This window comes from Megascapheus bottae, chromosome 31, assembly GCF_031878675.1.
Source record: "Megascapheus bottae isolate mThoBot1 chromosome 31, mThoBot2.hap1, whole genome shotgun sequence".
Taxonomy (NCBI): Eukaryota; Metazoa; Chordata; class Mammalia; order Rodentia; family Geomyidae; genus Megascapheus; species Megascapheus bottae.
In genome coordinates, this window is record NC_143539.1 from 3232713 (window position 1) to 3376328 (window position 143616).

The 143616-nt window shown below is 44.3% G+C and overlaps 9 protein-coding genes, 1 long non-coding RNA gene and 2 pseudogenes across 10 annotated transcripts; 7 read left to right on the forward strand and 5 right to left on the reverse strand.

Annotated features, from left to right (window-relative positions):
* Positions 1-7796: 7796 nt before the first annotated feature.
* Positions 7797-8756, reverse strand: LOC150043603 (vomeronasal type-1 receptor 4-like). Its single transcript, XM_090322432.1, has one exon. It carries the CDS (start codon positions 8754-8756, stop codon positions 7797-7799), a length of 960 nt encoding a protein of 319 aa, XP_090178558.1.
* A 4315-nt stretch (positions 8757-13071) lies between these two features.
* LOC150043604 (uncharacterized) lies at positions 13072-36283 on the forward strand. The gene is made up of 2 exons (XR_016533410.1): positions 13072-13753; positions 35878-36283. It is a non-coding gene; the product is annotated as an uncharacterized LOC150043604 (long non-coding RNA).
* On the reverse strand, positions 33115-34062 carry LOC150043605 (vomeronasal type-1 receptor 40-like). Its single transcript, XM_090322434.1, has one exon. It carries the CDS (start codon positions 34060-34062, stop codon positions 33115-33117), a length of 948 nt encoding a protein of 315 aa, XP_090178560.1.
* A 6964-nt stretch (positions 36284-43247) lies between the features above and the next one.
* LOC150043606 (vomeronasal type-1 receptor 92-like) lies at positions 43248-43911 on the reverse strand. Its single transcript, XM_090321981.1, has one exon. It carries the CDS (start codon positions 43909-43911, stop codon positions 43312-43314), a length of 600 nt encoding a protein of 199 aa, XP_090178107.1. The 3' UTR covers positions 43248-43311.
* A 338-nt stretch (positions 43912-44249) lies between these two features.
* On the reverse strand, positions 44250-46741 carry LOC150043607 (vomeronasal type-1 receptor 90-like). Its single transcript, XM_090321983.1, has 3 exons — positions 45907-46741; positions 44539-44692; positions 44250-44406 (listed from the first exon to the last, which is right to left on the reverse strand). Exons 1-3 carry the CDS (start codon positions 46739-46741, stop codon positions 44250-44252), a joined length of 1146 nt encoding a protein of 381 aa, XP_090178109.1.
* A 9405-nt stretch (positions 46742-56146) lies between these two features.
* Positions 56147-57093, reverse strand: LOC150043608 (vomeronasal type-1 receptor 4-like; annotated as a pseudogene).
* A 12333-nt stretch (positions 57094-69426) lies between these two features.
* LOC150043609 (vomeronasal type-1 receptor 90-like) lies at positions 69427-70347 on the forward strand. The gene has a single exon (XM_090321984.1). It carries the CDS (start codon positions 69427-69429, stop codon positions 70345-70347), a length of 921 nt encoding a protein of 306 aa, XP_090178110.1.
* Positions 70348-77914: 7567 nt separating this feature from the next.
* On the forward strand, positions 77915-82776 carry LOC150043610 (vomeronasal type-1 receptor 4-like). Its single transcript, XM_090323000.1, has 2 exons — positions 77915-78211; positions 80278-82776. The coding sequence occupies exon 2, from the start codon at positions 80323-80325 to the stop codon at positions 81268-81270; it is 948 nt and encodes a 315-aa protein (XP_090179126.1). The 5' UTR covers positions 77915-78211; positions 80278-80322; the 3' UTR covers positions 81271-82776.
* A 7693-nt stretch (positions 82777-90469) lies between these two features.
* On the forward strand, positions 90470-91545 carry LOC150043611 (vomeronasal type-1 receptor 90-like). The gene has a single exon (XM_090321985.1). It carries the CDS (start codon positions 90579-90581, stop codon positions 91518-91520), a length of 942 nt encoding a protein of 313 aa, XP_090178111.1. The 5' UTR covers positions 90470-90578; the 3' UTR covers positions 91521-91545.
* Positions 91546-97711: 6166 nt separating this feature from the next.
* Positions 97712-99520, forward strand: LOC150043612 (vomeronasal type-1 receptor 4-like; annotated as a pseudogene).
* Positions 99521-108549: 9029 nt separating this feature from the next.
* On the forward strand, positions 108550-109497 carry LOC150043613 (vomeronasal type-1 receptor 4-like). The gene has a single exon (XM_090322284.1). It carries the CDS (start codon positions 108550-108552, stop codon positions 109495-109497), a length of 948 nt encoding a protein of 315 aa, XP_090178410.1.
* A 23634-nt stretch (positions 109498-133131) lies between these two features.
* On the forward strand, positions 133132-134660 carry LOC150043614 (vomeronasal type-1 receptor 40-like). The gene has a single exon (XM_090321986.1). It carries the CDS (start codon positions 133701-133703, stop codon positions 134658-134660), a length of 960 nt encoding a protein of 319 aa, XP_090178112.1. The 5' UTR covers positions 133132-133700.
* The last annotated feature ends 8956 nt before the right edge of the window (positions 134661-143616 follow it).

A 143616-nucleotide genomic window follows, 5' to 3' on the forward strand; every position in this document is an offset into this window, starting at 1 on the left:
GTATGGTAAGGACACTGTCAGTATCAAGCAACCTAGAGAATGGTAAATCAATGCAGTGGATATAGCTCACACACAAAGGTCTTGAGAAATAGATCTGAGAACGTATGAGAATGACCACACAGGATGATCAGTTCAACTTCACTCCAGGGAGGCAAACAGGTTCCACACCACCAAGAGTTAATAGGAAAAGCCTAAATATTATGAGGATTTAAAGTCAATAACGAGACACCCAATGAGGTACAGAGACTGATACACAGGAAAGATTACAGTGGATTTACACTTCAAACCAGGTCCAATGTCCACTGGTGGGACTCAAGGATTGCATTGCATCAGCCAATGAGAGAAAGCATCGGATACCAAGTTGAAGTCCTGATCTCTGACATGTAACAGAAAAAAGGGAAAAGAAGCAGTGAAGTGAGTCCTCACATTACACAGAAGGTGTTGGATGAGGATGAAGAGATCAGACAGCCCGTCAGCTCCTTGTGTGGAGTCACCTCACACTGACTGTCTAATAAGATGGGAAAGTATTCAACACTGGAGAAGTTGATGGAGTGCCACACACACACACACACACACACACATATGTGGGTGTAAATATATATACATATATATGTATATATATATATTTTTTTTGTTGGTTGTGGGGCTTGAACTCTGGGCCTGGACCCTGTCTCTGAGCTCTTCAGCTCAAGGCTACCATTCCATCCCTTGAACCACAGAGCCAATTCCAGTTTTCTGGTGGTTAATTGGAGATAAGAGTCTCACAGACTTTCATGCCTGGCTTTGAACCATGATCCTCAGCCTCCTGAGGAGCTAGGATTGCAGGCATGAGCCACCATGCCTGGCGATGGAGTGCTATATTAAGGTGAAAATTTTAGAGCTAGCAGAGATAGAGAAAATGCAAGCACTGGTGACAAGATGGTTTGGGGGCTCATAGCTACAACCCATGCTATTCAGGTGGCCAAGATCTGAGGATCCCAATTCAAAGCCTGAGATGTTATCTGCAAGAAATCATCAAAAAGCTGGAAGCAGAGCTATAGTTCAAGTGGTACAGCACTAGCTTTGAGCAAAAACATTCAGTGACAGTGCCCCAGCTCTGAGTGAAAGTACCAGGACTGGCACACACTCACGTACATACATATATAGACACGCACACACACCCACAGTAAAGGTGCTTTTCTGATTCCTCTTGTAAAACATTTGAAAGTAATCCTCATGGCTCAATATCTCCAAACAGTCAATATGAAAGTTCAAAAATATAATCAAGAATTAAAAATTATGAACAGGGGGAGCCAGTGGAACATGGGGACTTATAAACAGGAAAATCACAGGGGAAACAGACTTCAAAGTCGGTCCAATGTCCAGTGGTAGGATGAAAGGCTTGCAGAGCGTCAGCCAGTGAGCAAAAGGTACAGTACCAAGTCTGAGTTGTCGCCTAAGGCCAAAATAAAAGAGCTAGGCACTGGTGACTGTACCTAGCTGCCAAGAGGGTGAGATCTGAGGATCAAGGTTCAAAGCCAGCCAGGCCAGGAAAGTCCAAGACTCTTATTTCCAATTAACCACCAGAAAATTAGAAGTAGACTGTGGTTCAAGGGGTAGGGCGGTAGCCTTGATCTAAGAGCACGGGGACAGCACCCCGGCCCAGAGTTCAAGTCCCATGACAGCCAAAAAGAAAAAAATATTTTATATACAATCAAACAAATATGTATATATGTATGTCCACACACACACACACACACACACACACACACACACACACGAAAGAAAATAAAATAACCAATGTGCAGTGGTCTCCAGACTACACAGAGCCCCTGTTCCTAAGGATACTTCTCCAGAAAGTCCAGTGGAGACAGCTGGACATGCAGGGGCTTCCTCTCTCCAAAGCACAACCCTGGAAATTCCATTAGTTCTCTGTATCAGGAACACAGGGCCACAGTGCTGGTCACAGAGCAGCGTCATGGAAGGGGGGGGGAACCCTAGAATATAGGTCATTTCAGACATCCTGCTTTGTCATTGGCTATCACCCACTTTGCCATTGGCTGACTCCTTTTCCACAGACTACATCATGCTTTGTCATTGGCCACATCCTTTTTCTTTCCTTTTTTTTTTTTCTTTTTTGCCAGTCCTGGGCTTGAGCTCAGGGCCTGAGCACTGTCCTTGGGCTTTCTCAAGGCTAGAGCTCTACCACTTGAGCCTCAGCACCACTTCTGGCTTTTTTGTATGTATGTGGTACCAAGGAATCGAACCCGGGTCTTCGTGCATGCTAGGCAAGCACTCTACCACTAGGCCAAACTCCCGGCCCATGGCTACATCCTTTTTCATTCACTGTTTCCTGCGTTTCATTGGCTGCATCCTTCTTCATCCACTGTATCCTTTGATTTTTTTTTAAAATTTCAATTTGTGCAGGTCCCAGGGATTGAACTCAGGGCCTGGGTGATGCCCTGAGCGCCTTCTGCTCAAGACTCACGCTCTGCACTGGACCCACAGAGCCACTCCCAGCATTTTCTGTGATTAATTGGAGATAAGACAGTCTGGAACTTTCCTGCTCAGGCTGGTTTCCTACTGCCATGCTCAGATCTCACCCTTCCCAGTAGCTAGGATTACAGATATAAGCCACCAGTACCTGGCTCTTGCCTTATCCTGTGTCACTGGGCTCCTCCTGCTTTGTCACTGGTGGGATCCTGCTTCCTCACTGGCCGGATCCTGGTTTGTCACTGGGTGACCATCATTCCCTCGACGACCTAATAAAATTCCTTATAACAGACAGCACTGTGAGTAGAAATAGAATGCGTGAAGAAAGGGATTATCTAGCAGCTGTGTGTGTGTTGATCAGGGGGCTTGAACTCTGGGCCTGGGCGCTGTTTCTGAGCTCTTCAGCTCAAGGCTGACTGTGATGGAGCTGAGCAAAGGTCCAGTGTACTTTTACCACGGTGGAGGTTGTGAGGATGCTGCAGGCAGGAGTGAGGACGGTATGTCTTCCGGGTTGAAGAGATGGACAGGATCTGGGCTGTTTCTTGCATGGACTCTGGCACCTCCTGCTGGGTTTCCTGAAATGGCTAAACAGACTGGTTATAGGCATTTGAAATCTCCCAGTATTTTCCCGTTTGCTTTCTCTGATACAAAGAAGAATTTAAGACATACGCATGACAATTTGGCACTTTTTTTAGTAAGTCCTCTGTTGCAAAATCGTATTGGAATTTAATATTGCATTTTAGGCCATTGTACATATACTAACCTACACTGAGACCAAATTAAATTACACAGAAAGACTAACTTCAAGAAGCATTTGCATCTAAAGTTTAGCAAGTAATTTTGAATTCATGTTGACAGTTTTTACATATTTTACACAGGCAGACATGGGACACTTGGGCACAAGCTTTAGATCACACTTAGATTTTCAAAACAAGGAAAACGGCCAGAGGCATAATGATATTATTTTGCCCACTCAGGATGGGATCATGTGGCCAGTTAGAAAAACAAACATCTAAAAGCAAACACTTTTGCCCTGAAACAAACAATGTCTCACAAATAACCAAGCACAGAATATTTTTAGACAGACAACTTTGCTAGCAGGACACTTTCCTTAATTTGAATCCTTTTCAAAATATACTTAGTACTGTTAAGAGCCCCTATTGGGGCAGGGAATGTGGCCTCGTGATAGAGTGCTTGTGTAGCGTCGCTGAAGTCCTGGGTTCAATTCCTCATAGCACATAAACAGAAGTAACACTGTAACTAAGTAGTGGAAGGCTAGTCCTGAGAAAAAGAAGCTCAGAGATAGTATAGAGGCCCTGAGGTCAAGTCATAAGACTGGCAATAAAGAAAATAATAGAATACAGGGAGTCTTGTTCAATGTCATTGCTGTCATGTTTCTTCTTATCTGGAATAACATATATATGTAGAGTTCATCCCCTTTGTAGATCGATCTGGAGTAACACATATGTAGAGTCCATCCCCTTTGTAGATTGAGGAACATTGGTGTTTGTTTCTTTTCAAATCCCTGACCCTGCTCAGTAATTAATGTGTGTGGTATGGGTTATTATTTGGAGGCAGGCAATTTTTTTTGCTCGTCCTCTGGCTTGAACCTTCAGGGCCTAGGCTCTGCCCCTGAGCGTCTTCTTTTTTTAATTAACATTGATTTTTATATCATATTTCCAATATCATGTTTAACAAATAAGTATTCAAGCAGGGAGTCGCTATATACAATCACTCGTGTTTAGATTTTCGAACATAATTAAAATTAAGCTGAGGGTTTGTATGTCATAGATACATATTAGTATATGTAATAAAACATCATGTCTATAGAGTATATAGCCCATCATAGATTTTTATGTCCATGTAGTTATGTTTATATCTCCAAGACCCTGTCCATAATCTTGGGGACTCACATTTGAGTCCTCGCTCTGGTTCTGTTTGGACCTAACATCCATATATTAAGGATAGCATGCACCTTTTGTTCCTTTGGTCTTGCCTTATCCCTGAGCTTCTTTTTACTCAAGTCTAACAGTCTACCACTTGAGTCACAGCACCATTTCCAGCTTTTCCTGTTTGTGGCTCTGAAGAATCAAACCCAGGCTTCATGCATGCAAGGCAACCACTCTACTGATAAGCCACACTACTAGTGATCAGGCAATTTTTTATTTTATGTTTAAGAAAATATGTTTGAAGCTGACCACCAGGGGCTCATGCCTGTAACCTTAGCTATGCTGGAAGGCTGATATTGAGGATCATGGTTCAAAGCTACCCTGGACAGGAAAGTCTGTGAGGCTCTTATCTCTAATTAACCACCAGAAAACTGGTTTAGCTGAAGAGTTCAGGGACAGTGTCCAGTCCTGGAGTTCAATCCCCAAACCAATAAAAAAAGAAAGAAAGGGAAATGGATTTGAATTTTTTTATTATAAAGGTGATTTCACAGGAGTTAGTGTTTTGTGTAACAAGTTATGAGTAGAGTTTTGTTTAATTACTTTTTTTAACGAATCCTGGGACTTGAACTCAGGGCCTGGGCACTGTTCTTGGACACATTTTGCTCAAGGCTAGTTTTCTGCCACTTGAGCCACAGCACCACATCTGGCTTTATCTGTGTATGTGGTACTGAGGAAATGAACCCAGGGCTTCATGCATGCTAAGCAAGCACTCTACCACTAGGCTATGCTCCCAGCTCCTTCCTCGGGGTTACTCAAGGCTAGCACTCTACCACTTGAGCCACAGCACCTCTTCTGGCTTTTTCTATGTATGTAGTACTGAAGAATCAAACCCAGGCCTTCTTGCATGCTAGGCAAGCATTCTATCACCAGGCCATGCTCCTGGCCCATGAGTACAGTTCTTTTGGACAATGTCACCCCTTTTCACACTCTTTCCCAGGCTATCTCTCCCATCTCCACCCACAAGTTGTATGCAGTGTTTTCCACAGAGTCTATTGAGCCCCACTGCTGCCTTTGCTCACCCTTGCTCTCCATTTTGGGGAGAATGTTACTACTTCAGTCCCCTTGCATACGATAGCCCCTAACAAATAGCTCCTATCATCTTTGTTCATATATGGACCATTGGATTATGTGTCCAATGAATATTGAAGCTGGGTAGCAGTGGTTCATTCTGTGATCCTAGCTACTCAAAAACGTGTGCTATGAGGATCACGGTTCAAAGCCATCCTGGGTTGAAAACTCTGTGAGACTTACCACCATTCAATCAGCAGATTACCCAGAAGTGGACCTGTAGCTCAAGTGGGCAAGTACCAACCTTAGTCTAAAATTGATCAAGGAGAGCCCCTGGGTCCTGACCTCAGACTGAGGACAAGCACAAAAACAGAGAAAGAAGACAACAAAGCAAACCTTAACAAAAGAAAAAAAAACCCAAGCCCTACATGTGAAGGCGCCTCCAATAATTTAACAGAGGAGAGGAAACTCTTGATAGCTCCAGGACCAGCCCTGAAATAAAGAAAACAACAATAGAAAATGACCCCAAACACAAAGCTTTAATGTAAAATCTCCTCCTACCATAATCATCAAAGAGGGAAACTAATGAGAGTTCAACCTATGAAAGCAGAATTTCCTAACTACCAAAAAATGATGATGATACTGTCAGTGTCAAGCAAAATACAGAAGGATAAAGAAATGTGTTGCAGAGAACATACATCCAAGTCTCAGAGATACATATGATAATACATTAGAAAGATCTTCAATGGTAATGGAGTTGGTTTCACTCCAAAGATGCAAATTGGCTCAACACAGACAAATAGTAAACATTAAGGCCATAAATAGAATGGAGGATTAAAACAAACACTCCGGGAGCCAACGGTATAAAGGCTAAAACACAGGAAAGACATCAAAGAAAATAGACTTCTTACCATATGCTGAAGCTAGCTTGGAGGCTTGTAGAGAGTAAGGCAAGGAACAAAAGCATCAGGTACTGAGATTGAGTACTTGTCTGTCTCTGATCAAAAAAGTTAACCAGGATGAAATAAGCAATGGCCATTGACCTCAGGGCTGGGCTGGAACATTGTGTTCGAGACATTGTACAGAAATTCCAGTGGAGACAGCTGGACCCCAGCAGGCCTGCACTATGCTGGAAGGGGCAGTTTGCTGTCTGAATCAGGAACACTGATCTGCATTACGTCTTTGCTATACTACCTGTTATAGAGTAGAAGATCTCAGCCAGGAATTTGGCCTAGGGTGAGAGTGCTTGTCTAGAATAGATCTCCAAACAAGGTGATTGGAGATGTAAGAATATGTACCATTGCTCTGCCTTGCTCTGTTATTGACTGCATTCTGTGGTGTCCTTGGTTATATATTCCTGTGTCAATGGCAGAATCCTTTGCCACTGGCTGCATATTCCTTGCTTAATCAAATGGTTGTCAATGGCAGTATCACTACTTTTTTTTTTTAATTGAACTCTGGGTCTGAGTGCTGCTGCCCCTGAGGTCTTCATCTCAAGGCTAGCACTCTTAAAAAGTGAGCCACAGTACCAATTCTGGTTTTCTGGTGGTTCATAGGAGATAAGAGTCTCAGGGACTTTCATGCTCAGGATGCCTTTGAATCTCAATCCTCAATTCTCAGACTTCTGAATAGCTAGGATTACACCATGAGTCATTGATGCCTGGCTTGTATCCTTACCTTTTATGGGTTGCTCATTTGGGATTTTGTTTTTAATTGGTCATTTCTGGGTCATGCAGTGTGGACCTGGTGGCTGTTCCTTAACTCCTTTTCCTCAAGGCTAGTGTTCTACCACTTGAGCCACAGCACTACTTGTGGCTTTTTGTGTGATGAACATAAGAGTCTCACTGACCCTTACAGCCAGGGGGCCTGAGAACTGTAAACTCCCATTTTAGATTCCTGGGTAGCTAGGATTATAGGCACGGGCCACCCCTGCCAGACTGTGGCTGTATGATTGCTTATAGACCAGAGCCTGGTTTGTCATTGGCTACATCCTCCATCGCAGGGTGGATTCTGCTCTGTCAGTGGATGGCCAGCATTCACAGGATGATCTCATCAAATTCTGTAGCGCAAACAGCAGTGATGGTAGGACAAGAAGGCAAGGAAGAAGTGCACTCTGTAGCAGCTGTTTTGATACAAGCAGGAAAATGCTTTAAATTTTAATTGGGTACAGAAAGTAGATTTTTTATCCCACCAGTAATATTTTAAAGGATTAAACAATATAAAAATACAAAAATTTGTCCAACACAAACAATGGAACAGACACAGATAAAGGTACCTCTATATTGAGAAACTACAGCATATCTGAATTTGAACATCAATTCAAGTGCTCAATACACGCACAGTCTGTCCTTGTATATTACTGGAATATTATATGCTTTGACAGCCACTGAATGCCTTCTGACAATTGGTAATCCTCATGAATGGAAGGGAGAATGGACATTTGGAAAGAATTTTATTATTCTTCAGGAGCAAGAAAGGAAACATAGTTGGGTAGCATGATGATAAAATACAAATGATCACTTCCATGGTTTGGATCTTCACTGGTGTGTAAAAGTAATAAAAGTTCACGATGTTGTTGGAACAATAGAAGAAGACAAAGCAGCTGACCAGCAGCAGGATGGTGTGTGTGGCCTTGTTCTCAGGCGCTGGCTGGGAGGCCAGGCTGGGACTGTGGAGGTGCTGAGTTCTCTGGTGGTGTTGGTAGAGGAGTTTCACCATGTGGAGGCTGGTGGAGATCATGAGGATTACAAACATGAGATCTCGAGCCAATAAGACACAGATGTAATGCCATGATGTAGTCGGTTTAATCACCTGAGTGTTACAATATGCATTGGAAAACCCAGAGCCAACAAGAGTGAAATTGCGTTTGGCTTTCATATCAGTAATGACTGGGACATACATAGCCATATTGAGAATCCAGAAGAAGAGGAAAGAAGGGAAAATCCACAGTGAGGACTTGGATTTCAGCCACACACACTGGGCCTGGACAGAGCTGATGGTGATGGCCTGAAACACACTGAGGAGTGAGGTGGTGCAGATGGAAAGCCCCCGGGTGACTCTGAAGAGGAACATGACAGCCTTGCAGCCCACATCATCCAGAAAACGCTGAACTCCAAAGGATGCCATGATATTTGGCAGAAGTGTGAGGGGGAGGTTCAGGATGTTGACCAGAGTCAGGTGCATGAAGATGGCATCGATGGGCTTCTTCAGATGAGGCTGGACTAAAAACGTGTAGAGATAGAGCAGGGAGAGCAGGGAGTTGCCCATGACGCCAACACACAGCTGGGCTATGAGGAAAATCCCCCATACAGATGCACCCTCAAACATCGTGAATGGCGTTTCTGATGTTTGATGGCTGGAGCAGCCAGAAACCCAGTACAGGCAAGAGGAAGGAGTGCAATGGATTATTGACCCATTGTACTGAGAGCTTCAGGAAGAATAGGAGGAAGATGACATTCAGTGTCATGCCCAGGGGTGGCACTTCTGGAATGGGTTCACAATGTTCATGAGAATCTTAGAGGACAGCAGTAGCTGAGATTATATGAGGGAATCCCTGGATCATACCAGGGTATCTATCCCCTCAGTATACCTGTGTGACATACAAATTTTCATATTATCAGAAGGTTTATATTATCTTCACATTGTAGCATTTGTATTTGTGTGTGTGTGTGTCTGTGTCTGTGTCTGTGTATTTGTGTCATCTTGTTCCTTGATCTCAGGTCCTGAACGCTATCCCTGAATATTTGTGGGGTAACTGTTATGAAAATGTCATAGCTATACATCTATCTTTATGCTGGTTAATTAGCAAGAAGTCCCATCAACTTTCCTTCCTGGGCTAGCTTTTAATTCTGATCCTCAGATCTTAACTTCTCAGGTTACAGGCATGAGCCAATAGTTCCCAGCTACAACCTCTCCTTTCAAAATAGAGCTTCTAGTAATACATCAGAAAATTACAGGCCAGGCCTTAGTTCAAACTCTAGTACTAGGAACGATTTCCTTAACACCACAGGAAAATTTCAAGGTGCAATGACTCCTGGGTAGAAAGTCCAAGGTGAGGGAAATTATTGGGTAAAGACTCAAAACAAGCTTGATGGGAGGAATGGAGAAATAGTGGTGATGTGTAAAATATCTTCACACACTTCCTACAAACTTGATGAAGTAGTGTATTTATCCTGCTATTATATTAGCATGGCCTGGTTGTGCAATGCAATCAGTATAGGGTGACCAAAATCAGGGACTGTAATTGTATGTTCATGGTAAATATCAAGAACAAAAATCTAGGCAAAGGAATTGCACAAATGAGTCTTGTACTATGGTAAAGCACTGGGGAAATGAACAGGAGTTTAAGATTCAGTGCAGGCTTAACATCATCCATTTCTCCTATACTTTAGTCACAGGAGTCAAAGTGATAAAAATACAGGAATGCTTCCAGCAACTGAGCAAAGCTACCATGCAGTAGATTCAGTATCTGTAAGTGATGAACACTTTTTATCATGCAGAAATATAAGGTTATGATTTCCGTGTTCATGATGCACAGAGCATCATATTTGTGAGCATTGAAACTTCTCTCCACTGAGGTGGGATGAGTGAAGGCATCTGATGTGTGGACGGATTGATAGTTATAACTACTATAGGGTAAAAAATGGGACAGGGACATTCAGTTGACACCATATGGAAAGGAAATATACTACTCATGGTTGTCAGCAGACTGGGAAAAATTAGGAAGACTGGTGTTGTTGGGGGCTGAGTGTGGGGTCAGAGTGACCTTGATCTGCAGAACTGAGTACACAAGGAAATAAGCTGTTATCATGATGACTTTGGGCTATGTCAATCACTTCTTGTTTAACTGATCTGAGACTTGATTGCTGTTTTGTACGAATGGAACCCCTGGTAGTTTCCTGGTTTTAAGAAAATATTTAAGATTGGAAGTAAAAAATAAATGGGGCTACAGTCTTATGCTCACAGCCTTATGCTATAGTCTTAATCTTGCCTTAGTCTGCAGTCTTGCGCTGCTGACTTGAGCTGTAGACCTCCTGACTCCATCTGTTTGTTTCTTGTCTTCTTTTCCAAGTCCTCACCCCGTAAATCAAGAATCCCCATTTGCTGCCAGATGGCTCCGGCAAGGTGTGACATTGTACAAAGAGAAATGTACTCAAGGAAGTGGTGCTGTGGCTCACGCTAGGAGAGTGCTAGACCCTGAGTTCAAGCTCACAACTAGCAAAGAAAATCTATGGCAACTTGTGACATGGTAACTCTTCTGTACATCACCGTTCTCATAACCACAAAAATAATAATCACAACTGAAATGAGAGAACTGGGAAGGGTGCGCCATGAACATTTGTCTTTCAAATGATTGGTATGGTTTATGGATTCATCTGGAGATTGGCATCAGTGACTCTCTCCAGCCAATATTGTAGCTACTCAGAAGATTGAGAGCATATGATAGTGGTTCAAACCCAACCTGAGTAGGAAAGTCTGTGAAACTCCTATGTCTCATAAAGTACCTAAAAAGGTGAAAGTGGAGATGTGCCTCAAGAGATATAGAGTCCCAGACTTGAGCACACCTGCTAAGGAACAATTCCAAGGCCCTGGTTCAAGACACAGGACAGACACAAATACATAAATAAATAAAAACCATTCGTATAGCACACTTTAAATTAACAATAAAAAACTTATGTGTTTCCAGCGTTACTGCAGATACAGTTATTTGAGCACACATTTTCATTTCTAGGCTCCCTGATGAAAACATTGCTGCAAGTCCATTTCCTACCACAGCAGGGAGGAAAGTAAAGCCAGGTAAAGAGGATCATGAAGTCTTCTGACCTCTTCCTACCTCATGGGCTTCTCACCGCTGAGATCTCCACAATCCTGCACACGAGAGCAGCTTCCCTGCAGCCTCCTGGCGTCCTGCTTAGTCTGCTCTGCCCAGCCCCTAATGTGTCCCAGGCCCGGGGTGTTGAGTCCTTTCCCAGTGGACATCAGTCACTGTCTCCTGCTGTCTGGATGGCCTTGTTTCCTGGGCTTCAGTCTGATGGCCCCAGAGAGACACAAACCACTTTCACAGGTCCATAGGAACCTCTTAGACAACATGCTAAGTTGATTAATTAAAAGTTTACAGCATTACCACTGCAAGATGTGTTTTCTCCAAGTCAAACTCATGAGAAAGTAAACTTCAGGACACAGCTAGTTGTGAAAAGTTTTAATTGAAGCCCTGGATCTGTTGAGAGCTGTGGGCAGGTCCCAGAGCGCTCTCGCCCTTCCCTACTACAGCCTGGCAATGAGGTGATTATGTGCCCAGGGCCTGCACAGCAAGGAATGTTGTGTGCAGAGGTTAGAGGACGCTAGGACCTCACCGCCCAAGGGTCATCCTAACATACAGCTGTGCTTAGAGTTCAAACCCCGTAACATAAAAAAAAAAAAAAAAAAAAAAAGGAGAGTAAGAAAAGACATAAAGAGAGGAAATAATCCATAAAGAGAAAATACAGAAACACATGAAACGAATGCTCGTTCCGTTATACAACATGATTGACTCCAACACAATCATAGTCACAGATTTTACCATCCAATCTCACCAAACAAGAGGTCAGCAGAGGAAAAGGTTAGCAAAGAAGCTTCTGAGTTAAATGACCCCACTGCGAAAACGGACTTAAGAGACGTCTGCGGAGGATTCCACCCAGCACGCCTGCAGCTCCCATCTGATCAGGACGGCATTGAACGACGCAGGGTGACCGAAGAACACGCGGGGCACTGGGGAAACGCCGGCGCCGCCCAGGCCGGGCGCGTCCTCCGCGGGGCCATCTTCCCTCCCCATCCCGCCGCCGGGAGCGGGCGCCGCCCCCACAGAGCAGCTTCCCCGCGCCTCCGGCCCCGCCCCGCGCCCCCGGCCCCGCCCCGCGCCCCCGGCCCCGCCCCGCGGCCCAGGATGCCGTCGGGAGCTGACAGAGGGGACGGAGGGGGGACGGCGCCGCCCCGCGCCAACCACACCCTTCAGGAACCGGAGCGGCCTCCCCTCAGCCTGGGCGCCGCCCTCCTCACGAGCCGAGCCAGGACGGGGACCGCGCACGGGAGCGCCGCGGGCGGCCCCGGGGTCCCGGGAGGCCGTAGGCCGGGCCGGAAGTCGCCGGGCCCGGGTCGGAGCCCCGCCGGCTCCGGAGGGGAAGCGGAGCGGCGCACGCGGCGGGGCCTGCGCAGGTCGGCGCCATCTTGTCCGCACGCGGCGGCCCTGGTCTCCCTTCACCCCCGAGCCCGAGCCCCGGCTCCCGGCTCGCCTCGGCCCTGCAGCCCCGCGCGGCCCGGGCCCCGCCAGCCCACCCTGCGCTGAGCGCCTCCGCTCCGGCCCAGGAGGAGGCGCCGCCGGGACCCCAGCACAGGCCCCGGGCGGAGCCCAGCCAGGCCCGCGGGGCGGACAGCTGCAGGCCCCACCTCCAGCACGGTCCACGCAGGGAGGCGGGAACCCAGCGGGGAACCTCGGGGGTGAGCGGAGGGAGAGCGCATTGGTTCACAGCACCGCACACGCGGAGGACGCCGTGTATTTCAGGTGAAAACGAGGACGCTCAGAAGTCCAGCAGGAATGTGCCTGCCCTCCCCCCCTCCATGCCTGCCCTCCCCTTCCTTGTCTCCTTCCTTCCTTTTTTGCTCTGTCTGTCTGTCTGTCTGTCTGTGCAGTCCTGGGGCTTGACCTCAGGGCCTAGACATTGTCCCTTCTGCTTTTTCACATCAGACATAGCTCAATCTCCAGCTTTTGCATTGTACAGTGGAGATAAGATTGGCAGGGGCTTTCCAGCCAGAGATCACTATGAACTGTGATCCTTACATCTCAGCTCCCAGAGTTCTAGTGTTACAGGCATATGTCCCTGCCTCTGTGGCTTTTCTACCATCCTACACACACCAAGGAAGACAGAACGGAGTGGATTCCCACTATGGTCATCACACTCGTTTGCCTTGTGTAATTCTTAGTGAAAGAAAAGTGATCCCTCGTGCAACCATTCTATTATTTTTCAAGAGCAAGATCGGGCAGAGGGTGGGGTAACCAGAAGACAGCATCACAGTCACAGCCTTGGATTTGCTCAGTTTCTCGAGTGTGTACAAGGAATACACGGTCACGATGTTGTTGGTGCAATAGAAGAACACAAAGCAGCTGACCAGCAGCAGGATGGTGTGTGTGGCTCTGCTCTTAGGCGCCAGCTGGGAGGCGAGGCTGGGACTGTGGAGGTGCCTGGCTCTCCTGCGGTGGCGGTAGAGCAGAGTCACCATGTAGAGGCTGGTGGAGAGCATGAGCACCAAGAACAGACCATCTCGAGTCACAATGGAAGGAACAAATGACTGTGAGTATTGTTTTCCAAAGTTTGTTTGACAGTAAGGATGAGAAAATCCCTGGCTTGGGACAGTGGAATTGCAATTGGATTCCACAGTGTTGATGATGTGGAAATAGATGATGGAATTCAAGGTCCAGAAGCAGAGCAGTGAGACGAGGATGCAGGCTGTGGACCGACTTTGCAGCCAGGCCCACCGGGAGTGGGCAGGGCTGATGGTGAGGGCCTGGAAGGCACTCAGGAAGGTGGTGGTGCAGATGGACAGTCCCCGTGTGACCCTGAACAGGTACAACACCGCCTTACACGTGGTGTCGTCCCAGAAACATGGGACTCCATACGAGGAGATCATGTAGGGCATGGACTGAAACATGAGGGTCAAGGCGTTGACCAGAGTCAGGTGCATGAAGACTATGTGGATGGGCTTCTGGAGCTGGGGCCTGCACAGGGAGCTGTATGTGTACAGGAGGAAGAGGACAGAGTTCCCCAGGACCCCCAGACACACCTTAGACACAAGGAAGAACCTGAACACAGAGTCCCCAGGGGTGGCTGTCATTGTGTGTGTGTTCTGTGTCTAAGTCTAAGAGTGTAGAATTATGTGTAGATGTGAGTGCATGCTACATGTGATTGTGCATGAGTCTGTAAGTGTGCATGGTTGTTGGTGGGTGTGAGTTGCTGGGAGTCAGAGCAGTGATGCCGTCATCCTAGGAAGATGAGAAGGTACTAAACAACCCGAGGAGCCCTGCAGGTAGGCAGTGCTACCATGCTGCATTTCTTCATAAGATAAGCCAGGCTTGCAAGCAAAGCCGGGAGACATGATATTAGAACAATACTATTAGTCGCATATGCCTGTCCTGGGACTTGGACTCAGTGCCTGTGCCCTGTCATTGAGCTTTTTCACTTAAAGCTGGAATTCTTATCAGTTGAACCACAGCTTCTCTTCTGGCTTTTTGCTTGTTCACTGCAGATCTGAGTCTCAAGGACTTCCCTGCCTTTTAGGGCTGGCTTTGAACTCTGATCTTCATATCTCCCTCCCTGAGTAGTTGGGATTACAGTCGTGAGGCACTGGCTCCTGGCCTACACAATTCTTCCGCAGATCAGTCAGCTTGGAAATGGTGAAATGTCTCAATCCTCAGTCTTTTGGACACGAGTTTGTTATGACCTTTGCAGCTATGTTCTGGGACCTGGAGAGGACCTGGGGAGACATGTGTTAGCAGTGGGAGAGGATTCCTGGACAACACTGAGCTGGCGTGTTAGGAAGGATGGTCACTGCCTGCCACTTGCTGTGGTCCTCGGGCCCTGCTCAGGGTAGGCAGTGGGAGACACGTCAAGGCTGATCGGCCCTTTCACCCACGTGGTTGCTCTCTGTGAAATCTACAGTTTGTACACCGCTTACACTAAAGTAGCATATCCATGTACAACCCCTACAAATGCTCTAGGGCATTTGTAAAGGCAAACTGGGACACTAGAAAGGGGAATAGCTCAGGAATATTTGTAGTGATTTTGAGGGATTTTCTCCCCTGTATATTCCCTTCTATACTTATTACTGTTCATGGGTTTCTCTCTTGTCACATAGAATGCTTTCTTCCTAAGTAAACTCACACTGAATTAAAGAAAGGTCCTTGTTTTTCCTGAGGAATTCTGAAGGAACATTCTCAACCCTTTCACCTGAATAATCTCCTTTTCAGGAAGTGTTGTTTTGTCCCTCATTGTGTCTACAGAGTCGAGTTCTTCATGTTTCCTGGTCAAGAGAAACAGCCCAGTAGTTCTGAGCACTCAGGGCTGCATTCACTGTTGTCCTCAACATCTGTTAAGCCTCACAGAGATGATTTAATTAGATAAATCTTAATTCTTGGAATTTCTGATATTGGTTACTGCTGACAAATATTCAAAATATTCTCATATTTGATGTAGTCCTGGGCTTCAGCTCAGGGCCTGAGCACTGTCCTTGGGCTTTCTCAAGGCTAGAACTCTATCACTTGAGCGTCAGCACCACTTCCGACTTTTTTTCTATGTATGTGGTACCAAGGAGTCAAACCAGGTCTTTGTGCATGCTAGGCAAGCACTCTACCACTAGACCAAACTCCCAGTCCCCATCCTCTAGATTTTTTTTGCCAGTCCTAGGCTTAAGCTCAGGGATTGAGCCACTGTCCTTGGACTTTCTCAAGACTAGAGCTCTACCACTTGAGCCTCAGTGCCACTTCCAGCTTTTTTCTATGTATGTGGTGCCAAGGAATTGAACCCGGGTCCTCGTGCATGCTAGGCAAGCACTCTACCACTAGGCCAAACTCCCGGCCCCCATCTTCTAGATTTTAGGGGTGTGTGTGTGTGTGTGTGTGTGTGTGTGTGGTTTTGAGGCTTGAACTCAGGGTCTGGGAACTGTACCTGAGAATTTTTGCTCAAGGGTGGCACTCTGTGGCTTGAGCCACAACTCCTCTGACTTTTTGGTGCTTAGAGCAAAGTGTCTGATGGACTTTCTTTCTCAGGGTAGCTTTGAACTATGATCCTCTGATCTCAGACTTCTGAGAAGATAAGTTGGTAGGCATGTGCCCTCTTTGAATGAGTGCTTGCATTTGCTTCATTGGTGTCTGTTAACTTTCCATTTTAATTAGCATTACTTATAGCCTCTTTTTTTTTTTTTGCCAGTCCTGGGCTTGAGCTCAAGGCCTGAGCATTGTCTTTGGACTTTCTCAAGGCTAGAGCTCTACCACTTGAGCCTCAGCACCACTTCTGGCTTTTTTCTATATGTGGTACCGAGGAATCGAACCCGGGTCTTCATGCATGCTAGGCAAGCACTTTAACCACTAGGCCAAACTCCTGGCCCCACCTATAGCCTCTTTTAGTAAAACTTGCCATTTTGCATTTTCCCTTCTTATTGCACAGAAGAGAAGTGTGAGGGGGAATGCCAAGTCTGGCTTGCTCACCAGGAGCTAACATGGGCTGTGTGTTTTCCTTAGGGCTGCGCTCTGGTTCTCCTCGTTTCATGACCCACTTAGTAATTTTAGTATTCACTTTCCTAGAATCAACCATTGCAGTGCACTACTTGAAACAAAGACTTTAGTAATTATCAGAAAAGAAGCACAGAAAAGTGAATGGAAATCATATAAATAAATCTGATCAAGGCAGTTCACAGTCTTCACCAATGTGCTATAAAACTTCACATGAGGCTTTCCAAATCCCATCTTTCACCAAGTTAGCATCCAGTTCGATTATTCCCCTCCCGGTCAATGGAAAAGGAAATCCCACTTGTGTCCATATTATTATCCCTGTTGCCAGAGCCACAGAGGTGCGGAGCTGGGCTGGTAGAACCATGTTTCTCAGCACCATGGCTGTGACTTAGAAATAGAAAAATTACTACCTCAGAGAAATGATATCTCAACAAATTCAAAAGATCTACATCTGCTAGGAAAATTCCTGCTATGAAGAGGCACTGTGAATACCTGCCACAGAAAGGAAAATAAACAATACATTCAGACATGAACTTTGAGAGAACAGTGTCAGAAAGGAACAAAAATCTGGATTCTGATCTTACAGAGTGAGTCCAGGGACAGTGAGTGCTGACAGCCTTGATGGGACACAATACAGTCAGGTCAGTTCCTTGGGATCAAACTCAAGTTTAGCATAACCACTATACACTGACTTGTGTCCAATAAGAGGGGAAAGTGTTTAATAGTATTCAGAATTAAAGTAGAAGGGAGCATGCTAACCTAAGATGAAAATTTTAGAGGTAGCAACAGAGGAAATGCAAGCACTTTTCACAGTATGATTTTGTGTCTCACACCTGGAATCCCTGCTACTGAGGAGGCTGAGTTCTGAGGAAACTGGTTGAAAGGCAGCTCAGGCAGGAATGTTTGTGAGACTCCAATCTCCAATGAGATAAAAGGCAATGAGAGATGTAGTTCACGTGGGAGAACACCAGCCTCGAGCAAAAATGTTCATTCAGTGATAGTGTACAGGCTGTGAGTTCAGTCTTTTGGAATTGGCACACACAGAGTCACCTCCTCCCCCTTTTCCCCCGACCGACAGAGATACTGAAAGAGGGTGAGAAAGAGAGAGCGAGAAGATGACTTTGCCACTCCCCTTTTAAAAACATTTGTAAATATTCCGAGTACTCATAGAAGACTGAACTTACCCTAGATGTGTGTGCAGGTGTGGAAAGTGACAGGGGTGCCGGATCCTCTGGAGGCGGCTGAGCTTTGTGCTGCCACAGAGGCAGAGCTGGGCATGTGTAAAGAATGAAAAGCAGTAAATATCCTAATTCAAAGGATAACATTGGACCCAGAGTGTGGCTTAGTGCTAGAGTACTTGCCTAGCATGCATGGAGCCCTGGGTATAATTCTTCAGTATCACATACACAGAAAAGGCTGGAAATGGTGCTGTGGCTCAAGTGATAAGTGATAACATTGAGAAAGGTCAAGGACAGTTCCTAGACCCTGAGTTCAAGCCCCAGGAATAGCAAAATAGGTAACATTGAGAAAAACAAGGAAGAATTATATTCAACCTTTGAAACAAATGCGAGAAAGGAAGTCCGGGGTCTGAGGGTCACACTTGTATCCTAGTAATTTAGGAACCTGCGATTCCTGGAGTTAGGATTCCTGGAGTTAGCTGGAGCAGGAAATCTATGAGACTCTTTTCTTAAAAATAATCCTTAAATAAATGAAAAATCCTAGAATTAGAGTTGTGGCTCAAGTGCTGTAGCACCTATTTTGAGCAAAATAGCACCAGAAAAAAAAAGCTGAGTATAAGTACTTCCCTTAAGCATCCTGACATCCTGGTTTGGCTGCCTCTCCCCAGCCCAGAATATATCCCGGGCCTGGGTGATGAGGCCTCTCCCAGTGGACATCAGTCACTGTCACCTGCTGTTTGGATGACCTTGTTTCTTGGGCTTCAGTCTGATGGTCCCCGAGAGATACAAACTACTTCCTCAGGTCCGTAGGTCTTCCCAGAGAACATAAGTTTATGAATTAAAAGTTAACATCATTACCACTGCAAGAGGTGTTTTCTCCAAGTCAAACTCATCAGAAAGTAAACTTCTGGACACAGCTGGTTATGAATAGTTTTACTCAGAGCCCTGGATACATCCTGATCTGTGATGGCACCAGCATGCTCTCTGCCTTCCCCACTGGGGCCTGCAATGCGGTGACCATGAGCTCTGGGCCTGTAGCCTTTAGGATGTGGAGGGCTGGTGGTTGAGGATGCCAGAATGTCATGGCCAAGGATCATCCTTCTAACACACAGGTATGCTAACATGCTGTCATCTTTCAAAACCTCTGGATACACATTGGTAACATATTTAAATAGATAAAAGCAGACAACTTCCCCTGTATCAACATTGAGAGCTTCATCCATCTGACAGAGACATATAGAATTCATAACACACAGGATCTCAGAAGAAATATCTCTAGATAATTTGAAGTGAAAACTTGGGACTTCACAATCAAGGAATTATTTGTGAATGTATCAAAACCCAAGAAAGAATTCAATGACAACAGAAAGGAGTTGAGAATCACTGTAGATTTCTCTACACAAACTCTGAATGGGAGGAGATCCTGAAGTGTTACACTTGTAGCTCTTAAGTTCAATGCAGTGTAGTGTATCATGCACAACTAATGATCACTGAATGATGAAACCACGTCCTTGCACAAGAAATGACAACTAAAGAGTCTATGAACATTAAACCAGTGCTGCACTGCACAAGGAAGGAAAGCTTGTCGTCTGTAAGGACTATTGAAGTTTTGGAAAATCGACATTGAATCAAAATAAATGTAAGACAAGTAAATACAAGCAGCAGAAACATGCAGTCTTTAGGAAAGCATTAGAATGTCAGGAAACATGATCTGTTTTTCATTATTAATGTTAAACACCATTGGGTTCATGTCCACAACCAAAATTTTAGAGCAGTAGATTGATTCAATAAACAAACCCAGAAACTCACCTGGGCTATGTTATCTCCCATACTCATCTCATAGTCAAAGAAAAACTCAAATTCTGAGTGAATGGGTTAAAAAAGAACTTCATATTAAATTCATGTTGCAAGAAGGCCAGGGTAGCCATATCGTCTGTTGATAAAGGTGACTTGTCATTAAGATCATAAGATACAATGAAGGTAGTTATATATATATATACAGTATATAAATATTTTTTAAGAAAGAAAATTGAGCCATAGCTCAAATGGTACAGTGCAAGCCTTGAGCTGCAGAACTCAGGGAAATCGCCCAGGCCCAGAGTTCAAGCTTGATGACTGATTAAGAAAAAAAAAACACTAAGAAAATAATCCATAAAGAGGAAATCACATAGAAAACACAAATTCATTAAACACTCTTACCAGTATAGAATATGAGAACATGATTGACCCCAACCCAACAGTAGTGACAGATTTCAACAACCACCGATACCAAAGAAGAGGTCAACAAAGGAAAAGAACAGTAAAGAGTCCTCTGAGTCAAATGACCCCATGACCCAAATGGACTTAAATGACATCTATAGAGGATTCCACCAAACATCCAGGCAACTCACATTCTTGTCAGCAGCACTTGGAATATTCAACAAAAGTGACCACATCCTAGGATACTCACCCAGCTGGAGAAGATGCAGAAGGATCATGATGACTCTTCATATCGTATCTGATCATGATGGAATTGAACAACAAAGCATGTTGCAACACACATGTGGAGACTGACGAACACAGTAGTGAAGAATAGATGGGTCACTGGGGGACTAAGGGAGGAAATGAGGAAGTTCTTACAGTGCAAAGAAAATGAGGAAGATGTAGAGAATGAAGCTAAAGGAAAAGAACATATATCTAATAGCATCATAGCAGAGAACTTCCCAAACATCAAAAACGCTAGGCCCATTCGATACCAGAAGCCTTTAGGATCCAAACAGATCAGGTCAGAATGGGACATCCTAACACCACATTCTGTTCTGCACAGGATCGACAGAGGCCCAGGAAAGGATCTTTAAAACTGTCAGTGAAAAAAGTAACTCATCTATGAAGAAAAACAAGAGATTTCTCAGCAGAGACTATGAAAGCTAGAAGGACCTTGAATGAAGTATGCCAGCCTCTAAAGACCAACAGCTATCAGCAAAGAACAGAGAACAGCTAAACTGTCTTTTACAACCAAGAGACAAATACAAACCTTTAAGAGCAAACAGAAATTGAAATAATATATCACCACCAAAGGAACATTACAAAAGATACCTGAAGATGTCATATATTGAAAGCCCTCAAGAAGGCCTTGTGTTTGGTCTAGTGATAGAGTGCTTGCCTAGCATGCACGTTGACCCTGATTCTATTCCTCCGTATACACATACATTAAAAAAGGTGAGAAGTGGTGCTGTGGCTCATGTGGTGGAGCTCTAGCCTTGAGAAAGCCTAGGGACAGTGCTGAGGCCCTGAGTTCAAGTGCCAGGACTGGCAGAAAACCAAAACAACAAAAGTAAAAACAAAAACAAAAAAAAACAAAAAAAATCTGCCGGGGCCTCCCGGCAGCAAATTGGGGTTCCTGAAATAAGGGGCAGGGACTGGAAAAATTAGAAGAGAGACAAACACATCGGGTCCAGGAGGTCTGCAGCCCAAGCAAAAACTGCCGCCTCGTTTATTCTTAACTCAAAGTTTTTATCCCTCCTTGAGACCAGGGCACTCCCAGGTGTTACATCCAGATGGTTAATCAGGGAACTGTTGGGGGTTACATTCATATGGTAAATCTCAGATCAATTGAACAGGAGAAGGCCAAAAAGCAATAAGACAATCAAGCAATTATCTGATGCAAATCAAAGTACAGTTTGATTCCACTCTTGCTCCCGACATATCCCGCATCTTTATTTTAAAAGAAGCACAAGTGCAATTTCTATTCTTTTCACTATCTCTAATTATCTCATTATCCTGTCTCGCTTTCCAAAAATGACTGGTCCCTTCATCTAAAGGGGATAGATGGGCGGAGATTCGGCTTCTGTGACTTCTTCAAGCTGACTCAGGGGCGTTGTCTCTGTGCTTGACCAGGGACCTTAAGAAGCCTAGCCTGTTTTATTAGGGATTGCAAGGATTAGATATCAGGAATAATAATTTGCTCCAAACTGGAGATCATATTTAACATTTAACAACTGCACGAACCATCTTTGGCTACAATAGTGTAGTTACATAGCACCCATTTGCAAAGGCCTTTTCTTGATTGTCTGGGGAACTAAATTTCTGCAACCTTAACAATGCTTCAGTTGTCAGATCTAAACAGATTAATAGAGACACAAGTCTCAGATCCACAAACTTTTCCTGAATTTGTGGCTGGTGTCAAAAATAAATAAATAAATAAATAAATAAATAAAAATTTCGCTCAATTAGGGCTTTAAACTACCCACTATCACAGAAGATTGACAAGTTCCTGCCCAGTTATGAAAGGCACGGGCATTAGTAAGGCATGCTTACAAACTATTCTATGACCTCCCGGCTCTGATTAATTTGATCGGCCAAGCACAAGTGACTAAGATCTGACACCATCTCTGCCGTCCAAGCAGAGGCTTTCTGCATCGTGTCCCAGTAGAGTTTCTCCACACAGGGATAAATGTCCCATTGGCAATTCACTTGCTTAGTTGCTGGACTTGAACTCAGGGCCTGGGCACTGTCCCTCAGCTCTCCAGCTCAAGGCTAGCACCCTGCCACTGTGAGTCCTGAGGTTGGTGCTTGAGTGCTGTCCCCCAGCTGTTCAGCTCAGAGCTAGCACTCTGCGGCTTCGAGCTCCCAAGCAACTCTGCCTTAATAGCACTCTGCTGCCAGATTAGACACCACAATCACACAGGGACTTTGCTTTGCCCGGGGTTGGCTCAAAACTGCAGTTTTCAGATCAGTGAGTCCTACAAAAGGCCACGTTTCTCCAATTAGAGCAACAAGGTGGTCGACACAGAAATAGTCTCTAAGCATGAGCTTACCTAGAACCTGGAAAAGGCCAAAGTTACATCTGAATAAGGATTGCTGTTCTTCTCCAATGGGCTAGCTGGAAGTTACAAGAGCAAGCTGAAATAGCAATTAAGCAATTACTTTGGTAGTCCTGATTTTCCTTTTCTCTCTTTCTTTAAACATTTAAGACAACTTCACTTTCAAATATTGTTTAGAAACCCATTTCCAATGTTCTTAATAACTTTTACTGATACTGGCTTAAACAATTAACACCTTAGCCTTTATTTGCAATTGAAAAACCTTTAAGGGCACAAAGAACTCCTGCCCTCAGGCCCCCTAGGGCCCAAGGCACTCCTCTTGCCTTTTAGAAAAAAGGGGCTCTTATGCAGTTTAGATTACTGTCTAAAACTCCAACAACAGTTTAAACTCAAATAACAGTTTTTCCCTAATGCAAGAACTATAGACATCAGTGCACCAAAAGTCTAAGTCTGGACTTAGTTTCCTTCCCCTTTTTTTTTTTTAAACATTCCTTTAAAATACTAATCACATTATCCACATTTTACCATCAGATTTCTAGTGTCAGTTTGCAAGAAAGGACAGGCAAAGTTTCTGACGTTAATGAACAATTTTACATTTAAATCTCTAATACATGTTTCCAAACTTTAACTTAAAGTAATAAATCCCAAATTCCCTAACACCTCTGTGCTGAACAGGATACAATGTTTACAATGTAAACAGTTGTATGCCCTGCAATAAAATGCAGATTTCAGGATCTAGAAAAATATTTACCAGTTTTTCTTTAAGACAACACAATAATTCTTTGAGACATTGTAAAACATCCAAACCTAATATTTTTCTTGAAGTTTAGACTCAGATTTACCCAATTGCTTTTGTGTTTCAAATGAGCTCAACCATTGTTTTATACAGCATGCTGACAATTTAACCTTGAACATGTTCACTCACACCCATTCGCACACACATTCATACTCAAAGATCTTAAAGCGCGCAAAATTAATATCGGCCATTCATATTCCAGAAATTTTAGTATCATGAGGGTTTTTTGCTAATTTTATTCTTGTGGGTGACAACCAAGTTTTAAAACAAAGCTTTTTAACAAAGCGACTAGCTAAAATTTAAGACTGAAGTTTGTGTCCTGCCACCAACTGTCTCCAGACTGTCACTTCGGCAGGTAGTAGGAAAAAGGAAACTAGAAGGAAGACTGCAGCTGCTTTGTCTGGCCTCTGCTCACCTCAGCTGCAGCCGATTGGGAGGGGCCATACTAGGCCGCAGTGGAGTCAAAACTTTTTACTTCCCAGAAATATTCAAATAGATAACAAGGATGTGCTTGAGTACGCACAGAAAAACCATAAGGATCCATATTTAGAACTGGTACCAATTTTAAAGACAAAACTGGACAAAACAACAACAACAGAAAATACCCAAGGAAAACTATAACACAAACAAGACAGAGAAGCGGAGACTTTTAAACAGAATCAGACATTGACATATAACAAGAAAATTGGACTCAATCAGATACACTTAACACAAAAACATGAGCTCAGCTGTTTTTAGATTTAGACATGTCTTGCTGGTGGGACTCTCAGGTATGCCTTGATATTGACAAGAAACTCAGAAGGGGAAGGGGGGTCAAGGCGTCCCTTGACCACCCAGGCCTCTATTTTAGGCCCACAGTGCACCCCCCTTTTTTTTTAATAAATAAAATAAAATAAAATAAAAAAATAAAACAAAACACAGACATACAGGGGGTCGGCCGACTTCTACTTACCTCTGGAGGCCTTTGCTTTTCACCTGGGCATCTTTTACAAAAAAGGTTATTAAGAAGAGGGATGGTAAAGACAAAATAATGTCACATATTAAATTGTGTAGAGTCAATGAATATGTTAAAAGGTCCCTACATAATAGTAAAAGGAGGAGAAACACAGCTCATATGAATGTGTGGAACAAGTGGATCAGTAGCAGTCCCAATTGACATGCACAAATAACTCAGGTCCTTTCCACGTCGCAGGATGCACCACTGGAGGGTTGGGGGTGTAGGTCCAGTGAGTCGCTGCTTGGATGGCCACTGTCACTCTCCACGATCCGAACGCAGCGTTCAGGCAGCCAGCGGGCGTCATTTTCTCCTTGTGAAAAAACACATACATGCCCTCGACCCCAGGTTAGAACAGGATCGGGTCCATGCCAAGCACCAGTTAGGGGATCCTTCCACTTTACTAAGGCAAAAGCACGCTGCTCTCTTTTTTCCCAGAATCGCTGAGCAGCAGATAAATTATTTGAATCCAGATTCAAAAAATTTAAAACAAATAAAGCATGATTAAGTATATTCACAGGGGTAGCGGGATACGACTCTCCTTTCTGTATTTTAGCAATTTGATGTTTTAATAATCCATTAGCTCTCTCCACGATGCCTTGACCTTGAGGATTGTAAGGAATGCCTGTAATATGAGTGATATTATAGGAACGGCAGAAGGATTGAAATGCTCGGCTTGCATAGCCAGGGCCATTATCTGTTTTTATTTGCGAAGGAATCCCCATCACAGCAAAGCATCGAATGCAGTGAGAAATACAATGTTTAGTGGCTTCCCCAGCAAGGGGGGTGGCCAAGATAAAATTAGAATAAGTATCTACAGTAACATGAACATATTTTAATCGGCCAAATGATGGAACATGCGTGACATCCATCTGCCAAATGTGATTAGAAAGCAGTCCTCGTGGATTTATACCTAAATGGGGGGCTGGTGAAAAAGGGACACAATTGGAGCAAGTTTTAACTATTTGACGTGCCGCTTCTCTAGATAATTTGAACTGTTGGCGCAAGGCTCGACTGTTTTGATGGTGGATGGCATGTGACTGCTTAGCAAGTTCAACCTGAGTTAAGTAAACTCTGGTGGCAGAGTCAGTGACCGCATTGCCCTCACTTAAAGGGCCAGGAAGATTAGTGTGAGCTCGAACAAAGCCAAAAAAACAGGGGTGGTTGCGAGAACAAAGCAAAGTTTGTATTTGGCGAAATTGGGTCTGAATATTGGAGTTAGTAGTTCCAATAAAGGGAACAGTTTCTATGACTTGAAGAGCACGAATTACATACTGACTGTCTGAGTATAAGTTAAAGGGCTCGTCTTGTAACAGGACGAGTGCTTGTAAAACAGCCTCTAATTCCACCTCTTGGGCGGAGGAAAAACCTGTAACCCAGGATTGAGTTTTCCCATTAATGGTCAAAGCAGCCGTTCCATTTGAGGATCCATCTGTAAATACCAAAGCGGCAGAAGATAAAGGCGAGGCCTGTACTATGGAAGGAAATAGAAACGTATGACACGCAGCAAATTGGAGAAGTTTGTTAGACGGGTAGTGATGCAAAATTTTTCCCGTATAATTGGCCCAAGCAATGGCCCAAGGATCGCAATGGGCGAATAGCCAATCTTGTTGTTGTAAATTATATGGGACACAGATAAAATGAGGTTCCTGACCTAAATATTTACGGGAATCCACTCGGCACATGTGTATCAGATTAGCTACCAATTCGTAGTAGGGGGTCAGCACTTTGCCGGGTGTTGATGGTAGATAAAGCCATAAAAGTGGGCCATCCTGCCACAATACAGCAGTCGGGGAGTGAGAAGTAGCTAAAATGTAAACTCCCCAGGGTTTAGAATAGTCACAATAGGTCATTTGTTGCTGGGAAATTGCCTTTTCTACAATTTGGATGGCCCTCCTGGCGTCAGGATTTAATTCGCGCAAGGATGTAGGGTTGGTATCTCCTTTTAAGAGATCAAAGAGGGGTTTTAACTCTCCTGTGGAGAGCTTTAGATAAGGCTGAAGCCAATTTATATCTCCTAAGAATTGCTGAAAATCATGAAGAGTTCTTAAGTGTGAAGTTTTTAATTGTATTTTTTGGCTTTTAAAATAGTGTGGGCCTAATATATGGCCTAGATATGTAAAAGGGGGGTGTTCCTGAACCTTTTCAGCTGCTATTATAAGGCCAAAGAGGCTCAGATCTTGCTTTAGTTGTCCAAAGGCTTGTCGTACGATGATAGGGTCAGAACAAGCCAACAAGATGTCATCCATATAATGAACAATATAAACAGAAGAAAATTTTTCACGAGTGGAAGAAATGGCTCTAGCTACAAAACTTTGACATAAAGTTGGGCTATTTGCCATGCCCTGTGGAAGCACAAGCCAGTGATATCGCTTCATGGGTTCTTTAAAATTAACAGAGGGGACGCTGAAGGCAAAGCGCTTACAGTCTTGAGGCGCCAGGGGTATAGTATAGAAACAATCTTTCAAATCTATAATAATCTTATAAGTATCCTTTGGGATTGCCATGGGTGAAGGCATGCCAGGCTGTAGGGCCCCCATCAGTTCCATTGTGGCATTTATTTTTCTCAAATCCTGTAACAGCCTCCATTTACCTGACTTTTTCTTTATAACAAAAATTGGAGAATTCCATGGAGAGTTAGAAGGGGCCACATGCCCCAAGTCCAGCTGTTCCTGTACCAGCTGCTGTACTGCAGTGATCTTTTCTAGTGAAAGAGGCCACTGTTCGACCCATACCGGTTCTTCAGAGAGCCAATTTATGGGATCAGCATGAGGGGCAGGACAAACGACAGCTCCCATTAAGGAATACCCTAATCCTTGTCTCGTAGGGCGAGACTGGGGTTGGAGCGGCTCTAGCTCCCCCTGTACTGCTCGGCCTAGTCCCCTAAAGGGGAGGAGGCCTTGATCAAGTAACTGCTTAGTGACCGCAGCACTAGGACTAAACATATACACTCCCATTTTTTCCATGATGTCACGACCCCATAAATTAATTGGCAGATGATCCAGGACAAATGGCTGAAAATGACCAGAGTGCCCTTCCTCATCTCTCCAAACAAGGATCGCACTGCTCTGCTGTGGGTCAGTTGCTTGCCCAACCCCCTGTAGGGAAGTCATAGAGGTTGTCAGGGGCCATTGGGCTGGCCAATGTTTCTTAGATATCACAGACACATCTGCTCCAGTGTCTAATATTCCCTTAAAGGGCTTTTCTTGTATAAATATAGTCATCTCAGGCCTCTCTTGTTTTATGCCTTGTACCCAATAGATATCAGAAGATCTAGATCCTCTCTGTCCACATGGGGAATTAGTAGTCTCCCTGGGAGGTAAAGGGACGAGTATTAGTTGTGCCAATTTTTGACCGGCTGGGATCGATACCACGTGTTTCGGGGCAGAGGCCATAACTTTGATTTCTCCAGTAAAATCCTGGTCAATTTTGCCAGGTGTAATCTGTATCCCTTTAAGGGCTGAGCTACTTCGCCCTAACAGCAATCCAGCCACTCCCGGGGGAAGGGGGCCGAAGACCCCCGTGGGGAGAGCTTGTGTCCCCATCTCTGGGGTCAATACTGAGCAGGTGGAGGAACAGAGGTCCAGTCCTGCACTGCCTGGGGTGGCACGGAGGAGGCTGGAGACTGATCTTGGGGGGTTGTTAGAAGATGCACTTGTGGCCGAGAAGAGGGAGGGACTGCCCCATGGTTTTGCGGGGCCAGGGGCTGGCCCCTTCTCCAGTTTCCCGAAAACGGGCGGCCATTGCGATCTGTTCTTGACCTGCAATCTTTAGCCCAGTGCTTCCCTTTACCACAGCGTGGACATATGCCAGGTGATTTTTCTCTCTTTTGCCTGGCCTGGCGTGGGCATTGCGTCATCCAATGTCCTATTTGTCCACAAGAAAAGCAACGCCCTGGGGGTCTAGCATCCCGAGAATGCCGCTGATCTCTATATTTTAGAAACTCAGTAACAGTCTTTCCTTGAGGAGCAGCGGCTAAAGTAAGGCCTTGTACATGGGAGGGTCCAATATCAGCACACAGTGAAATAAAGTCCGTGATTCCTCCCTTATTCCTATGGGGTCTGATAGCCGCCTGACAGGCGGCGTTGGCATTTTCATAGGCTATGTGTCTAACTATACTCTTCCTTGCATTCTCATCTTGTACTAGGCAGTCTGCAGTCTCCATTAATCGAGACAAAAATTCTAGATAAGGTTCATTCGGTCCCTGTTTAACTTCTACTAGATTTTTTGTACGATTGGAATTGCGTAACTTTTTCCAAGCCTCTCTCGCCGCAGCATTTATTTGTAAATAGGCCTCCTTTGCATAACCCAATTGATCTTCGGTGTTTTTATAGGTTCCCTCTCCTAACAACTGATCAACAGTGTAAGGCAGGTTCTTAGACCTATTTGTTTCAATTTTAGCCCGACACTGTGCAGTGAACTCTGTCTCCCATAATAAGTACTCTCCTGCACTAAGGCATGCTCTGGCAAGCCGCTTCCAGTCATTCGGGCATGCAATACCAGCACACGCAGCCTCCAATATTACTTGAGTAAAAGGGGCAGTTGGCCCATATTGGGAGCAGGCATTTTTTAAGTCCTGTAATAGTTTAACAGGAACAGGTTGATGGTATACTTGTTCATCATGATCAACTAAACTAGGGAAGCATCGAGGCCCTGAAATATCTTCCCTCTCTCTAGCAGCCTGAGTCAGGTTTAATTGCGATGCACTGTGCCTGGTTGTAGTGCCTGTTAAAAGGGACTTGTTGCTAGGGCCTTTAGGCTTGCCTAAAGGTTGAGAAAGGGATTGAGGCCGTAAGGCTGCAGCTGGAGGCGGTGGGTGTGAGGGGTAAGGTTTAGAATCAGACACCATAGTGGCCTGAGGGTCATATTTCTTTCCTACTTCTGGGGGGGCTCTCTGCTCTGTCCCCATTTTCGATAGAAGATGTAGCATTTCTTCTAACTTCTTCTCTATCGTAGCCACCCGGCCCTCCAATGACTCATCATAACTTTCCTCCTTGGTATTCAAACCTGAATTCTGATACTCAATATCTACTGGTTGTTGTTCCCTTTTCAAGATCTCACTTTGACTCTCTTGGGCTGCGGCATATGGCTCAGCCTCAGGTTCTTCAGAAGGGTCCTTTAACTCATAAAGTTCCCTTAATTCAAGATTAAGTTCAGCATTTTCATGTAGAGGATCTATGTATTCACTTACTAAATTCCATACAGTAGCAGCCTCTACTGGGGTCTTTTCGGGGCCATATACATCATAATAATCTAGAATTCTTTTTCCTATCCGCTGCCAGGCTTTTTGGAATTCCTCCTCTATAGACCTCGGGCATGCCTCCTCGACAAACTGTAGGAAGCTCTGAAGCACCCCTTTTTCCACCCACGTTCCGTGGGCTTCAAATAGGCCTGTTAAGATCGGTAGAAACAACCCATGGCTATTAGCTTGACCCATAATTTTTACTCCTGACTATACTCTCTTAATAGTCCTACGATGTGTTACTCACCACAGGGAGGGGTCCTTCACCTTCGTCCCAGATTTTCAGGTCCCTGTTCGGGCGCCAGATGCCGGGGCCTCCCGGCAGCAAATTGGGGTTCCTGAAATAAGGGGCAGGGACTGGAAAAATTAGAAGAGAGACAAACACATCGGGTCCAGGAGGTCTGCAGCCCAAGCAAAAACTGCCGCCTCGTTTATTCTTAACTCAAAGTTTTTATCCCTCCTTGAGACCAGGGCACTCCCAGGTGTTACATCCAGATGGTTAATCAGGGAACTGTTGGGGGTTACATTCATATGGTAAATCTCAGATCAATTGAACAGGAGAAGGCCAAAAAGCAATAAGACAATCAAGCAATTATCTGATGCAAATCAAAGTACAGTTTGATTCCACTCTTGCTCCCGACAAAAATCCATAAGACCACAATATATGCAGAGAAAGAGCCCCTATACAGAGAATCAGATAATCATAGTAAGAATAGATGAGCCACAGCCTCTGTGGTGTCTCATGGCAGGAACTACTGAACACCTCTCCATCTTAACTCAATATTAATGGCTTTAATTTCCCAATTAAACCACATGCTAAGTAGATCAAAAAGAAAATCATAGCTGTTATCGTCAAGTGACACACATTGCCCAGAAATCAAACATTCTGAAAATGAAGGATGGATCAACCCAGCAAAAATTCAACAGAGAAACCACACACTAAACAATTGCAAGAACAAACTAGATGACACAGACATCTATAGATCATTCCATCCAGCAACATCAGAAGATACATTCTTCTCAGCAGCACAGGCAACCTTCTCCACAACAATCACATTTGATGGGACATAGCATATGTGAGCAAACTCAGAGATATTGATGTTATTCTTTGCAAAGTCCCAGATCACAGAGGAAAAAAATTAGAGCTCAACACTGAAAGCCACCTTGAAAATGCTCAAACTCTCTGAAGAACACATTGTTCAGTCACCAGTGGGTCATGTAAGGCTCAGAAAGGAAAACTAACCTGTGTGCATGATCATTAACATGAACATAGGAAATACCAGCAACCTTGGGACACAGCCAAGGCAGTAGTCAGAATACAATGGATAGCTCTGACTGCAGACATCAAAAAACAGGAGCGATCTCAAGCTCACAATTTAACGATGTACCTTAAGCTCCTTGGAAATGAGAAACAAGTCAGACCCCAAGCCAGTGGGACAGAGAGAAATAATTATAAACTAAATCAGACATAAATAAGAGTCCAAAAAAATAGCAAGGATCCACAAAAGGAATAGTTGAGTTGTTAGGACAAATTAACGAAACAACAGCCACTTTACAAATCTGATAAAACCAAAAGAGAGTGCAGCCAGATAAATAAATCCTGGGATGATTCTGTAGATATTGCCTAGAAGACATAGATCGGAATTTTGGGCATACAGGGCTTGGGCCAGTGGGTGTATTAGTGGCTGAATCCTTTGGAACTGGCTGCATGCTCCATGCTTATCAAATGTTATTTTGGTATGTCATGGGGCTTGAACTCTGGGCCTCCATCCTGTTCCTGAACTCTTCAGCTCATGGCTACAACCCTACTGTAGTGGGGTCTAGAGGTGGACCAACCATGAGAGCACTCAGAACATGATCAGGGTGTTAGAAATTTATTGAGCAGGGAAGGGATCTCAGAGTTCAGCCTGATGTGTAAAAGCAGGTGGTTCTTAAAGAAGGCCACAAACATGTTGGGGGTTTTACACTATAAATCTCATACTTCTTTATCTATAATCAGGATATATCTGGTTGTGGGCACCAGAATGTCTCAAGATACAGCCCTAAAGCAGGTGGTTCTTAAGGGCAGCAAACAGGCTGGGGGTTTTCACCATAAATCTCATACTTCTTCATGTCTAATCAGGGTATCTCTGGTTGTGGGTACCAGAGTGTCTCAAGATTCAGCCTTAGTCTGGGGAAAGAATGGCAGGGAAAAGGGTGTTAAGTCTGGGTAAACAGTGGCAGAGGGAAGCAGGGGAAGGGAAGGGCTGGGAGCCATCGTCCTTTAATTCCACAATTCCATTACAGCAATACATTTTCCACATTACAAAAATAATACATTTTCCATTTTTCCACAGTAAACTATCACTTGAGCAACAGCTCCACTTCTGGTTTTCTGATGGATCATTAGAGATAAGAGTCTCATGCAATTTTTTGCTCCAGGTGGTTTAGAACCCTAGTACTCTGATCTCAGCCTCCCAAGTAGGTAGGATTACAGGCATGAGCCTCTGGTGCCTGAATTTTATTTCTACTTTTCCTTTATTGCTTTTATGTGTCTTATCTTCTAATTTTCCAGTCCTGGTTCTTGAAGTCTGGGCCTGGTTGCCGTTCCTGAACTCCTTTTCCTCCAGGCTAACCCTCTGCCACTTAAGTCACAGCACTACTTTTCCTATTTGTGTGATTAATTAACGTAAGAGTCTCATGGATTCTTATGGCCAGGGGCCTGAGAACTGCAACCTCCCATCTCAGGTCCGGGGTACTTAGCACTACAGACAGGAGCCATTGCCACCAGGCTGTGGCTGTCTGATTTTTCCTAGACAACAGTAGTTTATCATTGGCTGCATCCTCTCTTCTGGGTGCATTCTGCTTTGTCATTCGATGGCCAGCATTCACAGGATGATCTAATAAAATTCTCTGTATTAAACAGCAGTGGAAGAAATGGATTCTTTGGAAGCTGTTTTTTTTTTTGACAGTCAGAGGTCTTCAGCTCAGGGCCTGAGCACTGTCCTTGGACTTTTCTCAAGGCTAGAGCTCTACCACTTGAGCCACAGCAATGCTTCCAGCTTTTTGCTATGTATGTGGTACCGAGGAATTGAACCCTGGTCTTTGTGCATGCTAGGCAAGCACTCTACAACTAGGCCAAACTCATAGCCCTTTAGAAGCTGTTTTCACATGAGAAGAAAAATGTTTCAAATTTTAATTTTGTACAGAAAATGAATTCTTTCTATCCCAGCAATATTTTCAATGATTAAGTAATATAAAAATTTATTCAACATGCACAGGAAAAGATACACACACACACACAGGTACCTCAATGTTTAGAAATTACAGCATATCTGAATTTGAACAACAATTCAAGTGCTGAATACACACAGTTTTTCCATGTACCTTACTGGAGTCTTGTCTGCTTTGAACAGAAAGTTTTTTTTACTGTCTTATCAGCCATTGAAGGCTTTCTGACAACTGGTAATCCTCATCAAAGAAAGGGAAAATGTACATTTGGAAAGAATTTTATTATTCTTCAGGAGCAAGAAAGGGCACACAGTTGGATAACCTGCTGATAAAATACAAACGATCACTTCCAGGGTTTGGATTTTCACTGCTGTGTAAAAGTAATAAAAGTTCAAGATGTTGTTGGAACAATAGAAGAAGACAAAGCAGCTGACCAGCAGCAGGATGGTGTGTGTGGCCTTGTTCTCAGGTGCTGGCTGGGAGGTCAGGCTGGGACTGTGGAGGTGCTGAGTTCTCTGGTGGTGTTGGTAGAGGAGTTTCACCATGTGGAGGCTGGTGGAGATCATGAGGATTACAAACACGAGATCTCGAGCTAATAAGACACAGATGTAATGCCATGATGTACTGGCTTCAATGTGCTGAGTTTGACAGTATGCATTGGAAAACCCAGAGCCAACAAGAGTGAAGTTGCTTGTGGCTTTCAAATCTGTAATGACTCGGACATATATGGCCATATTGATGACCCAGAAGAAGAAGAAAGAAGGGAAAATCCACAGTGAGGACTTGGATTTCAGCCACACACACTGGGCCTGGACAGAGCTGATGGTGATGGCCTGAAACACACTGAGGAGTGAGGTGGTGCAGATGGAAAGACCCCGGGTGACTCTGGAGAGAAACACGATGGCCTTGCAGCACACATCATCCAGAAAACACTGAACTCCAAAGGATGCCATGATATTTGGCAGAAGTGTGAGGGGGAGGTTCAGGATGTTGACCAGAGTCAGGTGCATGAAGATGGCGTCGATGGGCTTCTTCAGATGAGGTGGGACTAAAAACGTGTAGAAATAGAGCAGGGAGAGCAGGGAGTTGCCCATGATGCCGACACACAGCTGGGCTATGAGGAAAATCCCCCATACAGATGCACCCGGAAACATCGTGAATGGCGTTTGTGATGTTTGACGGTTAGAGCAGCCAGCCATTCCATACAGGAAAGAAAAAGGGTTTCATAGGTTATTGACCCATTCTATCAGGACCTTCAGGAAGAATAGGAGGAAGATGAAATTCCATGTCAGGCCAGGGGTGGCAATTCTGACAAGGGATTTCAAACAATTGTGAACTTCTTAGACGATTGAGGTGGCTGAGCTTATAGGAGTGAATCTGTGGCTCACACCATGGATCCAGTGCCTTCGGTAGGAGAACGCTGGGTCTGTGTGACACATAAATTTGCATGCTATAAGAGTCTTCTATGATCTTTAGATTGTAGTGTGTGTGTTTTGTGTGTGTGTGTGTGTGTCGGTGTAATGAGTATGTGAAGTCTTTAGTGTTGCTCTCAAGTCCTGGCTACCTCTGAGGTGTTTTTTTTTTTTTTTTTTTTTTGGATTGTGGGCCTAGGAGTTATCCTTGAGCTCTTCAGCTAAAGGCTACCACCTTACCCCTGAGCCACAGCCCCACTTCCTCATTTTCTAGTGATTAATTAGAGAAGAGTCAGCCCAGGCTGGCTTTGAACAGTGATCCTCAGACCTAAGCCTTTTGAGTAGCTAGGCTTACAGTGGTGAGACTCTGTGCCCAGCTTCTCTGAGGGTTTTTTTTTGTTGTTGTTGTTCAAGGCTATGAGCTATACCTCTTAATTAATTAATTAATTAATTTGATGGTCATGGGTGTTGAACTCTGGGCCTGGGTGCTGTTCCTAAGCCCTGCAGATCAAGATTTGCACTTCCAGTTTTCTGGTGATTAATTGCAGAAAAGAGCCTTATGCACTTTTGTTCCTAGGCTGGCTTTGAACTGCAATCTTCAGCTCTCAGCCTCTTGAGAAGCCAGGATTACAGGCATGGGCCATCACTGCCTGGCTTCCCTATGTCTTTAGAGTGGTTAATCTGAGACAAATCTCACAGACTCTCCCTCCTGGGCTGGCTTTTCATCATGATCCTTAGATCTCTGTGTCTTGAGTCACTAGGATTACAGCCATGAGCCAACAGTTTTGAGCTATAGCCTCTCATTTCAAAATACATCAATGATTTGTGAGAACATAAGGGACCAACCTTGAGTTCAAACTGTAGAACTAGAAAATGTATCCTTAGCACAGAGGAAATTTTCCACATGCAATGCTTCTGGGGAAGGAATTCCAAGGTGGGGAAATTCTGGGTAAAACAATCAAACTAAGCTTCAAAGGAGGAGTGTGCCAAATATGTCTAATGTGAAAATATTTTCATGTACTTCCTACAACTCAATGAAGCTTTGTATTTAACCTGCTATTATAATAGCATGGTGTTAATAAGAAATGCAGTCAAATAGTGTTATCACCCTGATCAGAACCATAAAAATCATGTCAATAAAATGCTAGCACTGGAAGATTGCAACATTACAGTCTGTCATGTTGTAGAATTGATAAGACATAGGAAAGACATGTGTAGTTGGTGACAGTGGCTCTCACACACAATCCTAGTTACTCAGCAGATTACATCCAACCGTGATTGGGGTTTGAATCCAATCTGAATAGGAAAATCTGAGAGACTCTTGTCCCTCAGAGACTACCAAAGATGTTGCAAGTGAGCTTGGCTCATGAGATAGCAGCCTAGCTTGAGCACAAGTGCTAAAGGATGATTCCCAGGCCCTGACTCAAGCCTCAGGACACACCAAAATAAATCAGTAAAAGCCAATGAGAATTCACTCTTTAAATTATCAATAAAAATGTAAAGTGATTCCAGTGTTATTGCAGAGAAAGTTATTTGAACAAGCATTTTTATTTCTAGGCTCCCTGATGAAAGCATTGCTGCAAATCCATTCCCTATCACAGAAAGTACAGCAGAGAGGAGAGGAAAGCCAGGGTAAAGAGGAACATGAAGTCTTCTGACCTCTTCCTACCTCATGGGCTTCTCAATGCTGAGATCTTCGCAATCCTGCACACGGGAGCAGCTTCCCTGCAGCCTCCTGGCGTCCTCCTTAGTCTGCTCTGCCCAGCCCCTTATGTATGGCAGACCTAGGATGTCCATCCAGTCCTCTCCCAGTGGACATCACTCACTGTCACCTGATGTTTGGATGGCCTTGTTTCCTGGGCTTCAGTCTGATGGCCCCAGAGAGACACAAACCACTTTCACAGGTCCATAGGAACCTCTTAGACAACATGTCAAGTTTGTTAATTAAAAGTTAATACTGTTACCACTTCAAGATGTGTTTTCTCCAAGTCAAACTCATGAGAAAGTAAACTTTAGGACACAGCTGGGTATGAAAAGTTTCATTTGAAGTCCTGCATACATCCTGAGCTGTGGTGGGACCCATAGTGCTCTGTGCCTTCCCCACTGGGACCTGAACATGTGGTGACCATGAGCTCTGGGTCCATCCCCAGGAGCAGTGCAGGCCTCATGGACTGGCACTTTTGACTCTCCTCCTGTTGTTTTCATTGGACTAAGACCTCAGTCTGGACAGTACATCCACCACATTTGGGTTGGGTAAGTCCCGCCCTCTCTCAGAGGCTAGCTCCTCCTTTCTCGAGACTGGGCTCCTCTTCCCAGGATGCAGGATCCTCTCGGATATTGCATGCTTGCATCCGAGTCTTTCCCCATCTCTGGCCTCTGGTTATGGGACATCTTAAGACATCTGATCTGATCCTCTCACCTCGTTCTCTGTAATTCCTGGGTCAACTTGGGACACCCTCTTGGCCTGAGTTTTATCTTGAGCTGCCTGGACACCACGGGAAATCAAACTTCCAAACCTGACCCACATACTCCTCTGGGTTGTTTGTTAGCTAACCTCAAACCTCTGGCCCTGGCTCCGGACCTTAAGCCTCAGTGGCTGATCTTCCTCTAACTTCACCTGGCCAGTGTACTAGCGTGGGAACCTGTCTCGCTGGCCTGAGAATGGGACTTTCAATTTTGACCTTCTCACTTACCTCTGCAATTTCTGTGAGCGGATAGGAAAGTGGACTGAAATTCCTTGTGCTCGAGACTTTTTCTATCCATGCTCCCACCATTCCCTCTGCCTTTCCTGCTCTCCATCTGAGATTCTGCTTGTGGGACAGCATTCCTCCACAGTCTCCTTGCTTCCTGCCCTCCTCCTGACCCTCTTGAGACTTGTCACTCGTCACACTTCCAGCACCCTGTGCATCGCCTGAGTCCACTGCAGGACCTGCTTCTACTCTTACTATTTTAAACAATAAGTCCTCAACACCCATGTCCTTAGTTCCTTCCACTCTAGAGAATCCCCTGATGCTCCTGTTCATCCTGTCAAGCCCTTCTCTGCTGTAAGGTAATTTTCCCTCTCTTTCTTCTTTTTGGCTAGTCCTTGGTCTTGAACTTGGCCTGAGCACTGTCCCTGAGCTCTTAAGCTCAAGCCTACTGCCCTCCCCCTTTAGCCAAAGCACCACTTCCAGTTTTTTAGTGGATAATTAGATATGAGAGTCTCATAGACTTTAGCGCCTGGGTTGTCTTTGAGCCTGGATCATCAGATCTCTGCCTTCTGTGTAGTTTTCCCGAGCCACCATGCCCAGTGTAATTTTCCTTATTTTGCAGCAGCTCAATCTGTCTCCCTGTCACCACACACACTCTCCTTCCTGTCCGGCTCTCCAAGTCCTGCTTCATCATAAGCCTCCCAGCCATCTCTTCTCAAAAGTGAACTTTTTTAGATTTTTGCATGCTCCAACTCCCCTTCCCCATTCTTTTTCTCTGTCTCTCTCTCTGATGACCTCCAGACCAGAGATCATTTATCAATTGACTGCCTCCATTCCCACTGACAGCTCTTCTACTTGTGTCCTTGAGAGTCAGATGCAGGAAGGTCCAAGAGAGCCCTAAAGTTCCCTGTAAAAACTAGCCATCCTGGCTCAGCTTCCTTGTTGTTTCATTCCCTGCTTGGCTGCCTGGAAAACCAAATTTCTGCCTAAGTTCACCAAGTTACTTTAACCAAAGTTCACCAGAGGCTTTCTTGGCCTGCACCTGTGATGGAGTCAAGTTGCATGAGGTCCTCAGCTGCATGTGATGGAGCTGAGCAGGAGTCCAGTGTTTTTTTACCAGAGTGGAGGCAGTGAGGATGCTCTAGGCAGGAAGCAGTGAGGACGTCTTCCGGGCTGTTAGATATGGCCAGGATCTGGGCCAGGCTGTGTCTCTTGGATCGACTTTGGCATATCCTGCGGGGTTGCTTGAAATTCCTGCCCAGACTGATTGAAAATGTTTGGAATCTTGCAGTATTTTCTTGGTTGCTTTTACTGATACAAACGAGATTAACACATGCACATAACATTTTTTCTTTTAATGCCTCTAATTGCAAAATGACATTGGAATTTAATATTGCATTTTAGGCCATTGTGCAAATGCTAACTTCCACTGAGACCAGCTGAAATTACACAGAAAGATTAACTAGTAGACACATTTGCTTGCACCCAAATTTGGTGATTTTTGGCAGATTGAATAGAAAACTTTTCCCCTATTTTTTTCTGACTGGGAACAGGTGGTAGTTAACACAAGGTATAGCAAGTAATTTTGAATCCATGATGACAGTGTTTTGTGAAGTATTTTGGATTTTATTTATTTGTTTTTAAGGCTTTTTAAAATTAACACTGAGTTTTTATATCATATGTCAAGTGTCATATTCTACAAACAATATTCATGAGAAAGCATCTGTATATGCAATCACTGACACATAAATTTAAAAACATAATTAAAGCTGAACCTTTGAATGTCATAGATACACATCAATGTATGTAGTATATCAATGTACATGTTTAGAATATATATCCTCTTATTGGCTATATAGTGTATATGGATATATTTATACCTCCAAATTCATGTCGATAACCTGGAGTACCTGAGTATCCCATCATCGCTCTTGTTGATTCTCCCTATCCATGAGCATGGGATGTCTCTCCATTTCCTAGTATCCTCTTTGATTTCTTTCTTTAGGCTTTCATAGTTTTCATTAAATAATTCCTTTACATCCTTGGTTAGATTAATTCCTAAATATTTTATTGAGTGTAGGGATATTGCAAATTGGATCATTTTGTTGGTTTCTCTTATTTGTGCATTGTTGGCATACAGAAAGGCTACCGACTTTTGAAGTTTGATTTTGTATCCTGCCACTTTACAATAGTGGTTTATTACATCTAAGAGTTTGGGAGTGGAATTGATTGGGTCATTCAGGTGAAAGATCATATCACATGGTGACAATCTTTACATACTTTACACAGAGAGACACAGACACTTGTGTACAAGCTTTAGAGCATGCTCCCATTTTTTAAAAAAGGAAAATGGCCAAGTACGTTCTCTGGAATTCCAGTGGCAAAATTACCTTATTTTGCCTCTTCAGGATGGAACCACTTGGTCAGTTAAAAAACAAACCCCTAAAAGCAAACCCTTTTACCATGAAATAAACAGAATGAACCACTACTGCCCAACTTCAAAATACTTTGAACACATAATCCAATTTCCCATATATGAATACAGAGGATATGAGCCATCTGTGAGGAGTGGTTGTTGTTGTTGTGCAGTAGTAGTAACAGTCTCCCCTAAATAGAGAACAAGGATGAGAAAAGGTAGCAGTGGGGCTCAATAGACACTTAGTGGTAGAGTGCTTGCCTAGCATGCAAAAAGACTGGGGTTCAGTTCCTCGGTACCATATACACAGAAAGAGCTGGAAGTGATGCTGTAGCTCAAGTGACAGAGCACTAGCCTTGAGCAAAATGTGTCCAAGAACAGTGCTCCGGTCCTGATTCAAGCCTCATAACTGGAGAGAGAGAGTGAGAGAGAGAGAGGCGGGGGGAAGAGGGAGAAATCCCAAGAACAGTGTGCAAAGGAGAAACATTGTCCAAAAAGAAGTACTCCTGGGCTTTGAGTCTGGTATAGTGGTAGAGTTCTTGCCTAGCATGCACAAAGGCCAAGGTTCATTCCTTAGTAGCACATGTACAGAAAAGGCCAGAAGTGGGGCTGTAGCTCAAGTGGCATAGCTACAGCCTTGTGAAAACCCAAGGACAATGTTCAGGCCCTGAGTTCAAGCCCCACGAGTGCCATAAAAAAAGAACGGTACTCAATATCTGACATATGAAACAGTAACTCCTGTGATATAAACTAAATAATAAAAATTCAAATATATGTTCATTTCTTATCAGTTTTCTGTTTTTTAATTGTTGGTAGTGGGGATTGAACCTAACGGGTGGTTGCTGTCCCTGAGCTCTTCAGCTCAAGGCCACAGCACAACTTCTGGAGTTTTGGTGATTAATTGGAGCTAAGAGTCTCTTGGATTTTCCTGACAGGGCTTGCTTTGACCTGTAGTCCTCAGATCTCAGCCTCCTCAGTAGCTTTGTTTATAGACATGAGCCTCTGTTGCCCAGCTTTATTTAATGATAGCATAAAATAAAAAATTGTCTGAGCTCTAGGACTGTGGTATAGCAATAGAGTACTTGTCTTGCATGTTTGTAGCCCTGGGTTTGATTCCTCAGAGCCACAGAAACAGAAAAAGCTGGAAGTGGTGCTATGAATCAAGTGGTAGAGCATTAACCTTGAGTCAAAAGAAGCTCAGGGAGAGTTCAGGCCCTCAGTTCAAGCCCAAGGATTGGCAAAAAAAATTATCTTCCACCAAATAATAATCCAGATCAGACACATTAACTATTGAGCATGGTCAAGGCTTTGAAAAGAAACAAGCACCAGTATTCCTCAATCTACAAAGGGGATGAACTCTACAAATATGTTATTCCAGATGAGGAAGAAACATGACAGCAGTGATATTGATCACTGGCTACCCAAAAGGGTGTCATCTAGGATCACAGTTCTCAAAGCCAGCCTAAGCTGAAAACTCTTGAGGTTCTTATCTACAATCAATCAGCAAATGACCCAGAAGTGCAGCTGTGGCTCAAGTGGTCAAGTATTAACCTTGATCTAAAACAGCTCAAGGACAGCCCAGTGGTCCTCAATTCTGACTGAGGACCAGCACAAAAACAGAGAAACCAAAAACTCTTCATGTAAAGACTCCTCCATCGATTGAACAAATGAGAAGAAACTGTTGAGAGCACTAGGATTCCCCCCCCACCCCAAAGAACACAGCAACAAAACATAGACAAAGAAACAAACAAACCTTTAATGGAAATTCTCCTCAACAATATTCATCAAATAGAAGAAACTAACGAGAGCTCAACTCATAAAAACCGAATTTCCTTGCTTCCAAACAAGTGATGATGACACTATCAAATGTCAAGCAAAATACAGAAGGATAAAGAAATGTGTTGGAGAGAACATATATCCCAAAGTCTCAGACGTGCATATAAAAGTACATTAGAAAGATCACAATGCTAATCGAGTTTGTTTCACTCCAAAGATGCAAATTGGCTCAACACAGACTAATATTAAACTTTAATTCCATAAATAGAATAGAGGATAAAAACAAATTCACAGAGGAGCCAACAGGGTGTAAAGGCTAAAACACAGGAAAGACAACAGAGAAAATAGACTTCTTACCATATCCAGAAGCTGGCTTGGGGGCTTGTAGAGAATAAGGCAAGGAACAAAAGCATCAGGCACTGGGATCGAGTAGTTGTTTCTGATCAAAAAAGTTAACCAGGATGAAATAAGCAATGCCCATTGACCTCAGGGCTAGGCAGGAGCATTGTGTTCACGACATTGTACAGAAAGTCCAGTGGAGACAGCTGGACCCCAGCAGGCCTGCACCATGCTGGAAGGGGCAGTTTGCTGTCTGAATCAGGAACACTGATCTGCATTACGTCTTTGCTATACTTCTTGTTATAGAGTAGATCTCCAAAAATTGTAAGAACATGGACCATTACTTCCACCTTTCTCTGTCACTGACTCCATCCTGTGTTGGGATGGTTATATATTTCTGTGTCAGTGACTGAATCCTTTGCCACTGCTTGCAAGCTCCTTGCTTATCCTATGTATCCTAGTTTGTCCATGGCCATACACCTAAGTTTTTGACCACCTTGAAGAAATGACTTCTTCCCTTGGCTCTATCCTCCTGAACCCTGGAAATCCCTGCCCAGCACCTGTTGTTCTGCCAACTCACATGCCTATGGGCTGTGGGAGATCCCCCAGTCTGAGGTATTTCCCCATCCTCTGAGATTACATCCACTTCTGCTGTTGCTATGCCCAGAAGCTCTCTTGCTCGCCGGACTCCATCTTGGGCGGCAGGAGGTGTGCTCTTTCCTCACACAATAAACACTCTTCTCCAGAACCCTGTGGAGCATCCTTTTGGGAAACCTTACATTAACTATCATTGGTGGGTTGTGGGTCTTGATCTCTGGGCCTAGGTGCTGTTGTTCCTGAGCTCTTTAGCTCAAGGTTAGTGCTCTCCCTCTTGAGCCACAGTGCCACTTCTGGTTTTCTGGTGGTTCACTGGAGGAAATAAGAGTCTCAGGGACTTTCCTGTCTGAAGTGGCTCTGAATGTCCATCCTCCTATCACAGCCTCCTTGGTAGCTAGGATTGCACTATGAACCACTGGTGCCTGGCTTGTATCTTGACATTTTATTGGTTTCTTTCTTGTGTTTTGTCTTTTAATTGTACAGTCCTGGATCCTGAAGTCTGGACCTGGTGGTTGTTCCTTATCTCCCTTTCTTCAAGGCTAGTGCTCTGCCACTTGATCCACAGCACTACTTCAGGCTTTTTGTGTGATTAATTAAAATAAGTCTCACTGACTCTCAACGTAACTGACCCTGAGAACTGCAAACTCCCATTTCAGATTCTGGGTAGCCAGGATTACAGACAGGAGCAAGGCTGTGGCTGTATGATTTCTTGTAGACTACAGCCTGATTTATCATTGGCTACATCCTCCCTCACTGGGTGGATTCTGCATAGTCATTGGATGGCTAGTATTCACAGGATGATCTAATCAATTTGGGGTAGCAAACAGCACTGTTACTAGAATTACAGTGCAAGGAAGAAATGGACTGTATAGCAGCTCTTTTTACAGAAGCAGAAATACATTTTAAATTTTAATTGTGTACAGAAAATGGAGTCATTGTATCCAAACAATCATATTTTATACAATTGAATATTATATAAATTTGATAAACACACATAGGCACACACAAAAATAAAGGTATCTCTATGGTTAAAATTAGAGCATATCTGAATTGGAACATCAATTCAAGTACTAAACACACACACACACACACACACACACACACACACACACAGTCTTTCCTTGTATAGTACTAGAATGTTTTCTGTTTTGAACAGAAGTTTTGCTTGTCCAGTCAGCCATTGAATGAATTCTGAACACTGGTAATCCTCATCAATGAAAGGGAGAATGGACGTTTGGAAAAAATTTTATTATTCTTTAGAAGCAAGAAAGGGATAATGATTGGGTAGCATGCTGATAAAATAGAAACCATCATTTGCACTGTGGGGATCTTCACTGCTGTGTAAAAGTAATAAAAGTTCACGATGTTGTTGGAACAATAGAAGAAGACAAAGCAGCTGACCAGCAGCAGGATGGTGTGTGTGGCCTTGTTCTCAGGCGCTGGCTGGGAGGCCAGGCTGGGACTGTGGAGGTGCTGAGTTCTCTGGTGGTGTTGGTAGAGGAGTTTCACCATGTGGAGGCTGGTGGAGATCATGAGGATTACAAACACGAGATCTCGAGCCAATAAGACATAGATGTAATGCCATGATGTACTGCCTTCAGTCGGCAGACAGTGACAATATGCATCGGAAAACCCAGAACCAACAAGAGTGAAATTATTTTTAGCTTTCAAATCTGTAATTATTGGGATGTAGATGGCCATATTGAGGATCCAGAAGAAGAGGAAAGAAGGGAAAATCCACAGTGAGGAAACAACTCCAAGTACACCAGACATAAATGAGTAAGAGTTCAAAACCCCAGAAGGCCACCGGGGGATCGGCGACAGGAAGAGCTGGGGTGGGAGACAGAGCGCGACGAACTCTCAGCCCTTCAGCAAACCCGACCCCAAGGTGAGCGCCGCGGGGAGCTGACTGCAGGGCGCCTGGGGACGGCCCGGGGAGGGGCGCCCAGGACGGGCCTTCCACCGGCCCTGGGACGGCGGCCCCCGCCCCCCGCCGCCGGGGGCCCGGCAGGCCAGGCCCCTCTGCAGCTCGGTCCTGAGCCTGCGCCCCAGCCAGGGCCGAGCTCCCTGCGGTGCCCGTCCAGCCGGGCTGAGCCCACCCCGCCTCCCGCTCAGCCCCCCAGCCCGGCCCGGTCGCTCCCCGGCTCCTCGTCCCGGCCTGCGCTCCACCGGGGCGGCGGCTCCCTGTGTACGGGCCGGAAGTCGCCGGGCCCGGGTCGGAGCCCCGCCGGCTCCGGAGGGGAAGCGGAGCGGCGCACGCGGCGGGGCCTGAGCAGGCCGGCGCCATCTTGTCCGCACGCGGCCGCCCTGGGCTCCCTTCACCCCTGAGCCCCGGCTCCCGGCTCGCCTCGGCGCCCCTGCCTCCCGGCCCCCCTCGGCCCTGCAGCCCCGCGCGCCCACCCTGCGCTGAGCGCCTCCGCTCCGGCCCCGGAGGAGGCGCCGCCCGGACCCCAGCACAGGCCCCGGCGGAGCCCAGCCAGGCCCGCGGGGCGGACAGCTGCAGGCCCCACCTCCAGCACGGTCCATGCAGGAGGTGGGGAACCCAGCGGGGAACCTCGGGGGTGAGCAGAGGGAGAGCGCATTGGTTCACAGCACCGCCGTGTATTTTAGGTGAAAACGAGGACGCTCAGAAGTCCAGCAGGAATGTGCCTGCCCTCCCCCCTCCATGCCTGCCCTCCCCTTCTTTGTCTCCTTCCTTCCTTTTTTGCTCTGTCTGTCTGTCTGTCTGTCTGTGCAGTCCTGGGGCTTGACCTCAGGGCCTAGACATTGTCCCTTCTGCTTTTTCACTTCAGACTGAAAGACCCGCGGAGACCCGCACCCAAGGACGCACACACGGACCACTGGATGCAACAGGCAAGAGGATTTTATTCGGGCATATGCTCGGGCTCCCAAGTCCAGTTGACCACGAGATCCGCAAGGTTCGGGTCAGTGTCTGGGCTCGGGCTTCTCAGGTACACGTGACCTCGAGATCCGTGAGGTTCGGGTCAGTGGCTGAGAGCCCCGATCTGTCTCGGGAGTGACTTTTTATATAGTCCTACAGTCCGTTATAGCAGAGCCCGCACTTTTACAGCCAATATGTTTAAAGCATTACAGCAAGGTCTGCACTCAGGCAGCCAATCCTTGTGAAACAAATTATACATTTTGACCAATAATTGCTCAGACAGGGCCCAGCGGGAAGTATGTGCTGAGTTGTATCCCTCTGGCCCTTGGATGGGGAAGCGACCCTTATCTGAGTTAGCACATGTAGTTTGTGAGGTAGGATGGCTAGCTGCGGAGACCGGTCAGCAGGATGTGAGCTTATTGATTAGCTTGTGAGGCTACTACCTATTTACCAAGGGGAGAGAGTGGGGTAAGTGATCTAATAATATAATTTTCTTAGCAAAGCATATATACAGAAGCTAAGAACAGCTTGGTTAGACTGAGGGGAAGGGGACTTAATTAATTTTTTTTCTTATAAGACATAGCTCAATTTCCAGCTTTTGCATTGTAGAGTGGAGATAAGATTGGCAGGGGCTTTCCAGCCAGAGATCACTTTGAACTGTGATCCGTACATCTCAGCTCCCAGAGTTCTAGTGTTACAGGCATATGTCCCTGCCTCTGTGGCTTTTCTACCATCCTACGCATACCAAGGAAGAGAGAACGGAGTGGATTCCCACTATGATCATCACACTCGTTTGCCTTGTGTAATTCTTAGTGAAAGAAAAGTGATCCCTCGTGCAACCATTCTATTATTTTTCAAGAGCAAGAACGGGCAGAGGGTAGGGTAACCAGAAGACAGCATCACAGTCACAGCCTTGGATTTGCTCAGTTTCTCGGGTGTGTACAAGGAATACACGGTAACGATGTTGTTGGTGCAATAGAAGAACACAAAGCAGCTGACCAGCAGCAGGATGGTGTGTGTGGCTCTGCTCTCAGGCGCCAGCTGGGAGGCGAGGCTGGGACTGTGGAGGTGCCTGGCTCTCCTGCGGTGGCGGTAGAGCAGAGTCACCATATAGAGGCTGGTGGAGAGCATGAGCACCAAGAACAGACCATCTCGAGTCACAATGGAAGGAACAAATGACTGTGAGTATTGTTTTCCAAAGTTTGTTTGACAGTAAGGATGAGAAAATCCCTGGCTTGGGACAGTGGAATTGCAATTGGATTCCACAGTGTTGATGATGTGGAAATAGATGATGGAATTCAAGGTCCAGAAGCAGAGCAGTGAGAGGAGGATACAGGCTGTGGATCGACTTTTCAGCCAGGCCCACCGGGAGAGGGCAGGGCTGATGGTGAGGGCCTGGAAGGCACTCAGGAAGGTGGTGGTGCAGATGGACAGTCCCCGTGTGACCCTGAACAGGTACAACACTGCCTTACACGTGGTGTCGTCCCAGAAACACGGGACTCCATACGAGGAAATCATGTAGGGCATGGACTGAAACATGAGGGTCAAGGCGTTGACCAGGGTCAGGTGCATGAAGATTATGTCGATGGGCTTCCGGAGCTGGGGCCTGCACAGGGAGCTGTATGTGTACAGGAGGAAGAGGACAGAGTTCCCCAGGACCCCCAGACACACCTTAGACACAAGGAAGAACCTGAACACAGAGTCCCCAGGGGTGGCTGTCATTGTGTGTGTGTGTGTGTGTGTGTGTGAGTGTGAGTGTAGAAGTATGTGTAGATGTGAGTGTATTTTACATGTGATTGTGGATGAGTGTGTAAGTGTGCTTGGGTGTTTTTGGTTGTGAGTTGCTAGGAATCACAGCAGTGGTGCCGTCATCCTACAAGGATGGGAAAACACTAAACCACCACATGAGCCCTGCAGGTAGGCAGCACCACCATGGTGCATTTCTTCATAAGATAAGCCAGGCTTCCAGGAAGGCTGAGAGAAATGATATTAGAAAAATACTTTTAGTTGTAGATTTCTGTCCTTGGTCATGGACTCAGTGCCTGTACCCTATCCTTGAGGTTTTTTAACTCAAAGCTGGTGTTCTATCAGTTTAGCCACTGCTTCCCTTCTGGCTTTTGGCTGGATCACTGTAGATCAGAGTCTCAAGTTCTTTGCTGGCTTTGAACTTTGATATTCACATCTCCCCTCCTTGAGTAGCTGAGATACAGTTGTTATACACTGGCTCCTGGTCTACACAGTTCTTCTACAGAGAGTCTAGGTAGAATATTCCACTTGAAAGTTCAGTCATTTGGAAACGGTGAAATGTCCCAATCCTCAGTCTTTTGGACACGAGTTTGTTTTGACCTTTGCAGCTGTGTTCTGGGAACTGGAGAGGACCTGGGGAGACACATGTTAGCAATGGGGGAGGATTCCTATACAACACTGGGCTGGCGTGTTAGGAAGGAGGGTCACTGCCTGCCACTTGCTGTGTTCCTGGGGCCCTTCTCAGGGCAGCCAGTGGGAGACACATCAATCCCAGTGGGCCCTTTCACCCATGTGACTGCTCTCTGTGAAATCTACAGTTTGTACACTGTTTACACTAAAATAGCACATCCGTGTACAACCCCTACATAGGGCATTTGTAAAGGCAAACCGAGACTCTAGAAAGGGAAATAGCTCCGGAATATTAGTAGTGATTTTGAGGGATTTTCCCCCCTCTATCATTCCCTTCTCTCCTCATTACTGTTCATGGGTTTCTCTCCTGTCACATATAATGCTTAGTTCCTAAGTAAACTCACACTGAATTAAAGAAACGTCCTAGGTTTTCCTGAGAATTCTAAAAGAGCATTCTCAACCCTTGGCAGAAAGTGTTGTTTGGCCCTCATTGTGTCTGCAAAGTCTGATTCTCCTTGTTTCCTGGGATAGAGAAACAGCCCAATACTTCTGATCACTCAGAGCTGTATACATTGCTCTCCTCAGGATCTGTTAAGCCTCACTAATGATTTAATTGTATGAATCTGAATTCCTGGAATTCTAATATTGGTTAATGTTGACAAATATTCATAATATTTTCTTATTATGTTCATAGTATTCTCATGTAATCATCATCACCTTCTAGATTTATTTGGGTGTGTTTTTATATATATATATATATTTTTTTTTTTTTTTTTGGCCCCTTTCTCTTTCTGGCCCCGCTCGCTCTGGCCCTGCTCGCTCCGGCCCTGCTCGCTCCGGCCCGGCTAGGCCCTCTTTCTAGCTCTGGCCCCGCTTGCTTCCGCCCGGCTCGCTCCAGCTTGCTCTTGGCCCCGCTCGCTCCGGCCCGGCCCTGCTGCTGGCCCCGCTCGCTCTGGCCCCGCTCGCTCCGGCCTGGCCAGCTGTCGCTTGCTCCTGGCTCTGCTCGCTGCGGCCTCGCTGGCTCCGGCCTCGCTGGCTCTGGCTCGGCTCGCTCCCGCACGCTCTGGTCCTGCTCGCTCCGGCCACCACTCGGTTGGGCTTTTTGTTCACTTCAGCTCAGCTCGCTTCTTTTGCTCTCTGTCGCCGTCGCAGTCTTGTCTCTGCCACTTTTCCGGTTTGGTTGTGTCTCGTTTCTGCCACTTGCGGCTTGGTTGTGTATGTGGGATACCGAGGAATCGAACCCGGGTCTTTGTGCATGCTAGTCAAGCACTTTAACCGCTAGGCCAAACTCCCGGGCCCTTATTTGGGTGTGTTTATGTCTGTATTTGTTTGTGGGGTTTGAGCTGGCGGCCTAGGATCTGTACCTGAGCATTTCTGCTGAAAGCTGGTTGTCTATAGCTTGAAGCACAACTCCACTTCTGACTTATTGGTGCTTAGAGAAAAGTTTCTGATGGACTTTCTTTCCCAGGCTGGCTTTGAACTATGATCCTGTGATGTCAGACTCCTAAGAAGATAAGTTTATAAGCATGTGCCCTCTTTGACCTAGTGCTCACATTTTCTCCATTGTTGTCTGCTAACTTTTCATTTTAATTAGCATCTCCTCTAGTCCATATTAGTGAAGTTTCCTATTTTATATTTTCCCTTCTTATTGGACAGAAGAGTGGTATGAGGGGGGAATGCCAAGTGTAGCTTGCTCACCAGGAATTGACTTGCGCTGTGTGTTTCCCTTAGGGCTGTCTGCTCTGGTTCTCCTCATTTCATGACCCACTCAGTAATTTTAGTACTCAGTTTCCTAGAATCAACCTTTGCAGTGCACTGCTTGAAACAAAGACTTTAGTAATTATGAGAAAAAAAGCACAGAAATGTGGATGGAAATCATATGAATAAATCTGATCAAGGCAGTTCACAGTCTTCACCAAAGTGCCATAAAACTTCACATGAGGCTTTCTAAATCCTATCTTTCACCCACTCAACATAAAGTTCCATTATTCCTCTCGCAGATACTTGAGAAAGAAATCCCAGTTGTGTCCGTATTATCAACCCTGCTGCCAGAAACCGCAGAGGTGTGGAGCTGGGCTGGCAGAACAATGTTTTTCAGCACCATGGCTGTGATTTAGAAATAGAATAATTGCTGCCTCAGAAAAATGATATCTCTATACATATAAAAGATTGACATCTGCTGGGAAGATTCCTACTGTGAAGAGGCACTGTGAAATACCTGCCACAGAAAGGAAAATAAATAATACATTCAGACATGAACTTTGAGGGAACAGTGTCAGAAAGGAACAAAAATCTGGATTCTGATCTTACAGAGTGAGTCCAGGGACAGTGAGTGCTGACAGCCTTGATGGGACAAAACACAGCCAGGTCAGTCACTTGGGATCAAGCTCAAGTTTAACACAGCCACCACACACTGACTTGTGTCTAATAAGAGGGGAAAGTGTTCAGTAGTATTCAGAATTAAAGTAGAAGAGAGCATGCTAACCTAAGATGAAAATTTTAGAGGTAGCAACAGAGGAAATGCAATCACTTTTCACAGTATGACTTTGTGTCTCACACCTGGAATCCATGCTACCCAGGAGGCTGAGTTCTGAGGAACCTGGTTGAAAGGCAGCTCAGGCAGGAAACGTTTGTGAGACTCCAATCTCCAATGAATCACCACAAAGCTGAAAGTAGAGCTGTCGTTCACGTGGGAGAACACCAGCCTCGAGCACAGATGTTCATCCAGTGACAATGCCCAGGCCTTGAGTTTAGTTTCCAGAATGGCACCCACAGAAAATCACATACAGACACACATACACACACCCAGCCCCCCACCCACAGACACACAGATACACACAGACAAACACAAAGAGAGAAAAACAGAGAGAAGATGACTTTGCCACTGCCCTTTTAACTACATTTGAAATATTCCAAGTATTCCTAGCAGACTGAACTTACCCCAGATATGTGTGGAGCTCTGGAAAGTGACAGGGGTGCAGGATCCTCTGGAGGGAGCCGAGCACTGTGCTGCCAGAGCCGGAGCTGTGCAGTGTGAAAGAATAAAAGCAGTAAATATCAGAAGGAAAAGCGCAGCATCAAGATAAAGAGGAAAGAATATATTGAACCATAAAACAAGTGTGAGAAATGATGTCTGTAATGGATGACTCCCAGTTCTAGTCCTAGCAATTCAGGGGATCTGAGGACTGTGGTTCAGGACTAGCCAGAGTAGCAAAATCCTGGAGACTCTTACCTCAAAAAATGAAAAGAAAAACACCAAGATTAGAGCTGTAGCTCCTGTGGTAGAAAGCTAGTCTAGTCTTGAGTAAGTAGAGTTCAGACCTAGCACAGAGACTCTGACTCCAGTCCGTAGGCCTACCACTAAAAGAGAGAGAGAGAGAGAGAGAGAGAGAGAGAGAGAGAGAGAGAGAGAGAGAGAGAGAGAGAGAGAGAGAGTCGCACAGAGAAACAGACACACAGAGAGACAGAGACAGAGAGATAGACAGATATATATATATAGAGAGAGAGAGAGACAGAGACAGAGACAGAGATAAATTTTCAAACTGTAGCCTAAAACTGCCCAGCCTGGAACGGGCAGTTCTGGGGTCTCCTCCTGTCACCCACTCTCCACCAGGGCTCAGAGTTGTAAAATCCTTCCATCTATACCCTTGACCCAGACACACACAGCATCTTTGGGGCCTGCCTTGATCATGTGTGACCATATCAACCAGGGAGGATGGGGTGGGGATCCCAGCGGTCACCCCTCTGCTGTCACCAACCTTGTTTACTTCCTGTCACAATGATGGCCCAGAGCAGCCAGGTGTGTCCTCCCTTGTGCACAGCGCGTGTCCTGGAGAAGGTCTTTGTTCCCAGGCCCAGCGCTGTCAAAAAGTAAAGAGGAGACACTGAGAGCTCATTAGAAGTTCCTTCTGCTGCTGCTGCTGGTGGGAAATGACTTATGCAATGTTAGGCCCAGGGCAGAGAGCACTGTGGTCTCCACCTGGGAGTACTGAGCTCCCAGCACTCATGGCCTGTCACTGAGCTACACAGTGTCCCCATCATGGTCAGTGACCGGTCATCCCAAGTTGGGACACATTGATTGCCATGTGTCCTTCATAATATAACATTGCCACCACCATAGAAAGATAGAAAAAAAAATCATTATTGTGCTGTGTTAACTCATCATCTGAAGGTGCCTACTTTAAAGAGACATGAGATTGACATAACCTGTGTGTATGTGTGCGCGCGCGCATGTGTGTACCCATCCTGGGGTTTCAATTCAGAATTTGAGCTCAGTCTCTCAGTTTTGTGGTGAAGGCTGTCACACTCTACCACTTGAGCAACACCTTTTAAAAAATTCTTTAATTAATTGTTCATTTTTAAATTCTGTTTAATGGTTTGTTGTATGTAAATCTGCCCAGGCTGGCTTCTCTCCTCAGTCCTCAGATCTTAGCCTCACAACAGGTGTGAGCCATTGGCACCTGGCTGAATATTATGCTTTCTAGATTTCCCATGGTAGCCTGGTAAGCAGTTTCAGTGGGATTGGTGCAGTCATTGCCACTCAGAATTCGTTCTTTGTGCACAGAACAGATCTAGCCGTGTCTGAGTTTATCACATTTTCTTTGCTTTGCCATCAGTGATGATGTAAGACATATGGGTTGTTCAACTGGAGGTTTTAATCTTTTCTATACAGGTTCATAGAATTTACAAATGGGAATTTTTCTTCTTCAGGCCTATTCTGATTCCTTTGCTTTCTTTGTCATGGTCTGGTTAGAATCCAAGCACTAATAGCATCAGATTGTGGACAGTGACATTTCCTTGGACTTGTCCTTCCTTATGCCCATTGCTTTCTCTTTTCCCCATTTAGAACAGAGTGAATTGAACATGTATCACACAGAGTCCTCATGATGATGGGATCTGCTTGTATTACAAAGTGATGTTTATTTCTTTTTGTGGGGGGAGGTTGGTCATGGAGCTTGAACTCTGGGCTTGTGTGCTATTCCTGGGCTCTTCAGCTTAAAAGGCTAGTTAGTGCTTTACCATTTGAGCCACAGTACTCCTTCTGGTTTTCTGGTGGTTCATTGGAAATAAAGAGTCTGATGGATTTTTGTGCATGTGTTGGCTTTGAACCATGATTTTCAGATTTTAGCTTCCTGAATAGCTGGGATGACAGGCGTGAGCCACTGGCACCCAGCTGATGTTGAATTTTTTTTTTTGACCACTACCACTAGGCTATGCTCCTAGCCCAAACATTTTTTTTTGCCAGCCCTGGGGCTTTACCTCAGGGCCTGAGCACTGTCCTTAGGCTTTCTCAAGGCTACAGCTTGAGCCACAGCACAGTTTCTGGCTTTTTCTTGGTATGTGGTACTAAGGAATCGAACCTGGGTCTTCGTAAATGCTAGGCAAGCACTCTACCATTAGGCCAAACCCCTGACCCTGATGTTGATTTTTGTCAAAGGCTTTTTGCATATTTTTTATACTATCATGTTACTTCTGTAATCGTTGAAAAATGTTTTTTAGGGTGCACTTAAAGTTAGGGTTTGATCTCAAACCTTGTCATTTTAGATACTCTACTATTGATTTGTGCCCATTTGTTTTAGTTCATCTTAATTTCATTTTGTTCCCTTCAGTAGTTGTACGAAGTTGTCATTCAGCAAAGCAGTATATGAACACAGGGAGTTCTGATCAATGCCACCACTGCTGACCCTCGTCCCATCTGGTATCAAATATTTGTGTTTCTCCTATTTTGATTTAATGAAGTAGTTTGAGTGGCATTGTTCCTTGTTTCTTTTTAATATCCTAACAATCGTCAGCACGGATTGTGACTGGTCTGGAGTTTCACTTTGGGGGAAACTTCTAGTATTTATGAAAATAGCTCTACCATATTGAGCCACAGTGCCTCACCTGGGTGCTGGTGGTTAACTGGAGATAAGAATTTCGGATCTTCATTCCCTGGGGGAGGCTTTGAACCATGATCCTCAGATCTCAACCTCCTGAGTAGCTAGGATTAAGCCATGAGTTACCAGTGCCCAGCTATGAGTGCATTCCTTTTTGGATAATATCATGCTTTTCCTTGCTCTCTCTGTTTTTACCTCCCATTCTTATACTAGTTGTACAGTTTCTTTTCCCAGCAGAGCCTGTGGCATCAGTTCCAGTGGTCATGTTGCTTTTGGGATTTGGGGGTCTACATAATCACCACCTCTAGTAGGTCCAGAAACCAAAACAGCTCTAGCAGCAACCTGGGCTCAACAGTCTACGTAGATTCCAACAGAGGCCAAGGAGGCACCCAGCATGGCACTTAGTCAAAAGTGTGTGACTCTGGTGAGGGTGGGACCTCAAGTGCTAGACTGTCTTGCAGTGTTTTGCCCTACCAGCAAAGACTCATGGGACAATATGGAGGGCACCCAGATATTTGGAAGTCTTCTTTGATTCTTGCCTGTATCCTAGAACTGGCTCATGCCTGTGCTCTCCCACCCCAGGCTGCAGGATCTCTCTATCTTCACAGTCATCCCATCTCTGGATAGGCTTAGGCCCAAGTCCCACCACTGCGTCTGTCTCCCAGTTTTTAGGTCCCTCTCTTCAGCTGTGCCCCAGTCTCTTGTGGTGGCTGGTGTCCTGTGTCTCTGCCTCTTCACTCCTCAATCCCCAAGGTCCCCAACACTGACAAGATGTAACTGTGGGAAATAAAGGTCAGAGCCCTGACTCCAACCCAGCCAGATTTCTGTGTGAGTGATCTTGAGACAGGATGCTTCCTTGACCTTCAGCTCCAGGAACAGATGTGAGTGTTCTGTATGCACCCAACCATTCATACACTCACTCATCCATTCTTCCAACAATCAGCCCATCCATCCATCCATCCATCCATCCATTCATCCATCCATCCATCCATCCATCTTTTGCATGGAAGGTTCCGTTTGTTGTTTAAATCAGGAACACTGATGTTTCTTGTGTCTTTGCCATACTGCTTGTCACCCCAGGGCCTCATGGAGATAAGAAAATGTAAGAATGAGTATCATTGCTTGTATCCTTCTCTAGCCTTGACTGCACCCCGATTCATCCTGCTTTGTCACTGGCTATAATTTTCTTTGACATTGACTGAATCCATTGATATTGTTCCCATGCTCCATGTTTTTTTTTAATTCTATAAGTATTTTATTTATCATTTGAAGGAAAAAAACACAACAACAAGTTCTGTGCTGGCTTTAGTAAAACCAAATAGTTAATCTTTAACATCATTGCTGCACTCCCAAATTGAAGGCACCACAGTCATTACTACAGATTACTTGTTGAATCTATCCTGAAGAGAAAGAACATAGGAAACAGAATTTAAATAGTTCCTCCAAACCACACATTTATAAATATTGTCATATTTTAAATGCTTAAAAGGCATGACTTCTCCATTAATAGAAAAGCAGTTTGCTATTGGCAACAGGGAAAAAATCCTCAGCGACATTTAGCAAATGTTATAGAACTGAAAAGTCACACTACACATTGGATTCCCACAAAGCAGCAGTCTGTCATGTCATGACAATGACAACTGCATATTACCTCATACTCACCTCCTCAGTCAAAGCTACAGAAACCCCACTGTAAGCCATGCATGTTACTGCCTTTCTCTGATCCTAAAACAGTACCTCAAATGTCCCAACCACTAAACCATGTGACAACTTCCAGATCTACTGGCTTAAAGGGTTTCCAAACACATCTTAACAGAGCCTTACCTTATATCCCAAATTAGTACCAGATATTTAAAAATAAAAAAAAAGATCAGTTATATACCAAAATAATAGGTATTACTCAATACCTGAAGGTTTCATTTTTAAAATTTTTTAGCTTTTTTATTTTTTGTAAACAAATGGTTGACGAGATAATGCAACACCTTAAATTCCAGAAAATGGCATGGATGGACCACAGTACGACATTAAGTCTTAAAATGATGGATTCAAAGTTGTGTTTTACATAGGCTTAATCACATTCAAGGATTATTATACTTGTAATTCAACCAGTCTAAATTGGATTCCATAATGTTGTCTCACCATAACACAAAAATGCATGAACTTGTATTAACTCTATATAGCAGATTGATCATGCACAGAATCCACAGAGGGTCAGGAAACCATGCCATTTTTTTTGTGTGCTGGTACTGGGGCTTGAACTCAGAACCTGGGCACTGTCTCTGAGCTTCTTTTCTCATGGCTAGCATGCTACCACTAGAGCTACAGCACTCTTTCTGGTTTTTCCTGTGACTGACTGAAGTAAGGGTCTCACTGGCTTTTCTTCCCAGGGTGCCTGAGAATCAAAATGCCTCACTAGTAGCTAGGATTACAGGCATGAGCCACTAGTGCCCAGCTCTGGCCAAATCCCTTGTCACTAGTGGCTTCCTGCTTCCTCATTGGCTGGCTGCTGCTTTGACATGGGATGACCAGCATTCACAGAGTGACCTAATACAATGCCATATTACAAACAGCAATGTTAGTAAGAAGAGAACACCAGGAAGAACAAGAGTGTCTAGCTGCTGTATTTATAAAAACAGAGATATTTTAAATTTTAATAGTGTACAGAAAACATTTCTTTTATCCCACATGAAATCTTTTAACCAGCTAAGCAATATAAATCTTTTGTGCAAACACACATACAAAGGCAGCTCAATGCTTAACAATTACAGCATATCTGAATTTAAACAACACTTTAAGTACTGAATACATATAGTTTTCCTTCCATGTACATTACTAGAATCGTCTCTACTTTTGAATAAATGTTTTTCCTGTCCAATCAGCTACTGAATGCTTTCTGACCACTTGTAATCCTTATCAGTGAAAGGGAGAAAATACATTGGAAAGCATTTTATTATTCTTCATGAGGGAAAAAGGGAACACAGTTGGGTAACATGTTGATAGAACACAAATGATCACCTCCAGTGTGGGGATTTTCATTGCTGTGTAAAAGTAATAAAAGTTCACGATGTTGTTGGAACAATAGAAGAAGACAAAGCAGCTGACCAGCAGCAGGATGGTGTGTGTGGCCTTGTTCTCAGGCGCTGGCTGGGAGGCCAGGCTGGGACTGTGGAGGTGCTGAGTTCTCTGGTGGTGTTGGTAGAGGAGTTTCACCATGTGGAGGCTGGTGGAGATCATGAGGATTACAAACACGAGATCTCGAGCTAATAAGACACAGATGTAATGCCATGATGTACTGGCTTCAATGTGCTGAGTTTGACAGTATGCATTGGAAAACCCGGAGCCAACAAGAGTGAAATTATGTTTGGCTTTCAAATTTTTAATGACTGGGACATAGATGGCCATATTGAGGATCCAGAAGAAGAGGAAAGAAGGGAAAATCCACAGTGAGGACTTGGATTTCAGCCACACACACTGGGCCTGGACAGAGCTGATGGTGATGGCCTGAAATACACTGAGGAGTGAGGTGGTGCAGATGGAAAGCCCCCGGGTGACTCTGGAGAAGAACACGATGGCCTTGCAGCCCACATCATCCAGAAAATGCTGAACTCCGAAGGATGCCATGATATTTGGCAGAAGTGTGAGGGGGAGGTTCAGGATGTTGACCAGAGTCAGGTGCATGAAGATGGCGTCGATGGGCTTCTTCAGATGAGGCTGGACTAAAAACGTGTAGAGATAGAGCAGGGAGAGCAGGGAGTTGCCCATGACGCCGGCACACAGCTGAGCTATGAGGAAAATCCCCCTTACAGATGCACCAGGAAACATCGTGAATGGCGTTTGTGATGTTTGACAGATCAGCCAGCCAGTCCATACAGGAAAGAAAAGTCAATTTCATAGATTATCAACCCATTCTACCAGGAGCTTCAGGAAAAATAGGAGGAAGATGAAATTCAGTGTCAGGTCTAGGGGTGCGTGTGTGTGTGTGTGTGTGTGTGTGTGTGTGTGTGTGTGTGTGTGTGTGTGTATGAATGTGAATGTGAAGTGTTGGAGCTTCATCTCAGGGCCTGAATGCTATCATTGTGTTCTTTTATTTTTGTTCAGAGATAAGGACTTCACTCCTATCTTTATGCTGGTTAATTGGAGATAGGTCTCATAGACACCCCTGCCTGGATTGGCTTTGTATCATGAGCCTCACATCTCAACCCCTTGAGTAGCTAGGATTTCAGGCATGAGAAACAGTGCCCAGCTATAGCCACTTATTTCAAAACACATCAATAATACGTGAGAAAGGTAAAGGCCAGGCCCTTAGTTCAAACTCCAGTACTCCCTTACATACACACCCCAAAATTCCTTACAACCACAAGAAGGTTTCAAGGCAGGATACTTCCTGACAAGAAATTCCAACTTGAGAAACATTTCTGGGTAAAGAATCAAGCTAAGCTTCAAAAGAAGAGTGAACCAAACATAACAGAATAAAAACTCAATTAAGCATTGTATTGACCATGGTTTTATTTTAACATGCCTTGGTATGAAACACAATCCTTATAGTGTGACCAAAATGATGGAATACAAGTATATTTCTTTTTTTTTTTGCCAGTCCTGGGCTTGAGCTCAGGGCCTGAGCACTGTCCTTGGACTTTCTCAAGGCTAGAGCTCTACCACTTGAGTCTCAGCACCACTTCCGGCTTTTTTTCTATGTATGTGGTACCGAGGAATCGAACCCAGGTCTTCGTGCATGCTAGGCCAGCACTTTAACCATTAGGCCAGACTCCCGGCCGGAATACAAGTATATTTCTGCAAATAGATGACACAAAAAGATCTACACAGGGTCGGGAGTGTGGCCTAGTGGTAGAATGCTTTCCTAGCATGTATGAAGCCCTGCCTTCCATTCCTCGGTACCATATACCCAGAAGAAGCTAGAAGTGGTGCTGTGGCTCAAGTGGTAGAGGTGTAACCTTGAGAAAGCCCAAAGACAGTGCTCAGGCCCTGAGTTCAAGTCTCAAGACTGGCAAAAAATCTTATGTTGATAGTGTCATATCTGTTATTTTTCATTTAGGTTGAGGAATAAAATCGCTTGTTAAAGGGTGAACAAATGCAGCAGTGGCACTCAGTAGGCACTATGTGGAAAAGGAGCTACACAACTGTGGCTGAGGACAGGACTGTCAATAGCAAAGACAGAGATAGACAGAGGTAATGCATTTCTTTATTCAAAAAGAAATGTACTGGGCCGGGAGTTTGGCCTAGTGGTAGAGTGCTTGCCTAGCATGCACGAAGACCTGGGTTCGATTCCTTTGTACCACATACTTAGAAAAAGCCAGAAGTGATGTTGAGGCTCAAGTGGTAGAGTTCTAGCCTTGAGAAAAATCCAAAGATAGTGCTCAGGCTCTGAGCTTAAGCCCCCCAAAAAACTGGCAAAAAAAAAGAAATGTACTGTAGGAAGTGGCACTGTGGCTCAAAGTAACAGAGTGCTAGATGGAGCCAAAAATCTCAGGGACTACACTTAGCCTGAGTTCAAGCCTCATGACTGACAAAGTCTATTTGTACTTATTACCTTACTTAGGAAATGATAACCTCTGTATATATCAGCTTTATCATAAAAAATACACAATAATAATGACAGTTAAAATATTTTTTAAAACACTGGGAAGAGTATAATTCTAACATCTGTCGTTTCACAGAATCAGTAAGATATAAGAAAAACATCTGGATAATCCGATAATCCTAGCTACTCAAGAGGCTGATGCCTGAGGATCATGGTTCAAAGCCATCCTGGAGAGGAAAGTCTATGAGACTCTTACCTCTCATAAATTACCAAAAGAGCTGGAAGTAGAGCTGTGACTCATATAATAGAGTGCTCGCTTTGAGCACAAACACTCAGGGACAGTGCCTAGGTCCTGATTCAAGCCACAAAACAGGAAATAAATAGGTAAACACATAAATACATGCATATCTTAAAGATCAATAAATTATGAGTAAAGTATTTTAGGGCTTTCCAAGATTACTGCGGGTAAAGTCAATCTAGAAAACATTTAGGTTTCTGTGTTCTCTTAGGGAAACATTTCAATTCCATTTCAAATCACAACATGAATAGCAAGGAATATTGTGGGATGGACTGGGAATGTGGCTTAGTGGTATAGTAATTGCCTAACATGCATGAGTCTCTGGGTTCAATTCCTCAGTAACAAACAGAAAAAGCCTGAAGTGGTACTGCTGCATGCTTAGCCTTCAGCAAAAGAAGCTCAGGGACAGTGCCTAGGCCTTGAGTTCCAGCCCCAGGACTGGTGAAAATAAAATATTGTGTGGAAAAAAAATGAAAAATATTGCAAAGAAGATAATGAAGTCTTCTGACCTCTTCTTACCTCATGTGCTTCTCATGGCTGAGAGGTGGGCAATGCTGGCTCACCAGGAACAGCTTCCTGAACAGGAGGCTGGCTGCTTGTGCCCAGCCCCAACTTTATACCATCCGCAGGTCACAAAGCTTCTCCCAATGACGTCAAGCAATGTCTCCTGCTGCCTAGATGGACTTGTTTATTGGGCATCACTCCGATGCCCCCACAGGATGTGCAAAACACTCTCCCAGGTGCCACAGGAATCTCTTTAGAGAATATATTGAGTTTATTAGCTACAAAGACAGAATGATCACATTAAGGTGTGTGTGTGTGTGTGTGTGTGTGTGTGTGTGTGTGTGTGTGTGTGTTTTCCAAGTTGAAAGTAAACTTCAGGATGTAGCTGGTCATTAAAAGTTGGTTGTCTGTCTCTGGATACTTCCTGAGCTGTGAACAGGATCCAAAGTGTTGTCTGCCTTCCCTGCTGGGGCCTGACAAGATGAGTCTGCAGAGCACGGCATGTGGTGGGCTGGGATTGAGGGAATCGAGGACCCCAAAGCACCAGGGAAATAATTCTAATGTGCAGGTTGTGCTAGAATGTTTTCTCCTCTCAAAAGTCTCTGGATCCACATGGTTACATACCAAAATAAGAACAGAGCATTCCCCCATCTCAATAGACAGATAAAGGTATATGGAAGTCACAGCAGACAGGAGTACAGAAGAAATGCCTCTAGTCACACGGGAGTGAGAACTTGGGACTTCAAAACCAAGGAATTCTTTTAAATGCATCAAACTGAAGAAAGAACTTTATTACAGTGGAGAGTAGATGAGAATTATTGCGAATTTCTCCTCACCAGCTCTGAATGTGAGGAGATCGTAGAGTGGTATAATTCAAGCTCACAGTGAGAACAACTGGCAACCCAAGGTGCTGTAACTAGCCTTGATCATAATCAGAATGGATGGTGAAACCAAGATGTTCAAGGACAAACAATGAAAAAAAAATCTGTGAACACCAAACCAGCACTATAAAGCATAGAAGAAAGTCTACAATCTGAAAAAAAAATCAAAGTCAAGGAAACACAGCATTGAATAAAAATCACTAGTAGGTAAGTAAATACTAGAAGATGACAAAAACACACTAGAGGAAAATAACAAAATGTCAGGAAACAGGACCTATTTATCTTTAATAATGTTAAACACCAGTGGGCCCAACTCTCCCAAAAGATATAAAGCAGTAAGATTGGATTAAAAAACAGAAACATACAGGAGGAAAGAACAGAAATTCATCTGGGTTTTTGTCTCCACACAGTCCAAGAAAAACAAATTCTAAGTGAAACGTTTGACAAAGATCTTCATGCAAATGCATCTTTCAAGAAGCCCATATAGATATTTAATAAAGTATACTTCAGGGCTGGGAGTGTAGCATGGTGGTAGGGTGCTTGCCTAGCATGTACCAATCCCTGAGTTCGATTCCCCAGTCCTACAAACACAGAAAAAATAGTAGTACTGTGGTTTAAGTGGTAGAGTGCTAGCCTTGAGAAATCAAAAGGAGAATGCCCAGGCTTTGAGTTCAAGCCCCAGGACTGGCGAAAAAAAAAGGACACTTTACATTAAAATTAGTAGGAAGAAGTGAGAAAGGCTGTTACATATTAATAAAGGACTTGATTCACAAAGAGGAACTCATGGTAGATAATATTCATGTACCAAACCATGGACAACATAAATATGTTAAATGAATATTCTTAGCCTCACAGAACATAATAGATCCCAACATAATAATAGTGGGAGATCATAATACCCCACTCTCACCAAAGGAGAGATCAACCAAACAAAAGGTGAGCAAAAAAGTGGTGAATTAAGTAACTCCATTACCAAAACGGACATAATGGATATCTAAGGAGTATTTCACTCAACAACAATACAGCTCACACTTTTCTCAACAGTGCAGGGAAATCTCCAAAAATGACCATATTCTGGACACAAAGCCTTTGCTTTTTGCCTGAGCAAAAACAAATGCATGGAGATAACTCTTGGTATCCTGTCTGATCACAACAGAATTAACCTGCTTCTCAAGAACAAATTATAGTGCAGAAAACACACACACACACACACACACACACACACACACACACACACACACAGACACACGCTGATTGAACAACACACTATTGAACCACAGGTGGACCACTGAAGAAGTAAAGGAGGGAATCAGAAAGTTCTTACAATTCAACAGAAACCGGAACCTCGGGGTTACAGCAAAAGCAGCGTGGAGAGGAAAGTTCTTAGCACAAATCATACACGTAGACACAAGAGAAACTGTGGGAGCAAATCACCACATGGTGCAACTACAGCTGCTAGAAAAACAGGAGCAATCCAAATAAACCATCAGACTGAGACAGGAAAGAATGCAGGAGAAATAAATGAACAACAAAACAAAACAAAAACTGACCTAAAAGTCAACAAAACAAAAAAAGCTGCTTTTGTGGGGAAAAATCAATAAAACTATAAAACGAGTAGACCACTAGGTAAATTGATGAAGAAGAGACTCAAATCAATAGAAGTAGAGAAAACAATGAAAACCTTACAAAATACACTCAAGGAATCCCAAAAGATTATGAGGAAGTACTTTCAAAACCTATGTTCAGGGAGTTTGACCTAGTGGTAGAGTGCTTGCCTAGCATGCACGAAGACCCAGATTTGATTCTTCAGTACCACAGACATAGAAAAAGCCAGAAGTGGTGCTGTGGCTTAAGTGGTAGAGCTCTAGCCTTGAGAAAGCCCAAGGACAGCACTCAGGCCTGACTTGAAAAAAAACAACATCTGTACTTAAATAAGATGAAAAAATCAAGTAGCAATGTATATGAACTGCCCAAGCTGAACCACGAAGGTATAAACCATTTAAAAAGGCCAATAATAGGGGCCGGGAGTTTGGCCTAGTGGTTAAAGTGCTTGCCTAGCATGCACGAAGACCCGGGCTCAATTCCTTGGTACCACATACATAGAAAAAAGCCGGAAGTGGTGCTGAGGGTCAAGTGGTAGAGCTCTAGCCTTGAGAAAGTCTAAGGACAGTGCTCAGGCCCTGAGCTCAAGCCCAGGACTGGCAAAAAAAAAAAAAGGCTGATAAGATGCAGTGAGATTGAGGAAGGAATCAGCAGTTTTCTAACAAGGAAAAGCCTGGAACCAAGGAATTCATGGCTAAATTCTTTTAAGACTTTCAAACTGGGAAGTAGAAGCAGAAGCAGATCGATTCCAAACTCACAGCATCAGAGAGTGGAGATGGTCCATTTCCCTCACCTTCCTTCCTTAGGCAAACTTGCTTCCAATTTTCCCCAGTTAGGGTATGATGAATTATAGATCTATCATACACAGGCTTTGTGATATTGAGCATGCCCCATTCTCTTCCTAAACTCTTCAGGGAAGTTTTGTTGAATTTGTCAAAGGCCTTGTGTGTATATATTGATATGATCATGTTACTTTTGTCCTCTTTGAAAATGTGTTAGAGGAATACAGTTAATGACTATTATTTTGTTTTATTTACTTATATTTGCCAGTTCTGGGGCCTGGACATAGCTCCTTGGCTTTTTTTTGCTCAAGGCTAGCACTCTACCACTTGAACCACACAGTACCACTTCTGGCTTTTTCTGTGTATGTGGTACTGAGGAATTGAACCCATGCATACTAGGCAAGCACTTTACCGCTGAGCCACATACCCTGCCCTTATTTTTTAAAAGACTACATTTAAAAATGATTATTATATAGACCATGTGCAAAGGGGCTAGTGTTTCATGTGTCTGGAAGTAGGTACAATTCTTTTTAGACAAGGTTACCCCTTCCCACTCTCTCCTACTTTTTCTCTTCTTCTTCCCACCCACAAGCTGTAAAGTTCATTTTCCACACAGTGTTTAATGACTACTGTTCACCCTTTGGCCTCCATTTGGAGAGATTATTGCTACTTCAATCTCCTCGCCCATTACAACTCTGTGTAGGTGATTTGTATCATCCTTGTTTAGATTTGGTAGATTCTGTTCCAAAATTTATTGAAGCTGGGTGCCAGGAACTCACCCTGTTATAATCTCTGATCTGAAGATCACAGTTGAAAAGCAGCTGGGACAGAAACTCTGTGAGACTCTTATCTCCAATTAATCAGCCAAATACCTGGAAGTAGAACTGTGGCCAAAGTGATAGAGTGCCAGCCTTGATTTAAAAACCAAAAAACAAAAAACTCTTAGGCACAGCACTTGGGTCTTCAGATCAAGTTACAAGACAAGCACAAAAAGAAAGAAAGAAAGAATGAAAGAAGGAAAGAAAGAAAACAAGAAAACCCAAACACACCCCCAAACCCTTAATAAAAATACTCCTCTAACAAATTCATAAAAGAGATGACTCTCTTGAAAATTCAGCCAGTGAAAACAAAATTTCAGGCCAGGAGGATGGCCAGGTGGTAGAGGGCTTGCCTAGCATGCATGAAGCCTTGGGTTTGATTCCTTGGTACCACATACACAGAAAAAACAAAAGTGACGCTGTGGCTCAAATGGCAGAGAACTTGCCTTGAGAAAGCCCAAGAATAGTACCCAGGCCCCGAGTTTAAGCCCCAGCACTGGCAAAAAAAAGCAGAATTTCCCTGCTACCAAAACATGGTAAGGATACTACCAATACCAAGCAACATAAAAAATGACAAATGAATCCATTTGAGATAACACATATATTAATCTACAGAAATGCATATGGTTACATATTCTAATGGTCACACATGATAATAAAAGTAAATTTTTAATTAGTAAATTACTAAAAATTAGTAAATTGCTTTTGTCAAAAAATCTCAGAGACAGAGCCCAGACTCTGAGTTCAAATCCCATGACTGACACACAAAACATCTGGAGGGTGATTGTGATTACAGAGGAAATATAACATGTATTGACAAATATGGACATATTATGAACATTGTTCAACCATTACAATGAACACAATTCCCAGAATTCAAATGAGAAGTAACATGATGATATCAATATCACTTCATAATAAAGCCCCAAAGAACCTAGGGAAACAAGAGAATGTGTCTTCACATAACAGTCTCTGTGACTAATCTATAGTTCACCCGGTACCAAATGGTGAAAAGAGAAAGCAGGTGTGCATAAGAAAGGAGGAGGCCAGGAAACCTCTGTCCACTCTGGTGCTATTTAGTTAGTGCCTGAATTTCAACCAGAGCCATGACAAAGAAACTAAAGGGACCCTAATAGAGAGCAAAGAGAAATTATTTCTGTTTTCAGATGTTATGATGATGGACACATAACAGGTAAAACTGATGATTATGTGGCAAAGCAGCAGCAGACAAGTTCAGAATACACACATGGGAAACTTTTCCATGTACAAAGAACCAGCACTCAGAGTAGCAATGCCTATAACATCTCCATTGAAGTGGCTCACCAGCCTGCTGTGTACAATCAAGGAATCAAAGAATGGGTGAGGTGCCAAGGGTTCACCCCTGTTATCCTAGCTCCTCAAGAGGCTGAGATTTGAGAATGGAGGTCCAAAGGCAGGCTTATATAGAATGAACCATCAAACAGACAAAACCAGAGCTGTGCTAACGTGCTAAGTTCCAACTTGGAACACAAAACTAAGGGACAGCACCCAAGCCCTGAATTCAAGCCTCAAGACTGGTGCACATGCACATACACAGGTTGTATGAATCTCATGTCTCTTTAAAGTAGGCACCTTCAGATGATGAATTAACAGCACAATAAAGATTTTTTCTATCTTTCTATGGTGGTGGCAATGTTATATTATGAAGGACATATGGCAATCAATGTGTCCCAACTTGGGATGACCGGTCACTGACCATGATGGGGACACTGTAGCTCAGTGACAGGCCATGAGTGCTGGTTGCTCAGTACTCCCAGGTGGAGACCACAGTGCTCTCTGCCCTGGGCCCAACATTGCATAAGTCATTTCCCAGCAGCAGCAGCATCAGCAGAAGGAACTTCTAATGAGCTCTCAGTGTCTCCTCTTTACTTTTTGACAGCCTGGGAGCAAAGACCTTCTCCAGGACATGCGCTGTGCACAAGGGAGGACACACCTGGCTGCTCTGGGCCATCATTGTGACAGGAAGTAAACAAGGCTGGTGACAGCAGTGGGGGATGGTGAGGGGTGACCGCTGGGATCCCCACCCCATCCTCCCTTGTTGATATGGTCACACATGATCAAGGCAGGCCCCAAAGATGCTGTGTGTGTCTGGGTCAGGGGTATAGATGGAAGGATTTTACAATTCTGAGCCCTGGTGGAGAGTGGGTGACAGAAGGAGGTCCCAGAACTGCCCGTTCCAGGCTGGGCAGTTTTAGGCTGTGGTTTGAAAATTCATTTTTTCTCCCCCACCCTTCTCTCTCTCTCTTTTTTTAAGTGGCAGGCCTGGGCCTTGGAGTCAGGGTATGTCCTGTTGTCTGAGCTTAACTTGCTCCAGACTACCATGGGAGACAGAGCTCCAATCTTGGTGTTTTCATTTTCATGTTTTGAGGTAAGAGTCTCCAGGACTTTCCTGCTCTGGCTAGTCCTGAACCACAATCCTCAGATCTCTGGAGTTGCTGGGATTACAGGAGTGAGTCACCAATCACATATTTCATTTCTCTTCCTTGTTTTATGGTTTGATGTATTCTTTTCTTTTTAACTTGATGCTGCCCTTTTCCTTCAGATATTTACTGCTTTTTATCCTTTCACACATACTCAGCTTGGCCTCTGTGGCAGCACAGTGCTCAGCTCCCTCCAAAGGATCCTGCACCTCTGTCACTTTCCACAGTGCCACACACATCAGGGATAAGTTCAATCTGCTAGGAACACTTGTATATAAAAGGTGGGTTGCAAAGTCATCTTTGCACCCCCTCCCCTCTCTGTACGTGTGTTTGTGTGTGAGCTACAAGCTACAAGCTCGTTCTTGGTGTGTGCCCGATCCAGAGACTAAACTCAAGGCCTGGGCATTGTCACTGGATGAACATCTGTGCTCGAGGCTGGTGTTCTCCCATGTGAATGACAGCTCTACTTTCAGCTTTGTGGTGATTCATTGGAGATTGGAGTCTCACAAATGTTCCTGCCTGAGCTGCCTTTCAACCAGGTTCCTCAGATCTCAGCCTCCTGGGTAGCAGGGATTCCAGGTGTGAGACACAAAGTCATACTGTGAAAAGTGATTGCATTTCCTCTGTTGCTACCTCTAAAATTTTCATCTTAGGTTAGCATGCCCTCTTCTACTTTAATTCTGAATATTATTAAACACTTTCCCCTCTTATTGGACACAAGTCAGTGTGTGGTGGCTGTGTTAAACTTGAGCTTGATCCCACGGGACTGACCTGGCTGTGTTTTATCCCATCAAGGCTGTCAGCGCTCACTGTCCCTGGACTCACTCTGTAAGATCAGAATCCAGATTTTTGTTCCTTTCTGACACTGTTCCCTCAAAGTTCATGCCTGAATGTATTATTTATTTTCCTTTCTGTGGCAGGTATTTCATAATGCCTCTTCACAGCAGGAATTTTCCCAGCAGATGTAGATCTTTTGAATGTGTTGAGATATCATTTTTCCGAGGTAGTAATTATTCTAAGTCACAGCCATAGTGCTGAGAAACATTGTTCTGCCAGCCCAGCTCTGCACCTCTGTGGCTTCTCGCAGAAGGGTTGATAACATGGACACAATTGGATTTCTTAAGTATCTGAGAGGGGATTAATGGAAATTTATGCTGTCTGGGTGAAAGATAGAATTAAGATAGCCTGGTATGAAGTTTTATGGCACTTTGTTGGAAACTGTGAACTGCCTTGATCAGATTTATTCATATGATTTCCATCCACATTTCTGTGCTTTTTTCCCCCTGATAATTACTAAAGTTTTTATTTCAAGCAGTGCACTGCAATGGTTGATTCTAGAAAAGTGAGTATTAAAATTACTGAGTGGGTCATGGAATGAGGAGAACCAGAACAGACAGCCCTAAGGGAAACACACAGCCCAGTTCAGCTTCTGGTGAGCAAGCCACACTTGGCATTCCCCCCCCTCACACTACTCTTCTCTGCAATAAGAAGGGAAAATGCAAAATAGCAAGTTTCATTAAAGAGACTAGAGGTAATACTAATTAAAATGGAAAGTTAACAGACACCAATGGAGAAAATGCAAGCACGCATTCAAAGAGGGCACATGCCTATCAACTTACCTCCTCAGGAGTCTGAGATCAGGGGATCATAGTTCAAAGCCACTCTCGGAAAGAAAGTCCATCAGACACTTTAAGCACCAAAAAGTTTGAAGTGGAGTTGTACATCAAGATATAGAGTGTCAGCCTTAAGCAGAAATTCTCAGGTACAGATCCCAGACCCTGAGTTCAAACCCCAAACCACACAGAAACACACACACACACTCACACACATACAAATAAAATGTAAGAGATTATGATGATTACCTGAGAAGAGTATGAACATAATCTGAGAATATTATGAATATTTATCAAAAATAACCAATATCAGACTTTCTAGGAATTCAGATTCATACAATTAAATTGTCTCTGTGAGGCTTAACAGATGCTGAGGAGGACACTGCATGCAGCTCTGAGTGCTTAGAACTACTGGGCTGTTTCTCTTGCCCAGGAAACAAGAAGAACTCGAATTTGTAGACACAATGAAGGCCAGAACAACGCTTTCAGCCAAGGAGATTATTCAAGTGAAAGGGTTGGGAATGTTACTACAGAATTCTTAGGAAAACCTAGGACCTTTCTTTAATTCAGTGTGAGTTTACTTAGGAACCAAGCATTATATGTGACAGGAGAGAAACCCATGAACAGTAATGAGGAGAGAAGGGAATGATAGAGGGGGGAAAATCCCTCAAAATCACTACAAATATTCCTGAGCTATTCCCTTTTCTAGTGTCTGGGTTTGCCTTTACAAATGCCTTTTGTAGGGGTTGTACATGGAGGTACTACTTTAGTGTAAGTGGTGTACAAACTGTAGATTTCACAGAGATCAGCCACGTGCGTGAAAGGGCCCATTGGGATTGACATGTTTCCCACTGCCTGCCCTGAGCAGGGCCCCAGGACCACAGCAAGTGGCAGGCAGTGACCCTCCTTCCTAACAAGTCAGCCCAAGAATCCTCTCCCACTGCTAACATGTGTCTCCCCAGGTCCTCTCCGGTTCCCAGAACACAGCTGCAAAAGTCATAACAAACTCAATCCCAAAGACTGGGAATTAGGACACTTCAGCATTATGAACATGACTGAACTTCCAAGTGGAATATTCTGCCTAGACTCTCTGTAGAAGAATCGTGTAGGCCAGGCGCCAGTGTTTTACCCCTGTAATTCCAGCTACTCAGGAAGGGGAGATATGAAGATCAAAGTTCAAAGCCAGCCCTGAAAGGCAGGAAAGTCGTTGAGACTCTGATCTGAATGAGCAAAAAACCAGAAGGGGAGCGGTGGCTCGACTGATAGAGCTCCAGCTTTGAGTGAAAAAGCTCAAGGACAGGGCACAGGCACTGAGTCCAAGTCCCAGGACAGGCATCTACAACTGAAAGTATTTGTCTAACATAATTTCTCTCGGCCTTGCTTCTCTTGGCCTTGCTTGCAAGCCTGGCTTATCTTATGAAGAAATGCACTATGGTGGTGGTATCTTCCTCCAGGGATCCTGGGGTTGTTTAGGGCTTTCTCATCATCCTAGGATTATGGCACCACTGCTATGATTCCCAACAACTCACAACCACAAACACCCATACACACTTACACACTCATGCACAATCACATATACCATACACTCACATCTACACATACTTCTATACTCTCACACTCATACCTATTCACACAAAGACAAACACACTCACACACACAATGACAGCCACCCCTGGGGACTCTGTGTTCAGGTTCTTCCTTGTGTCTAAGGTGTGTCTGGGCGTTCTGGGGAACTCTGTCCTCTTCCTCCTGTACACATACAGCTCCCTGTGCAGGCCCCAGCTCCGGAAGCCCATCCACATAGTCTTCATGCACCTGACCCTGGTCAACGCCTTGACCCTCATGTTTCAGTCCATGCCCTACATGATCTCCTCATATGGAGTCCCATGTTTCTGGGATGACACCACGTGTAAGGCGGTGTTGTACCTGTTCAGGGTCACACGGGGACTGTCCATCTGCACCACCACCTTCCTGAGCGCCTTCCAGGCCCTCACCATCAGCCCTGCCCACTCCCGGTGGGCCTGGCTGCAAAGTCGGTCCACAGCCTGCATCCTCCTCTCACTGCTCTGCTTCTGGACCTTGAATTCCATCATGTATTTCTTCTTCATCATCAACACTGTGGAATCCAATTGCAATTCCACTGTCACTGGCCTGGAATTTTCTCATCCTTACTGTCAAGCAAAGATTGGAATTGACAAATCAATGTCCTTTGTTCCTTCCATTGTGACTGGAGATGATCTGTTCTTGGTGCTCATGCACTCCACCAGCCTCTACATGGTGACTCTGCTCTACTGCCACTGCAGGAGAGCCAGGCACCTCCACAGTCCCAGCCTCGCCTCCCAGCTGGCGCCTGAGAGCAGAGCCACACACACCATCCTGCTGCTGGTCAGCTGCTTCGTATTCTTCTATTGCACCAACAACATCGTGACCGTGTATTCCTTGTACACGCCCGAGAAACTGAGCAAATCCAAGGCTGTGACTGTGATGCTGTCTTCTGGTTACCCTACCCTCTGCCCGTTGTTGCTTATAAAAAATAATAGAATGGTTGCACGAGGGACCACTTTTCTTTCACTAAGATGACGATAGTGTGAATCCACTCCATTCTCTCTTCCTTGGTGTGTGTAGGATGGTAGAAAAGCCACAGAGGCAGGGACATATGCCTGTAACACTAGAACTCTGGGAGCTGAGATGTAAGGGTCACAGTTCATAGTGATCTCTGGCTGGAAAGCCCCTGCCAATCTTATCTCCACTGTACAATGCAAAAGCTGGAGATTGAGCTATGGCTGACGTGGTAGAGCTCCACCCTTTCATGAAAAAGCAGAAGGGACAATGTCTAGGCCCTGAGGTCAAGCCCCAGGACTGCACAGAAAGAAGAAAGAGAGGCAGGGGAGGAAAGAAAGAGAGCAAAAAAGGAAGGAAGGAGAAAAGAAAGGGGAAAGGTATGTATGTGGTACCGTGTGGGGAGCTGCGGGGGCCGCGCCTTAAAGATGGCGCCGGTTTCCACCTTCCGCTATCCCTACGGCCAGTGCTCTCTGTGAAAAACAACTCCTTATATGGCTAAATTTTAGCTTCTGGCTTGCTTCCGTGTAGTTGGCCCTATCGGCATCTCCCACGTGGCTTTTCAGGATTGGCCAGGCGGAGGTCATATAAGCCCGGGGATAGTCCCAGGGAAGGGAGGAGAAGAAAAAGGAAGAAGGAGAAAGGAAGAAGCTTGTTAAAGGTTCCTGAATAAACTACTTGGAGAAGAATCCTGTGTCGCGTCTTCCTTGCTGGCCGAGGCGGAAGCAACAAGTGGTGGCCCATACGGGGAACCATTCTACGGAGGATTCAGAACTCCTTGTGGTCAGGGCGTGCACCAGAAAGTTCCTAGGTAAGTGGGAATCCGCGATCAAAGCGGGCATAGTTCGGGGCTCTACTCTAGATAAGAGAGAGAGCGGCAACCCGGGGAGAAACAAAGATGAAAGAAGAGTGAAAGCGTAACAAAGGGAAAAAATTTTCTTAACTGAACATGGGCACCACGACGTCACATCCAATTTTTCTGGCCCTCGATGAGCTGCTGCGTTCTAAGGGGCTGAAACTAAGAAAGGGGACACTGCAAGGATTTCTTAATGAGTGTGAAACTGTGGCTCCCTGGTTTATTGTATCAGGGAACCTTACAGTAGCTTCTTGGGATAAATTAGGGAAGGATTTGGACTTTGCTTATGAGCAAGGCACGTTAAAAGCTGGAGTTAGAACCATTTGGAAAATGATTAGGGGGTGTCTAGGGAAACCTGAAGGAAAAATATAGGCTGAAATTGCTCACAGGGAAACAGAAAAAAGACAAAGAGAAAGACACAGGGAGAAAGAGAAAGAAAACTCCTCAAAGACTAAACCGGTGAATGTGTGTGAAAGGGATTTTAATCATTCCCAGATCACCTCCGAAGCGCGGGTCACTTCAGGAGGAACCTTGCGGAGGGCGAGACAATGTCCCAGGAAGGGAGGAACCTCGCTGAAGGCGAGGCAATGTCCCAGGAAGGGAGGAACCTCGCGGGAGTCTCTGGCCAGAGCAGTAGGGCGAGGCTAATGGTTACCTCGCGGAGGGCGAGGCCTATTTTCTATTTTTAAAGAGATTTTAGAATAGAACCGAATGGGTTCAGACCGGAACGACCGCGAATGTGTGTGTGAATGCTAAATCTAAGTCTATATGGGAGTAAACAGTTTAAGAACAGGTGAAAAGCACAGACTTGAGAAAAAATTAAGTGGTAGTGATTTAGAAAGCTTGTGTTTGGGTTCAGAATAGTTGAAAACAGGCTAAAGCTTTTTAAAGTCCCTGACAAAATATAGAGACGACGCCCCTGAGTCAGCTTGAAGAAGTTACAGAAAATGGATCTTCGTCCATAACCCCCTAAAAATGAAGGGACAGTAAAACAAAAAGGGGGGGACTGGAAGACTCCTCTAATTCTTCCATTGCCCTGCTATTCCCTATGGCTTGTGTGAATGTTGTTTTCTTAGTTAATGTTGGAATGTTTCCCTATTTTCTCTGTTGTAGTCAGAGCCACTCAGTATACTAGTGCCTGTACAGGAGGAGAATGCTTTCCCGCTCATCAGTAAAAGAGACTTGGGTGTTTTCCTGCCCTTACTGCTGCGAGTATTGTCCTTGCCACTGTGGTTCCTAGAGAATGCTTTGAATGTGAGGACTGGAATTGTTATGTGTACAAATGACAATATTCTAACTTTGGATGATTGGTTATCTTGATATATTTTGGGATTGATCAGTTTGGATTTGTTTTTATGCACTATAATTGTAATATGTCTATTGCTTGCCTACAAAGTCAACGCAGAAAGTGAATGCTAATGCGACAGGCATCTGCTCCCATGGAAATAGATGCATCCCCTCAGGTCTGATTTGCTTAGACGGCTGGTAGTCAAAGAAGACAGGCACAGCCGATCTAATATGGTGGTAGCCCCACATATTCTAAGTTTTGTCTTTTTTTTAAGATAAAAACAGGGGAGATGTTGGGGGGCCGAGTAATGCCATTCTAATAACTTTCTGCTGAGACCTGCAGTAAGGGTAAACAAGTGGACCTCTTTATCCTGCCCACCTGTTGTGCTGATAGGCTCCCGCACCCAATATAAGGAGGGGAGTTTGTTTCACCGTAACTAATGAGACATGAATGATTTATCTGCCACCACTGCTAAAGCCCTAGATTTACAACAGATGGCGAATGCCCAATTAAAAGGGGGGTTAATGTTGTTGAATCAGCGTATCAATTTGGTACAGGAGCAAGTGGACACCTTGTGGCAATTGGCACAATTGTGATGTGAGCAGTAGTATGAGGGTTTGTGTGTAACAAATGTGGTGTATAATAACTTTACATATGCTGCAAATTTATCTAAACAATTATCAAGTTACCTTTTAGGAAATTGGGCTGGAGAATTTGATTATTAATGATGCAGTTGTGGACTGCCATTACGAGTGTGAATTCTACCCGGGTTGATGAAGCTCTACTGCAGGATGTTTCTTCCTGGATCCTGTCAGCAGTGGGGCACCTGAAAGAGTGGGCGGGAATGGGATCATTAATGGGATTTCTGGCCATAGTTATCCTGTTATGCCTGTGATGTAATTGCTGCATGAGGAGCCTCCAGCGTCGGAACATGGCTATGTTGGTCCAAGCTTTTACTGCCATAGAAGCAGGACAGTCCCCCTATGTGTGGCTTGCCACACTTAAAGAGTAAGCGCAGGATGCGAGGCAAGCGCACTGCACTTGGGAATCGCTTCCCGGTGCGAGCCCCAAGAAGAACATGTCAGGGTGCATGTGGGTTGATGCCCAAAATCCCACCTCTGTAAAAAGGCATCGGACAGGTCTGGTAGTCCTTGGGAAAGGTACCGCCCAGGTGAAGACCAGTGCACGGTCCTGAACAACAATTTTTAGCAGAGCCCTGACCTCTACTCTTGCCTGCTGCTTAATAAATAAAAAAGGGGGAGCTGTGGGGAGCTGCGGGGGCCACGCCTTAAAGATGGCGCCAGTTTCCGCCTTCCGCCATCCCGACGGCAGTGCTCTCTGTGAAAAACAACTCCTTATATGGCTAAGTTTTAGCTTCTGGCTTGCTTCCGCATAGTTGGCCCTATCGGCATCTCCCACGTGGCTTTTCAGGATTGGCCAGGCGGAGGTCTTATAAGACCGGGGATAGTCCCGGGGGAGGGAGGAGAAGAAAAAGGAAGAAGGAGAAAGGAAGAAGTTTGTTAAGGGTTCCTGAATAAACCACTTGGAGAAGAATCCTGTGTCGTGTCTTCCTTGCTGGCCGAGGCGGAAGTGACAGTACCGAGGAATCAAGCCCTGGTCTTCATGCATGCTAGGCAAGCACTCTAACACGAGGCAAAACTTCCAGTATGGCCATTTTCACAATGCTGATTCTCCCTATCCATGAGCATGGGATGACTTTCCATTTCCTGGTATCCTCTTGACTGCTTCTTTAGGCTTTTATACTTTTCATTAATTAATTCCTTTACAGCATTGGTTATTCATAAATAGTTTATTGTTTCGGGGCTATTGCAATTGCGATCATTTTCTTGATTTCCCCTTCTGTTTCTGTATTGTTGGTGTACAGAAAAGGTATTCGATTTTGAAGGTTGGTTTTGTATCCTGCCATTTTGCCAAAATGGTTTATTAGTTCTAAGAATTTGGGAGTTGACTTGATAGGGAGGTTCAAGTATAAGATGATGTCATCTTTGCGAATAGGGATCTTTTAATTTCCTCTTTACCTATGTGGATTCCTTTGATGACTTTCTCTTGCCTATTGCTCAGGCTAAGGGTTCCAGCACAATATTGAAGAGAAGTGGAGAGAGTGGGCATCCCTGTCTTGTTCCTGATTTTCAGGTAAATGGTTCTAGTTTTTCTCCGTTTAATATAATAATGGCTTTAGGTCTGTCTATATGGATTTCATTATTTTAAAGAATGTACCTCCTATTCCTATTTTCTCTAGTGCTTTCAACATGAATGGATGCTGTATTTTGTCAAATGCCTTCTTGGCATCCAGAGAAAGTGTCATATGATTCTTAACCTTAGCTCTATTGATATGATGGATTACATTAATTGACTTGTGAAGGTTAAACCAGCCTTGCATTGTGGGATGAAGCCTACTTGATCATGGTGTATAATTTTTAATATTGGTCTCTGGATTCTGTTGGTGAGTATTATATTGAGGAGCTCTGTGTCTGTCTTCTTTAGAGAGATAGGTCTGGGTTTTCTTTTGTTGTTGTTATTGTGTCTTTCCATGGTTTGGGGATGAGTGTGATATTGGTTTCATAGTTTTGGATGACTCCCTCTGCTTCTATTTCTTGAAAGAGCTTCAAGAGTATAGGCACTAGCTCATCTTTAAAAGTGTTACAGAATTCCGCAGTGAAACCATCTGGGCCTGGGTTCTTCCTTGCTGGTATGTTTCTGATTGCTTCCACTCCCTCATTGTATGAAATTGGTTTGTTCAATTTATCTCTTCTTGGTTCATTGTGGGCAGCCTGTGTTTATTTTATTTATTTATTTTTTTGGCCAGTCCCGGGGCTTGGACTCAGGGCCTGGACACTGTCCTTGGACTTTCTCAAGGCAAGAGCTCTACCACTTGAGCCACAGCACCATTTCTGGCTTTTTTCTATGTATGTGGTACCGAGGAATCAAACCTGGGTCGTCGTGCATGCTAGACAAGCACTGTACCACTAGGCCAAACTCATAGCCCCCTGTGTTTATTTTAAAATCATCCATTTCTACTAAATCTTCCTGTTTCAGTGAATGTAAGCCCTGGAAGTATTTATTCATGATGGTCTGGGTTATTTGTATATTGGTTGTGGTATCTCTAACCTTGTTTATTTTAGTCTCCTGTCATTTTCTTGATTAACTTGCCAGGGGTCTGTCAGTTTTGTTAACTCTTTCAAAAACCAGCCTCTTGATTTATTAATATTATGTATAGTAGATCTAATTTCACTATCAGGTATTTCAAATATAATTTTTGCTGTGTCTGTCCTTCTATGTTTTAGTTAACTTTTTCTTGCTCCTCTAGGTGCTTTAATTGCTTCTTTAGGTTCTTTACATGAGTTTCTTCTGTCTTTTTAATATGGGCTCCCAGGGTGATAAAATTGCCCCTTAGGATTGCTTTTGCTGTGTCCCATAAGTTTCTTTGTGATGTATGTTCATTTTTCTTCAAAGTGTTCAATTTCTTCATTAATTGGTTCTTTTACCCAGTCCTTATTCAGAAGTGTGTTATTATTAAATTTCCATGTGTTGGAGTAGCTTTTGCAATGTACTATATTATTGCTATTAGTCTGGTCTGTTGATATTGCAAAGGAAGCGGTCTTGTTTTGGGCTGGTGGTTCTCTCTGGGTATCTGTGCATATGTGTGGTTCTCAGCCCACTAATGAAATTGTTATTAGCTCCTTCGCTGGCTTCAGGTAGCCGGATCCAGCTGTGGATGTGCACTTTTGGTATTTCTGGGGTCAGGAGGAGTACATGGCTGGTTTCCAGCAATGGCTCACAGTCATCTATGTGCACATCTAGATTTCGGTTAGACAGCGAGGCTGCTGGGGCTTGTGCAGCAGGTTCTCAACAGCAGGGCCCAGCTGTGGATGTGTACATTGGGTTCTGTTGCAGTGGAGTGGGGCACACACCTGATTCTTGGTATGGGTGTGTATCTGTTGTTCTAGAGCCCGCCTGCTGGGAATGGTGATTGGCACTTGCTGTCTATGTGCATGCCCAGGTCTCAGCTGGATAGCTTAGCTGTAGTTATCTTGCACATCTGATGTCCAGCAGTAGGGTCCAGCTGCAGGTGCTCCCTGTTAGTGTTTCCACAGTAAGGTGAGCATGTTCTCAATTCCCAATAGCAGAGTTTGGCTATTGCTGACACGACCACTGGCACACTGGTTTCCACTGGTTCCCAGTGGTGGCGCACAGTTGCTGGCTATCTCAGCAAGATAGCACCACTGTAGTAGGGTGGAGTCCCCCTCCACCCTGAACTCTTTGGAGTTCTAAAGCCTTCTTGAAACAAATGGGCCTACTAGTTTGGATGTTCTTGAAGTTCTCTGGTAGGATGATATTAAATATATTTCCTAATCCTTTAGCTTCATTCTTTTTCTTTTTTTCTATCTATTTATTTATTATTTTGCTAGTAGTAGGGCTTGAAATCAGGGCCTGATTACTGTCCTTGGATTTCATGATGACTAGCACCCTACGACTTAAGCCAAAGCATCACTTTCTACTTTTTCTATGTAGTGGTACCGATGAATCAAAACCAGTTCTTCATGCATCCTAGACCAGCACTCTACCACTAGGCCAAACTCAGGCTCCTTTAGCTTCATTCTGTACATCTTCGTCATTTTCTTTGCACTGTAAGAACTTTCTAATTTTCTTCTTCTTTCCCTCAGTGACCCATTTGTTCTTCACGACTGTGTTCTTCAGTCACCCTATGTTGAGCGTTTGTTTCCACATGTTTTGCTGAGGAGTCGTTTAATTGCATCATGATCAGATAAGATGTGAAGACTCATCATGATCCTTCTGCATCTTCTCCAGCTGGGTGAGTATCCTAGGATGTGGTCACTTTTGTTGAATATTCCAAGTGCTGCTGACAAGAATGTGAGTTGCCTGGATGTTGGGTAGCATACTCTGTAGGCTTCTCTTAAGTCTATTTTTTGTAATGGCATCATTCAACTCAGAGGCCTCTTCACTGATCATTTCCTCTGTTGACCTCTTCTTTGGTGACGGTGGTTGTTGAAATCTGTCATTACAGTTGTGATGGGGTCAATCATGTTGTATAATGGTGAGAGTATTTGTTTCATGTGTTTCTATATTTTATCTTTATGGATTATTTCCTCTCTTTATGTCTTTTCTTACTCTCCTTTTTTTTGTATGTTATGGGGTTTGAACTCTAAGCAGAGCTGTATGTTAGGATGACCCTTGGGCGGTGAGGTCCTGGCGTCCTCTAACCTCTGCATACAACATTTCTTGCTGTGCAGGCCCTGGGCACATAATCACCTCATTGCCAGGCTGTAGTGGGGAAGGGCGAGAGCGCTCTGGGACCTGCCCACAGCTCTCAATGGATCCAGGGATACGAGTAAAACTTTTCACAACCAGCTGTGTCCTGAAGTTTACTTTCTCATGAGTTTGACTTGGAGAAAACACATCTTGCAGTGGCAAGACTATAAACTTTTAATTAATAAATTTAACATGTTGTCTAAGAGGTTCCTATGAAACTGTGAAAGTGGTTTCTGTCTCTCTGGGGCCATTAGACTGAAGCCCAGGAAACAAGGCCATCCAGACAGCAGGAGACATTGACTGATGTCCACTGGGAAAGGAATCAATACCCTGGGCCTGGAACACATTAGGGGCTTGGCAGAGCAGACTAAGCAGGACGACAGGAGGCTGCAGGGAAGCTGCTCCCATGTGCAGGATTGTGGAGATCTCAGCGGTGAGAAGCCCATGAGGTAGGAGGAGGTCAGAAGACTTCATGATCCTCTTTACCTGGCTTTACTTTCCTCCCTGCTGTGGTAGGAAATGGACTTGCAGCAATGCTTTCATCAGGGAGCCTAGAAATGAAAATGTGTGCTCAAATAACTGTATCTGCAGTAACACTGGAAACACATAAGTTTTTATTGTTAATTTAAAGTGTGATATACGAATGACATTTATTTATTTATGTATTTTTGTCTGTCTTGTGTCTTGAACCAGGGCCTTGGAATTGTTCCTTAGCAGGTATATCTATACCTCTTGAGCCACATCTTCACTTTCACCTTTTTTGGTACATTATGAGACATAGGAGTTTCACACACTTTCCTGTTCAGGTTGGGTTTGAACCACAATCATATGCTCTCAGTCTTCTGAGGAGCTACGATATTGACTGGAGAGAGTCACTGATGCCAATCTCCAGATGAATCCATACACCATACGAATCATTTGAAAGACAGATGTTCATGGTGCACCCTTCCCAGTTCTCTCATTTCAGTTGGGATTGTTATTTTTGTGGTTATGAGAAGGGTGATGTACAGAGGAGTCACCATGTCACGAGTTACCATAGATTTTCTTTGTTAGTTGTGAGCTTGAACTCAGGGTCTAGGGTCTGCTCTGACATTGTGGGCTCAAGGACAGCACCACTTCCTTGAGTACATGTCTCTTTGTACAGTGTCACACCTGTCTTCCCAATTTTTCCAGTCTGCTGACAACCGTGAGTAGTATATTTCCTTTCCCATATGTTGTTGACTGAGTATACCTGCCCCATTTTTTATCCTATAATTATCATAACTATCAATCTGTCCACACATCAGATGCCTTCACTCATTCCATCTCAGTGGAAAAGTTTCAATGCTCACAAATACGATGCTCTGGGCATCATGAACACGGAAATTCTGACCTTATATTTCTGCATGATAAAAAGTGTTCATCACTTACACATACTGAATCTAGTACATAGAAGCTTTGCTCTATCTGTGGAAACATTCCTGTATTTTTCTCGTTTGACTCCTGTGACCAAACCATAGGAGAAATGGGTGAGGTTAAGCCTGCACTGAATCTTAATTTCCTGTTCATTTCCCCAGTGTTTTATCGTAGTGCAAGACTCATTTGTGCAATTACTCTGCCTAGATTTTTGTTCTTGTTATTCACCAGGAACATACCATTGCAGTCCCTGATTTTGATCACCCTATACTGATTGCTCTGCACAAAAATGCCATGCTAATATAATAGCAGGATAAATACTTCATCAAGTTTGTAGGAAGTGTGTGAAGACATTTTTCACATCACCACTATTTGTCCACTCCTCCCTTCAAGCTTGTTTTGATTCTTTACTCAATAATTTCCCTCACCTTGGACTTGCTTCCCAGGAGTCATTGCACCCTGAAAATTTCCTGTGGTGTTAAGGAAATTGTTCCTAGTACTGGAGTTTGAACTAAGGCCTGGTCCCATAATTTTCTGACATTTTACAAGAAGCTCTATTTTGAAAGGAGAGGTTGCAGCTGGGAGGTATTGGCTCATGCCTGTAACCTGAGCTAATCTTGAAGTTGAGATCTGAGGATCAGGATTAAAAGCCAGCCCAGGAAGGAAAGTCAATGGGACTTACCGCTGATTAACCAGCATGAAGATGGATGTATAGTTATGACATTTTCATAAAAGCTAGTCCACAAATACAAAGTGATAGCATTTAGGACCTGAGATCAAGCAACAAGATAACACAAATGCACGTACGCACGTGCGTGCACAAACACACACACACACACACACAAATACAAATGCTACACTGTGAAGATAATAGAAATCTTCTGATAACTTGAAAATTTGTATGTCAACTAAGGGGATAGATAGCCTGGTAGGATCCAGGGATTCTCTCAGATAATCTCAGCTACTGCTGTCCTCTAAGTGTCTCATGAACATTGTGAACCCATTCCAGAAGTGCCACACCTGGACCTGACACTGAATGTCTTCTTCCTCCTATTCTTCCTGAAGCTCTCAATACAATGGGTCAATAATCTATTGCACTCATTCCTCTTGCCTGTACCAGGTGTCTGGCTGCTCCAACCATAAAACATCAGAAACGCCATTCACGATGTTTGCGGGTGCATCTGTGTGGGGGATTTTCCTCATAGTCCAGTTGTGTGTCGGTGTCATGGGCAACTCCCTGCTCTCCCTGCTCTATCTCTACACGTTGTTAGTCCAACCTCATCTGAAGAAGCCCATTGATGCCATCTTGATGCACCTGACTCTGGTCAACATCCTGAACCTCCCCCTCACACTTATGCCAAATATCATGGCATCCTTCGGAGTTCAGCATTTTCTGGATGATGTGGGCTGCAAGGCCATCATGTTCCTCTTCAGAGTCACCCGGGGGCTTTCCATCTGCACCACCTCACTCCTCAGTGTGTTTCAGGCCATCACCATCAGCTCTGTCCAGGCCCAGTGGGTGTGGCTGAAATCCAAGTCCTCATTGTGGATTTTCCCTTCTTTCTTCTTCTTCTGGATTCTCAATGTGGCCATTTACTTCCGAGTCATTGCACAACTGAAAGCCACAAGCAATTTCACTCTTATTGGCTCTGGGTTTTCCAATGCATATTGTCATTCTCAGCACATTGAAACCAGTATATCATGGCATTACATCTGTGTCTTATTGGCTCGAGATCTCGTGTTTGTAATCCTCATGGTCTCCACCAGCCTCCACATGGTGAAACTCCTCTACCAACACCACCAGAGAACTCAGCACCTCCACAGTCCCAGCCTGGCCTCCCAGCCAGCGCCTGAGAACAAGGCCACACACACCATCCTGCTGCTGGTCAGCTGCTTTGTCTTCTTCTATTGTTCCAACAACATCTTGAGCTTTTATTACTTTTACATAGCAGTGAAGATCCAAACCCTGGAAGTGATCGTTTGTATTTTATCAGCCGGGTATCCAACCGTGTGCCCTTTCTTGCTCCTGAAGAAGAATAAAATTCTTTCCAAAAGTACATTTTCCCTTTCTTTGATGAGGATTACCAGTTGTCGGAAAGCCTTCAATGGCTGATAAGACAGTAAAAAAAACTTCAAAGCAAAGAAGATTCTAGTGAGGTACATGGAAAAACTGTGTATTCAGCACTTGAATTTTTGTCCAAATTCAGATATGCTGTAATTTTTAAGTATTGAGGTACCTTTGTGTGTGTATGTGTATGTTCCTGAGTGTGTGGGACAAATTTTTATTTTGTTTAATCATTTAAAATATTATTGCTGGGATGGAATGAATTCACTTTCTGTACAAAATTAAAATTTGACACATTTTTCTTCTCATGTAAAAACAGCTAGGAGTTTGGCCTATTGGTAGAGTGTTTACTTAGCATGCACGAAGACCAGGGTTTAATTCCTTAGTACCACATATATAGCAAAAATGTGGAAGCAGTGCTGTGGCTCAAGATGTAGAGCTCTAGCCTGGAGAAAAAGTTCAAGGACAGTGCTCGGGCACTGACCTCAAGACCTCCTACTGTCAGAAAAAAAAAAACCCAAAACAGCTTCCAAAGAGTCCATTTCTTCCACTGCTGTTTACTACAGGGAATTTTATTAGATCATCCTGTGAATGCTGGCCATCCAATGACAAAGCAGAACGCACCCAGAAGAGAGGATGCAGCCAATGATAAACTACACTGTTGTCTAGGAAAAATCAGACAGCTACAGCCTGGTGGCAATGGCTCCTGTCTGTAGTGCTAAGTACCCCGGAACCTGAAATGGGAGGTTGCAGTTCTCAGGCCCTGGGCCATAGGAATCCATGAAGCTCTTACTTTAATCACACAAATAGGAAAAGTAGTGCTGTGACTCAAGTGACAGAAGATTAGCCTTGAGGAAAAGGAGTTCAGGAACAGCAACCAGGCCCAGACTTCAAGAACCAGGACTGGAAAATTAGAAGATAAGACACATAAAAGCAATAAAGAGAAAGTAGAAATAAAATTCAGGCACCAGTGGACCTACCTACTTGGGAGGCTGAGATCAGAGTATTGGGGTTCTAAGTCACCTGGAGGAAAAAAAGTCCATGAGATTCTTATCTCCAAAGATCCACCAGAAAACCAGAAGTGGAGCTGTAGCTCAAGTGATAGTTTACTGTGGAAAAATGGAAAATATCATTTTTGAATGTGGAAAATGTATTGCTGTAATGGAATTGTGGAATTAAAGGACGATGGCTCCCAGCCCTTCCCTTTCCCTGCTTCCCACTGCCACTGTTTACCCAGACTTAACACCCTTTCCCCTGCCATTCTTTCCCCAGACTAAGGCTGTATCTTGAGACACTCTGGTATCCACAACCAGAGATATCCTGATTAGACATGAAGAAGTATGAGATTTATTGTGAAAACCCCCAGCCTGTTTTTTGCCCTAAGAACCACCTGCTTTAAGGCTGTATCTTGAGACATTCTGGTGCCCACAACCAGATATATCCTGATTATAGATGAAGAAATATGAGATTTATAGTGTAAAAACCCCCAACATGTTTGTGGCCTTCTTTAAGAACCACCTGCTTTTACACATTAGGCTGAACTCTGAGATCCCTTCCCTGCTCAATAAATTTCTAACACCCTGATCATGTTCTGAGTGCTCTCATAGTTGGTCCACCTCTAGACCCCACTACAGTAGAGTGCTAGCCTTGAGCTGAAGAGTTCAGGCACAGGGCAGAGGCCCAGAGTTCAAGCCTCACGACATACCAAAAGAATAACAAATCCAAACTAGGCATACATTCCACAAGCATGGGCATGCAGCCAGTTACAAATGATTCAGCTGCTGACATGAAAGTAGCCAAGCCCCGAGATGCCCCAAATTTTGAGCCTATCTCTTCTAGGTGATGTCTCCAGGATCATCCCTGGATTTATTTGTAAGGCTGGTTTTGATCAGATTTGCTTATGGGCTGTTATTTTGTTAATTTGTCCTAACAACTCAACTATTCCTTTTGTGGATCCTTGCTATTTTTTGACTCCTATTAATTTATGTCTGATTTAGTTTATAATTATTTGTTTCCATCCACGGCTTGTTTCTTATTTCCAAGGACCTTAAGGTGCATCATTAAATTGTGATTGCTCCTGTTTGTTGATGTCTGCACTTAGAGCTATCCATTGTATTCTGACTACTGCTTTGGCTGTGTCCCAAGGTTGCTGGTATTTCCTATGTTCATTTTTGTTAAAGATCATGCACACAGGCTGGTTTTACTTTCTGAGCCTTACATGACCCACTGGTGACTGAACAATGTGTTCTTCAGTCTCAGAGAGTTTGAGCATTTTCAAGGTGGTTTTCAGTGTTGAGCTCTAATTTTTTTCCTCTGTGATCTGGGACTTTGCAAAGAATAACGTCAATATCTCTGAGTTTGCTCACATATGCTATGTGCCATCAAATGTGATTGTTGTGGAGAAGGTTGCCTGTGCTGCTGAGAAGAATATATCTTCTGATGTTGCTGGATGGAATGATCTATAGATGTCTGTGTCATCTAGTTTGTTCTTGCAATTGTTTAGTGTGTGGTTTCTCTGTTGAATTTTTGCTGGGTTGATCCATCCTTCATTTTCAGAATATTTGATTTCTGGGCAATGTGTGTCACTTGAAGATAACAGCTATGATTTTCTTTTTGATCCACTTAGCATGTGGTTTAATTGGGAAATTAAAGCCATTAATGTTGAGTTAAGATGGAGAGGTGTTCAGTAGTTCCTGCCATGAGACACCAAAGGGGCTGTGACTCATCTATTCTTACTATGATTATCTGATTCTCTGTATAGGGGCTCTTTCTCTGCCTATATTGTGTTCTTGTGGATTTTCTTTTTTTTGTTTTGCTTTTGTTTTTGCTTTTGTTGTTTTGTGCTTTTGCTACCTCTGGAACTTGAACTCAGGGCCTCAGCACTGTCCCCAGGCTTTCTCAAGGCTAGACCTCCACCATGTGAGCCACAGTATCACTTCTCACTTTTTTTTTAATGTATGTATATATGGAGGAATAGAATCAGGGTCAACGTGCATGCTAGGCAAGCACTCTGTCACTAGGCCAAACACAAGCCTTCTTGAGGGCTTTCAATATATAGGACATCTTCAGGTATCTTTTGTAATGTTCCTTTGGAGATATATTATTTCAATTTCTGTTTGCTCTTGAAAGATTTTATTTTCCCTTGGTTGTAAAGGAGAGTTTAGCTGTTCTCTGTTCTTTGTTGATAGTTGTTGGTCTTTAGAGGCAGGCATACTTCATTCAAGGTTCTTCTTGCTTTCATAGTCTCTGCTGAGAAATCTGCAGTTCCTCTGACTGGTTTTTCTTCATAGGTGAGTTTCATTTCTCCCTGACAGTTTTAAGGATCCTTTCCTAGGCCTCTGTTGATACTGTGCCGATTAGAATGTGATGTTGGGATGTCCCATTCTGTCCTGATCTGTTTGGATTCTAAAGGCTTCTGTTAGTGAAGGGGCCTAGCGTTTTTGATGTTTGGGAAGTTCTCTGCTAGGATGCTATTAGATACATGTTCTTTTCCTTTAGCTTCATTCTCTACATCTTCCTCATTTTCTTTGCACTGTAAGAACTTCATTTCCTCCTTCAGTCCCCCAGTGACCCATCTGTTCTTCGCTACTGTGTTCTTCAGTCTCCACGTGTTTGTTTGTTGCAACATGCTTTGTTGTTTAATTCCATCATGATCAGATAACATCTGAAGAGTCGCCATGATCCTTGTGTGTCTTCCCCAGCTGGCTGAGTATCCAAGGATGTGGTCACTTTTGTTGAATATTCCAAGTGCTGCTAACAAGAATGTGAGTTGCATGGATGCTGGGTGGAATACTCTGTAGACGTCCCTTAAGTCCATTTGGGTCATGGGGTTATTTAACTTAGAGGCCTCTTTATTGATCATTTCCTTTGTTGACCTCTTCTTTTTTTTTTTTTTGCCAGTCCTGGGCTTGAGCTCAGAGTCTGAGCACTGTCCTTGGACTTTCTCAAGGCTAGAGCTCTACCACTTGAGCCTCAGCACCACTTCCGGCTTTTTTCTATATGTGGTACCGAGGAATCGAACCTGGGTCTTCATGCATGCTAGGCAAGCACTTTAACCACTAGGCCAAACTCCCGGCCCTCTGTTGACCTCTTCTTTGGTGACAGTGGTTGTTGAAATCTGTCAATATTGTTGTGTTGGGGTCCATCATGTTCTCATAGTCTATACTGGCAAGAGTGTTTGTTTAATGAATTTGTGTCTTCTATGTGATTTCCTCTTTATGGATTATTTTCTTTCTTAGTTTCTTTTTTTTCTCAATCAGTTACAGAACTTTAACACTGGGCCTGGGAGCTATCCCTGAGCTCATCAGCTCAAGGCTAGCCTTGTATCATTTGAGCCATAGTGCCTCTCCAGATTTTCTTTCTTAAATATTTATATACCTTCATTGTATCTTCATATGATCTTAATGACAAGTCACCTTTATCAGCAGACAATATGGCTACACTAGCCTTCTTGCAACATGCATTTAATATGAAGTTCTCTTTTCGCCCATTCACTCAGAATTTGGGTGACTGTGAGATGAGTGTGAGAGACCACATAGCCCAGCTATTTCTGGGTTTGTTTGCCGATCCATGCTACTGCTCTAAAATTTTGTTTGTGGACATGAACCCATTGGTGTTTAACATTAATAATGAAAAACAGATCATGATTCCTGAAATTCTACTTTCCTATAGACTGTATGTTTCCTCTGATTGTATTTATTTGTCTTACATTTATTTTGATTCAATGTCGATGTTCCAAAACTTCAATAGTCCTTACAGTCTACAAGCTTTCCTTTGTTGTGCAGTGCAGCACTGGTTTAATGCTCATAGACTCTTCAGTTGTCATTTCTTGTGCAAGGACTTAGTTTAATCATTCATTGTGATTGTTAGTTGTGCATGGTACACTATTCTGCATTGGCAACTGACGTCCAGAACTACAAGTGCAACACTCCAGGATCTCCTCCCATTCAGTGTTTGTGTGGAGGAATCTACAGTGATTCTCAACTCCTTTCTGATGTAATTGAATTTCTTCGTGGGTTTTGATGAATTTACAAATATTTTCCTGATTGTGAGTTCCAGAGTTTTCATTTCAAATTATCTAGATAGGTTTCTTCTGAGATCCTGTGTGTTATGAATTCTATATGTCTTTGTCAGATGGATGAAATTCTCTATGTTGATATAGGGGAAGTTGTCTGCTTTAATCTATTTAAATATTTTATCAATGTGTATCCAGAGGTTTTGAAAGATGACAGCATGTTAGCATACCTGTGTGTTAGAAGGATGACCCTTGGCCATGACATTCTGGCATCCTTAACCCCCAGCCCTCCACATCCTGTAGGCTGCAGGCCCAGAGCTCATGGTCACCGCATTGCAGGCCCCAGTGGGGAAGGCAGAGAGCATGCTGGTGCTACCACAGACCAGGATGTATCCAGGGCTCTGAGTAAAACTATTCATAACCAGCTGTGTCCAGAAGTTTACTTTCTGATGAGTTTGATTTGGAGAAAACACCTCTTGCAGTGGTAATGATGTTAACTTTTAATTAATAAACTTACCATGTTCTCAGGGAGGATCTATGGACCTCTGAAAGTGGTTTGTATCTCTCGGGGACCATCAGAGTGAAGCCCAAGAAACAAGGCCATCCGAACAGCAGGTGACAGTGGCTGATGTCCACTGGGAGAGGCCTCATTACCCAGGCCTGGGATATATTCTGGGCTGGGGAGAGGCAGCCAAACCAGGATGCAAGGATGCTACAAGGAAGTACTGTTACTCACCTTTTTTTTATGTGAGTGTGCTATTTTGCTCAAATTAAGTGATCCAGCACTTGAGCCACACCTCTAATTCTGGTATTTTTCATGTAAAGATTATTTTAAAGGAAAGAGCCTCATAGACTTTCCAGGTCCAGCTAATTCTAGGAATCTTAACTCCAGGAATTGCAGCTTCCTGAATAGGTAGGATACACCTGTGATGCTCAGATCCTGGATTTCCTTTCTGCATTTGTTTTGAAGGTTGATTATACTTCTTCCTTGTTTTTTTTTCATTGTTACCTTTTTTTTTTTTGCTAGTCCTGGGGCTTGAACTCAGGGTCCAGGCACTGTCCTTGAGCTTTCTCAATGTTATCACTTATCACTTGAACCACAGCTCCATTTCCAGCTTTTTCTTTGTATGTGGTACTGAGGAATTATACCTGGGGCTCCAAGCATGCTAGGCAAGTACTCTACCACTAAGCCACACTCTGGGTCCAATGTTATCTTTTGAATTAGGATATTTACTGCTTTTCATTCTTCACACATGCCCAGTTCTGCCTCTGTGGCAGCACAGTGCTCAGCCCCCTCCAGAGGATCCTGCACCCCTTTCACTTTCCACACCTGTGCACACATCTGGGGTAAGTTCAGTCTTCTATGAGTACTCGGAATATTTACAAATGTTTTTAAGAAGGTAATGGCAAAGTTTTCCTCTCTCTTTCTCCTTCTCACTCTCTTACGTATCTCTCTCTGTCTGTCTGGTCGGTGTGGGGGGTAGAGAGTTGACTCTCTCTGTGTGCCAATTCCAGGAGGCTGAAATCACACCCTGGGCACTAACACTGAATGAACATTTTTGCTCAAGGCTGATGTTCTCCCACTTGAACTACACACTCATTGCCTTTTATCTCATTGGAGATTGGAGTCTCACAAAAGTTCCTACCTGATTTGACTTTAAACTAGGTTACTCAGAACTCAGCCTCCTGAGTAGCATTGATTCCAGGTATGAGACACAAAATCATACTGTGAAAAGTGCTTGCATTTCTTCTGTTGCTATCTCTAAAATTTTCATCTTAACTTAGCATGCCCTCTTCTACTTTAGTTCTGAATACTATTGAACACTTTCCCCTCTTATTAGACACAAGTCAGTGTGTGGTGGCTGTGTTAAACTTGAGCTTGATCCCAAGGAACTGACCTGGCTTTGTTTTGTCCCATCAAGGCTGTCAGCATTCACTGTCCCTGGACTCACTCTGAAGATCACACCCAGATTACTGCTCCTTTCTGACACTGTTCCCTCAGAGTTCATGCCTGAATGTATTATTTATTTTCCTTTCTGTGGCAGGTATTTCACAGTGCCTATTCACAGTAGGAATTTTCCCAGCAGATGTAGATCTTTTGAATGTGTTGAGATATCGTTTCTCTGAGGTAGTAATTTTTCAATTTCTAAATCACAGCCATGGTGCTGAGAAACATGGTTCTATCAGCCCAGCTCTGCACCTCTGTGGCGTCTCGCAGAAGGGTTGAGAATATGGACACAACTGGGATTTCCTTCTCAATTGACAGAGAGGGTAATAATAGAACTTAGTGCTGACTGGGTGAAAGATGGGATTTGGAAAGCTTTGTGTGATGTTTTATGGCACTTTGGTGAAGACTGAGAACTGCCATGATCCGATTTATTCATATGATTTCCATCCACTTTTCTGTGCTTCTTTCCTGATAATTAGTAAAGTATTTGTTTCAAGCAGTGCACTGTAATGGTTGATTCTACGAAACTGAGTACTAAAATTACTGAGTGGGTTATGGAATGAGGAGAACCAGAGCAGACAGCCCTAAGGGAAACCCACAACCCAAGTCAGCTTATGGTGAGCAAGCCACACTTGACATTCCCCCTCACACTTCTCTTCTGTGCAATAAGAAGGGATAATATAAAATAGCAAGTTTCACTAATATGGACTAGAGGCAATGCTAATTAAAATGGAAAGTTAATAGACAGCAATGGACAAAATGCAAGCATGCATTCAAAGAGGGCACATGCCTACCAACTTATCTTCTCAGGAGTCTGAGATCAGAGGATCATAGATCAAAGCCTGGGAAAGAAAGTCCATCAGACACTTTCCTCTAAGCACCAAAAGTCAGAAGTGGAGTAGTGGCTGAAGCCATAGAGTGCCAGCCTTGAGCAAAAATTCTCAGTTACAGATCCCAGACCCTGAGTTCAAACCCCACAACCAACCCACAACCACACACAACCACACACACACATACACACACAAGTAAAATCTAGAGGATGATCATGGGTACATCAAACATGAGAGTATTATGAATATTTGTGAACAATAACCAATATCAGAATTTTCAGGAATTCAGATTCATACAATTAAATCATCTCTATGAGGGTTCAAAAATGTTGAGGATGGCAGTGCATGCAGCGCTGAGTGCTCAGAACTGCTAAGTTGTTTCTCTTGCCCAAGAAACATGGAGAACTCGACTTTGTAACACAATGAGGGCCAGTACAACACTTTCTGTGAAGGAGATTATTCTGGCAAAAGGGAAAAACTAGGATATTTCTTTAATTCAGTGTGAGTTTGCTTAGGAAGAAAGCAGTATATGTGACAGGAGAGAAACCCCATGAACAGTAATGAGGAGAGACGGGAAAGATATGGGGGGGGGGAATTCATCAAAACTACCACAAACATTCCTAAGCTATTTCCTTTTCTAGTGTCCTGGTTTACTGTTACAAATGCCCAGTTGTAGGGATTGTACATGGATGTGATACTTTAGTGTAAGCAGTGTACAAACTGTAGATTTCACAGAGATCAGCCATGTGGGTGAATGGGCCCATCGAGCTTGACGTGTCTCCCACTGCCTGCCCTGAGCAGGGCCCGAGGACCACAGCAAGTGGCAGGCCAGTGACCCTCCTTCCTAACATGCCAGCCCAGTGTTGTCCAGGAATCCCCTACCACTGATAACACATGTCTCCCCAGGTCCTCTCCAGTTCCCAGAACACAGCTGCAAAGGTTATAACAAACTTGTATCCAAAACTGAGGATTGGGACATTTCCAACATGACTGAACTTCCAAATAGAATAATCCGCCTAGGAACTCTGCAGAAGAATTGTGTAGGCCAGGAGCCGGTGCCTCACGACTGTAATCCCAACTACTCAGGAAGGGGCGATATGAAGATCAACGCTCAAAGCCAGCCCTGAAAGGCAGGGAAGTCCTTGAGACTCTGATCTGCAGTGATCCAGCCAAAAGCCAGAAGAGAAGCTGTGGCTTAACTGACAGAGTTCCAGCTTTGAGTGAAAAAGCTCAAGGACAGGGCACAGGCACTGAGTCCAAGTCCCAGGACAGGCATCTGCAACTAAAAGTATTTGTCTAACATAATTTCTGTCAACCTTCCTTGTAAACCTGGTTTATCTTATGAAGAAATGCACCATGGTGGCGATGTCTACCTGCAGGGCTCCTGGGGTTGTTTACTGCTTTCTCATTCTCCTAGGATGATGGTACCACTGCTCTGACTCCCAGCAACTCACACTCACAAACACCCAGGCACACTTACACACTCATGCAAAATCACATGTAACATACACTCACATCTACATATAATTCTACACACTTAGACACACAGACACACATACAGACAATGACAGTCACACCAGGTGACTCTGTGTTCAGGTTCTTCCTTGTGTCTAAGGTGTGTCTGGGCGTCCTGGGGAATTCTGTCCTCTTCCTCCTGTACACATACAGCTCCCTGTGCAGGCCCCAGCTCCGGAAGCCCATCCACATAGTCTTCATGCACCTGACCTTGGTTAATGCCCTGACCCTCATGTTTCAGTCCATGCCCTACGTGATCTCCTCGTATGGAGTCCCGTGTTTCTGGGATGACGCCACATGTAAGGTGGTGTTGTACCTGTTCAGGGTCACACGGGGACTGTCCATCTGCACCACCACCTTCCTGAGCACCTTCCAGGCCCTCACCATCAGCCCTGCCCACTCCCGGTGGGCCTGGCTGAAAAGTTGGTCCACAGCCTGCATCCTCCTCTCACTGCTCTGCTTCTGGACCTTGAATTCCATCATGTATTTCTTCTTCATCATCAACACTGTGGAATCCAATTGCAATTCCACTGTCACTGGCCTGGAATTTTCTCATCCTTACTGTCAAGCAAAGATTGGAATTGACAAATCAATGTCCTTTGTTTCTTCCACTCTGACTGGAGATGGTCTGTTCTTGGTGCTCATGCTCTTCACCAGCCTCTACATGGTGACTCTGCTCTACCGCCACCGCAGGAGAGCCAGGCACCTCCATAGTCCCAGCCTTGCCTCCCAGCTGGCGCCTGAGAGCAGAGCCACACACACCATCCTGCTGCTGGTCAGCTGCTTCGTATTCTTCTATTGCACCAACAACATCGTGACCGTGTATTCCTTGTACACACCTGAGAAACTGAGCAAATCCAAGGCTGTGACTGTGATGCTGTCTTCTGGTTACCCCACCCTCTGCCCGTTCTTGCTCATGAAAAATAATAGAATGGTTGCACGAAGGATCACTTTTCTTTCATTAAGAATTACACAAGCCAAGAGAGTGTGATGACCAAAGTGGGAATCCACTCCGTTCTGTCTTCCTTGGTGTGTAGGATGGTAGAAAAGCCATAGAGGTAGGGACATAATCCTGGCACTCTGGGAGCTGATATGTAAGGATCACAGGTCAATCTTAGCTTTGGCTATAAAGCCCCTGCAACTTTTTTTTTGACTTCACATTTTTTTAATTAAAGAATTTATTAACATTGATTTTTACATCATATTTCAAAAGACGTATTTAACAAATAAGTATTCAAGAAGGAAATCTCTATATACAATCACTGGCACTTAGATTTCAGAACATAATTGAAATTAGGCTGAGGGTTTGTATGTCATAGATACGTATTAATGTATGTAATAAAACATATCTATAGAATCATACATTTTTATGTCTATGTAGTTATGTTTATATTTCCAATACTATGTCCATAGCATTGGGTATGCAAATATCGAGTCCTTGCTCTTGTACTGTTTGGATCTAATAGCCACATATTAAGGATACCATGCACCTTTTGCAGGGAAGTGGATGAATCTCGAGTGAATCATGTTGAGTGAGACAAGTCAGACTTTACATTTTTATTTAAATATTTTTCTTATTGATAATTTTTTTTCTAGTCCTGGGGCTTTATTCCGGACCTGGGCACTGTCCTCGGACACTTTTTGCTCAAGGCTAGTGCTCTGCCCCTGGAGCCACAGTGCCAATTCAGCCTTTTCTATATATGTGGTAACAGGGAATCCAACCCATGGCTTCGTATTCTACCAGCCCCTGCCAATCTTATCTCCAACGTACAATGCAAAAGCTGGAGATTGAGCTATGTCTGACGTGAAAAAGCAGAAAGGACAATGTCTAGGCCCTGGGGTCAAGCCCCAGGACTGCACAGAAAGAAGAAAGAGAGGCAGGGGAAGAAAGAAAGAGAGCAAAAAAGGAAGGAAGGAGACAAGGAAGGGGAGGGCAGGCATGGAGGGGGGGAGGGCAGGCACATTCCTGCTGGACTTCTGAGCGTCCTCGTTTTCACCTAAAATACACGGCGTCCTCCGCGTGTGCGGTGCTGTGAACCAATGCGCTCTCCCTCCGCTCACCCCCGAGGTTCCCCGCTGGGTTCCCGCCTCCCTGCGTGGACCGTGCTGGAGGTGGGGCCTGCAGCTGTCCGCCCCGCGGGCCTGGCTGGGCTCCGCCCGGGGCCTGTGCTGGGGTCCGGGCGGCGCCTCCTCCGGGGCCGGAGCGGAGGCGCTCAGCGCAGGGTGGGCTGGCGGGGCCCGGGCCGCGCGGGGCTGCAGGGCCGAGGGGGGCCGGGAGCCGGGAGGCGGGGCTCGGGGGTGAAGGGAGACCAGGGCGGCCGCGTGCGGACAAGATGGCGCCGGCCTGCGCAGGCCCCGCCGCGTGCGCCGCTCCGCTTCCCCTCCGGAGCCGGCGGGGCTCCGACCCGGGCCCGGCGACTTCCGGCCCGTGCACAGGGAGCCGCCGCCCCGGTGGAGCGCAGGCGGGGGACGAGGAGCCGGGGAGCGGCCGGGCCGGGCTGGGGGGCTGAGCGGGAGGCGGGGTGGGCTCAGCCCGGGCTGGACGGGCACCGCAGGGAGGGCGGCATGAGAGGGGCGGGCGAGCTCGGCCCTGGCTGGGGCGCAGGCCCAGGACCGAGCTGCAGAGGGGCCGGGCCTGCCGGGCCCCCGGCGGCGGGGGGCGGGGGCCGCCGCCCCAGGGCCGGTGGAAGGTCGAGGCCCGCGCGGCCCGTCCTGGGCGCCCCTCCCCGGGCCGTCCCCAGGCGCCCTGCAGTCAGCTCCCCGCGGCGCTCACCTTGGGGTCGGGTTTGCTGAAGGGCTGAGAGTTCATCGCGCTCTGTCTCCCACCCTAGCTCTTTCCGTCGCCGATCCCCGCGGTGGCCTTCTGGGGTTTTGAACTCTTACTCATTATGTCTGGTGTACTTGGAGTTGTTTCGGTTCACTGGCCTGGGCCTGGCTTGTGGCTCGTTCACAGGACCCTGAGGGGCGTCCTTAAGCGTGAGCTTGAGATTGCACTGTCCTCTGACTACTGCCATGTCTGTGTGCCGGAGGAGCTGGTGCCTCATTTCGGTTAAAGATCGTGGACACAGGAGAGTTTTCCTTTCTGATCCCTGCAATGACCCAGGGCTGACTGAAGGACGTGCTGATCAGTCTGTGAGTTTGAGCATTTTCTAGCTACCTTTTGGGGTTGAGCTCTAGTTGTATTGCTCTGTGATCTGGGACAATGCAAGGAATAATTTCAGTATCTCTGCATTTGCACAGATATGCAGTGCGCCATCAAATGTGATCTGTTTTGGAAAAGGTGCCATGTGCTGCTGAGAAGAATGTATCTTCTGACGTTGCTGGGTGGAATATTGTGTATATGTCTGTGCCATCTAGTTTATCCATGCAGTTCTTTAGTCTCTGGTTTCTCTGGTGACTTTTGCAAGGTTGATCTATGTAGGCCTTCATTCCAGAATGTTTTATATCTGGGGAAGGTGTGTCCCTTGAGGACAGCAGATAGATGGATCTTACTTTTTGATCCACCTAGTCTATACATGGTTTAATTGGTGAATTAAGGCAATTAATATTGAGACAGAATGGGGAGTTACTGGTAGTTCCTGCCATGACAGACCATAGGGGCTGTGGCTCCTCAATTCTTACTGTAATTTTCTGGTTCTCTGTTCAGGGGCTGTTTCTCTGCCTGAATTGTGTTCTTGTGGATTTTTGAAGTACAGGACATCTTTAAGTATCTATTGTATTGCTGTTTGGTGGCAATATATTATTTTAATCTTTGTTCACTGTGAGTTCCACAGATAGTGGGTAGAAAATCTGCAGATGTCCCTTAATCCATTTGTGTCATAGGGTTATTTAACTCAGAAGATTCTTTGCTGACCCTTTCCTTTGTTGACCTCTTCTTTGTCAAGACTGGGTGTTAAAATCTGTCACTATGATTGTGTTGGGGTCAACCTTGTTCTATACTGGTAAGAGGATTTGTTTAATGTATTTGGTCTTCTGTGAGATTTCCTGTTTATGGATTTCTTTTCTTTTCTTTCTTTTTTTGTAAGTTATGGAGCTTGAAGTCTGGCCTAGGCGCTGTCCCTTAGCTCTTCAGCTCAAGGCTACTGCTTTAGCAGTTGAGCAACATAGCCCCTCCTTATTCCTCCTTATTTCCTTTCATAATAAATATTAATATGTACTATATGAATCTATGATTGCCTTCCTTGTATCTTCCTATGATCTTAGTGAGAAGCCTCCTCTGTCAGCTGTCAATATGGCCACACTGCCCTTCTTGCAACATGCATTTTCTGTGAAGCTCTTTTTTCACCTGTTCATTCAGAATTTGGGTTTTGTTTGACTGTGAGAGGAGTGTGAGAGACAACACAACCCAGGTGAGTTACTGGACTTTGTGTTTGATTCAGTCTAATACTCTACATCTTTTGGTTGGGGAGTTGAGCCCAGTGGTGCTTAACCTTAGTATGGAACAATATTTCATGTTTCCTGAGATTCTAATATTTTTCTGCAGATTCTATGTTTCTTCTGCTTATATTTACTTGTCTTACACTGATTTTGATTCAATGTCGATTTTCAAAAATTTTTGTAGTACTCATAATCTACAGGCTTTTCTTCATTATGCAATGTAGCACTGGTTTAATGTTCATTGACTCATTAGTTTTCATTTTGTGGGGATTTAGTTTTATCGCCCATTGTGATTGTTAGATTTCCTGGTTATACTACTTTGGGTTAGCAATTGAAATTCCCATCTATAAGTGTACCACTCCAGGATCTCCTCCCATTCAGAGTGTGTGTGGAGAAATCTGTAATAATTCCCACCTCTTTTCTGTTGTAATTTAAACCCTTCTTTGGTTTTGTTGCATTTAAAAAAAATTCCTTATTTATGAAGTCCAAAGTTTTCGCTTCAAGGTGTCTAGAGCTGTTTCTTCTGAGATCCTGTATGCTAGAAGTTGCATATGCTCTATCGAATGGGTGAGATTCTCTCTGTTGAGAAAGGGGAAATTCTCTTTTCTTATTTTGTTAAATAATTGTCAACGTGTATCCAGGGATTTTGAAAGGTGAAAGCATGCTAGCACTCCTGTGTGTTCAAAGGATGACCCGTGGTCTGTGGGGTCCTGGCCTACTCTGCTCCCCCCTATCTGCCCACCACATGCCATGCTCTGCAGGCCCAGGGCTCATGGTTACCACATTGCAGGCCCCAGTTGGGAAGACACTGAGCAGACAGGGTTTCACCACATGTAAGGATGAATGCAAGGCTGCTAGTAAAACTTTTCATAACCAGCTGTGTCCTGAGGTTTACTTTCTGATGAGTTTGACTTGGAGAAAACACTTCTTGCAGTGGTAACACTATTAACTTTTAATTAATAAATTTGATGTGTTCTCTAAGAGGTTCCTATGGACCTGTGAAAGTGGTTTGTGTCTCTCTAGGGCCATCAGACTGAAGCCCAGGAAACAACCTGCCATCCAAACAGCAGGTGACAGTGACTGATGTCCACTGGGAGAGGCCTCATAACCCCAGGCCTGAGACACGTAAAGGGCTGGGCAGAGCAGACTAAGCAGGATGGACGCCAGGAGGCTGCAGGGAAGCCATTCCCGTGTGCAGGATTGAGGAGATCTCAGCAGTGAGAAGCCCATGAGGTAGGAAGAGGTCAGAAGACTTCATGGTCCTCTTTACAATGGCTTTAATCTACTCCCTGCTGTACTTTTTGTGATAGGAAATGGACTTGCAGCAATGCTTTCATCATGGAGCCTAGAAATAAAAATGTTTGCTCAAATGACTTTATCTGCAGGAAACCTGAAAATTTAAAGAGCAATATACAACTTTCTTTTATTTATTTATGTATTTTTGTCTGTCCTGGTTCTTGAACCAGGGCCTGAAAATTGTTCCTTAGCAGGACCCAGTCTCTTGAGCCCCATCTCTACTTTCACCTTTTTAGTAGTGTGTGAGACATAAGAGATTCACAGACTTTCCTACTCAGGTAGGTTTTGAACCAAAATCACCAGCTCTCATTCTCCTGAGCAGCTACAATTAATGTCCTAAGCCATTGATGTAAATTAATCTACAGATGTGTTCTTATACCATATGGATCATTTCAAAGAACAAATGTTAATATTCCTCCATTTCCTATGTCCTTATTTTTTTTTTTTTGCCAGTCCTGGGCTTGAGATCATGGCCTGAACACTGTCCTTGAACTTTCTCAAGGCTAGAGCTTTACCATTTGAGCCTCAGCACCAGTTCCACCTTTTTCCTATGTATGTGGTACTGAGGAATCGAACTCAGGTCTTCGTGCATGCTAGGCAAGCACATTACCACCAGGCCAAACTCCCAGTCCCCCAATGTTCTCATTTTTTTTTGCCAGTACTGGGCTTGGGCTCAGGGCCTGAGCACTGTCCTTGGACTTTCTCAAGGCTAGCACTCTACCACTTGAGCCTCAGCACCACTTCCGGCTTTTTGCTATGTATGTGGTACCGAGGAATCGAACCCGGGTCTTTGTGCATGCTAGGCAAGCACTCTACCACTAGGCCAAACTCCTGGCCCCCAATGTTCTCATTTTAAGTGTGATTATAATTTCTGTTGTTATTAAAAATGTGATATACAGAGGACTTACTATATAACAAGTTAGGTCACGACCACAGATTTTCTTTGTTCCTTTCCCATATGTTTATCTACTCTGTATCCCTGCTCCATTTCTTACCCAGTAATTGTCATAACTATCAAACTATCCACCTATCAGGTACCTTTACTCATCTTGCCTCAGTGGAAAAGTTTCAGTACTCACAAATATGATGTTCTGGATATCATCATAGATACTGTTTCTCCATGATAAAAATATTCATCATTTACAGGTACTGAATCTACTGCATGGTAGTTTTCCTCCATCTGTTGAAGCACTCCTGTATTTTCCTCACTTTGGCTCTTGTGAGCACTCCGTAGGGGAAATGGGGGATGTGAATCTTAATCTCCTGTTCATTTCTCCAGTGTTTTATCATACTACAAGACTTATTTGTGCAATTATTTTGCCTAGGTTTTGGCTGTTGCTGTTATTTGCCCTGAACATAGAACTGCATACCATGATTTTGGTCACCCTGTACTAATTGCATTTAATAACAAGGACATGCTAATATAATAGCAAGATAATAAAATCCTTCATCGACTTTGTAGGAAGTGTGTGAAGACGTTTTTATACATCAGATCTATCTGGCATCTATCTGGCACATACCTCCTTTGAAGCTTGTTTTGATTCTTTACCCAGTAAATGATTTACCTTGAAATCATTGAACATTTCCTGTGTTGCTAAGGAAATCTTTCCTAGTACTATAATTTGAACTGAGGTCTCGTGGCTTCATTTTCTGATATATTACCAGAAGCTGCATTTTGAAAGAAGAGTTTGTAGCTGGAAACTTTTGGCTCATGCCTGTATTCTGAGCTACTCAGGAGGGTGAGATCTGAGGACTGTGATTACAATCCAGCCCAGGAAGGAAAGTCTATGGGATTTATCTCTTTCTTTTTCTTGCCTGCGCCAAGGGTTTGGCAGTTCTAGCCATCAAACATCACGAACACCATGAATAATGTTTGTGGGTTCATCTACCTGGGGGATTTTCCTCATAGCCCATCTATGCCTTGGCATTATGGGGAACTCCCTGCTCTCCCTGCTCTATCTTTACATGTTTTTATTCCAACCTCATTTGAAGAAGCCCATCGACGCCATCTTCATGCACCTGACTCTGGTCAACATCCTGAACCTCCCCCTCACACTTCTACCACATATCATGGCATCCTTTGGAGTTCAGCGTTTTCTGGATGATGTGGGCTGCAAGGCCGTCATGTTCCTCTGCAGAGTCACCCGGGGGGTTTCTATCTGCACCACCTCACTCCTCAGTGTGTTTCAGGCCATCACCATAAGCTCTGTCCAGGCCCAGTGGGTGTGGCTGAAATCCAAGTCCTCACTGTGAATTTTCCCTTCTTTCCTCTTCTTTTGGGTCCTCAATATGGCCATCTATGTCCGAGTCATTACAGGTTTGGAAGGCACAAGCAATTTCACTCTGGTTGGTACTGGGTTTTCTAGTACATATTGTCATAGTAAGAAGGTGGAAGACAATGGAACATGGTATTACATGGCTATCTTGTTAGTTCAAGATTTTCTGTATGTAATCCTCATGATCTCCACCAGCCTCCACATGGTGAAACTCCTCTACCAACACCACCAGAGAACTCAGCACCTCCACAGTCCCAGCCTGGCCTCCCAGCCAGCGCCTGAGAACAAGGCCACACACACCATCCTGCTGCTGGTCAGCTGCTTTGTCTTCTTCTATTGTTCCAACAACATCGTGAACTTTTATTACTTTTACACAGCAGTGAAGATCCACACAGTGCAAATGATTGTTTCTATTTTATCAGCATGCTACCCAACTGTGTTCCCTTTCTTGCTCCTGAAGAATAATAAAATGGTTTCTCTTATTTGTCATAATCAGTAGAAACCTTGGGCTCTCCTAGCAGAGATTTACAATAGAACAAAACCCAGATACATAAGGCCATGTAGAATGACACTAAATGAAAGGTCCTCCAGGATATAGAAACAAAAGCCATATAATGAGTGATTGTTGTCCTTAATGTACTATGTTATCTCTCATCTCTTTTGCTGTCCCTTGGTTATCTCATATTATTACTGTATTTTACCATGTTATCTCATATATTGTATATATGCGTATTTGGTTATTGAAAATTCTTTCCAAATATCCATTCTCCCTTTCATTGATGAGGATTACCAGTGGTCAGAAAACATTCAGTGGCTGATTGGACAAGCAAAACTTCTGTTCAAAGCAGATATTGTTCTAGGAATGTACCTGGGAAAACTATGTACATATTTTGCACTTGAATTATTGTTCAAATTCAGATATGCTATAATACCTAAATACTAATTTACCTTTTTATGTGTGTGGTGGATAAATTTTATATTGTTTAATTGCTTAAAATATTATTGTTGGGATAAAATGACTCCAGTTTCTATACACAATTAAAATTTTAAACATTTTCCTGCTTGTGCAAAAACAGCTTCTTATCTCTTCTAATATTCATGGTTGGGTATCCTTTACTCTATATCAAAAGTATGGCAAAGACAAAATGCAAATCAGTGGCCTTTTTCAGAGAACAAACTGGACCTTACAGCATAGTGCAGTCCTGCTGTGGTTCATCTGTCTCCACTGGACTTTCTGTATAATGTCATGAACACAGTGGCTCCTGCCTTGTCTGGAGGCCAGTGAGCATTGGTTATTTTATCCTGTTTTATTTTTTGTTCAGAGATAACTACTTGATCTCAGTACCTGGTGCTCAAGGCTATGTTCCTACCTCTTGAGCCACAGAGTCACTTGAGGTTTTCTGGTGGTTGAAAGAAGATACGAGTATCACAAACATTAGTGCCTGGGCTGGCTTTGAACCTTGATCCTTAGATCTCTGCCTCCTGAGTAGCTTGGATTACAGGCATGTGCCACTGCTACCTTTTTGGTAGCTAGGATCACAGAATGAAACAGTGCTACCCAACTTCAATATACTTTGGACACATGATCCAATCTACCATATCTGAACAGGAGGATATGAGCCATTTGTACTCAGTTGTTGTGTGCAAGAGGACTAAAGTAGTAACATTCTCCCCAAAATGGAAGACAAGGGTGCACAAAGGCAGCAGCAGGGCTCATTAGACACTGTAGAAAACACTGCATACACTTGTGGGTGCAGATGCGGGAGAAAGCCTGGGAAAGAGTGTGGAAAGTGGTGACATTGTCCAAAAGAACTGTACTCATGGGCCAGGAGCATGACCTGGTGATAAGAGTGCTTGCCTAGCATGCAAGAAGACCCTGGTTTGATTCCTCAGTACTGCATACACAGGAAAAGCCAGAAGCAGTGCTGCGGCTCAATCATCAGGCCCTTCATTCAAGGCCCAGGACTGGCAGAAAAAGAAAAAAAAAACACTGTACTCATTATCTGACATACAAAACAATAACTCCTGGGAAATCACCTATATAATAAAAATTCAAATACATTTTTCTCTGCAGCCCAAGGAACATTTTCCAAAATAGATCATATAATAGCTCACAAAGAACCTAACCAGATACAAGAGGACTGATATAATCCCCTGCATTCTATATGACCACAGTGGAATCAGACTAGTTCTGAATAACAAAGTATATCACATTCAACCCCAACTAGGGAAGGACACAACAAAAAAGACCTATGTCTCTAATGAACACAGACGCAATGCGCCTCAATAAAATACTCACCAACAGAATCCAGAGACCAATTTTAAAAATTATACACTATGATCAATAGTGTGGCTTCAACTCACAATGCAAGACTGGTTTAACCTTCGCAAATCAGTTAATGTAATCCAATATATCAAGAGAACTGAGTAAGAATCATATGATAGAGGTCAATCTAAAAACTAAAGAATCATATGATAGTTTCTCTGGATACCAAGAAGGCATTTGAAATTAAAAGATCCCTATTTGGGCAGATGACATCGTCTTCTACTTGAACCACCTAATCAATTCCACTCCCAAATTCTTAGAACTAATAAACCACTTTGGCAAAGTGGCAGGATACAAAGTCAACCTTCAAAATTCAATACCCTTTCTATACACCAACAATACAGAAACAGAAGGCGAAATCAAGAAAATGATCATATTTGCAATAGCCTCTGAAATAATAAAGTATTTATGAATAACTTAACCAAGGTTGTCAAGGAACTAATTAATTAATGAAAAGTATAAAAGCCTCAAGAAAGAAATCAGAGACAATACCAGGAAATGGAAAGACATCTCATGCTCACAGATAGGGAGAATCGACATTATGAAAATGGCCATACTGCCAAAAGTGATATACAATTTCAATGCAATCTCCATCAAAATCCCAAGGACATTCTTTACTGAAATAGCAGACATAATCCAAGGGTTCATATGGAGCAACAAAAGACCTAGAATAGCCAAAGCAATTCTGGGCAAAAGTAGCAATGCAGGTGGTATTACAGTATCAGATATCAAACTCTACTATAGAGCCATAAGAAAAAAAACAGCATGGTACTGCCACAAAAATAGACCAGAAGATCCAGAAATGAAACCACATACTTATATCCAACTTATATTCGACAAAGAAGCCAGAGATATATAATAGAATAAACAAAGCCTCTTCTATTATTGATGCTTGGGAATCTGGGCAGCCACATGCAGAAAACTAAAAGTTGATCCCAGCCTGGTGCATGAACATTAAGTCAAAATGGATCCAAGACCTCAAGATTAGAGCTGAAACTCTGAAATTGCTACACGAAAGGGTAGCACACTGGAACTCATAAGCACAGTAAGAAACTTCCTGAACAGAGTCATAGGGTCACACCACATTGGAGAGAGACTCGACAAATGGGACTACATCAAAATAAGAAGTTTCTGCACAGACAAAGACATAGCTACTAAAGTAGAAAGACAGCCAATCCACTGGGAAAAGATATTTACTAACAATACCACAGACAAAGGCTTAATTTCCAGTATCTGCAGGGAACACAATAAACTAATACCATCCAAACTTAACAAACCAATTGCTAAATGAGCAAGGGAACTTAAGAGCGACTTACCAGAGGAAGAGGTAAAATGACAAAGAAACATATGAGAAGATGCTCATGATCATGGTCATAAAGGAAATGCAATTAAAAACAAATCTGAGGGACTGGGAGTTTGGCCTAGTAGTAGAGTGCTTGCCTCACATGCACGAAGACCGGGGTTCAATTCCTCAGTACCACATACATAGAAAAAAGCCGGAAGTGGTGCTGAGGCTCAAGTGGTAGAGCTCTAGCCTTGAGAAAGTCCAAGAACAGTGCTCAGGCCCTGAGCTCAAGCCCAGGACTGGCAAAAAAAAAAACCAAATCTGAGATACCACCTTATCCCAATCTGAATGGCCAATATTCTGAACTCAGACAACCAATGCTGGCAGGGTTGTGGAGACAGAAGAACCCTACTGCACTGCCGGTGGGAATGCAAACTAATACAACCACTCTGGAAGGCAGTTTGAAGGTTCCCCAAAGAACTAAACATAGATCTTCTCTACAACCCAGGCATACCACTCCTACCCACCTGCCCTTGCAGCATACTAATCCAGGACACGATAAGGACACCTGCACAGTCATGTTCATCATTGCACTGTACACAATAGCCAAGCAATGGAAACAACCCAGATGCCCTATGACAGATAAATGGATACAAAAATGTGTTACACGTACACAATGGAATTCTTCATAGCCACCAGACAAGACAAAATAATGGCATTTGCTGGGAAATGGATGGAACTAGAACAAATTACTTTGAGTGAGATAAGCCAAGACTAAAGAAAAAAAAGCATCTTGGTCTTCTTGATACGTGGATATTAGATCCAAACAATATAAGAAAGATGACTCAATGCTCAGGTACTCCAGGTCATTGACATGAAGTTGGAGATACAAATATATCTATATAGACATATAAGTCTACAAGAGGATATATAGTCTATAGACATATTGATATATCAGTCAATATGTATCTATGACATACAAAGACTCACCTTAATTTTAATTATGTTCTTAAATATACATGCAAGTGATTACATATAGAGTTTTTTACTTGAATACTTGTTTGTAGAAGATGACATTTGAAATATTATGGAAACACTCAGTGTTAATAAAAACCTTTAAAAAATAAACAAAATCCAAAAACATCAGAAAAACCCACTGTCATAGATTCAAAGTTGCTTGATAAACCTTGTGTAAACTACCTCCTGTTCCCAGTCCAAAGGAAAACAGCTAGAAGATTTTAAATTCAACCTGCCAAAAATCATTATGTTTGGGTGAAGCAAGTGTGTCTACAAGATAATCTCTCTGTGTAATTTAATTTGGTGTCAATTTAAGTCTGTGTACAATGGCCTAAAATGGAACATTAAATTCCAATTCTACTTTGCATTTAGAGGCATTATGTAAATGAAAAAATGCTATGAATATGTCTTAAATACTTCCTATCAGAGAAATCAACCAGAAAAATACTGGGAGATTTGAAATGTCGGTAACCAGTCCCTGTAACCGTTTCAAACAACCCAGCAGGAGGTGCCAGAGTCCATTCAAGAGACACAACCCAGCCCAGATCCTGTCCATCTCTTCCAACTGGAAAAGTCCTCACTCTTGCCCACGGCATCCTTACAACCTCCACCATGGGAAAAGTACACTGGACTTCTGCTGAATCCAGCTCACACGGCAGATTCCTGGTAAAAGACTGCTGTGGATGTGCTTGCTCGTTGGCCATGTGCAGGCCGGGAAAGCCTTGGAGAGTTGTGGTTAAAGTAACTTGGTGAACTTAGGTATTGTTTGGGTCACCAGAAATCAAGTTTCCCAGGCAGCCAAGCTATATTATACCTGTACTAAATCTCTCATCACAAATCTACTGAGTTGTTTTTTTTTTTTTTTCACTGTAGAACTCTGGCAAGAACATGTCAATTTTTGACAAGTTGCAGGTGAGTTCTGCTTATTTCTATTAGTCTCCGGTGTAGGGGTTCAAGAGAGAGGAAAGACATGATGGTAAGTAGAGGCAAAGGAGAGTTTATTAGAGTACTCTTCCAGGCAAACTCCCTGGTCGGGACCACAGATGTTGTGGATGGAACCAAACCAAGCTGGGGTTTTCATAGGCAGAGGAAGAAAAAGATTTTCAGCTTGTGGGGACTGTGATTCCATCAGTATCACGCAGGGGAAACTGAGCAGACACAGTCAGCATTGTGCAGGTGCATGGGACCACAGGCCTTCATCAGAAGAGGGGTAGCCTCTGCTGCCACTTCATGTCCCCAAATCACCCCTAGTGGCCGAACCCAATGAGAATGGAAAAAACCATACCCAGAACTGGCTTCTTCCATTGTACCCAGGCCTCAAGGCCAAACTCCATGAATGCCAACTGGGATGGGCACCGAGACCCCTGGGGATCCAAGGACCGTGGACAGGATAAAGAGAGGTCACATCTTCAATAGAGCACTTGGGGCCTGCCCTTTCTAAATGAACTAGAGCCAGAAGATCAAGAGAAGTAAGTTGGGAGGCTTGCCCATCTAACATCCATAGCTGTCTACCTTCTAACTGGACAGGAATTTACATTCTGGCCTTTCTTAGCTGCTACTTGTGTTTGTAGGAAGTCTGTACTGAGACCTGTTAGCTTTGGCAGCTTCCCGATCTCCTACACAGCCAGGACAGCCTGGACCCCAAGAGCTAAGAACAAGCCAAGTCATCTGCCCCAGCCCTCCTCTTAAACTGTGTGTGCTTTCTAATATTTGTCTTGTTGTCTAGCCCTGCCTCCTAGGACTTCTTCCAGACTTCATCCAAGGACTCACCTCCACCAGCAAGCAGAGCCTGTGGCTTACTGCCTGCACCGTGAGGGGATGATACCCACCATTTACTGGTAATGTCCACTACTGTTGGCAGCAGCAAGTAGCCATAAAGGATTTGTGCCCCTTTTTATGATGAAAAGGCTACAATGTCAGGTCTGCCCTGGGAAGGAAGTGCCAGAAGTCCCGCCCCTCCTGGCTAAGTTCCAGCCAAGTCCCTGAGTTCCCTGGGTAACTACTGGCAGGCCTGGAGGCACTCAGATCCCCCTTCTATAAGGTCACCCTGTTTTTCCCCTTCCCCTTCACACCTCCTATCTGACCCAAAGAGGGTCCTAGGTTCTGACATCCCATGGAATCCAGTGTGGACACACCTTCTCCCACAACCTGGACACACCAGGCCACACCTTCTCCCCGTCCCTGCCCTACATAAGTGCAGGCTGAGGAGTTGCAGGACCCTTCCACGTGCATTCTCCACCGGGTATGGAATTGCATAAGGTGGAATGAGCTTTCTTCTTCCTGCCTGAACACCATCTGGTGTTCTCTTTTATCAGCCCGATTTTATTGCACTCTTACAAGGGAAGATTGGAGATTGATCATCCATGGAGTTGCTGGCCCTCACTTGTTACACCAGTTCGGGTGGACCAATGTTATCATTCAGAGGTGGAATAATAGCACTCCAGGTTCTCCTCCCACTCAGAGTTTATGTGGAGAAATCTGTAGTCATTCTCAGCTCTTTTCTGTGGTAATACAGGTCCTTGTTCAGTTTGGTTGCATTTACAAATTATTCCTTGCTTATAAAGGCCAGAGTATTCACTTCAAAGTATCTAGAGATGTTTCTTCTGGGATCCAGTATGTTACAACTTGTATATGTCTCTGTAAGATAGGTGAGATTCCCTTTGTTGAGATAAAGGGAATTGTCAGTTCTTATTCTGTTTCATAATTTCTCAGTGTGTGTTCAGAGATTTAGAAAGGTGAAAGCATGCTAGCACTCCTGTGTGTTAGAAGGAGGACCCCTGGGCTGTGGGGTCCTGGAGATCCTTCACCCCTGCCCACCACATACCATGCTCTGCAGGCCCAGGGCTCATGGTCATTGCATTGCCAGGCCCCAGTGGGGAAGGCAGAGTGTGGTCTGGGTCCCATCACATGTCAGGATGCAAGTAAAAGTTTTCATAACCAGCCGTGTCCTGAAGTTTACTTTCTCATGAGTTTGACTTGGAGAAAACACTTCTTGCAGTGGTAAGGCTGTAAACTTTTAATTAATAAATTTGATGTGTTCTCTAAGAGGTTCCTATGGACCTGTGAAAGTGGTTTGTGTCTCTCTGGGACCATTAGACTGAAGCCCAGGAAACAAGGCCATCCAGACAGCAGGTGACAATGACTGATGTCCACTGGGAGAGGCCTCATCACCCCGGGCCTGGGACACATAAGGGGCTGGGCAGAGCAGACTAAGCAGGATGCCAGGAGGCTGCAGGGAAGCTGCTCTCGTGTACAGGATTGTGGAGATCTCAGCGGTGAGAAGCCCATGAGGTAGGAAGAGGTCAGAAGACTTCATGATCCTCTTTACCCTGGCATTGCTCTCCTCCCAGCAGTACTTGCTGTGATAGGAAATGGACTTGCAGCAATACTTTCACCAGGGAGTCTAGAAATAAAAATGCTTTCTCAAATGACTTTATCTGCATGAAACCTGGAAATCTCTAATGTTTTTATTGAATATTTAAAGAGAGATATACAACTGGATTTCATTTATTTATGCATGTTTGTCTGCCCTGGTTTTGATCCAGGGCCTGGAATTGTTCCTTAGCAGGTCTGCTCAAATCTAAGACTATCTCTTGAGCCACATCTCTGAGTTTATGCTTTTTGGTAGTTTCTGAGATATAAGAGTCACAGGCTTTCCTACTCAGGTGGGGTTTGACCCACAATCTGATCAATACTCAGTTTCCTGAGTAGCTAAGATTATTGGCCAGAACTGGTGATGTCAATCTACAGATGTGTTCTTATACCATACCAATCATTTGAAAGTATAGATATTAATGTTGCACAATCCCCAGGGTTGTTATTTTAATTGCAATGATCATTTTTGTGGTTTTGAAAAGGTGATGTACAGAGGAATTACCATGTCACAAGTTATGCCATGACGATAGATTTTCTTTGTTAGATGTGAGGCTTGAACTCAGGGCCTAGCGTCTGCTCTAACACTGTGGGCTCAAGGACAGCACTCTTCTAGTTTGAGCCACAGCACCACTTCCTTGAGTACATTTCTCTTTTTGCAATGTCACGCCTATTTTTCCCATCCTGCTGCCAACTATGAGTGGTATATTTCCTTTTCCATACAGTGTCAACTGAGTATCCCTGCTCCTTTTGTTACCCTAAAATTTATGTAACTGTCAATCTGTTCACACATGTGATGCCTTCACTCATCCCACCTTAGTGGAAAAGTTTCAGTACTCACGAACATGATGCTCTAGACAGCATAGATGCTTGTGCATGTGGGAAAGGTAAACTTAGCCTTCTGCATGATAAACCTGTTCATCACTTACAGATGCTGAGTCTGCTGCATGGTAGCTTTTCCACCTGTACTCTCCTCACATTGACTCCTGTGACCACTGCAGAGGGGAAATGGGTAATGGGAAGCCGGCCTGGAATCTTAATCTCCCTTTCATTTTCCTGGTGTTTTTTCATAGTGCAAGACACAGTTGTGCAATTACTTCACCTAGTTTTTGTTGTTGTTATTCACCCTGACCATACAATTGCACTGCATGATTTTGGTCACCCTATACTGATTGCTTTGCACAAGGCCATGCTCAAATAATAGCAGACTAAATACAGTGCTTCATAGAGTTTGTAGGACGTGTGTGAAGACATTTGACACCGCTGGTATCTTTGACACACTCCTCTTAAGAAGCTTGTTTTGACTCTTTCCCAGCAATTTCCCCCACCTGGGAATTTCTTCCCAGGAATCATTACACCTGTAAAGTTTCCTATGCTGCTAAGGAAATCTTTTCTAGTACCAGATTTTGAACTAAGGGCTTGTCACTTAATTTTCTGACATGTTACCAGTATCTCTATTTTGAAAGGAGAGGTTGAAGCTGAAAACTATTGGCTCATGCCTGTAATTGGAGCTACTCAGAAGTTCAGATCTGAGGACTGTGGTTAAAAGCCAACCCAGGAACGAAAGTCTATGGGACCTATCTCTAATTAACCGGTGTAAAGATGGAGGTGTAGCTCTTACCTTTTCACAACAACAGAAAAAATACTCAGTGATAGCACTCAGGACCTAGGATCAAGCCACAAAACTACACCCCCCCCCACTCCAACACACACACAAGACACACACGCACACATGCACACATCAATAAGAATATTAAAGAAAACTTCTGATAACATACCCATTTGTGTGTCACACAGGTCCACTGTTCTTCCAGCTAAGGCGAAAGGAGACCTGGTGTGAGCCAAGGATTGTATCTTAGAATCTTAGGCATTTCTACCTCTAAGTTCCTCATGAACCCTTGTGAACCCATTCCAGAAACACCACCCCTGGGCCTGACACTAAATGTCATCTTCCTCCTATTCTTCCTGAAGCTCCATGTAGAATGGAATGATAACCTATTGCACTCATACTTCTTCTCTGTACTGGGTGTCTGGCTGCTCTAAGCATCAAATATCACATACACCATTAATAATGTTTGTGGGTTCATCTACCTGGGGGATTTTCCTGATAGCCCACCTATGCCTTGGCATTATGGGCAACTCCCTGCTCTCCCTGCTCTATCTCTACACGTTTTTAGTCCAACCTCATATGAAGAAGCCCATCGATGCCATCTTCATGCACCTGACTCTGGTCAACATCCTGAACCTCCCCCTCACACTTCTGCCAAATATCATGGCATCCTTCGGAGTTCAGCGTTTTCTGGATGATGTGGGCTGCAAGGCTGTCATGTTCCTCTTCAGAGTCACCCGGGGGCTTTCCATCTGCACCACCTCACTGCTCAGTGTGTTTCAGGCCATCACCATCAGCTCTGTCCAGGCCCAGTGGGTGTGGCTGAAATCCAAGTCCTCACTGTGGATTTTCCCTTCTTTCCTCTTCTTCTGGGTCCTCAATATGGCCATCTACGTCCCAGTCATTATAGATTTGAAATCCACAAGCAACTTCACTCTTGTTGGCTCCGGGTTTTCCAATGCATATTGTCATGCTATACACACTGAAGGCAGTACATCAGGGCATTACCTCTGTGTTTTATTAGCTCGAGATCTTGTGTTTATAATTCTCATGATCACCACCAGTCTCCACATGGTGAAACTCCTCTACCAACACCACCAGAGAACTCAGCACCTCCACAGTCCCAGCCTGGCCTCCCAGCCAGCGCCTGAGAACAAGGCCACACACACCATCCTGCTGCTGGTCAGCTGCTTTGTCTTCTTCTATTGTTCCAACAATATCATGCTCTTTTATTACTTTTACACAGCAGTGAAAATTCCCATAGTGCAAATAATCGTTTCTATTTTATCATCATGCTACCCAACGATTATCCCTTTCTTGCTCCTGAAGAATAATAAAATTCTTTCCAAACGTCCATTCTCCCTTTCGTTGATGAGGATTACCAGTGGTCAGAATTCATTCAATGGCTGACTGGACAGGCAAAACTTCTGTTCAAAACTGAAAACATTCTAGTTATAAACAAGGAAGGACTGTGGGTGTATGTGTGTGTGTGTGTGTGTGCGTGTGTGAGTTTAGTACTTGAATTGATGTTCAAATTCAGATATGCTCTAATTTTAACCATAGACGTAAATCTTTATTTGTGTGGGTGCCTGTGTGTGTTGGTTAAATTTTTATAGTTTTCAATTTTTTATACTATGATTGTTAACATAAAGTGATGATATTTCTGCACACAATTAAAATTTGAAATGTATTTCGGCTTGTGTGAAAACAGCTGCTAGAGATCCATTCCTTTCTTGCATTCTAATTCTACTAACAGTGCTGTTTGCTACCCCAACTTTGATTAGATCATCCTGAGAATGTTGGCCATCCAATGACAATGCAGATTTCACTCAGTGAGGGAGGATGTAGCCAATGATAAACCAGGCTGTGGTCTACAAGAAATCATACAGCCACAGCCTGGTGGGGGTGGGTCTTGCCTGTAATCCTAGCTACGTAGAATCTGAAATGGGAGTTTGAAGCTCTCAGGGTCAGTTACGTTGAGAGTCAGTGAGACTTACTTTAATTAATCACACAAAAATCCTGAAGTAGTGCTGTGGATCAAGTGGCAGAGCACTAGCCTTGAAGAAAGGGAGATAAGGAACAACCACCAGGTCCAGACTTCAGATCCAGGACTGTACAATTAAAAGACAAAACACAAGAAAGAAACCAATAAAATGTCAAGATAAAGCCAGGCACCAGTGGTTCATGGTGTAATCGTAGCTACTAAGAAGGCTGTGATAGGAGCCACTTCAGGCAGGAAAGTCCCTTGGACTCTTATTTCCTCCAGTGAACCACCAGAAAACCAGAAGTGGCACTGTGGCTCAAGAGGGAGAGCACTAACCTTAAGCTAAAGAGCTCAGGAACAACAGCATCTAGGCCCAGAGATCAAGACCCACAACCCACCAATGATAGTTAATGTAAGATTTCCCAAAAGGATGTTCCACAGGGTTCTGGAGAAGAGTGTTTATTGTGTGAGGAAAGAGCACACCTCCTGCCACCCAAGATGGAGTCCGGCGAGCAAGAGAGCTTCTGGTGGGAAGTGAGAGATTATATAGGGGGAGGGGCGTAGCAACAGCAGAAGTGGATGTAATCTCAGAGGATGGGGAAATATCTCAGACTGGGGGACCTCCCACAGCCCATAGGCATGTGAGTTGGCAGAGCAACAGGTGCTGGGCAGGGATTTCCAGGGTTCAGGAGGATAGAGCCAAGGCAAGAAGTCATTTCTTCAAGGTGGTCAAAAACTTAGGTGTATGGCCATTGACAAACTAGGATACATAGGATAAGCAAGGAGCTTGCAAGCAGTGGCAAAGGATTCAGTCACTGACACAGAAATATATAACCATCCCAACACAGGATGGAGTCAGTGACAGAGAAAGGTGGAAGTAATGGTCCATGTTCTTACATGTTTTGGAGATCTTCTACTCTATAACAAGAAGTATAGCAAAGACGTAATGCAGATCAGTGTTCCTGATTCAGACAGCAAACTGCCCCTTCCAGCATAGTGCAGGCCTGCTGGGGTCCAGCTGTCTCCACTGGAATTTCTGTACAATGTCGTGAACACAATGCTCCTGCCTAGCCCTGAGGTCAATGGGCATTGCTTATTTCATCCTGGTTAACTTTTTCGTTCAGAGAAAAGTACTTGATTTCTGTGCCTGATGCTTTTGTTCCTTGCCTTATTCTCTACAAGCCTCCAAGCTAGCTTCTGGATATGGTGGGAAGTCTATTTTCTCTGTTGTCTTTCCTATGTTTTAGCCTTTATCCCCTGTTGGCTCCTCTGTGAGTTTGTTTTTAACCTCCATTCTATTTATGGAATTAATGTGTACAATTTGTCTGTGTTGAGCCAATTTGTATCTTTGGATGAAACCAATTTAGTTATCATTGGTGATTTTACTAAAGCATTACCATATGCATGTCTGAGACTTTTAGATATATGTTCTCTCCAACACATTTCTTTATCCTTCTGTATTTTGCTTGACACTGAAAGTATGTATCATCATCATTTGTTTGGAAGCAGGGAAATTCTGTTTTCATAGGTTGAGCTCTCATTAGTTTCCCTCTTTGATAATTATTGTTGGAGAATTTACATTAAAGTTTTGTTTGTTTGTTTGGCTATTTTCTGTTGCTGTGTTCTTTTTGAGGGGGGGCTGTCCTAGAGCTCTCAGCAGTTTCCTCTCCTTGATTCAATTGTTGGAGGCGCCTTTACATGAAGGGTTTTTGTTTTGTTTCTCTGTTTTGGGGCTGGTCCTCAATCTGAGTTGAGGACCCCTGGGCTCTCCTTGAGCTGTTTGAGATCAAGGTTGATACCTAACCACTTGAGCCACAGCTGCACTTCTGGGTCATTTGCTGATTGATTGGAGATAAGAACCTCAAGAGTTTTCAGCTCAGGCTGGCTTTGAACTGTGATCCTATGTGACACCCTTTTGGGTAGCCAGTGATCAATATCACTGCTGTCATGTTTCTTCCTCATCTGGAATAACATATTTGTAGAGTTCATTCTCTTTGTAGATTGAGGAACACTGGTGCTTGTTTCTTTTCAAAGCCCTGACCTCTTGATCCATAGCACCACTTCCAACGTTTTCTGTTTCCGTGGCTCTAATGAATCAAACCCAGGGCTGCAAGCATGCAAGATAAGTACTCTACTGCTGTGCCACAGTGCTAGCACTCAGATAATTTTTATTTTATGCTATCATTAAATAAAGCTGGGCAACAGAGGCTCATATGTATAAACAAAGCTACTCAGGAGGCTGAGGTCTGAGGACTACAGGTAAAAGCAAGCCCTGTCAAAGAAATCCAAGAGACTCTTAGCTCCAATTAACCACCAAAAATCCAGAAGTTGTGCTGTGATTCAAAGTGGTAGAGGGCTAGCCTTGAGCTGAAGAGCTCAGGACAGCAAACAGCCTCTGTGTTCAATCTCCACTACCAACAATTAAAAAAAGAAAAATGATAAGAAATGAACATATATTTGAATTTTTATTTAGGTAATTTCACAGCAGTTATTGTGTCATATGTCAGATAACGAGTATCGTTCTTTTTTGGGGGGGCAATCATGGGGTTTGAACTCAGGGTCTTAACATTGTCCTTGGGCTTTCACAAGGCTGTAGCTCTACAACTTGATCCACAGCACCACTACTGCCTTTTTCTGTGTATGTGATATTGAGGAATTGAACCTGGGTCTTTGTGCATGCTAGGCAAGAAATCTACCAGTATGCTATACTCCCAGCCCAGTAGTAGTCATTCTTTTTGGACAATGTCACCCCTTTTCACATGGCCCTTCGGATCTCTCAATGTCTCTCTCTCTCTCTCTCTCTCTCTCTCTCTCTCTCTCTCTCTCTCTCTCTCTCTCTCTCTCTCTCTCTCTCTCTCTGTTTCCAGTCATAAGGCTTGAACTCAGGGCCTAAGCACTGTTCTTGGACACTTTTTGCTCAAGGCTAGTGCTCTGCCACTTGAGCTACAGCATCACTTCCAGCTCATTCTGTGTATATGGTACCGAGGAATCACACCCCCATACTTTTGCATTCTAGGCAAGCACTGTACCAGGAATTTACACTCCTGTCCATGAGTACAGGTCCTTGGACAATGTCACCCCTTTCACACTCTTTCCCAGGCTTTCTCACCTATCTCTACCCACATTTGTATGCTTTGTTTTCCAAACATGTTTATTAGCCCTACTGCTGCCTTTTCTTATTCTTGCTCTTATGGGGAGACTGTTACTACTACTACTACTACTACTACTACTACTACTACTACTACTACACAACAACAACAACAACAACAACAACAACAACAACAACAACCACTCCTCACAGATGGCTCATATCCTCTGTGTTCATATATGGAAGACTGGATTATGTGTTCAAAGTATTTTGAATTTGGGCAGTAGTGGTTCATTCTGTTTATTACAGGGCAAAAGGGTTTGCTTTTAGGGGTTTGTTTTTTTAACTGACCAAGTGGTTCCATCCTAAGGTGGCAAAAAAAGGTAATTTTGCCTCTGGAATTCCAGAGAACCTATGTGGCCATTTTCCTTTTTTTAAAAAAAATGGGAGCATGCTCTAAAGCTTGTGCACAAGTGTCTGTGTCTGTCTGTGTAAAATATGTAAAGACTGTCACCATATGATATGATTTTTCACCTGAATGACCCAATCAATTCCACTCCCAAACTCTTAGATGTAATAAACCACTATTGTAAAGTGGCAGGATACAAAATCGGTAGCCTTTCTGTATGCCAACAATGCACAAATAGAAAGAGAAACCCAGAAAATGATAACATTTCCAATATCCCCATACACAATAAAATATTTAGGAATTAACCTAACTAAGGATGTAAGGCAATTATTTAATGAAAACTATGAAAGCCTAAAGAAAGAAATCAAAGAAGATACTAGGAAATGGAAAGACATCCCATGCTCATGGATAGGGAGAATCAACAAGAGCGATGACATGATAATCAGGTACTCCGGGTTATTGACATGAATTTGGAGGTATAAATACATTTATATACACTATATACTATAAGAGGATATATATTCTAAAGATATACATTGATGTACTATGTACATTGAAATGTATCTATGACATTCAAAGACTGAGCTTAATTTTAATTGTTTTTAAATTTATGTGCCAGTGATTGCATATAAAGATGCTTTCTTGTTAATATTGTTTGTAGAACATGACACTTGAAATATGATATAAAAACTCTGTTAACAGAAAAAAAACCTTAAAAACAATTAAATAAAATCCAAATTACTCTTCAAAACACTGTCATGGATTCTAAATTACTTGCTAAATCTTGTGTTAACTACCACCTGTACCCAGTCAGAAAAAAATAGGGGTAAGTTTTTCAATTCAATCTGCCAAAAATCACCAGATTTGGGTGCAAGCAAATGTGTCTACTAGTTAATCTTTCTGTGCAGTTTCAGCTGGTCTCAGTGGAAGTTAGCATTTGCACAATGGCCTAAAATGCAATATTAAATTCCAATGCCATTTTGCAATTAGAGGCATTAAAAGAAAAAATGTTATGCGTATGTGTTAATTTCTTCTTTGTATCAGGAAAATACTTCAAGATTCCAAATGTTTTCAACCAGTCTGTGCAGGAATTTCAAGCAACCCCCCAGGATATGCCAGTCGATCCAAGAGACACAGCCTGGCCCAGATCCTGGCCATATCTAACAGCCCGGAACACATCCTCACCGCCTCCACTGTGGTAAAAGAACACTGGACTCCTGCTCAGCTCCATCACATGCAGCTGAGGACATCATGCAACTCGATTCCATTACAGGTGCAGGCCGAGAAAGACTGGTGATCTTAGGTAGAAATTTGGTTTTCCAGGCAGCCAAGCAGGGAATGAAACAACAAAGAAGCTGATCTAGGATGCCTAGACTTTTAGGGGGAAAGTAGAGGACGCTCTCTGGGACCTTCCTGCGTCTCACTCTCAAGGACACAAGTAGACGAGTTGTCAGTTGGAATGGCAGTCAATTGATAAATGATCTCTGGTCTGGAGGTCATCAGAGAGGGAGACAGAGACAAAGACAGAATGGGAAAGGGGAGTTGGAGCTTGCTAAATGGCAAAGAAAGTTCCCTTTTTAGAAGAGATGGCTGGGAGGCTTAAGATGAAGAAGGGCTTGGAGAGCAGGACAGGAAGGAGAGTGGGTGGGGTGACGGGGAGACAGATTGAGCTGCTGCGAGATAAGGAAAATTACACCTGGCATGGTGGCTCAGGAAAACTGCACAGGAGGCTGAGATCTAATGGTCGAGGTTCAAAGACAGCCCGGGCACTAAAGTCTATGCCACTCTTGTTTCCAATTAACCACTAGAAAACCGGAAGTGGTGCTGTGGCTAAAGGGGGAGGGCAGTAGGCTTGAGCTGAAGAGCTCAGCGACAGTGCCCAGGCCCAGAGTTCAAACCAAGGACTGACCAAAAAGAAAGAAAGATAGGGAAAATTACCTTACAGCAGAGAAGGGCTTGACAGGCTGAACAGGAGCATCAGGGGAGTCTCTAGAGTGGAAGGAACGAAGGATATGGGTGTAGAGAACTTATTGTTTAAATCAGTAAGAGAAGAAACAGGCCCTGCGGTGGATTCAGGTGATGCACAGGGTGTTGGAAGTGTGACCAGTGATGAGGAAAGCTAAGTCTTAAGAGGGTGAGGAGGAGAGCAGGAAACAAGGAGACTGTGGAGGAATGCTGTCCCATAAGCAGAATCTCAGATGGAGAGCAGGAAAAGCAGAGGGAATGGTGGGAGTGTGGGTAGAAGAAACTTTGGGCACAAAGAATTTCAGTCCACTTTCCCATCCTCTTACAGAAATTACAGAGTTCAGTGAGAAAATTAAAATTGAAAGTCCCATTCTCAGGCCTGTAAGACTTGTTCCCAATCTAATACATTGGCCAGGTCTGGTGACAGAAGCTACTACTATGATAGAACACACATTTATCCAATTAGCCAGCTCCAGGGGCTCCACACGCCAAATGGAAAAGGCCTCTGAGAAAAGATGAGGGAGGGGAAAGGAGAAAGAAGGGAAAGGAGCAGCACCCTTCAACCCAAGTGGGCAAAGCGAGGCGCTGTTCTCTATCCCAGGATTCAGAACCAGATGTAAGTGTCCATGAAAAGATTAGAGACACGAGGGTAAGCAGAGGCAAAGGAAAGTTTATTGGAGTGCTCTCCCAGGCGAACGCCCTGGTCGGACCACAGATGTTGTGGATGGAACTAAACCAAGGTGGGGTTTTTATAGGCAGAAGGAGAAAAACATTTTCAGCTGTAGGGACTGATTCCATCAACACCACACAGGTGAAACTGAGCAGACACAGTCAGCATTGTGCAGGTGCATGGGACCACAGGCCTTCATCAGAAGAGGGGTGGTCTCTGCTGCCACTTCAGGTCCCCAAATCACCCCTAGTGGCTGAAATCCGATGGCTTCTTACATTGTGCCCAGGCCTCAAGGCCAAACTCCATGAATGCCAACTGGGATGAGCACCGAGACCCCAGGACCCAGCCCTCTACGGATCAAAGGACCGTGGACAGGATGAAGAGAGGTCGCATCTCCAATAGAGCACTTGGGGCCTGCCCTTTCTAAATGAACTAGAGCTGGAAGATCAAGAGAAGTAAGTTGGGAGGCTTGCCCATCTAACATCCATAGCTGTCTACCTTCTAACTGGACAGAAATTTACATTCTGGCTTTTCTTAGCTGCTACTTGTGTTTGTAGGAAGTCTGTACTGAGACCTGTTAGCCTTGGCAGCTTCCCGATCTCCTACACAGCCAGGACAGCCTGGACCCCAAGAGCTAAGAACAAGCCAAGTCATCTGCCCCAGCCCTCCTCTTAAACTGTGTGTGCTTTCTAATATTTGTCTTGTTGTCTAGCCCTGCCTCCTAGGACTTCTTCCAGACTTCATCCAAGGACTCACCTCCACCAGCAAGCAGAGCCTGTGGCTTACTGCCTGCACCGTGAGGGGATGACACCCACACTTTTACCCCTAATGTCCATTCCCGTTGGCAGCAGCAAGTAGCCATAAAGGATTTGTGCCCCTTTTTATGATGAAAAGGCTACAATGTCAGGTCTGCCCTGGGAAGGAAGTGCCAGAAGTCCCACTCCTCCTGGCTAAGTCCAGCCAAGTCCCTGAGTTCCCTGGGTAACTACTGGCAGGCCTGGAGGCACTCAGCTCCCCTTTCTGGAAGATCACCCCTGGACTTCTTCTTCCCTTTCACACCTCCTATCTGACCCAGGGAGGTCACATGGCATCTAGTGCAGACACACCTTCTCCACACCTGTTTTGAGGATTAGAGTTGAAGTACGGCCTTTTGAGTTGTGTGACACACCGGGCCTCACCTTCTTACCACCCCTGCCTTACATAAGTGCAGACCAAGGAGCTGCAGGACCCTTCCACGTGCAATCTTCATCGTGCATGGAAGGGCACATTGTAGAATAAGCTTTTTTTCTTCCTGCCTGAACAACAACTGGTGTTTCTCCTTCATCAGCCTGATTTTATTGCAATCTTTCAAGGAAAGGTTGGAGAGTCATCATCCATGGAGTTGCCGGGCCTCACTGGTTATACCAGTTTGCATGGACCATTGTTGTCATTCACAGGTGGAACGATGCCACTCCAGGCTCTCCTCCCATTCACAGTGTATGTGGAGAAATTTGCAGTCATTCTCAGCTCCTTTCTGTGGTAATACATGTCCTTGTACACTCTGGCTCATTTGCAAATAATTCCCTGTTTATGATATCCAAAGTTTTCACATCAGTGTGTCTAGAGATATTACTTTTGGGATCCTGTGCGCTATGAGTTGTATATGACTTTATCAGATGGTGAGATTTTTTTCTGTTGACAGCATCTCTCTGTGAAAGCATCCTAGAACACCTGTGTGTTAGAAGCATGACCCTTTGGCTGTGGGGTCTTGGCCCCCTCCACCACATGCCATGCTGAGCAGACCCAGGACTCATGGTCACTTCATATTCAGGTTCCAGTGGAGAAGGCAGAGAGCACTATGGGTCCTGCCATAGCTCAGGATGTATGCAGGACTGCGAATGAAACTTTTCATACCCAGCTGTGTCCTGAGTTTACTTTCTGATGAGTTTGACTTGGAGAAAACACATCTTCAAGTGGTAACTTTTAATTAACAAACGACATGTTGTCTAAGAGGTTCCTATGGACCTGTGAAAGTGGTTTGTGTCTCTCTGGGGCCATCAGACTGAAGCCCAGGAAACAAGGCCATCCAGACAGCAGGAGACAGTGACTGATGTCCACTGGGAGAGGACTGGATATCTTGGGTCTGCCATACATAACAGGAAGGACAGAGCAGACTAAGCAGGATGCCAGGAGGCTGCAGGGAAGCTGCTCTCGTGTGCAGTATTGCGGAGATCTCAGCAATGAGAAGCCCATGAGATAGGAAAAGGTCAGAAGACTTCATGTTCCTCTTTACCCTGGCTTTACTGTCCTCCCTGCTATACTTGCTGTGATAGGAACTGGACTTGCAGCAATGCTTTTATCAGGGAGCCTAGAAATAAAAATGCTTGTTCAAATAACTTTCTCTGCAGTAACACTGAAATCACCTTACTTTTTTATTGATAATTTAAAGAGTAAACTCTGATTGGCTTTTACTGATTTATATACTTTTGTCTGTCCTGAGGCTTGATGTCAGGGCCTGGGAATCATCCATTAGCACTTGTGCTCAAGCTAGGATGCTATCTCATGAGCCAAGCTCACTTGCACCATCTTTGGTAGTCTCTGAGGGACAAGAGTCTCTCAGACTTTCCTATTCAGATTGGATTCAAACCCCAATCACGGTTAGATGAAATCTGCTGAGTAAGTAGGATTGTGTGTGAGAGCCACTGTCACCAACTACACATGTCTTTCCTATGTCTTATCAATTCTACAACATGACAGACTGTAATGTTGCAATCTTCCAGTGCTAGCATTTTATTGACATGATTTTTATGGCTGTGATCAGGGTGATAACACTATTTGACTGCATTTCTTATTAACGCCATGCTATTATAATAGCAGGTTAAATACAAAGCTTCATTGAGTTGTAGGAAGCGCATGAAAATATTTTCACATCAGACATGTTTGGCACACTTCTCCTTTGAAGCTTAGTTTGATTGTTTTACTCAGAATTTCCCCACCTTGGAACTCCTTCCCCGGAAGCATTGCATCTGGAAAATTTGCTCTGCTGCTAAGGACATATTTTCTGGTACTAGAGTTTGAACTCAAGGTTGGTCCCTTACTTTCTCACAAATTACTGATGTATTTTGAAATGAGAGGTTATAGTGCAAAACTCTTGGCTCATGCCTGTAATCCTAGCGACTCAAGACACAGAGATCTAAGGATCATGATAAATGCCAGCCCAGGAGGGAGAGTCTGTGAGATTTGTCTCAGATTAACCACTCTAAAGACATAGGGAAGCCAGGCAGTGGTGGCTCACACCTGTAATCCTGACTACTTAACAGGCTGAGAGCTGAAGATTGCAGTTCAAAGCCAGCCTAGGAACAAAAGTGCATGAGGCTCTTTTCTCTAATTAATCACCAGAAAACTGGAAATGACACTGTGGCTAAAGTGGTAGAGTGCTAACCTTGAGCTGAAGTGCTTAGGAATAGCACCCAGGCCCAGAGTTCAAGACTCACGACCATCAAATTAATTAATTAATTAATTAAGAAGAGGTATAGCTCACAGCCTTGAACAACAACAACAAACCCTCAGAGAAGCTGGGCACAGTGGTTCACCCCTGTGATCCTAGCAACTCAGGAGGCTTAGATCTGAGGATCACAGTTCAAAGACAGCCTGAGCACTAAAGAACATGATACTCTTCTCTAATGAATCACTAGATAATGAGGAAATGGTGCTGTGGCTCAAGGGTAGGGTGGTAGTCATGAGCTGAAGAGCTCAGGGACAACTCCCAGGCCCACAATCCAAGCCCCATGGGGGGGAAAAAAACTCTCACATGTATCATTCAGGACTTGAGATCAACACTAAATACTGCACATACTCATTACACTCACACTCACACACACACACACACACACACACAAACACACAAAGACACACACCCACTACACTCTGAAGATCATAGAAGATTTTTATAGAATACAAATTTATGTGTCACATAGACCCACCGTTCTCCTAGATCCATGGTGTGAGCCATAGATTCACTCCTATAAGCTCAGCCAACTCTATCGTCTAAGAAGTTCACAATTACTTGCAATTCCTTGCCAGAAGTGCCACCCCTGGACTAGACACGGAATTTCATCTTCCTCCTATTATTCCTGAAGGTCCTGATAGAATAGGTCGATAATCTGTGAAAATAATTTTTTTTCCTGGAAGGACTGGCTGGCTGATCAACCATCACAAACGCCATTCACGATGTTTCCAGGTGCATCTATAAGGGGGATTTTCCTCATAGCCCAGCTGTGTGTCGGCGTCATGGGCAACTCCCTGCTCTCCCTCTACAGGTTGTTAGTCCAACCTCATCTGAAGAAGCCCATCGACGCCATCTTCATGCACCTGACTCTGGTCAACATCCTGAACCTCCCCCTCACACTTATGCCAAATATCATGGCATCCTTCGGAGTTCAGCGTTTTCTGGATGATGTGGGCTGCAAGGCCATCGTGTTCCTCTCCAGAGTCACCCGGGGTCTTTCCATCTGTACCACCTCACTGCTCAGTGTGTTTCAGGCCATCACCATCAGCTCTGTCCAGGCCCAGTGGGTGTGGCTGAAATCCAAGTCCTCACTGTGGATTTTCCTTTCTTTCCTCTTCTTCTGGGTCGTCAATATGGCCATCTATGTCCCAGTCATTACAAATTTGAAAGCCACAAACAACTTCACTCTTGTTGGCTCCGGGTTTTCCAGTGCATATTGTCACACTCTGCAGATTAAGGCAAGTACATCATGGCATTACATCTGTATCTTATTAGCTCGAGATCTCGTGTTTGTAATCCTCATGATCTCCTCCAGCCTCCACATGGTGAAACTCCTCTACCAACACCACCAGAGAACTCAGCACCTCCACAGTCCCAGCCTGGCCTCCCAGCCAGCGCCTGAGAACAAGGCCACACACACCATCCTGCTGCTGGTCAGCTGCTTTGTCTTCTTCTATTGTTCCAACAACATCGTGAACTTTTATTACTTTTACACACCAGTGAAGATCCAAACCCTGGAAGTGATGGTTTGTATTTTATCAGCAGGGTATCCAACCCTATGCCCTTTCTTGCTCCTGAAGAAGAATAAAATTCTTTCCAAATGTATATTTTACCTTTCTTTGATGAGGATTTGCAGTTGTCAGAAAGCTGATTGGACAGGAAAAATCTGTTTAAAGGAGACAAGATTCTAATAAAGTACATGGAAAACTATGTGTATTCAGCAATTGAATTTTGTTGTTGAAATTCAGATATGCTATAATTTCTAAACATTGAGGTACCTTTGTGTGTATGCCTGTGTTCCTGTGTGTGTTGCACAAATTTTTATATTATTTAATCATTGAAGATATTATTGCTAGGAGAAAATGAATTCATTTTCTGTACAAAATTAAAATTTGAAACATTTTTCTTCTTGTGTTAAAACAGTTTCTAAAGAGTTCATTTCTGCTGTTTGCCACAGGGAATTTTATTAGATCACCCTGTAAATGCTGGCCATCCAATGACAAAGCAGAATCCACCCTGTAAGAGTGGATGCAGCCAATGATAATCTAGGCTGTTGTCTAGGATAAATCATACAGCCACACTCTGGTGGCAGTGGCTCGTGCCTCTAATGCTAGCTACCCAAGAACCTGAAATGGGAGGTTGCAGTTCTCTGGCCCCTGGCCATAAGAGTCCTTGAGACTCTTACTTTAATTAATCACACAAATAGCCAGAAGTAGTGCTGTAGCTCAAGTGGCAGAGGGTTAGTCTTGAGGAAAAGGAGTTCAGGAATGGTAACCAGGCCCAGAGTTCAAGACCCAGGACTGGAAAATTGGAAGATAAAGCACATAAAAGCAACAAAGACAAAGTGGAGATAAAAGTCAGGCACCAGTGGCTCATGCCTGTAATCCCTCCTACTCGGGAGGTTGACATCAGAGTTTTGGGGTCTAAGCCACCTGGGGCCCAAAAGGCCTTGAGACTCTTTTCTCCAGATATCCACCAGAAAACCAGAAGTGGAGCTGTAGCGCAAGTGATTGTTTATTGTGGAAAAATGGAAAATGTATTATTGTAATGGAATTGTGGAATTAAGGGACGATGGCTCCCAGCCCTTCCCTTCCCCTGCTTCCCTCTGACACTGTTTACCCAGACTTAACACCCTTCCCCTGCCATTCTTTCCCCAGACTCAAGCTGTATCTTGAGACACTCTGGTACCCACACCAGAGATATCCTGATTAGACATGAAGAAGTATGAGATTTATTGTGAAAACCCCCAGCCTGTTTGCTGCCCTTAAGAACCACCTGCTTTAAGGCTGTATCTTGAAACGTTCTGGAGCCCACAGCCAGATATATCCTGATTATAGATGAAGAAGTGTGAGATTTATAGTGTAAAACCCCCAACATGTTTGTGGCCTTCTTAAGGAACCACCTGCTTTTACACATTAGGCTGAACTCTGAGATCCCTTCCCTGCTCAATAAATTTCTAACATCCTGATCATGTTCTGAGTGCTCTCATAGTTGGTCCACCTCTAGACCCCACTACAGTAGAGTGCTAGCCTTGAGCTGAAGAGTTCAGGCACAGGGCAGAGGCCCAGAGTTCAAGCCTCACGACATACCAAAAGAATAACAAATCCAAACTAGGCATACAGCCATTGACAAACCAGCATACATTCCACAAGCATGGGCATGCAGCCAGTTACAAATGATTCAGCTGCTGACATGAAAGTAGCCCAAGCCCCGAGATGCCCCAAATTTTGAGCCTATCTCTTCTAGGTGATGTCTCCAGGATCATCCCTGGATTTATTTGTAAGGCTGGTTTTGATCAGATTTGCTTATGTGCTGTTATTTTGTTAATTTGTCCTAACAACTCAACTATTCCTTTTGTGGATCCTTGCTATTTTTTGGACTCCTATTAATTTATGTCTGATTTAATTTATAATTTGTTTCCATCCATGGCTTGGGGTCTGGCTTGTTTCTCATTTCCAAGGAGCTTAAGGTGCATCGTTAAATTGTGAGCTTGAGATTGCTCCTGTTTGTTGATGTCTGCAGTCAGAGCTATCCATTGTATTCTGACTACTGCCTTGTCTGTGTCCCAAAGTTGCTGGTATTTCCTATGTTCACTTTTGTTAAAGATCATGCACACAGGTTGGTTTTCCTTTCTTATTCTTAAATGACCCATTAGTGACAGAATAATGTATTCTTCAGTCTCAGAGAGTTTGAGCATTTTCAAGGTGGCTTTCAGTGTTGAGCTCTAATTTTATTTCTCTGTGATCTGGGACAATGCAGGGAATAAAGTCAATATCTCTGAGTTTGCTCAGATATGCTAAGTGCCATCAAATGTGATGTGTTGTGGAGAAGGTTCCCTGTGCTGCTGAGAAGAATGTATCTTCTGATGTTGCTGGGTGGAATTATCTATAGATGTCTGTGTCATCTAGTTTGTCCATGCAATTGTTTAGTGTGTGGTTTCTCTGTTCACTTTTGCTGGGTTGATCTATCCTTCATTTTCAGAATATTTGATATCTGGGCAATGTGTGTCACTTGAAGATAACAGCTATGATTTACTTTTGATCCACTTAGCATGTGGTTTAATTGGAAAATTAAGGCCATTAATATTAAGATGGAGAGGTGTTCAGTAATGAGAGACCACAGGGGCTGTGGCTCATCTATTCTTACTATGATTATCTGATTCTCTGTATAGGGACTCTTTCTCTGCCTGTATTGTGTTCTTGTGGATTTTTGTTTTGTTTTGTTTTGCTTTTGTTTTTGTTGTTTTGTTTGTTTGCCAGTCCTGGGACTTGAACTCAGGGACCCAGCACTGTTCTCAGGCTTTCTCTCCAATCGGAAGAGAGCCATCGTGCTATCGCTAAGGTTCTGGGGCAAACTTTTAGGTACTGGGCGGGACCAGTGCAAGAAAGTGTACGGGACCTGTGCTGTGGGGTGGTTGTGGGGGGTTCAGTCAAATCAGGTGCACAGAGATAGGAGAGGTATGCAAGGAATGAGAGGAATGCCTGGCCAAAGCCCTTTCCGCTGAGCCGGAATTATGAACAGGCCTCAGAAATGGAGATAAGGCCCCAACAGATCAGGACCCAGATTATTGCTCCTTTCTGACACTGTTCCCTCAAAGTTCATGTCTGAATGTATTATTTTCCTTTCTGTGGCAAGTATTTCACAGTGCCTCTTCACAGCAGGAATTTTCCCAGATGTAGATCTTCTGAATGTGTTGAGATATCATTTCTCTGAGGTAGTAATTTTTCTATTTCTAAGTCACAGCCATGGTGCTAAGAAACATGCTTCTATCAGCCCAGCTCTGCACCTCTGTGGCTTCTGGCAGTAGGGTTGATAACGTGGACCCAACTGGGATTCCCTTGGGAATAACAGAACTATATGCTGACTGGGTGAAAGATGGAATTTGGAAAGCATCATGTGAAGTTTTATGGCACTTCGGTGAAGACTATGAACGGCCTTGATCAGATTTATTCATATGATTTCCATCTATGCCGGGGCCAGCCAGCAGCAAACCAGGGTTCGCAGATTGGGGTTCCTGAAATAGGGGGCAAGGACTAGGAAGAAATAGAAGAGAGACAGACGCACCAGGTCCGGGATGTCTGCAGTCCAGGTAAAGACTGCCCCGTTTATTTTCCACTCCACCTCTTCCCTTCTCCAGACCCAGGGAACTTCCAGGTGTTACATTCATATGGTAAATCTCAGGTCATTTAAACAGAATAAGGCCAGAAAACAATAAGACAATAAAGCCATTGTCTGATGCAAATCAAGGTACAGTTTGATTCCACTCTGGCTCCCAACACATCTACATTTCTGTGCTTCTTTCCTGATAATTACTAAAGTCTTTGTTTCAAGCAGTGCACTGCAATGGTTCATTCTAGAAAAGTGAGTACTAAAATTACTGACTGGGACATGGAATTAGAAGAACCGAGAAGAAAGCCCTAAGGGAAACATACAGCCCAAGTTAGCTCTTGGTGACAAGCCACACTTGCCATTCCCCCCTCACACTTCTCTTCTGTGCAATAAGAAGGGAAAATGCAAAATTGCAAGTTTCACTAAAAGAGGCTATAGGTAATGTTAATTAAAATGGAAGGTTAACAGACAGCAATGTAGAAAATTCAAGCATTTATTCAAAGAGGGTATTTGCCTAACAACTTATCTTCTCAGGAGTCTGAGATCAGAGGATCATAGTTCAAAGCCACCCTGGGAAAGAAATTCCATCAGACGTTTTTCCTCTAAGCACCAAAAATTCAGAAGTGGAGCTGTGGTTCAAGCCATAGAGTACCATACTTGAGCAAAAATTCTCAGGTCCCCATCCTAGGCCCTGAGTTCAACCCCCACAAACAACCCACAACCACACACAGACACAGACACACAGACACATACACAAAGACACACACAAAGACACACACACACACACACACACACACATAAAATCTAGAGGATGATCATGGTTACATCAAATATGAGACTATTCTGAATATTTGTCAACAATAACCAATATCAGAATTTCCAGGAACTAAGATTCATACAATTATATAATCTCTGTGAGGCTTAACAGATGCCATGCCCTGAGTGCTCAGAACTACTGTTTCTCTTGCTCAGGAAACGAGGAAATTTGACTTTGTAGACACAATGAGGGCCAGAAAAACACTTTCTGCCAAGGAGATAATTCAGGTGAAAGTGTTGATAATGTTCCTACAGAATTCCTTAGGAAAACAAGGACCTTTCTTTAATTCAGTGTCAGTTTACTTAGGAGCAAATCATTAGATGTGACAGGAGAGAAACAGTAATGAGGAGAGACGGGAAAGATATAGGGGGCGAAAATCACTAAAAACCACAATGAATATTCTTCAACTATTTCACTTTCTAGTGTCCTGGTTTGCCATTACAAATGCCCTATTGTAGGAGTTGTACATGTATGTGCTACTTTAGTGTAAGTAGTGTACAAACTGTAGATTTCACAGAGAACAACCACATGGGTGAAAGTGCCCGACGGGATTGACATGTCTCCACTGCCTGCCCTGAGCAGGCCCCAGGACCATAGCAAGTAGCAGGCAGTGACCCTCCTTCCTAAACACGCCAGGCCAATGTTGTCCACTGCTAACACATGTCTCCCCAGGTCCTCTCCAGTTCCTAGAACACAGCTGCAAAGGTCATAACAAACTTGTGTCCAAAAGATCCAGGATTGGGACATTTCATCATTTGGACATGACTGAACTTCCAAGTGGAATATCCTGCCTAGACTCTCTGTAGAAGAATTATGTAAATCAGGAGTCAGTGTATCACATCTGTAATCTCAGGTACTCAGGGAGAGGAGATATGAAGATCAAAGTTCAAAGCCAGCCCTGACAGGCAGGGAAGTCCTTGAGATTCTGATCTGCAGTGAACCAGCAAAAAGCCAGAAGGGAAATTGTGGCTCAACTGATAGAACACCAGCTTTGAGTGGAAATGCACACGGACAGGGCACAGGCACTGATTACAAGTCCCAGGACAGGGATCTGCCACTAAAAGTATTCTTATATTATTATTTCTTTTGGCTTATCTTATGAAGAAATTAAGCCTAGTGGTGATATCCACCTGAAGGGCTCCTGGGGTTTAGTGTTTTGCCATCCTTCTAGGATGGTGGCACCACTGCTGTGATTCCCAGCAACTCACACCCATAAACTCCCATACATACTTACACACTCATGCACAATCACATGTAACATACCCTAAAATCTACACCTACTTCTACACTCTTACATTTACACCTACTCAAACATAATCACACACACACACACACACACACACACAATGACAGCCACCCCAGGCGACTCTGTGTTCAGGTTCTTCCTTGTGTCTAAGGTGTGTCTGGGCGTCCTGGGGAACTCTGTCCTCTTCCTCCTGTACACATACAGCTCCCTGAGCAGGCCCCAGCTCTGGAAGCCCATCCACATAGTCTTCATGCACCTGACCCTAGTCAATGCCTTGACCCTCATGTTTCAGTCCATGCCCTAAATGATCTCCTCGTATGGAGTCCTGTGTTTCTGGGACAACACCACGTGTAAGGCGGTGTTGTACCTGTTCAAGGTCACACGGGGACTGTCCATCTGCACCACCACCTTCCTGAGCGCCTTCGAGGCCCTCACCATCAGCCCTGCCCACTCCTGATGGGCCTGGCTGAAAAGTTGGTCCACAGCTTGTATCCTCCTCTCACTGCTCTGCTTCTGGACCTTGAATTCCATCATCTATTTCCACATCATCAACACTGTGGAATCCAATTGCAATTCCACTGTCCCAAGCCAGGGATTTTTTCATCCTTACTGTCAAGCAAACTTTGGAAAACAATACTCACAGTCATTTGTTCCTTCCATTGTGACTGGAGATGGTCTGTTCTTGGTGCTCATGCTCTCCACCAGCCTCTACATGGTGACTCTGCTCTACCACTACCGCAGGAGAGCCAGGCACCTCCACAGTCCCAGCCTCGCCTCCCAGCTGGCGTCTGAGAGCAGAGCCACACACACCATCCTGCTGCTGGTCAGCTGCTTCGTGTTCTTCTATTGCACCAACAACATCGTGACCGTGTATTCCTTGTACACACCTGAGAAACTGAGCAAATCCAAGGCTGTGACTGTGATGCTGTCTTCTGTTACCCCACCCTCTGCCCGATCTTGCTCTTGAAAAATAATAGAATGGTTGCACGAGGGACCACTTTTCTTTCACTAAGAATTACACAAGGCAAACGAGTGTGATGACCATAGTGGGAATCCACTCCGTTCTGTCTTCCTTGGTGTGTGTAGGATGGTAGAAAAGCCACAGAGGCAGGGACATATGCCTGTAACACTAGAACTCTGGGAGCTGAGATGTAAGGATCACAGTTCATAGTGATCTCTGGCTGGAAAGCCCCTGCCAATCTTATCTCCACTGTACAATGCAAAAGCTGGAGATTGAGCTATGTCTGAAGTGAAAAAGCAGAAGGGACAATGTCTAGGCCCTGGGGTCAAGCCCCAGGACTGCACAGAAAGAAGAAAGAGAGGCAGGGGAGGAAAGAAAGAGAGCAAAAAAGGAAGGAAGGAGACAAGGAAGGGGAGGGCAGGCATGGAGGGGGGGAGGGCAGGCACATTCCTGCTGGACTTCTGAGCGTCCTCGTTTTCACCTAAAATACACGGCGTCCTCCGCGTGTGCGGTGCTGTGAACCAATGCGCTCTCCCTCCGCTCACCCCCGAGGTTCCCCGCTGGGTTCCCGCCTCCCTGCGTGGACCGTGCTGGAGGTGGGGCCTGCAGCTGTCCGCCCCGCGGGCCTGGCTGGGCTCCGCCCGGGGCCTGTGCTGGGGTCCGGGCGGCGCCTCCTCCGGGGCCGGAGCGGAGGCGCTCAGCGCAGGGTGGGCTGGCGAGGCCCGGGCCGCGCGGGGCTGCAGGGCCGAGGGGGGCCGGGAGGCAGGGGCGCCGAGGCGAGCCGGGAGCCGGGGCTCGGGCTCGGGGGTGAAGGGAGCCCAGGGCGGCCGCGTGCGGACAAGATGGCGCCGCTCCGCTTCCCCTCCGGAGCCGGCGGGGCTCCGACCCGGGCCCGGCGACTTCCGGCCCGGCCCACGGCCTCCCGGGACCCCGGGGCCGCCCGTGGCGCTCGCGTGCGCGGTCCCCGTCCCGGCTCGGCTCGTGAGGAGGGCGGCGCCCAGGCTGAGGGGAGGCTGCTCGGTTCCCGAAGGGCGTGGTTGGTGCAGGGCGGCGCCTTCCCCCCTCCGTCCCCTCGGTCAGCTCTGGACGGCGTCCTGGGCCGCGGGGCGGGGCAGGGGCCGCGGGGCGGGGCCTCGGGGCGGGGCCGGGGCCGCGGGGCGGGGCCGGGGCCGCGGGGCGGGGCGGGGGCTGCGGGGAAGCTGCTCCGCGTGCGGGCGGCCTGTGGGGCGGCGCCCGCTCCCGGCCGCGGGATGGGGTGGGAAGATGGCCCCGCGGAGGACGCGCCGGCCTGGGCGGCATGGAGAGGAGCAGCGGGGCGGGGAGGCCGCGGAGGACCGCGAGGCGGGGCGGGCGCAGGCTGTGGTGAACAGGGCTGTGGTGAACGGGGCACCGACGACCATGGCTGTGCAGGCGTCCTTATCATGTCCTGGGTTTGATGCTCAGGGTGGACGCCCAGGAGTGGCATGGCGGGACTGTAGGGAAGTTCCAAGCTTCATTTTCCAGGCACCTCCACACTGCCTTCCAGAGTGGTTGTACCAGTTCAGATGCCCACCAGCAGCGCCGTAGGCTTCCACGTTCTCCACAACCCACCACCACTTGTTGCTGTCTGAGGTCGGAATATTGGCCATTCTGGTTGGGGTAAGGTGGACTCTCGGGGTTCTTTTTATTTGCATTTCCTTGATGACCACGGATGATGAGCATTCTCTCATGTTTCTTTGCCAGTTTTACCTCTTCCTCTGACAACTCTCTCTCTCTTAATTCCCTTGCCCATTAAGGCATTGGTTTGTGGGGTTTAGGGGAGGGGGTGGATTACTTTCATGGGTTCCCTGTAGATATTGGATATTAAGCATTTGTGTGATATATTATTGGTAAATATCTTTTCTCAGTTGGTTGTGATGGACTGGGATGAAATAGGTGCCATGACAGGCTGTAAATTTGCAGACAAAGAGCTAGGCCTAAGTTTTGCATTCCCACCAATGAGTTGCAGTTTCCTGAAAGTCCTCTGCCATCCCATAATATGAGGTCCCCTAGCAAGGACCACAGGAATGAAAAGAATGTGGGCTTAAAACAAGGGGTCCTGGAAGACATAGGAACCAATTAAGACACCACAAATCCCTTTGTTCAAATTCTATCCAACTAAGGTATAGTGTAATGGGACTTCCTACCCTCGCTAATAAAAACCCCATCCCCAAGCCACTCGGGACTCACTCCCAGCTGGCCCAGCTACATTGGGATGCACTGGTGTGAGTCCAGGCTTGAGTCTGCCCTATAATAAAGACCCGACTCGCTCCCAGGTGGCCCCACTACATTAGGATGTGCTGGTGTGACTCCAGGCCCTATAATAAAGACCCTTTTGCTTTTGCATAGGTGGTGGTCTCCTGGTGGCCCTTGGGGATACCTCAATCTGGACATTTCAGTTGTCTTTCTACTTTAGTAGCTATGTCTTTATATAGAAATGATTTGCTCTTAGGTAGTCCCATTTGTTAGTCTTTCTCCAATGTGTTGTGATCCTGAGACTCCATTCAAAAAGTTTTTGTCTGTGCCTATGAGTTCCAGTGTCTCTCCTAGTCTGTCATGTAGCAGTTTCAGAGTTTCAGTTCTGATATTGAGGTCTTGTATCCATTTTGACTTAATGTTCATGCACCAGGCTGGGATCAACTTTTAGTTTTCTGCATGTGGCTGCCCAGATTCCCAAGCATCAATAATAGAAGAGGCTTTGTTTATTCTACTCTCATATATGTGTGTGTGTGTGTGTGTGTGTGTGTGTGTGTGTGTGTATATATATATATATATATGGCTTCTTTGTTAAGTTGGCTGTAAGAGTGTGGTTTCATTTCTGGATCTTCTATTCTATTCCATTGTTCTCTTGGTCTAAATTTATGCCAGTAGCATGCTGTTTTTGTTCTTATGGCTTTGAGTAGAGTTTGAAATGTGGTATTGTAATACCATCTGCATTGCTATTTTTGTCTATAATTTCTTTGGCTATTGTAGGTCCTTTGTTGCTCCTTATGGGTCTTTGGATTATGTCCTCTGTTTTAGTAAAGAATGTCCTTAGGATTTTGATGGGGATTGCATTGGAATTGGGTATCAGTTTTCACAGTGTGGCCATTTTTTTTTTGACAGTCCTGGGCTTGAACTCTAAGCATAGCTGTATGTTAGGATGACCCTTGGGCAGTGAGGTCCTGGCTTCCTCTAACCTCTGCACACAACATTCCTTGCTGTGCAGGCCCTGGGCACATAATCACCTCATTGCCAGGCTGTAGTCGGGAAGGGCGAGAGGGCTCTGGGACCTGCCCACAGCTCTCAATGGATCCAGGGATACGAGTAAAACTTTTCACAACCAGCTGTGTCCTGAAGTTTACTTTCTCATGAGTTTGACGTGGAGAAAACACATCTTGCAGTGGTAAGGCTATAAACTTTTAATTAATAAACTTAGCATGTTGTCTAAGTGGTTCCTATGGACCTGTGAAAGTGGTTTCTGTCTCTCTGGGGCCATTAGACTGAAGCCCAGGAAACAAGGCCATCCAGACAGCAGGTGACAGTGACTGATGTCCACTGGGAAAGGAATCAATACCCTGGGCCTGTAACACATTAGGGGCTTGGCAGAGCAGACTAAGCAGGACGCCAGGAGGCTGCAGGGGAGCTGCTCTCGTGTGCAGGATTGCGGAGTATTAGCGGTGAGAAGCCCATGAGGTAGGAAGAGGTCAGAAGACTTCATGATCCTCTTTACCCGATTTTACTCTCCTCCCTGCTGAACTTGCTGGGACAGGAAATAGACCTGCAGCAATGCTTTCATCAGGGAGCCTAGAAATAAAAATGTTTGCTCAAATGACTGTATCTGCAGTAACGCTGGAAACATCTGACTTCTTTATTGATAGTTTAAAGTGTGCTATACGAATGGCTTTTATTTGTTTATGTATTTTTGTCTGTCCTGTGTCTTGAATCAGGGCCTTGGAATTGTTCCTTAGCACGTGTGCTCAATTCTAGGACTCTATATCTCCTGAGCCACATCTCAACTTTCACCTTTTATGGTTCTTTATGAGACACAGGAGTTTCACAGACTTTCCTACTCAGGTTGGGTTGAACCACAATCGTCAGCTCTCAGCCTTCTGAGCAGGTACAATATTGGCTAGAGAGAGTCACTGATGCCAATCTCCAGATGAATCCATATACCATACGAATCATTTGAAAGACAGATGTTCATGGTGCACCCTTCCAAGTTCTCTCATTTCAGTTGGGATTGTTATTTTTGTGGTTATGAGAAGGGTGATGTACAGAGGAGTCACCATGTCACGAGTTACCATAGATTTTCTTTGTTGGTTGTGAGCTTGAACTCAGGGTCTAGGGTCTGCTCTGACATTGTGGGCACAAGGACAGCACTCTGCTAGTGTGAGCCACAGCACCACTTCCTTGAGTACATCTCTCTTTGTACAGTGTCACACCTGTCTTCCCAATTTTTCCAGTCTGCTGACAACCGTGAGTAGTATATTTCCTTTCCCATATGTTGTTGACTGAGTATCCCTGCCCCATTTTTTACCCTATAGTTGTCATAACTATCAATCTGTCCACACATCAGATGCCTTCACTCATTCCATCTCAGTGGAAAAGTTTCAATCCTCACAAATATGATGCTCTGGGCATCATGAACATGGAAATTCTGACCTTATATTTCTGCATGATAAAAAGTGTTCATCACTTACACATACTTACACATACAAAGCTTCTAGTACATAGAAGCTTTGCTCTATCTGTGGAAGCATTCCTGTATTTTTCTCAGTTGACGCCTGTGACCACAGCATAGGAGACATGGATGAGGTTAAGCCTGCAGTGAATCTTAACCTCCTGTTTATTTTCCCAATGTTTTATCATAGTGCAAGACTCATTTGTGCAATTCCTTTGCCTAGATTTTTGTTCTTGTTGTTCACCATGAACATACCATTGCAGTCCCTGATTTTGTTCATCCTATATTGATTGCATTGCACAACAAAGTCATGCTAATATAATAGCAGAATACTTACTTCCTTGAGTTTGTAGGAAGTGTGAAGACATTTTTCACATCATCACTATTTGTCCACTCCTCCCTTCAAGCTTGCTTTGACTCTTTACCCAATATTTTCCCTCACCTTGGACTTGCTTCCCAGGAGTCATTGCACCTTGAAAATTTCCTGTGGTGTTAAGGAAATTGTTCCTAGTACTGGAGTTTGAACTAAGGCCTGGTCCCATAATTTTCTGACATTTTACAAGAAGCTCTATTTTGAAAGGATAGGTTGCAGCTGGGAGCTATTGGCGCATGCCTGTAACCAGAGCTAGTCTTGAAGTTGAGATCTGAGGATCAGGATTAAAAGCCAGCCCAGGAAGCAAAGTCCATGGGACATATTGCTAATTAAGCAGCATAAAGATACATGTATTGCTATGACATTTTCATAACAGCTAGCATACAAATACTTTGGGATATTGTTCAGGACCTGAGATCAAGGAACAAGATAATACAAATGCACGAGCACGCGCGCGCACACACACACACACACAGACACAGACACACACACACATACACAAATACATATGCTACATTGTGAAGATAATAGAAATCTTCTGATAAGTTGCAAATTTGTATATCGACAAAGGGGATGAATAGAGTGGTGTGAGCCAGGGATTCCCGAATATAATCTCAGCTACTTATGTCCTCTGAGTGTCTCATGAACACTTGTGAACCCATTCCAGAAGTGCCAGCCCTGGGCATTACACTGAATGTCATCTTCCTCCTATTCTTCCTGAAGCTGTCAGTACAATGGGTCAATAATCCATTGCACTCATTCCTCTTATGTGTACTGGGTGTCTGGCTGCTCCAGCCATCAAACATCACAAACGCCATTCACGATGTTTGCGGGTGCATCTGTGTGGGGGATTTTCCTCATAGCCCAGCTGTGTGTCGGCATCATGGGCAACTCCCTGCTCTCCCTGCTCTATCTCTACACGTTTTTAGTCCAGCCTCATCTGAAGAAGCCCATCAACGCCATCTTCATGCACCTGACTCTGGTCAACATCCTGAACCTCCCCCTCACACTTACGCCAAATATCATGGCATCTTTTGGAGTTCAGCGTTTTCTGGATGATGTGGGCTGCAAGGCTGTCATGTTCCTCTTCAGAGTCACCCGGGGGCTTTCCATCTGCACCACCTCACTCCTCAGTGTGTTTCAGGCCATCACCATCAGCTCTGTCCAGGCCCAGTGGGTGTGGCTGAAATCCAAGTCCTCACTGTGGATTTTCCCTTCTTTCCTCTTCTTCTGGGTCATCAATATGGTCATCTACAGCCATGTCATTCATGGTATCAGAGCCATTCGCAATTTCACTCTTATTGGCTCTGGGTTTTCCAATGCATATTGTCACACTCTGCAGATTAAGGCAAGTACATCATGGCATTACATCTCCATCTTATTGGCTCGAGATCTCGTGTTTGTAATCCTCATGATCTCCACCAGCCTCCACATGGTGAAACTCCTCTACCAACACCACCAGAGAACTCAGCACCTCCACAGTCCCAGCCTGGCCTCCCAGCCAGTGCCTGAGAACAAGGCCACACACACCATCCTGCTGCTGGTCAGCTGCTTTGTCTTCTTCTATTGTTCCAACAACATCGTGCTCTTTTATTACTTTTACACAGCAGTGAAGATCCAAACCATGGAAGTGATGGTTTGTATTTTATCAGCAGGCTATCCAACCGTGTGCCCTTTCTTGCTCCTGAAGAATAATAAAATTCTTTCCAAGTGTCCATTCTCCCTTCCATTCATGAGGATTACCAATTGTCAGAAGGCATTCAGTGGCTGTCAAGGCATATAATACTCCAGTAATATACAAGGACAGACTATGCGTGTATTGAGCACTTGAATTGATGTTCAAATTCAGATATGCTGTAGTTTCTCAATATAGAGGTACCTTTATCTGTGTCTGTGCCATTGTTTGTGTTGGACAAATTTTTGTATTTTTATATTGTTTAATCCTTTAAAATATTACTGGTGGGATAAAAAAATCCACTTTCTGTACCCAATTAAAATTTGAAGCATTTTCCTGCTTGTATCAAAACAGCTGGTACAGAGTGCACTTCTTCCTTGCCTTCTTGTCCTACCATCACTGCTGTTTGCCGCTACAGAATTTGATGAGATCATGTGAATGCTGGCCATCCACTGACAGAGCAGAATCCACCCTGCAACGGAGGATGTAGCCAATGACAAACCAGGCTCTGGTCTATAAGCAATCATACAGCCACAGTCTGGCAGGGGTGGCCCGTGCCTATAATCCTAGCTACCCAGGAATCTAAAATGGGAGTTTACAGTTCTCAGGCCCCCTGGCTGTAAGGGTCAGTGAGACTCTTATGTTCATCACATAAAAAGCAGTGGCTGCAGTGCAGAGCACTAGTCTCGAGGAAAAGGAGTTGAAGAGCAGCCACCAGGTCTAGATTGTATGACCCAAACATGGACAATTAAAAACGAAATACCAAATGAGCAACCCATAAAAGGTAGGGTACAAGCCAGGCTTCAGTGGCTCATGGTGCAATCCTAGCTATTCAGAAGTCTGAGAATTGAGGATTGAGATTCAAAGGCATCCTGAGCATGAAAGTCCCTGAGACTCTTTTCTCCTATGAACCACCAGAAAACCAGAATTGGTGTTGTGGCTCAGTTTTTAAGAGTGTTAGCCTTGAGATGAAGACCTCAGCGGCAGCAGCACTCAGACCCAGAGTTCAAGCTTCAGGACCAACAAAAAAAGTAGTGATACTGCCATTGACAACCATTTGATTAAGCAAGGAACATGCAGCCAGTGGCAAAGGATTCTGCCATTGACACAGGAATATATAACCAAGGACATGGCAGAATGATGTTAATGCCATGGCAAGACAGAGCAATGGTACATATTCTTACATCTCCAATCACCTTCTTTGGCGATCTATTCTAGATAAGCACTCTCACCTCTAGGTCAAACTCCTGGCCGGGGATCTTCTACTCCATAACAAGAAGTATAGCAAAGACACAGCGCAGATCAGTGTTCCTTTTTCAGATAGCAAAGTGCAGGCCTGTTGGGTTCCAGCTGTCTCCACTGGACTTTCTGCTCCCGCCTAGCCCTGAGGTCAATGGGCATTGTTTATTTCATCCTGGTTAACTTTTTTGATCAGAGACAGACAAGTACTCAATCTCAGTGCCTGATGCTTTGTTCCTTGCCTTACTCTCTACAAGCCTCCAAGCCAGCTTCTGGATATGGTGGCAAGTCTATTTTCTCTGTTGTCTTTCCTGTTTTTTAGCCTTTATACCCTGTTGGCTCCTGGAGTGTTTGTTTTAATCCTCCATTCTATTTATGGCCTTAATGTTTACTATTTGTCTGTGTTGAGCCAATTTGCATCTTTGGAGTGAAACCAACTCCGTTACCATTGAAGATCTTTCTAATGTATTATCATATGTATCTCTGAGACTTGGATGTATGTTCTCTGCAACACATTTCTTTATCCTTCTGTATTTTGCTTGACACTGACAGTATCATCATCATTTTTTGGTAGTTAGGAAATTCTGCTTTCATAGGTTGAACTCTCATTAGTTTCCCTCTTTGATGATTATGGTAGGAGGAGATTTTACATTAAAGCTTTGTGTTTTGGGTCATTTTCTATTGTTGTTTTCTTTATTTCAGGGCTGGTCCTGGAGCTATCAAGTTTCCTCTCCTCTGTTAAATTATTGGAGGCGCCTTCACATGTAGGGCTTGTTTTTTTTTTCTTTTGTTAAGGTTTGCTTTGTTGTCTTCTTTCTCTGTTTTTGTGCTTGTCCTCAGTCTGAGGTCAGGACCCAGGGGCTCTCCTTGATCAATTTTAGACTAAGGTTGGTACTTGCCCACTTGAGCTACAGGTCCACTTCTGGGTAATTTGCTGATTGAATGGTGGTAAGTCTCACAGAGTTTTCAACCCAGGATGGCTTTGAACCGTGATCCTCATAGCACACGTTTTTGAGTAGCTAGGATCACAGAATGAACCACTGCTACCCCACTTCAATATTCATTGGACACATGATCCAATGGTCCATATATGAACAAAGATGATAGGAGCTATTTGTTAGGGGCTATCGTATGCAAGGGGACTGAAGTAGTAACATTCTCCCCAAAATGGAGAGCAAGGGCGAGCAAAGGCAGCAGTGGGGCTCAATAGACACTGTGGAAAATACTGCATACAACTTGTGGGTGGAGATGGGAGAGATAGCCTGGGAGAGAGTGTGAAAAGGGGTGACATTGTCCAAAAGAACTGTACTCATGGGCCAGGAGCATGGCCTGGTGATAGAATGCTTGCCTAGCATGCAAGAAGGCCTGGGTTTGATTCTTCAGTACTACATACATAGAAAAAGCCAGAAGAGGTGCTGTGGCTCAAGTGGTAGAGTGCTAGCCTTGAGTAACCCCGAGGAAGGAGCTGGGAGCATAGCCTAGTGGTAGAGTGCTTGCTTAGCATGCATGAAGCCCTGGGTTCATTTCCTCAGTACCACATACACAGATAAAGCCAGATGTGGTGCTGTGGCTCAAGTGGCAGAAAACTAGCCTTGAGCAAAATGTGTCCAAGAACAGTGCCCAGGCCCTGAGTTCAAGTCCCAGGATTCGTTAAAAAAAGTAATTAAACAAAACTCTACTCATAACTTGTTACACAAAACACTAACTCCTGTGAAATCACCTTTATAATAAAAAAATTCAAATCCATTTCCCTTTCTTTCTTTTTTTATTGGTTTGGGGATTGAACTCCAGGACTGGACACTGTCCCTGAACTCTTCAGCTAAACCAGTTTTCTGGTGGTTAATTAGAGATAAGAGCATCACAGACTTTCCTGTCCAGGGTAGCTTTGAACCATGATCCTCAATATTAGCTTCCAGCATAGCTAAGGTTACAGGCATGAGCCCCTGGTGCTCAGCTTCAAATACATTTTCTTAAACATAAAATTAAAAAATTGTACGATCACTAGTAGTGTGGCTTATCAGTAGAGTGGTTGCCTTGCATGCATGAAGCCTGGGTTTGATTCTTCAGAGCCACAAACAGGAAAAGCTGGAAATGGTGCTGTGGCTCAAGTGGTAGACTGTTAGACTTGAGTAAAAAGAAGCTCAGGGATAAGGCAAGATCAAAGGAACAAAAGGTGCGTGCTATCCTTAATATATGTATATTAGATCCAAACAGTACAAGAGCGAGGACTCAATATTTGAGACATGGACATGGTCTTGGAGATATAAACATAGCTACATGGACATAAAAATCTATGATGGGCTATATACTCTATAGACATGATGTTTTATTAAATATATTAATATGTATCTATGACATATAAACCCTTAGCATACCTGTTTGTTACACACGATATTGGAAATGTGATGTAAAAATCAATGTTAATTGAAAAAGAAGCAGCAGCTCAGGGGCAGAACCCAGACCCGGAAGGTTCAAGCCAGAGGACTAGCAAAAAAATAATTGCCTGCCTCCAAATAATAACCCATACCACACACATTATCTACTGAGCAGGATCAGGGATTTGAGAAGAAACAAACACCAATGTTCCTCAATCTACAAAAGGGATGGACTCTACATATGTGTTACTCCAGATCGATCTACAAAGGGGATGAACTCTACATATATATGTTATTCCAGATAAGAAGAAACATGACAGCAATGACATTGAACAAGACTCCCTGTATTCTATTATTTTCTTTATTGCCAGTCTTATGACTTGACCTCAGGGCCTCTGCACTATCCCTGATCTTCTTTTGCTCAGGACTAGCCTTCCACTACTTAGTTACAGTGTTACTTCCGGCTTTTTCTGTTTATGTGCTATGAGGAATCGAACCCAGGACCTCAGGGATGCTGCACAAGCACTCTATCACGAGGCCACATTCCCTGCCCCAGTAGAAGCTCTTAATAGTATTAAGTGTATTTTGAAAAGGATTCAAATTAAGGAAAGTGTCCTGCTAGCAAAGTTGTCTGTCTAAACATATTCTGTGTGCTTGGTTATTTGTGAGACATTCTGTTTGTTTCAGGGCAAAAGTGTTTGCTTTCAGATGTTTGTTTTTCTAACTGGCCACATGATCCCATCCTGAGTGGGCAAAATAATGTCATTGTGCCTCTGGAATTCCAGAGAACTTGCATGGCCGTTTTCCTTGTTTTGAAAATCTAAGTGTGATCTAAAGCTTCTGCCCAAGTGTCCCATGTCTGCCTGTGTAAAATATGTAAAAACCGTCAACATGAATTCAAAATTACTTGCTAAACTTTAGATGCAAATGCTTCTTGAAGTTAGTCTTTCTGTGTAATTTAATTTGGTCTCAGTGTAGGTTAGTATATGTACAATGGCCTAAAATGCAATATTAAATTCCAATACGATTTTGCAACAGAGGACTTATTAAAAAAAAGTGCCAAATTGTCATGCGTATGTCTTAAATTCTTCTTTGTATCAGAGAAAGCAAACGGGAAAATACTGGGAGATTTCAAATGCCTATAACCAGTCTGTTTAGCCATTTCAGGAAACCCAGCAGGAGGTGCCAGAGTCCATGCAAGAAACAGCCCAGATCCTGTCCATCTCTTCAACCCGGAAGACATACCGTCCTCACTCCTGCCTGGAGCATCCTCACAACCTCCACCGTGGTAAAAGTACACTGGACCTTTGCTCAGCTCCATCACAGTCAGCCTTGAGCTGAAGAGCTCAGAAACAGCGCCCAGGCCCAGAGTTCAAGCCCCCTGATCAACACACACACACAGCTGATAGATAATCCCTTTCTTCACGCATTCTATTTCTACTCACAGTGCTGTCTGTTATAAGGAATTTTATTAGGTCGTTGAGGGAATGATGGTGACCCAGTGACAAACCAGGATCCAGCTAGTGAGGAAGCAGGATCCCACCAGTGACAAAGCAGGAGGAGCCCAGTGACAAAGGATAAGGCCAGAGCCGGGTACTGGTGGCTTATATCTGTAATCCTAGCTACTGGGAAGGGTGAGATCTGGGCATGGAAGTAGGAAACCAGCCTGAGCAGGAAAGTTCCAGACTGTCTTATCTCCAATTAATCACAGAAAATGCTGAGAGTGGCTCTGTGGGTCCAGTGCAGAGTGTGAGTCTTGAGCAGAAGGCGCTCAGGGGCATCACCCAGGCCCTGAGTTCAATCCCTGGGACCTGCACAAATTGAAATTTAAAAAAAATCAAAGGATACAGTGGATGAAGAAGGATGCAGCCAATGAAATGCAGGATACAGTGAATGAAAAAGGATGTAGCCAATGACAAAGCAGGATAAAGTGGATGAAGAAGGACAGAGGCAATGACAAAGCAAGATGTAGTCCATGGAAAAGGAGTCAGCCAATGGCAAAGTGGGTGATAGCCAATGACAAAGCAGGATGTCTGCGATGACCTATATTCTAGGGTCCCCCCCTTCCATGACGCTGCTCTGTGACCAGCACTGTGGCCCTGTGTTCCTGATACAGAGAACTAATGGAATTTCCAGGGTTGTGCTTTGGAGAGAGGAAGCCCCTGCATGTCCAGCTGTCTCCACTGGACTTTCTGGAGAAGTATCCTTAGGCACAGGGGCTCTGTGTAGTCTGGAGACCACTGCACATTGGTTCTTTTCTTTTCTTTCATATATGTGTGTGTGTGTGTATGTGTGTATGTATGTATAGGTACATACATATATATGTTTGTTTGATTATAAAATATTTTTTTCTTTTTGTCAGTTGTGGTACATGAACTGTGGGCCTGGGTGCTGTTTCTGAGCTCTTTAGCTCAAGGCTACCGCCCTACCCCTGAACCACAGTCCACTTCTGATTTTCTGGTGGTTAATTGGCGATAACAGTCTCATGGACTTTCCTGGCCTGGCTGGCTTTGAACCTTGATCCTCAGATCTCACCCTCTTGGCAGCTAGGATTACAGTCACCAGTGCCTAGCTCTTTTATTTTGGTCTTAGGTGACAACTCAGACTTAGTACTGGACCTTTTGCTCACTGGCTGACACTCTGCAAGCCTTTCATCCTACCACTGGACATTGGACCAAGTTTGAAGTCGGTTTCCCCTTTGATTTTCTTGCTTATAAGTCCCCATGTTCCACCGGCTCCCCCTGTTCATAATTTTTAATTCTTGATTATATTTTTGAACTTTCATATTGACTGGAGATGTTGAGCCATGAGGATTACTTTCAAATGTTTTACAAGAGGAATCAGAAAAGCACCTTTACTGTGGGTATGTGTGTGTGTCTATGTATGTATGTATGTGAGTGTGTGCCAGTCCTGGTACTTTCACTCAGAGCTGGGCCTCTGTCACTGAATGTTTTTGCTCAAAGCTAGTGCTGTACCAGTTGAACTATAGCTCTGCTTCCAGCTTTTTGATGATTTCTTGCAGATAACATCTCAGGCTTTGAATTGGGATCCTCAGATCTTGGCCACCTGAATAGCATGGGTTGTAGCTATGAGCCCCCAAACCATCTTGTCACCAGTGCTTGCATTTTCTCTATCTCTGCTAGCTCTAAAATTTTCACCTTAATATAGCACTGCATCGCCAGGCATGGTGGCTCATGCCTGCAATCCTAGCTACTCAGGAGGCTGAGATCTGAGGATCACGGTTCAAAGCCAGGCATGAAAGTCTGTGAGACTCTTATCTCCAATTAACCACCAGAAAACTGGAAGTGGCTCTGTGGTTCAAGGTGTAGAGCGGTAGCCTTGAGCTGAAGAGCTCAGGGACAGGGCTCAGGCCCAGATTTCAAGCCCCACGACGACGACCACCACCACCATCATATATATATATATATATATATATATATATATATATATATATATATGTGTGTGTGTGTGTGTGTGTGTGTGTGTGTGTATGTATTTACACACATACACACACACACATATATGTGGCACTCCATCAACTTCTTTAATGTTGAATACTTTCCCCTCTTATTTGACAGTCTGTGTGAGGTGACTGTGTTAAGTGTGGACACACACACACACGCACATACCTGAGGAGCTGACGGGCTGTCTGATCTCTTCATCCTCATCCAACACCTACCGTGTAATGTGAGGACTCACTTCACTGCTTCTTTCTCACACAGCTCCCTTGCCGTCTGTGTTGTTTGCGTGCCCTTTTCTCTCTGTGGCGGTATTTCACAGTGCATCTTCTCAAAAGCAATTTTAACAGATTTTTTATCTTTCGAATATGTTGAGATATTGTTTGGGGGGGAAGTTATTGTATTTGTAAATCACAATAAATGTGTTGTGAAATGAAGTTGTTCTGCTGACACAACTTCCCACCTTTGTGGCTCCTCAGAGCAGAGTGGATGCAAGGGGCTTGATTTGACAAGTTTCTGAGAAGGAAATACGGAATTTTACTCTAACTGGGTGAAAGATGACTTTTTTCCCTTGCTAGTCCTGGGGCTTTAACTCAGGACCAGGGCACTGTTCCTTGGGCTTTCTCAAGGCTAGAACTCTAGTACTTGAGCCACAGAAAAATTTTGGCTTTTTCTGTGTATGTGGTACTGAGGAATTGAACCGGAGGCTTCATGCATGCTAGGCGAGCACTCTACGCTCCCAGACAAGATGGCATTTTATAAAGACTAAGTGTGAAGTTTTTTGTGGCACTTTGGTCAAGCGTATGAACTGACTTGATCAGGTTTATTTATGTCATTTCCATTTGTGTTCACCTGTTGCTTCTGCTAATTACTACAGGCTTTGTGTAGAGAAGTGTGGCGCCATGGGTGATCCAAGTACAGTAAGTCCTAAAATTACCGAGTGGCTGGTGGAGGGAGGAGAAGCAGAGCAGATAGCCTTATAGGAAACACACAGCTCAAGTCACCTGTGTGTCATCATACTTAACACTCCACCTCACACTGCTCTTCTGTACAGGACGAAGGCACAATATAAAATAGGAAGTTACCAGAGGTCATGCTAATTCAAATGACAAGTTAAGAACTAGCAGTGGAGAGAACAGAACCGCTTAACTGTTGATTCTTGTGCCCCATGCCCATAATCCTAGCTATGAACGAGGCTAAGAAATGAGAGTTACAGTTCAAAGCCAGCCGAGTCAAAAAAGTCTGTGAGACAGTGTCTTCAATGAAGAACAAGAAATCCCGAAGTAGAGCTGCTGGTCTAGTCATAGAACATATATAGGGACCGAACTAAGTTCATGCGTCTCTCTCTCCCTCTCTCTCTCTCTCTCTCTCTCTCTCTCTCTCTCTCTCTCTCTCTCTCTCTCTCTCTCTCTTTGCCTGATTAGATAGGAAAGATAACACATCTGAACTAATATGAAAATATTTTGAATATTTGTGAACCATCACCAATATCACCATTCCCAAGAATTCAAATTCAAGGAAGTTAAACAGTCTCTGGAAGGCACAGTGTGTGCTGCAGAGGGTGATACATGGATGTGTGCATGCTCAACAACAATTTGACTCTTTCTCCTGCCCAGGAACAATGAGAATACTACTATGTAGTAAAACTGAGGGCCAGAGTAAAACTTGATGCTGAAAGAGATTATGCAGGTGGATGGCTTGGGAATTTTCTTATAGCCTTTGTCAGGAAAGATCGGGTGTTAATTTAATTCAGTGCAAGTTTACTTACAAACAAAGGATTATATGTGAAGTGAGAGAAACCACAAGGAGAGTAACGAGTGAGAATGAAACTGGGGGGAAAAAATAAAAAATACACCAAGGCCCAGAGTGTGGCCTAGTGGTAGAATGCTCGCCTAGCATACACAAAGCTCTCTGTTCGATTCCTTAGTACCACATACACAGAAAAAGCCAAAAGTGGTGCTGTGGCTCAAGTGGTAGAGTGCTAGCCTTGAG

What these genes read in the sequence shown, in the direction of transcription:
- LOC150043603 (XM_090322432.1), bottom strand. Translation starts at nt 8,756, where the DNA reads ATGTTTGAGGGTGCATCTGTATGGGGGATTTTCCTCATAGCCCAGCTG.
- LOC150043605 (XM_090322434.1), bottom strand. Translation starts at nt 34,062, where the DNA reads ATGTTTCCGGGTGCATCTGTATGGGGGATTTTCCTCATAGCCCAGCTG.
- LOC150043606 (XM_090321981.1), bottom strand. Translation starts at nt 43,911, where the DNA reads ATGTCTGGTGTACTTGGAGTTGTTTCCTCACTGTGGATTTTCCCTTCT.
- LOC150043607 (XM_090321983.1), bottom strand. Translation starts at nt 46,741, where the DNA reads ATGACAGCCACCCCTGGGGACTCTGTGTTCAGGTTCTTCCTTGTGTCT. An exon ending in GACTGTGATGCTGTCTTCTG is followed by an intron (nt 44,693 to 45,906) that starts GTTACCCTACCC and finishes CTCACCCCCGAG; the next exon opens with GTTCCCCGCTGGGTTCCCCA. An exon ending in GCGGAGGCGCTCAGCGCAGG is followed by an intron (nt 44,407 to 44,538) that starts GTGGGCGCGCGG and finishes CGGCCTGCTCAG; the next exon opens with GCCCCGCCGCGTGCGCCGCT.
- LOC150043609 (XM_090321984.1), top strand. Translation starts at nt 69,427, where the DNA reads ATGACAGCCACCCCTGGGGACTCTGTGTTCAGGTTCTTCCTTGTGTCT.
- LOC150043610 (XM_090323000.1), top strand. Translation starts at nt 80,323, where the DNA reads ATGTTTGCGGGTGCATCTGTGTGGGGGATTTTCCTCATAGTCCAGTTG.
- LOC150043611 (XM_090321985.1), top strand. Translation starts at nt 90,579, where the DNA reads ATGACAGTCACACCAGGTGACTCTGTGTTCAGGTTCTTCCTTGTGTCT.
- LOC150043613 (XM_090322284.1), top strand. Translation starts at nt 108,550, where the DNA reads ATGTTTGTGGGTTCATCTACCTGGGGGATTTTCCTGATAGCCCACCTA.
- LOC150043614 (XM_090321986.1), top strand. Translation starts at nt 133,701, where the DNA reads ATGTTTGCGGGTGCATCTGTGTGGGGGATTTTCCTCATAGCCCAGCTG.